The sequence below is a fragment of the Patiria miniata genome, unplaced genomic scaffold, assembly GCF_015706575.1.
Source record: "Patiria miniata isolate m_02_andy unplaced genomic scaffold, ASM1570657v1 HiC_scaffold_14, whole genome shotgun sequence".
Taxonomy (NCBI): Eukaryota; Metazoa; Echinodermata; class Asteroidea; order Valvatida; family Asterinidae; genus Patiria; species Patiria miniata.
In genome coordinates, this window is record NW_024037052.1 from 3,449,814 (window position 1) to 3,575,534 (window position 125,721).

The following is a 125,721-nucleotide window of genomic DNA, read 5'->3' on the forward strand; positions in this document are numbered from 1 at the left end:
AAAAACTTCAAATATTCATATACAATCTCCGGATGACGTCATCATGGCGTCACCTAAACTTTTTTTTACCTATAACACATCCCGGTCTAGCCACATACCAAGTTTCAACCCAATCAGACTTACAGTTCTTAAGATATAGGACTTCATAATATGCACGTAAATTTTCAAAAATCAATAAAAAAAATTAAGGTGATGACGTCATCATGACGTCATAGTCTTGGCATAATTTTTGTATGAGGGTCTTCCTTGGCTGTAACATTGATGACGATTCCAGATCGCCAAGTTATAGAAATGATGGCTTGCAAACGTGTACAAAGTCAATGGGCTAACACGTGTACAAAGTTAACGGGCTAAAAAAAAATCCCACTGCAGAAAAATTGCACCTTTAAATTTGTAATTTGACTTTGAACTGAAACATTTTTATGAAATATTACTTAATATTCTGACCCTTAGGAATATGTTCAATCGAATGACAGCGCGAAAAAAATACGATTTCTCTTTCCTTCTCATAGTAATTCTCGGCTGAAGTTCAGAACTACTCAGTAAGATATCAGTGTTGTTTAGGAAAAGACTTGTGGAAAATCCCACTGCAGAAAAACTGCACCTTTAAATACGTAACATAGGGCTTTTCGGCATTATGATTTTTTATTATTCGTCCCTGACTATGTGCATGCATGAACATAAAATCTGTCAAAGTTAGCCGAAAATCGGCTAAAACGGTCACTGTGATGTGGACAGGATTTGACCTCGGCAACACGTGCTCTGCAGGCTGACTGACATACGATGTGTGTGCGTAACGTACGTGTATATAGACGTTCTCAGCTGTGCATGTTTTAGAGCAGAGGTATTGTCAACCTGAAGTTTTAAGCGTGCGCAGGGCATGTCCGAGTTCGCTTATTGCCTCGAAGCTTTGAAATGTTTTAGACCTACCCTTAAATCGACAATTAAAGTAAAAACTAACATAACAACTGCCATGGTTGATTTTTCAGGAATTTTCAAATGAAAAAGAGTTTTTTATTATAACTTCCGGTCTGATGACGTCATTCGCCTAAAACTTCGCACACGTCTTAAGTGGGTCAAGGTCATTATATACACTAATATTTAGGCGATTCCGACAAACTTCGCCACAGACATCTATTCAAAATACATGTTTGCAAATTTTCAACCTGTCGCTAGAGGGCGCTCGAAGATGGCATGACGTCATTGGTAGATGATTTGAAGAATACTTTTAGCCAAGAGACTAACACCGTTGAAAGCAAGTTGATATCTATTACCATTTTCAAATAATAAGCCACTTCCGGTTTTGGCCTTTTTCGACCGGAAGCAAGCGTCACGTGATTTCACGCACACTGAATGAAATAAAGACCTCAACCTACTCTACCATTTGCCGGTAACAGAATGCTGCGGACGCGTACGGTTTATTTCTTATGCATTTTTAAATATTAAAAGTGTCACAATTTAATTGCCCATAAAAACACACCGGATGACGTCATCATGACGTCATCATTACACAATGTTGTTTGAATTAGGGTCTTTGCTTGGACAAAGATTGGTGCAAATGAATTACTGGCAAAGAGTCAAAAATGCCCTTTGAAAATCGACAATTGATTTCTGTGTACAAAGTCTATGGGAAAAATTTAATATTCAAAATTCTATAATAAATTAGTCGATGACGTCACCATAACGTCAATCTTCGGGGCACTTCTTCAGATGCTGATCTAAGTGTGTGCCAAGTTTAAAGTCAATCGGATTGATTTTAGTGCCCAAAGTGTCTTCCACTGTAAAAACGTGTACAAATGCTATGGGGAATGGCTGAAAAAGAAGAAAAAAAACTAGACTTATGTTTGTGGACAAACACAGGGCTGTTTCGGTAACTTTTTGTGACATGTGACATGTAAAGTTTCAAGTATATGTTCCATCAATCAAGAAACTGTTCAATTGAGCACTACGTTCTGTTTATAATAAATGGTGGCACATAATATGTGATTCCATTCTCATAGGGCTTTGAATTATGACGTCACATGTCACGTCACGTGATGACGTCATGATGACGTCACTTAAAGTTTCATCTTTAACTATAATAATATGGTAAAGAGTATAGCCAGAGTATACATCGTTGAAAGCAAGTTCACATCTTTCACCAATTTTAAATTACAAGGCACTTCCAGTTTCAACCAGAAGAAAGGGTCACGTGACTTTGCACATATTTAAAAAATGAGGACCCTCGATAATTCTATCAATTCCCGCAAAAATCATGTTCAGGTCTCTCACGGTTGATTTTATATTGATTTTTTAAGATTAAATCTATTAATCTTTAACAAGACGTCATGTATAAACCCATGATGACGTCATCATGACGTCACTTCAATTTTCATCTATAACACATCCCGGTCTAGGTACATACCAACTTTCAATCCAATGGGACCAGTGGTTCTGTAGATTTTGGCTTTCGAAATATGCACGTTTAGTATGACGTCACATGTCACGTGTTGATGTCATCATGACGTCACTTCAATTTCCATCTATAACACATTCCGGTTTAAGTACATACCAGGTTTCAACCCAATCAGACCTGTAGTTCTGTAGATATTGGCATTGAAAATATGCACATTTGATATGACGTCACATGTCACGTGATGACTAAATCATGACGTCACTTAAATTTACATCTAAAACACATCCCAGTTTAGGTGCAGACCAAGATTCAACCTAATCAAACCTGTAGTTCTGTAGATATTGACCTTCAAAAAATGCAATTTTTAATATGACGTCACATGTCACGTGACGACGTCACATCACGTGATGACGTCATCGTAACGTCACTTAAATTTTTATCTATAACACATCCCGGTTTATAGGTACATACTAAGTTTCAACCCAATCGGACCTGTAGTCATGGAGATATACGGCCTTCAAAATATGCACCTATATTGTGACGTCACATGTCACGTATTGACATCATCGTGACGTCACTTTAATTTTCATCTATAACACATTCCGGTTTAGGTACGTGCCAACTTTCAATACAATCGGACCTGTAGTTCTGGAGATATAGCCCAATCTGTCAGATCTAGCCGAATTCTGCTAGAAAACGGTCACAATAGAAAAATCGCATATAATGTGACGTCACGTGACTCATGATGACGTCACGATAATGTCAATGTTCGGCACACAACTTCAGATGCTGGTCTAAGTGTGTGCCAAGTATAAAGTCAATCGGATTGATTTTAGTGCCCAAAGTGCCTTCCACTGTGAAAACGTGTACAAATGCCAAGGGAGATGGCTGAAAAAGAAGAAAAAAAGAAAAAAAGAAAAAAAATCTTAACGAAAACAAAGGCTGTTTCGGTAAAAGTGCCGAAACAGCCCAAAAAAACTAGAAATGTGTTTGTGGACAAACACAAGCTGTTTCGGATATTTGAAATATTCTGTGCACGTGATGAACAATCAGTGACGTCACTAAAAATGGCGTCCATAGCAGCACATTATACGAACATGTCAAGTTACAACCAAATCGAACACATTGGTCTGTAAATATAGGCCTAAGAACAAAATGCTTCTTTAAGGGACGTCACATGACATTTGATGATGACATCACTTAAATTTTCATCTATAACACATCTCGGCATTGGTACCTATCAAGTTACAATCCAATCAGACCTATGGTTCTGTAGATATAGCCTTAGAAAATTACCCTTTCAGTGTGACGTCACAATACATTTGATGACGTTCTGATGACGTCACTTAAATTTTCAAACTAATCCCTGTGTATGTGCATACCAAGTCTTAACCCAATTGGACTTGTACTTCAGAAGTTATAGCGATTTAAAAATGCACATTTAATATGATATCACGTGACAAATATGATGACGTCATTGTTACAAAAATCATCGGAACTATCTTCGGCTGCTGGTCTAAGTGTCTGCCAAGTGTAAAGTCAATCGGACGTACAATGCCATGTCACCCGGTATGAAAGTGCCGAAGTGTAACGTTTGAAGAAAAACGTGTACAAAACCTATGGGGAAAATACATCTTTAATGTAAAGTAACTTGACACCTGAGGATGTCACGATCACGAATTTCTTCTAGGACCATCTGTGGGTGGTGGTCTAAGTTTGTACTAAGTCTAACGTCGATCGGATTTACGAAAGTGCCAAAATAGAGTGTTTTAAAACGTGTACAAACCCTATGGGGAAAAATGCATCTTTAATGTGAAGTAACCCAACACATGATAACGTCACAATCACAAATTTCTTCTAGGACCATCTGTGGGTGGTGTTCTAAGTGTGTACCAATTTTAAAGTCCATCGAATTGAAGAAAGTGCCAAAGTGGAGTGTTTTAAAACGTGTACAAACCCTATGGGGTAAAATGCATCTTTAATGTGACATACTCTGACACCTGACGATGTCACGATCACGAATTTCTTCTAGGACCATCTGTGGGTGGTGGTCTAAGTATGTATTAAGTCTCAGGTCGATCAGATTTACGAAGAGGCCAAAGTGGAGTGTTTTAAAACGTGTACAAACCCTATGGGGGAAAATACATCTTTAATGTGATGTAACCCGACACCTGATGATGTCACGGTCACGAATTTGTTCTAGGACCATCTGTGGGTGGTGGTCTAAATATGTACGAAAGTGCCAAAGTTGACTGGTAGAAGAAAAACGTGTACAAAACCTATGGAGAAAAGTTGACAAATAAGAAAAAAAAATAGATTGAGATTAGGCCTATTTTACAAACGGAAAAGAAAATTGAAAAGTTCTAAAACTGAACGAAATAAAGTTGTAATTAAAAATATTTCCACAAGCACAAATTAAAATAGATACATTCACACAACGTATTCTATGAGGACTACTATTAAAACAAAAAAGTTTTTTTTTTCCATTATGTCGAATTGTTTGCCCAAATTTTGTGATTGTCTAAGTGGTTCAGTTGCATATGTTGACAACACATTTTTCGTGAATGAAAAATACAGATAAGTGAAACTATTTTCCAACAAGCGCAAATTACAAAAAGACATTAGTTTAGGACTAAGTATTCTATACGGAGTACCTCATTCCTCAGCAATCTTTTTTATTATTATATTTTAAAATTGTTTTTCATCTTCTAAAATTGTTTGCCCAAAATGTACGATTGCCTTAAATTGTTCAGTTGCATATTCACAGTACTGTCTACATGATACCTTGCTTTTTTTAGGGATATAATTTACAATAAAAGAAAAGAAACTACTATGTGTACTTATTTTTTGATGAGCAGTCAGAGTTTTTGTTGACACTTAAAAGTGCAGCTGTGGTGCTGGTCGTTGGCAGATAACAGGAGAGAGATCGTCACATGGAACGTCATTCCAACCAGATTCTCCCACTGCTGCACAATCTTCTCTTCCTCCGCTATTACTCGGTTCACCATCCCTCCAGTTTCTGTACTACACATCAGTAGTGCCATCTTGACACACCCATGTACCTGACACACAGAGAATATTAATGTTTGGTTTTTATTTGGTTAGATGTTTACAATGAAGCCTTAAAAATGAGAACCATGATTGTTTGAAGTTTGAAATGTTATTAATGATTTTTTTCCTTTCCAAAAGGATAGAAGATTTGTTTGCTATGAAAATCTTGGAAAATAGAAATCATTCGTTGTTAAAACAATATAAGTTGACAAACCTTCAACTTGAAGATCACTGCAGTCGATCCAAAAGTAGTAGATCATGTTCTTCACAAGGTACTCAGTTTCCCCTGAGACTGTGGCATGACCAAGACACTTCCCATCTTGATGCACTCCTGTTGTGCCTCAGCCCATGGTAGATTCTCGCTGATTTGCTTGTAGCATTTGTCACCCCACTGGCTCCAAGCAGGAGGACACGCCCCTCTAATGGAGGCCACACAACTCTCATTACCACCAGTGCATCTGATCATAAGACAAAGGCTTATCAAGCCAACGATGAGGCGTTTTGGCAACATCTTTTTCGCATGTTACCAGACTGATAACGAGTGGTTAAATGAAGGGTATTATTGTCATCAATCCGTAATTGTAGTTTATTGCGCTTGACGATGCTTTAAATTAATTCTGCCCCAATTCACGTAAATAGAATTTTTCAATTGGACCCGTTAGCGTGCCTTTCCCATGTGCCATTGGTACACGTATCTGATACTTATTTGCTTGAATTGCCATGGTTACCATAAATTTACTTCTATAAAGACCACATCCAATAAAATATAGTCTCTTGTTAGAAAGTGAAGGCTGAAAATTGATTCCTAGAATCTTTTGTATTGCTCCATGAATAGAGGCGTAGGGCTCATGGTTGGAATATACAAGGTACATGTACTGCATTTTGAAGAGTCTTCAGAAAATGCGATATCAATCATTGGATTGTACCCCAAAAATCAAATTAAAATTAGAGGATTCAGGACTGTTAGGGCTATAAAAACTTACTTCATGATGCTGAATATCTTAGTGGTATGTTGTGAAATTATAGAGCTATTGTAAGTTCCTGTATACCCTCATGATGCAAACAAGATCACATAGAAGGCCTTGCCAGTTCTCATACCACCGACATACTACCAATAGTAATATCTACAGTTCAAGCATTGATCCATCAACAATTCAACAAGAATAAACAGCCTCCCTCAGTCATCAATGCCTCTAATCTGGAGACGTATTTCAATCCGAAGTTTAGGCCCAAAACTCCTCATAGATCATTGTACCAGTGCAAGAGATATCATCTCAGGCTTTATTCACCACAAATAAATCAACGATAACATTGAACAAAGGAGAAAAGAATTGCAGTTATGATTTTAACAAAAATGATGCTGTGCATTGAAAGTATTTACATATAAAGCCTACGTCACAAGCAATCAACTCCACCAAATAGTAAAACAGACGTTTACACAAGAATAGTAATTTCTCTGTACTACAGAATTATCTGTTTGAGAATCGTTAGTTACAATTCTTGCTTGTTAATTTAAAAGACAGAAGTGAAATTGCTCATTTATAGCAACACTAAAAGATCAAGTATCTACACACTGTCACTCTTCTTCCTTTTGGGAAGTTATTTTACCGTGGAAGCTACTACGTACTTTGTCATTTTTCACTAGGCTGTATCTAATAGAGATCTTTTGAGATGTAATATTTAGATTTGTTTCAAAAGTGACTGTGCCCTGCAGGCTTTTCAAATGACTGCATGGTAGAATATGGTATTATGGATGTGTTCAAACTGACTAACAAATGTCTTGCAAGATAATTGAATCTTTTTTGTCTTTGTGATTATTGACAATGGAGAACAACAAATAAAAGTCAGGTTGAGACTGTCTCTGTAATAAGGGTGATGATTTCCATTGCGAGCATTCAAAGGTGTAGTTTGGGTGCAGGCTTCGTGCACACTGCGGGTTGTTCCCGTTTGCAGGGGAAGTCATTCCATTGGCCCATGGTTGTCCAGACGACGGCACAGTCCTCTCCGGCGTTGCTGTAGCCCAATAAGTTATCTGGTTGAACCCCTGCCCAGTTCCTGAAGGTTACGCTCCGGGTACCCTCGCGACACTCCCATGAACCTAAAAAAGAATTCCAGAATATAAATTTGTGTGTGAAATGCATCAACAAAAATATGAACTTTTTCAATTTTCCACTGTCTAATGTATCTCTCATTCATCTAGACCCCTATACTTTGAGTAGTTGAACTAAGAGGGTTCTACAACGAATACACTTTGTAAGTACCTTCCTTTTGAAGATCATTGCAGTCGATCCAAAACCGAGGACTGAAGCGGTTCTGAAGGAACTCAGTTTCCTCCTGAGACTGCGGCATGACCAAGACACTTCCCATCTTGATGCACTCCTGTTTTGTCTCAGCCCATGGTAGATTCTCGCTGATTTGCTTGTAGCATTTGTCACCCCACTGGCTCCAAGCAGGAGGACACGCCCCTCTATTGGAGGCTCCACACCTCTCATTACCACCAGTACATCTGATCATAAAACAAAGGCTTATCAAGCCAACGATGAGACGTTTTGGCAACATCATTTCAAGATGTTACCTCACTGGTGCTCAGTGTAGATATGAAGCTACGCTCTCACTGTCAGCTACTATGTGTACCTTATTATTGCAGGGGCTATTATGCTCATCAAGAGCTACCGTCAATATTTTCTTCCAATATTAAACCTGCCCTTCAAGTTGAGTCTTTCCAATACATGTGTCAAGCCGTATTGGCTTGACGCAACTCATCCTCAATGCATTGTATCCGCCAACAGACTTCATCAGAGATTTGTCGTTTCAGTTAATGAAGATGGACTCACTCTTATGAAGCTTCTGCATTTTTGTCATAAATGCTCCACTTCTTTTGCTGGATCGTTATTTTTTACTTTGTATCAAGTGACTGGCTGAGTTACTGACTGGTAGATGATTTCAGCAGTGATCTCACTAGATTGCTTTGGGTTGTTAGTGTTTCGTTGAAATTTGACACTCGCCCTTCTATTGGAGTTTTTATTGATGGTGTGCAACTATTCTTTAGTGTGTTGTATCAGTCAAGGCATTTCATCTTAGATTTGTTCTATCAGTTAATGAAGATTGACTCACTGTTATGAAGCTTGCTTCAAACTGGGCCGCAAATTACTGCTACTTTATTTGTGTGTGACTGAGAAGCTAATGAAGTGGTCAACACAATTTATAATAGTTTTCAGATTTCTTGAGTGACTTCAATACCACAGGCCAGACAGCACAAACGTTGTGCATGTTTAGTGTTTAAATTGTACATAGACATAACGCCAGCAATTCTACAGTGGAAGTCACGTGATCTACACTTCAACAACTGCACGCCAATTTTGGTGAAAGTTTGGTAGGCTTCTTTGGCAATATTTCGTCTTTCTTTGTACGTTTGCCCACCAATACAAAAGGATGGCGAAGGTCATGTTCAGCAACATGTGTGACCATTGGCGTATTCAAGCAATTGTTTTTAACCCCCCCCCCTCCCTCCCCGAACAAAAAGAGAAACATTTGTGGGATTTTTAAATGCTTCCTGAATGTCTGGATGCCAATGCTTATTCGTTGTCCGAAGTTGCAAGACTTTTATTGGTTATCCCAAATGAAAACGTGTAATAGTAATACAGACGTTTAAACAAGAACATTAATTTCTCTGTACCACAGAATTAGTGCACAAATTACCGTTAATATAATGTCGTATTTGGTGGTGCATAAGGTATTTTCTAACATTTGTTCTGTTTGTTTGAGGTTTATGTTACGAAGTTAACACTGTAACAGAACTGATCTGGTTCTAAAATTAAAGGAGAAAAAGTCTTGATAAAACAGAAATCTGTGAAATTGACGAAATCAGATAACTTACTCAGAAAAAGGTGTTGCACAATCAAAGATATAAAAAAGACTAAGTATATAACTTGACTAAATACTGCAGCATCGACATTGTTACTTGTTCATTTGGGATTATCTTATAGAAGGAATCAAAACTTGAAAAGTTCTGAAACTGAAAGAAATAAACATATAATTAATAATATTTTCCACAAGGACAAATTTAAAATGATACATTCATACGATGTTTTCTGTGAGGACTACCAACAAGATTTTAAAGGGAACATGAAATAAAATTTTGATTGCATTTTTTTTGCTTAAATCAATAAAGGATGATGTTCTTAACAATATTTTGTGTATGGCGGTGTTTATTTTCTAAGATAAATGGGGGAAAATAATTTGTGAACATGTTTGGTCAAACTACTCCGCCCCACAAAGGGAAGCTTCATTAACATAAAACTTCGCGAGGGGTATGACGCAAGCGGAGGCAGAGACTTGCCGCGCTGCGGGGGCACCGGCATTGCGGCGTGCATCATAATACATGTACATATACATTGCGGCACTGAAAGTTTTTCTGGTGTTTCGTTTGGAATCGAGGAGAAATAACACCCGATTTTCGGCCATGCCGACAAGGTGTGTGGCTGCTGGGTGTAGCAAAACTACCAAGGATGGAGTAAGCCTTCATTTCCAGTAAATCCGAAATATCGGAGCATTTGGAGAGCCAAAGTGAAGGTAAATACCAGAGCAAAGTGGTCCGGGCCCAGTGAGTTCGCTGCCCTCTGCGCTGCACTTTGAGCCGTCGTGCTTTGATGCTGGTCTGTACAGCAACTTGGGCATGCCCCTAAAAAAACATCGAGTCAGTGGCTGAATCATTAGAACTCAGATTCGAATCGGACGAATCTGTACCATTTTCATCGGATTCGCTAAGGAAAGAAGAGGACGGTCTTCGGAACTTTTACGGTCATGACGGTCGTCGTGTTCATTCGACAACGGTGGCACCGTGGCACGTCCACGTGTACTGTACATATCCCATGTAGACACATTCGTACGTGTGCATATAATGCCACGTACGGGTACGCGGCGGCTGCACATACACACAGCACAGTAGCTTCGCTAATCCGTCTCGTACCCAGACGTCATTTACGGGCCCTGGATTTCTCTGCCTTTGTTTATGTCATGAACAGCGCCCTCATTTGGAGTTGCCGCGAAAATCAAAAAGGGGGGGTTCAATTTTGGACGGCAAATTACCACACTAAACGTACACCAGAACCAGTTCTGCTTTTATTTCACACTTAATACACATAAATGAATGTATATATAAAATAAAATACGTTATGAAAATTTTGGACTGCATGTTTCCTTTAAAAAAAAATGCCTTTTTTTTTTTCATCATTTCAAATTGTGTGCCCAAACTTTGTAATCGTCGAAGTGGTTAAATTGCATATTTTTCACAACGGTTTCTGTGAATGAAAAATACAGAAAAAAAAGTGAAACTATTTTCCAAAGAGCACAAATTATGGAGATACATGTATTGTATGAGAATCACCATATGCATCAACATTTTTTTAAAGTGTTTTCATCTTCTCACATTTTATATCCAAAATTCATGATGGTTCAAATGGTTCTATCAATCACTTGCATAGTTGCAATACTTTCTACGTGATTTCATTCTTAAATTTTTGGGGAGGGGTGTTAAATTTGATTAGCAGTCAGTTGTTTGGCGTTACTTAAAAGTGCAGCTGTGGTGCTGGTCTTTGGCAGATGACAGGAGAGAGATCGTCACATGACACATCATTCCAATAACCGCTATTTGTCACCACTGCACAATCTTCTCTGGTGCTGCTAGGTTGATCCTTACCCCAGTTACTGTACTCCACAACAGTTGTGCTATCTTGACACACCCATGCACCTACACACACAGAATATGAAGTTTTATTTGGCTTGAATTTTACTGTCAAGCAGTAAGAATTTAAAATTATTTATGTATGTTTAAACTTTGAAATGTAAGTAATAAAATTTCTTTCCTTTCCAATAAGAGAGAAAAATTGTTTCCTATGAATATCTCGGAAAATAGAATTCCTTCATTGTTAAAGCAATGTAAGTTTACAAACCTTCAACTTGAAGATCATTGCAGTTGATCCAGAACCAGTGGTACACGTTCTTCAGAAGGAAGTCAGTTTCCTCCTGAGACTGTGGCATGACCAAGACACTTCCCATCTTGATGCACTCCTGTTGTGCCTCAGCCCATGGTAGATTCTCGCTGAGTTGCTTGTAGCATTTGTCACCCCACTGGCTCCAAGCAGGAGGACACGCCCCTCTAATGGAGACCCCACACCTCTCATTACCACCAGTGCATCTGATCATAAGACAAAGGCTTATCAAGCCAATGATGAGTCGTTTTGGCAACATCTTTTTCGCATGTTACCAGACTGGTAACGAGTGGTTAAATGAAGGGTATTATTGTCATCTATCCGTAATTGTAGTTTATTGCGCTTGACGATGCCTTAAATTAATTCTGCCCCAATGCACGTAAATAGACTTTTTCAATTGGACCGATAGCGTGCCTTTCCCATGTGCCATTGGTACACGTATCTGATACTTATTTGCTGGAATTGCCATGGTTACCATAAATTTACTTCTATAAAGACCACATCCAATAAAATATAGTCTCTTGTTAGAAAGTGAAGGCTGAATATTGATCCCTAGAATCTTTTGTATTGCTCCATGAATAGAGGCGTAGGGCTCATGGTTGGAATATACAAGGTACATGTACTGCATTTTGCAGAGTCTTCAGAAAATGCGATATTAATCATTGGATTTTACCCCCCCCCCAAATAATTAAAATAAGAGGATTCAGGACTGTTAGAGCTATAAAAACTTACTTTATGATGCTGAATATCTCAGTGGTATGTTGTAAAGTTATAGAGCTATTGTAAGTTCCTGTATACCCTCATGATACAAACAAGATCACTAAATAGAAGGCCTCGCCAGTTCTCATACCATTGACATACAGTACAAGCATTTATCCATCAACAATTCAACACGAATAAACCGCCTCCCTCAGTCATCAATGCCAATAACCTGGAGATGTATTTTAATCCAAAGTTTAGGCCCACAACTCACGGGCGACGCACAACTCCTCATGAAGCATTGTACCAGTGCAAGAGTTTATTAACCACAAATAAAGCAAAGACAACATCGTGCAAAAAGAACAACTGTTACTACAAATATGCTGTGAATTTCAGCAAAAATTAAAGTTGTGCATTGAAAGTCACAAAACCTACACAAATGATCAACTGCACCAAAAAATGGACATTAGTCAAACAATGAAATTATGCGTTATTATATATGTCTATTATTTAACTGAAAAAGTATAGCTTTGTACAGTCGAACTTGTTATTTTTCAACAATGTGAGTCTAAATTAGATTGAAAATGTTAACAACAATACAGTGTGACAATTCAGATGGTAATGTAAAAAACACGTGTATTAAATCATGGTACCCATCTTCATGGATTATGTTTATACTAGTCTTGATCCAAGACTGATGTGGTTTTGTATTCCCTTATTTTGCAGCCAGAGTCCCGTGACAAACGCGGTTAAGTTGCGGCAGCGGTGAACGTCTCTATCAACAACATGAATCAAATCCAGTCTTGGCAATATTGGCAGCGCTACCCAGTGTATTCCGAGCATACCTCACACGCATGCATTAGCTTGAATACAGCGCACGTGAGGCATGGTCGGAATGTTCTTGGTAGCGCTGCCAATATTGCGAAGACTGGATTTGATTCATCTTGTTGGTATTGACTTCGCTTGTCACGGACGGGCTGTACTATACGGGAAATAAAATTCCAAATCTGGTTTTGGACCAAGACGACTGGTAGGTTCATGTAACACTCACAGTATACTGATTTGGCTGAAATTAAAAGTGAGACAAAGAATTGAAAGAATTATTCTACTAACTCAGAAAAACATGGCTCCACAAGCAAAGCTATTTGACTTGTAGTATTTTGTACCCTTGGGCTAAGTACTGCAGCATCAGATTTTGCATTTTGTTGTGTTAACCATTTGTTGCATTGCTACCAAATATCTAATTGCCCAAATGATTTAATTGATTAATTATTCATAACACTTCAACAACTACATTGTACATAATCCATTTAATGTTTGATTTTTTGTGTGATAAATATTATGTGACCAGTGTGATCTCTCAAAGCTTGGAAAGGAGAATTCAAAATTAAATTAAAATTTAAAAGCAAAAATCTGTGGGGCCAATTGATACATTGGTTGTCCAGGCAACACTGGAAATTGAAAATGAGGAACTAAATTGAAAACCTGTGAAAATGAACAAAAATAAAAAAAATAAAAAAAAAAACAATTGTTTCCACATTTTGTTTCTCAAGTATTTTTTAAGGACTTCCATCAACGAAACTATTTTTTCCACATGGTTTTTTTTTGTCCAAAAGCTACGATGGTTCAAAGAGTTCAATTGCCTATTCACAACACTTTCTACATGATTTCCTTCAATGTTTTTATTTAATTAATTAAGTTGGTTTGTGATCTTTACTTTTTGTGAGGAGTGAGTCTTTTTGTTGACATTTAAAAGTGCAGTTGTGGTGCAGGTCGTTTGCAAATAGTGGGAACGTGATTCTCACATGGTACATCATTCCAACCAGTTTCGTCTGCTGCTGCACAATCTTCTCCTCTCCCGTCATTATTAGGTTCACCAGTCTCCACCCTCCAGTTTCTGTACTCCACATCAGTAGCGCCATCTTGACACACCCATGTACCTGACACACAGAGAGAATACAAATGTCTGGTTTTATTTGGTTGGAATTGAAGACGTGAGAACCATGTTTGTTTGAAGTTTGAAATGTTAATAATGAAATGACTTTCCTTTCCAGAAAGAGAGAGAAATGGTTTCATACCGTTTCATATGAATATCTTGGAAAATATAATTTATTCATTGTTAAAGCAATATAAGTTGACAAACCTTCAACTTGAAGATCATTACAGTTGATCCGAAAGTAGGGGACCAGGTTCTTCTGAAGGAAGTCAGTTTCCTCCTGAGACTGTGGCATGACCAAGACACTTCCCATATTGATGCACTCCTGTTTTGCCTCAGCCCATGGTAGATCCTTGCTGAGTTGCTTGTAGCATTTGTCACCCCACTGGCTCCAAGCAGGAGGACACGCCCCTCTAATGGAGGCCCCACACCTCTCATTACCACCAGTGCATCTGATCATAAGACAAAGGCTTATCAAGCCAACGATGAGACGTTTAGGTAATATCATTTGCAGATGTTAACAGACTGGTGCCTGGTGGTAAAATGTAGCGTACTCTCTGTCAGCCCTCGTTCTGCAGTGCTTCAATGCAAGGTGCTGGCATTGAATTTGAATTCTTAAGTCTTCACATAATTAGTGCCACGCCAGTGGACACAAAAGGAGTTCACGCTTCATAGTTTTCTAGTTTAATTAATCAATAAACTGCGCAGCGAACTGCGTTCTTCCCGCAGAACTCCATTAATAAAAAAATTACTATATTGATAGACATTGAATGCGGTTGATTTCTACGGCTACGGAGGACAGAAGTCTTTGTCAGAGCTTAGTAAGGTGGCACATTGCAAGTCAATATATTTGCATCTCGCATAATATTTGGTTGGTAATATCAGAAGAACGTCATCACGATACTGATAACCTAGGCCTACTTTTATTTTGATAAATCAATGACATTAAATATGCTGTCCCTTCTCAATGCCAAAATGCTAAATTAATTTTAACGTATCTGTTTTTAGCACCACGCGCGAGAGGCACATTCTAACGACATGGCCAGATGGGTGTTTCACAAAACATGAAGAAAATTGTTGAACAAGATCGTTAGAATTTAGTGAATTTTTGACTTTTTTGGAATTTTTGACCAAAAGGTATTCATGAAATGGGAGTAAATATGCTTGGCCGGTTTTAAACAAGTACGTTCAACCTGGTGACCAGTTCCCTAGCTGGTATTGAACGTACTTGTTTAAAAATGGCTGACACATATTTATTCCCTTAGTAGCAATAACAGTTAATGCATTGGGTTCATATTACCAAGTTAACACTGTTACAGAACTGATGTTATTTAAAATGAAAATGAGAAAAAAAAGACCTGAGAGAAGGTAAAATTAAAAGAATCAGACAAAAACATTTGAGAAAGGTGCTCCATATGATAATCAAAGATATAACAAATAACTAAGTCTTGACTAAATACTGCAGCATCAGATTTTCATTTATTTCATGCCATCAAATTGTTACATTTCCAATTGAGATTATCTTACAAAAGGAAACGAAAATTGAAAAGTTCTGTATCTAAATAAAATAAACATAAAATTTAAATATTTTCCACCAGTACAAATAAAAAAAAAAAGATACATTCATAAATGTATTCTGTGAGGACTACCAACATAATTATCTTTTTAAAACATTGTTTTTCATCATCTCAAATTGTATGCCCGAATTTTGTAATTGTCCAAGTGGTTCAATTGCATATATTCGTTCTCGGTGAAAAATTGCAGAGCTAAAAAGTGAAACTATTTTCCAAATAGCACACATTGAAAAGATATATGCTTAGGACTAAGTATCCTCTGAAGAGTACCACATGCGTTAACAATTGTTTGATTATTACATTCGTAAATTGTTATTCATTTTCTGAAAGTGTTTGCCCAAAGTTTGCGAGTGTCCAAAATGACTTTGTTCAATTGCATATTCACAGTACTGTCTATAGGATGCCTTGCTTTTCTAAGGGATGTAATTTACAATAAAAGAAAAATGAATTGTTATGTTTTTATGACAAGTCGGTTGTTTGTTGTCACTTAAAAGTGCAGTTGTGGTGCAGGTCGTTGGCAGATAGTGGGAACGTGACCCTCACATGGTACATCATTCCAATCGCCAGCAGGACTCACTACTGCACAATCTTCCTTTCCCCGGCTATTACTAGGTTCACCCTCCCTCCAGTTTCTGTACTCCACATCAGTAGTGCCATCTTGACACATCCATGAACCTAACACACATTGAAAAATATAATGTCAGGTTTATTGGGCTTGAATTTGACTGTGAAGCTTTAAGAATCATGTATGTTTGACGTTTGAAACTTTTAATAATGAAATTACTTTGCTTTCCAAAAGGAGAGCAACATTGTTTCCTGTGAACAATTTCTAAATGGAAGTCAGTCAATGTTTAAGAAGTATAAGTTGACAAACCTTCAACTTGCTGATCATCACAGTCGATCCAAAACCGGCATTTCAGGTTCTTCTGAAGGAAGTCAGTTTCCTCCTGAGACTGTGGCATGACCAAGACACTTCCCATCTTGATGCACTCCTGTTTTGCCTCAGCCCATGGTAGTTTCTTGCTGATTTGCTTGTAGCATTTGTCACCCCACTGGCTCCAAGCCACGCCCCTCTAATGGAGGCCCCACACCTCTCATTTCCACCAGTGCATCTGATCATAAGACATAAGGCTTATCAAGCCAACTATGAGACGTTTAGGCAACATCATTTGCAGATGTTACCAGACTGGTTCCCAGTGGTGAAATAACGATTCTTTTCTCTTTTAACCAATCCGTAATTGCAGTAGTGAGCTTGACGATGCTGTAAATATTTTCTTTTCATTAACCGGTCTCCTTATTTATTCTGCACCAACGGACACAAAGGGAAATTTCTAATTGGACATATTTGCAAGACTCTGCTTTGTGAGTTTTAAGCCATATAACTCATGTATATTTACCTCTGTTGCCATGATTACCAGTAGGAGACGTATGCATCCCCATTGTTTCATTTCATTTCATTTCAAATTGGTTTATAATAAAGCATCATGAATCACAGCCAAGGGCTGAAGTGCACATGATTTACCTTTTCGTTTTAACAGCTAAAAAAATTACAATAATACTATAACATTACACTAAATATGATATATATGTTAAAATGTTCCTGATAAAACTTACACAACACATCACAAGAAAACAATTAAAATACTAGAAATGTGTTTGTGGATTAACACAAGCTGTTTCGGATATTTGAAATACTCTGAGCACGGGATGAACAATCAGTGACGTCACTATAAATTTCATCTATAACAGCACATTATAATATGTACATGTCAAGTTACAACCAAATCGAACATTTTAGTTCTGTATATATAGACCTATAAAAGAATAAAATGCCCCTTTAAGGGACGTCACATGAACAATCAGTGATGTCACTGTAAATGTCATCTATAACAGCACATTATAATACGTACATGTCAAGTTACAACCAAATCGAACATTATACATGTAATTCGTCTGTAGAAATATATAGGCCTATAAAAGAATAAGATGCCCCTTTAAGGGACGTCACATGACATTTGATGATGACGTCACTTCAATTTTCACCAATAACACATCCCTGTGAATGTGCATACCAAGTTTTAATCCAATCGGACTACATGTACTTCCGAAGTTATAGCGATTCAAAGAAATGCACATTTAATGTCACGTCACATGACACATGATGAAGTCATCGTCACGAACTCACTGAAGACCATCTTTGGCTGCTAGTCTTACTAGTGTCTGACAAGTGTAAAGTCAATTACAGACATGTAGAAGTGGAAAAGTGTATGGTTTGAAGAAAAACGTGTACAAAACCAATAGGGAAACAATACATCTTTAATGTGACGTAACCTGACACCTCATGACGTCATGATGACGACTTTCTTCTAGGACCATCTATGGGTAATGGTCTAAGTGTGTACCAAGTATAAAGTCGATCGAATTTACGAAAGTGCCGAAATGGAGCGTTTTAAAACGTGTACAAACCCTATGGTGAAAAATGCATCTTTAATGAGACGTAACCTGACACCTGATGACGTCACGATCACGAATTTCGTCTAGGGCCATCTGTGGATGGTGGTCTAAGTATGAATTAAGTCTAAAGTCGATCGGATTTACGAAGATGCCAAACTGGAGTGTTTTAAAACGTGTACAAAACATATGGGGAAAAATCATCTTTAATGTGACGTAACCCGACGCCTGATGACGTCACAATCACGAATTTCGTCTAGGACCATCTGTGGGTGGTGTTCTAAGTATGTTCTAAGTCTGAAATCAATCGGATTTAAAAAAAAGTGCCAAAGTGGACTGGTAGAAGAAACGTGTGTAAAACCTATGGAGAAAAAGTCTGAAAAAGGAGAAAAAAAGAAAAAAAAATCTTAACGAAAACAAGAACTGTTTCGGTGTGTAAACAAACAGCTAAAAAATCGTAACGAAAACAAGAACTGTTTCGGTGTGTACACCGAAACAGCTCAGAAAAAAAATCTTAACGAAAACAAGAGCTGTTTCGGTGTGTACACCGAAACAGCTAAAAAAAAAAAAGAAAAAAAAAAAAATCTTAACGAAAACAAAGGCTGTTTCGGCAAAAGTGCCGAAACAGCCCAAAATCCTTCTATTGGTCCCTGGATTTTAAGAGTCCTTCAATAGTACGGCCCCAAACGTTTGTGTGTGGATAAAATATACAATCTGAATCTGCTCACTGATCTATTTTTTAGAGTCATGAGGCCCAATGTAGAGTTGGGAAAGTAGATGAAATAAGGAAGGTTGCAAAGTCTGGCTAAATACAAAAGGAATACATAATTTACAAAAATTCATTACAATTTAAACTATTTGTACGTGAACACAATCATAAGTACACAACAAAGTATTTAATCATGGGCTATTTACCAAAGCAAGTGAAAAAAAACCTGCAAAATGCACCAGCACCTCTACAGTACCTCACCACAATAACGCTACTTACACCATACCCCTCCCCTTAAAAAAAGACTGTATAATGCAAAGCATTGACATTTTTTTTTGGAAGTTTTGCCTCCTCGGTCTGATCAGACCACTCCTCCATTCCATTTAACTTTGTTCCATTTCTCTTTGTCCAGCAAGATAAAGAGCTATATTGGACGTCTACGGTTGCAGACTAGTAAATAAACAGCAACGTACCCCATAACCAGTGCATGATGAATATATCTGCCCATTTCCGAAATTTAGGAAAAAATACTCAAAAGTCTCCAAGGTGTTTGAAACACACAATAAATTTAAGCTTATTTCATCATCTTTCATTTTCTGTTCTAATTTTGTTGGGGTAAACAAATGATTTGGGGGGGGGGGGGGAAATTCCATCCAAAGTGCTGTACGATATATCGATCGAACGCCACGCTAGACGTCCTAAAATGGCGGATCTTTCATCGTTTATGTGATGAGGTTCATTCCAAGGGAAGTTTCACAAACATGTTCTTCCCTTTCCGGGTGATGGTCATGCCCCGGCCCTTCCCGATCCAGGGGGTTGTCTGGAAGAGCCTGCCCCAGGAGCTTCCAAAACTGTTGCCGGTCCTCATCAGTCTGGTACTGGTCCCTCGTGGGGTCATTCGGCCACATGATGCAGGTCAGCCTCCGAAGTATTGTCTGCAAGTCTTCGAACAAGTTCTCTTGTGGTCCCAGGTCCTCAAAGATGACAGGGATGAGGTCGGTGCGAAGACGTAACATCTGGGAAAGGGCTGCCTTGAACTCATAACGACACCACTCACTCTCTATGAAACCTGGAGAGAGCAGGAGGAGTGTCTTGCGGCTGCGATGGACTGCATCCGAGATGTTGTCGATGATACCTGCCCACAGCAATTCATAAAAAAACATTTTTTTTCTCCTATTCTTTTAACACTTACCTTCTGACAACTTCTCATACAACGACAGAGAGTTTCTTCACCACATTTTCCAAATATACATTCAATAATAATAATAATAATAATGGGTATAAAGCGCACGTATCCACAAGCACTGGTGCTCAATGCGCTACATCATTATGACCCCTGCTCACTGGGCCCATGAAACATTCTAAATACCATCTCGACTCACTGGGGAGTACACAGCTCGATGCTGCCTGTTAGGCGCAAGGAAGCTAATTTAATTACGCAATTTATGCACAACACAGGTACCCATTTACTTCTGGGTGGAGAGAAGCAATGAGTGACAAAGTGCCTTGCCCAAGGGCACATGCACCATAGCCGCAGGCTGGACTCGAACCCACAGCCTGCAGCTTTACCGGCAGACCACGAATCCAATGCCCTTAACCACGTTTTACTTTGGGCTTTCAGATGTCCTCTTCTGAGAGACACATCAAAAGTTTTAAGGTTTTTCAGGTTGGACCACATAGTTCAGGTTAAGATCTTTCAAAACAGACGCAATAAGCTCTTAATACGTCAAAGTATCCATGTTGCTTTTCTTGCAATATAAACATCATGCCATTAGGTTCTCACGAACTGGCCTACATCCAGGTAGTGTACATCCCGTGACAAGTATGTGATATGTGGCAAAAACTGTGAGAAAAATGCGAGCAAACACCAAGCGTTGGCTTGGCACGATCATGACAACAGCTGGCACAGGTAGTGACCGTTACACCATTTTGATCAAGAATTCGCCCTTAGTGATCACGGGGAAACCCGGATGGTCACGTAGTGCTTTGACGTTATAATTATGATCGGAACCAATACATGCATGTACGATTGTACTACCCACTGTAGACACATGGATTTCGGGGTTTAATACTCACTTTTGCCTGGCAGGAAGGATTTGTAGTGAACACAGATACGGTATCCATCTTGCTCTAAACGGGGTATCAAGTGGTGTATCACAAACTCCTCATCAGGACTACCACTCTTGTAGGAGATGAACACGTCATATTCCTTTTCATCAACTGGGTGATATTACAATAATTTGACAGTGAAGCAATTTTGTACCTTTCAGTTTAAGGCGAGCAGTTTATATCCGTTTTATATTAATTTATATCTTTGCATGATTCTTTTTTAAAAATGAAAGTTGAAGGCAGTTTGCGTGAATTAAATAGATTTTCGTCCTTTTTAAAAATTGCACACAATTATTACAGGGATGTCAAGTCTGATTTGTAGAGAAGCTTAGAAATCTCAGTAAATAGGGATCGTCCTAATTTGACCATAGGTTCTCATACAACATTTGTAAGGTTTTTAGTAGTTAACTTTAGTTTTGTTTTAAAACGGTTTATAATTCAGTATATAGTCACAGCCTCTATGTGATCAGTTCCTATTTGCTGCAAAGGTGGATAATTGTATGAGGCTGCATGGCATATGATGTCACAAAATATTTGCAGCAAAATTGCCGCGCGGCAAAAAGGGTTGCAGTGTTTTCAACTCTTGCAAATGTTGCCGTTATGCGACACAACATCAGCACACATGTTTACGTTACATACCTAGTCCGGACATTCTTTTGCGCAAATGTTGTTTAAAAAAAAACCTGTCAAAAATTAATTTTACTCCAATTTTTTTCTCTGATTCCCTTTAGTGTTCCTCTTTATTTTGCCACGGATAAACCTAACCCCAAAATGCCTCTAAACCTGTTTTCCAGAGAGGGGGAAACACTGTGTGGACGTGGGAAAGTCCACACAACGTCGCTGCTACCTGGTTTATGTGGACATCCTTTGTTCGGAAGTCCACACAGTGAATGTAATGCTTGTACACTGCTTGGACTTTGTATGTGTGAAGAAGGAATTGGGTTTTACTTGTTCTTTAAATTTACCTTTGTCTTTGCCAGCCCTTTTAGCTCTCCACAGCTTTATGTCTTTGCGGTAGCGATGAGCAACACAGCTTGCAAGTACAAGCACAGCTAGAAACAAACCTCCAGCAACAGAAAAACCAGCGATGGCTCCAGGAGAAAATCTTGTCTCTGTGGGATTTAAATAAACCCAGAACAAATCAACAATTAGTTAATTAAATGATATTTGAATGTAAAGCAAATGTTAACTCTGGACATAAAAAAATGACGACCATGCATGCTGAAAACTATGATCCAACTGCTCACAAAAGTTGTGACAATTATCTACATTTTCGTACACCTGACAATTTCTTTAGTCAACAATTAGCTTGAAAATGTGTAACTTTATTATCCATTTTATGCAGGAATTGTTGTCAAAGGCACTGCGTACAGTACACTAAAAAGGCGATAAAGAGCTATATGAGAAAGAAGACGCATAACCCATTTTTTAAGAAGTGAGGCAATTCACATCTTATTTGGTGAACGTTTGGCAAAACTTTCAAGGACCGTTTAAACATTTTTCCAACACCTTACAAACGCTAGCGACTGTGCCGTGTGCACGTTTCACATATGATCTAAGACATGGGAAAAATGACCCTTTTGTATCAAAATATTAAACAAAAGTAAGTGTATAAGTGTACACGAAGTACTAAGGAGCTTCTCAAGCTTTGTAAATTATAGGTGCGGAGGTATCCCTGATTCTCTGGTAATAGAAATAGAATGAAGAACACGTAAATACAACTTCCCATTAAAAAAAGATGAGTTCCAACGAACATTATGGGAAAAGTTGTAAACTGATTTTTGGCTTCGCCGCATAGTTGGGTAAAAGGCTTTGTTTTTGTACATTTTTCTTTCTATTTGTTTTTGTTTTATCGCAAATCCTAGAGATTTTGTACACGAGATCACTTTTGTCACTTTTAAATCTTACATGTATATCTCAATCATACCTAATGTAAAAGGAAAGACTTTGGTACAAAGATGGTCCGCAAGACGTGACGTCATGATGACGTCATCATGGGTCATGTGAGATCATCTTGAAGGTGCATTTTCAAGGGCGTTTATCCAGAGAACTACATGTCCACCTGGGTTGAAACAAACTACAAACATTGACATGGACGTTTTATAGATGAAAATTGAGGTGATGTCGCGATGAAGTAATATGTTTTTATGGCTTTTAAATTTTGAACCTTCAGGCCATATCGCATCAATAGAGCATGCTAAATTCAAAATTGTTTTGTAGGTTTGTTAGGTCATGATGACGTCATCAAAACATTTCGATTTTTAAAAACACGTATATAAGTGTAGGTCCATTTGTAAGGACACTTGATGATAGGTAGAGAATAGTACCAGTATGCAAACTCCGAAACGGCGTCAAGTTGATGTCAATAAGAGCTTTTTTTATTAATACATTTATTTTCTTTTAAAATATGTGTTATTTCTACAAGCAACTTCGACATACTGCAATCAGATTAAAAACAAGGCAAATAAGAAATAGACCAAAAAGTAAAGTTATTCCTAGACAAGTGACGTCATCAATCATCTGAAAGGTGAATTATCTCAAGTCCTATATCTATGGAACTACAAGTCTTATCGGGTTGAAACTTAGCACCGGAATATACATTGACCGAAAAAGTGTTCTAGTTAAAAATGTTGGTGATGTCGAGATGACGTAATCATGACACCATATGATTTTCAAAATTTTAAATATTCTTTTAGCCTTTTTTATTTTCTACTATATCCACTTTATCCAGCAAATATTGATGTCATTGTAATGTTAAAAACTGCACTTTCAAAACAGAAAGACGTCATATTGTCACAAAACTTTGTTCGTCCATGAAATCGATCATTTATACATGACATCACATGGTCGGAAAAAGCATAAACTCGTAAAAAAAATCATACTGCGGCAAAGCCATAATGTTCTGTTCTCAGACAGACATTGCAAAGCCGTTTGGTTAATTTCTGTTTGTTTGAACACAAGTGTCACATCTTCATACCAAACTAAGGCCAAACCTGAAATAGGGTGTATTTTCTTCAAATTATTTATTAAATCAATAACAAGGAGAGATATGCCATGTAATGACAGACTCTGAAATGTTTCTAATGTGCTTTAAGCTTTAACACTCAAGAATCACTGTGGATATTGTGCACATTCATATGAAAATATTGGTGTTTTTTTTCATATTCAAAGCCATCACTCGTAGGTTGGGAAACAGAAAAGTGCATGCGCATGCATCGTGATTGCCATTATTACTGTGAATATACCATACAGCTAGATGTCCAAGCACAGAGTCTTCACTTCGGTTTAAAAAGATTATGAAACTCAAATACCAACTCCATCACAATGACGACACCGCACTTATTTTAACAAATTTACTCACCAACCACTTTGATCAGCACTGACATTTCAGTTTCACCGATGCTGTTTCTGACCACACAAGTCAAGCTGGCATTGTCGTACTTTTTGCGGACGGTTTTGAAGTGATACGTGGGCCCATTGCTCGAGGGAGAGTTGGAGATCAATTTGTTCTTCTTTCTGAGTGTCCAGGTGTAAGTGGTGGGCTTGGGGTTGGACTTGGCGTCGCATTTGACCATAGCATCTTGGCTTGTGGTCAGTGTGAGTGGATCAGGACTGATGGTCACAATGGGAGCATCTGGGAATATAAGTTTAACGACAACATGAAAGTTGATCATTCTTGATTATGTGTTATCAGATGTTTGTTCTTGTGATTCATGAGTCTTCATAAACATGGTTTCAAATCCATCTTCGAGTCATGGTGCTCGTGCCCTCGGGCAAAGCAATATATTCAATTCGTGTCTTTTTCTAATCTGGAATGCGAGATTTCTGAAGATGAGTTTATAATGTGTACACATTCACTTTATTTAATATTGAAATCAAAGTGATTGCACTTAAAGGCTGTATGCATTATAGGCAATTCATAAAACTACAGATTGTTCTTTGATTGTTGCTGTTCAGAGATGGTGAAGTGTCTTGCTCTCGAAAAAAATAATGTTCAGATGATGCATGCGCAATGACACGTCTTTCAAGGTGGATGATCCTGCTGTCGTGCCAATATCATTTACCTTAATTATGTAATAACTCCTATGGGAAAAAGGCACCAAAACAGTTTGGGATTAGTGAGTAGAAGTAGTGCTATAGTTGCGTTCATCACAATTTCTCACAAGCCTATCACAAGTCATCAAGTAGGGTCACATGCTTTTCAAATGAACTGTGAAGGTATTCCGTTATTATTGTTTGTTCCCTGTGTCCAGACGTGTGAATTGATTGTGTTTTACTTGTGACCGACTTCTGATGGAGTTTGGGATAGAGCTTGTGATGGACCGGTAATGGACTTGTGCGGACTTGTGCTGGACTTGAGATGGATTTGTGATGAACCTGTACGTGATGGACTTGTGATTGAAATTATGTGGAGATTGGGGATTTGATGACAACGATTAAAAAAAGATGAATTCTCTCACATGTGACGTTCAGAAATGCCACCACTTCTTGATTTCCAGTTACTACCGGGCTCACCACCGTGACAGAGATTCGCTTCCCATCATCCTCCGGGGCAGGTTCAAAGGTCACAGAGGAGTTGACGTTAGAGGGGCTATCGTCGCCAGACAGTCTGGTATTACTCACTGGCTGTAGGGCTTTCTGTCTGCCTTCTACCGTCCAGGTGAGTGTTGGGACCGGCTTGGCGGACTCCAAGATGCACCAAAGGGTCAGGAGGTGACCAGAACGGACATCAATGATGTCTTGAAATGAGCAGTCAGCCCTCGGGGCAGCTGGTGACAAATGCAAGGACGCAAGCATATATCATGTCCACAAAGTGTTGTAGTTGAGGAACTTGAGATCGATCGCAAGATATCACAGGTTAATAAGTCATTCAGTCTATAAATCAGCACACACACTTATTGCTCATCCTCTGTTTCTTGTGACTAGGCTTGTGAATTATCATGCGATAGACATATGAACGAATAGGTAATGTACTCTTCATCCATAACACTTACATTTAAGTACAAGTACAATAAATGAAAATAACAAAAATTGAGGAATGGGAGTAGGGGAATTTGAAATTTTGTCACAAAGCTTCAAAGGACTTACGGGAAACATTTCGGAAACATTATCAATGTCATTTCTATTGACTTACGGATAACGCGGCTCAATTAAATGGCACTCACTAGTAGCAGCAAGCCAATGTAGCTTGAACGTAAAGCAAATTGCTTTAAATTAATCTAGAAAGTTGCTTTAAATCAATGTATTCATTTTGTACTTTAAAAGAGTCCAATAACTTGTCCCCTACATTGAACAACAAGTAGTGCCTCAACGTAGCTCAGATCCTGTGCTGCTGCTGCGTGTCCAACACAGCAACTGTACACATCCTCATCTGCAAACTCCACCCCATAGATACAGAGCTGGCACACGCCCCCGGTCGAACTCAATATCTCATATCGACCTGGTTTGTCCTTGATCTCTGCACCCGTACAACGTGTCTGGTTGCGACCTTTGACCCATTTGATTCTTCCAGCATCTGCTTTAGTTTGGCAGGTGAATGTGACGTTCTTGCCTGCAAGGGTGGTGCAATTTTCAGGCACTTGGATGAATGGATCAGGAATGGCTGAGGGGAGAAGGCATGCTTTGATTAATCTCAAATTAAACGATACATTAGTTTTCAATTTGAGTAATTCTCAATACAAAGCTACACTCAACCAAAAAAGGAAACTCCCCCTTCATACTTTTTGTGTGTAACTCAAAACCTACTGGGCACATCTTGCTCAAATTATGACTGATCAGCACAGAAATTCCTTAGCAATCCAGCCATACTGCTATGTTTGGCCCAAAACAGGGATAACGTGTACAAACCTATGCAATTTATGACAAATGGTACCAAAAAAGCCGCACTTTTGTATACGTGCAAGGTGAGTGTGAACAACAACTTGCACGCATACAAAAGTGTAACTATTTTTGGTATCATTTGTCATAAATTGCATAAATTCGTACACATTTATCACTGTTTTGGGCCAAATAAAGAGTATGGCTTGATTGCTAAGTAATTTCTGTTCTGATTAGTCGTTATTTGAGCGAGAGGTGCTCAGTAGTTTTTTTAGTTAGACAAAATCGTATTGGAAGGAGGGACTTTCTTTTTTGGTTGAGTGTTAGTCTTTACGGTACAGGGCATTTAGATGGGAAAGTTAACTTCTGTTTGTTTTTTTTTGTTATTATAATGGATCGAAGATCCGGCGAAATCGCTGCGCCTGTTATGCTGTCATTTTCAAGAAACAGGGAATTACCAGCATTTCATCTGTATGGCTAGTAGGACCAAACCGTCGCGCTTTCAACGGAAACCTATGCTTTGCAATGAGAAAAATGACGGTGCATTTCTACACTTTTTGTTAAGACTATCGATCTGAGCTGAAATTTGTACAGAATATTTTGGTTTTTTTAGTAATCTGTATTGTAATGTTGTTCCTCAAAACAGCAAAAACAATGGTGTCCATTACCTGTATGTTTTAACTCTTTATATGAATAGTGATAGTTTTTGCTTATGAGACTTTTGAGTGCATTTGTGTGTGGTTCTGAAAGACAACAAAGGACAATTGATTAATTGAAGGTTAACACCTTTTAGGAAGTCGACTGCGAAGATGACAAGTGGTCTCTTCAAGGCAATTGGTTGAAGCAAAGTATGCAGGCATGCAATTGGCAAAATCACAAAAAGAGGATCACTTCCATGCTTATACAATTCTTTAAACAGTGTTTTCTTTTTCAATTATAAATGACCAACAAGGAATTGAAAACGAAACAAGGAAATGAGCCGATCCAAGGAAATGCTGCATGGCTGATAATGTGGATGTGCCGATGTGCACAATTTTAGGTAAAAAACTTAACCAAAAAATATCCCCCCCAAAAAACCCCAAGAACCCGATCGTAAATTTAAGTATTTTCAAAAGTTGGCATTGAAATTGGAATCTGCTACATGTAAACTTATACATGTAGATTCCCAGTTCTTTATTTTTACGTGATAAGAGATAATTATGAGATTGTAAGTTGTGTACAGTTCAGCAATCTCAGAAAATATCATTGCCTAAAAGCAGCAAAATTAAGTTTACTTACATATTATTATGGGGTAGAACAACCAAGAGTAACTACAGGATTAATGCGACGGCGCAAAAGTGAAAAGCCATTGAGTTTGAGATTCCATTAGGAACAATGAAGAGGGTCTACAATTGTGGAACATGTAAAAACATCCCCATTACTCTAATGTTACATTATTCCAAAAATTGTAACTGTTGTGCTCCCTCACCTTAATCCATGGCTGCTACAATTACGTTAACGAAAACCATTGAAGGAATTTACCTATGACAGTGACATTGACGAGCTGTCTATAAATGGTGCCATTTTCATCACGAACCTCACACACATAGCCGCCATTGGCAGATGTACTTTCTGCATATATGGTGGTAACTAACATGGTTGGCCTGTTTAAATTATTCAAAAAGAAAAAGGACAAAAGAAATACCCTTTTATGAAAGTACTCTCCAACTGAATGATCTCAGGATCAATAGAACAAACCCTGAAGCCCCTCCCACTACACACACAATCAGCATAATGACTTGCGTGCCTCTCCAATGCCACTCTGCATGTTTCATACACATGTGTCATAATGCACGCGAATAAATGCATATTGGACTTTTGTCAAAACGTGTTGGGGCGGGGCTTCATTAATGGTCTGTCCATTTCCTGACACGTATTGCTTGCATTCATGCAATTTCTTTTAATTCAGCCATCATAATCGAAATCTTTGTCTGATAAATATTATTTAAATCACTCAATGGGTGTATTATGACCTTAAATTCTATGATGCGTGAAGACCAGGTGAGTTTTATGAATGCGGGTCCAGACAAATAAGATAAATAACTCAAAGTGACCACACTTCGAGACCTACGAGTAACCAGCATTTCTTTACAAAGATGCTACTTTGACTAAATGAGATGATATACCTTGGTGAATATGGGACTAATTTCTCCCACGTGACTGTCTCCAAGGGTGTTGTTTGCCCTTCCTTGGTCCAAGACCAATTAGATGGTGACATTCCATAGGTTGTACATGTCAGGTTGGATGACTCGCCATAGGAAATGAACCCCTGGGTGAGATTGGTCGCGAGCTCTGGATCTCCTAATGGCAAAGGAAATATGGTGGATAACACATTTTAAAGACCGGTTGATACTTCAGGTAAATACACATCCTAAAAGCACACTTTAGGCCACGGAGCATTCGCAGCGCAACAATCTTACAGTGACGTCAAAAATTCTAGTGCCTGAAAAGTGGTAAAGCCCCCAGCCTGCATAGACCAGGTTTATTTTGTGTTCTTAAAGAATATGGGTTTGCTGGCCACCGAGTGGCTTCGGGCATCCTTCTGTATTGGACCGATCCAGTAAACCCCTCCCACTGCGCACGTGGGCAAATTAACACGTGCTCCTCTCCACTGCCAAACTACATTTTCCTGCCGTGCGCACCATACGCGCGTGCACGCATGTCGTACTTTTGTGCACGCACGTCGGACCTAAATCACGGCTGTGATTGGTCTGAACACTATGGGGCGGTGCTTACTGGATCGGTCCATTGTCATGCTTACTTTGGTCACACCGAATGCGACGCAGTCCTCGTGGACACATGCATATCCCATTGAAGCTGTGACATTCCACTCCCTCTGCACAATTGCAAAGTTTCTCGCAACGGCTGTCATATTTCCCTGATGGACAACCTGTATATTGAATGTTGGATAACAGCCAGGAATAAAAAAATAATGAATTCAACATCATCCTTATTAGTCTGAATTTCCTGTATTTAAATGAAAAAATCTGTGGGAAATTCTTAGAGTAGACCCAGTAATAAGTGGGCTGACAAAACTCCTTTGACATTCTGGCTTACTAGGATCACACATACTGAAATTGGTATCCTTGTGGAGTCATTTCTTTGTTCTCGTGTACTTCAGTTTTCGAGTTTGAAAGTGTATTTTCAAAATGCTCCTATTTTAACCAGAAATAATTCCCTGGACTAAAATTCGGACTTAATATCCCTTACATAAAATACTTCAATTTGCGACACATCAACACACCTTGGAAATTCCTAGGTTTTGATTAAAATTCATTTACCTATTTTGTGATAACCTTGTGGAGACAAGGCTGCTCTGTGACGTATACAATCTTTTGTTCCCTATCGTGCACATGTCTCCAGAGGGCACCGTGTACCAGATCAGCTGTACTAGCACGACCGCTCAAGCGAAGATGCTAGGTGTTTGTACACATTCAGAATAAGCATTAATTTGCCATTAACAAGTACGCGCGCATAGTGCGTGACCATCAAATCGGGGCTTAAACTTTGCATGCAAGTACAGTTCATACACCGATCCGTACACTTTTAGATACTAATGTTCACAGTGACTCTCTTCAACCAAGCATTTTCGTACCATTGATTTCAAAAGTGAAGTTTACATTGTAGATCGAATCAGGAACCGGGAACAGATATGGTGCGTTGCAGCGTATTATAAGCTTTCCCGCGGCAGCTAAGGAGTCGGTCGTAATTCGGATGAGAATGCCACCACTCGTCAGCCAACTGTCGGGGACACGGCTTAGCTCTTCATCCGGTACTAGTGGTCTTGATGGCACACCAAAGATTTGAGTACCTGGATTTCATCAAAGCAAAATAAGTCATTTTGAATACTGCAAATCTTGAATAAAAAAACTGTCAATACAAGGCCATCAATCTGCTGATAAAAACGCGCAAATTGCGTCTGATATGGTGCTCTTACGTCTCAAATATACCGCTGGTTCCAATTTGCTATTTAGCCAGGATTGTACCAACTAAAGTCGAAACCATCCCAACTAAAGTGTTACAGTTGGGCCAGCACAACTATGGTTGGGAGCTACTCTGTGCGTGTTAGACTACAATCCCGGCCAAAATGGTTGGGACACATGGAAATAATCTTAGCCTCCAACGGTCACCAACTCCCCCGCTCCTCCGGTCAATGTTGTTCTCTTCAGCAGATGGAGCACACACCGCGCAATGAGAGACAACATTAAGCGGGGGCTGGGGGGTTGGGGGCCCAGTGAGATTTGGCCAGGATTGTAGGCTCACATTTACATTATCATGCCCAGTATAAGCCTACACGTGAGTCAAATGTATGTATTCCTGTATTTGAGTTTAAAAAGGCAAGTTCTGGGCTTGACTGTTTATTCTGCATTCGGGTTTTTTTTGAGAGTTGCTTTGTTACTAAAGTTCCTATCTCCAATGGAAAGGGAACTAATTTCGTTCGGGTCATATACAGGGTGAGTTATAAAAAAAAAACCCGGATTCCAAACCCAAAGAAATGTATTCCGTCTGTAAACAAATATATAGCACCAAAATTAACTATGACTGGTAAGCTAATTTAATAAACTACTTTTAGATGAACAAATTACTTAAATTGTTCAATCTGTTCAAATTATATTGCCATTTAAACAAAATGACCCTAAAATCAGTTTCGTCCAACAAAGCAATTTATTGGATGTTCTGACTGTTTGGGAACAAAACAAATGACACAGAATACTTTTCATCCGTTGTGGTACACAATATGTTTATTAACCACCTTGCTCTGGCCAACGATAGGATTTATAAAATCCAGTTTTTGTTTTAAAGAGAGGCCTTCAAAAATACTTTGTTGAGTATTTTGTACTTTTAACATCGCTGACTTTTAAAATGAGGTTTTATCGCTGGTGATACTTCAAGACAATTGAACAACAAATCTGGAAATCGCATTTGTGGACGAAAGTAACGAAACGGAATTTAGGTGATTTCATTTATTTTATGTCGTTTATTCATTTAGAAATGACATAAATTGAACGGATTGAGCAACTGAAGTTATTTGTTCGTCTAAAAGTAGTTTATTAAATTAAAATTGGCTTATTACAAGTCATAATTATTTTTGGTGCTAGATACTGTTTAAAATCAAGTATATTTCTTTGGGTTTAGGTTCCACTTTTATTGACTGGATCACCCTGTACGACAAAAACGGGCCTCTAAACATAGTGCTAAAGGAATCCAAATGGAATGAGGGTGAAAAAGTAAGATTACCTGTTGTTATAACGTCGAAGCGCCATAGGGGTGATGTCTGGTTCGAGTTAACGTAGTGTTGCGTACAAAACTTTGGAAAGAAGTTTGTCGTGATGTTCTTAATTGTAGGTAAAAGTTCTGGTGACAGATAAAGGTGTGGGTTACGAAAGAAGAGCTCGACTCCGCCTGGAATAAACAAAAATCAAGCATTGTATACGTTTATAAAGCTTTGTTCAACTGCAGTTGTGTAATACAAAGTTCATGTTTTCCCCGTTACAGTCATGGAATTAACTGAGAGTTTTAAAGCAGCGTCAGAACTCTTCAGGTGATTTTTGTAAAAGTCATGGATTGACTAAAGAAAACGTTTGTTTTCATTTCCGGTAGGACTATCAATTACCAAATCAATTACCATAAGCGCAAAAATAAATGAAAGGAAATACATGTAGCCTTTTCAATTATCAAAATCACAATTTCTCAAAATTTTGATGAATAAGAATGCTACATTTGAGAAGTACGCTGCACCAAATATGATAGTAATATATTTGTGTCAATACGAAATGGAAATTTCGATGAAATGTTCATAATACGAGTGGTAAGGTAACCGAAAAAAACCCTTTAAAACAGCAAAATGGTTGCGAAGGCCAAGCGTTGATAGCAAAGTTAATCCGATTTTGTACTTAGACGCTATAACAGAGCAGTGAAATTCATGCACCCCAAAAACATGGCCTTTTGAACGTTATGTTTCTCAGAACATCTTGCTAGTATGACTGAAATATTAAATTATAACGAAAGAAGAAATTCTAAACTAAATAAAAAAAAAACAATCGCCGTCATCGATGCCGAAACGTCAATACTGGTTACCGGTAAAGTTGACCTCCAAGTCGGGAGGAATTCGTTTTGAAAACGTCCCAAAATGACTAAATGACACAAGTAGAAGGACACTTATACCATCTAAGTATATTCCAAAAATTTAGCTTAATCTGTTGCTGCTAACGCTATTGTTACACCTTGAGCAATCTCCAAGGAAAATTTTGACGAGGATTTTTTTCCTACCCGAACCTACGTGGATGGCTTTCAGCAAAGGCTATAACTCCGTAGGCGCTACGGTCGACCAATTTTGGCCCGGCAACACAATGCCGAAGTGCATATTAGCGTATTCAAAAGCGTCACCCGGAGTGACTTGGCGTGGGTCTCGGTTTTGATCAATGGAAGCCAGCAAATATGGTGATATTTATCAATTAATAACTCGTGAAGGAGGCTTTTCTCAATGTTTTACAGCACGACATAATGTATAGGAACGTTATTAATATTCGTGAGACTTGAAAAGATTGACAGATCATACAAACACCAGTGTTACAACTTTTAAAAATGCACTTAGACGGCCCTACTTTGCCAATTTCAACAAAAAGTAATGGACATATCACAACGATTTTTAGCACATACTTGGATCATTATAAGGGAAATAAACCCTAAAAGTTGCATGAAGATACGGTCTTCTAAACGGGAGAAAATAATTTTCTTCGACTGCGAACAGCAACATGTCTGTGTGCATGTTGTTTCATTCAAAATAAAGTATTAGGCCTAAGTAACCCTTTGAAATCGGCCTTCGTTGTCTTACAGAGCGTCTTCCGTAACCAACATCTGATTGTATTGTGAGCAATTTATGCAAAATTTATGCGACCCTGCGTGCCAGCCAATCGGAGTCGAGTTTAGAAATTGTGATATCATTTTGATCAGGACATAGCTGTTGATAGAGCCTGAAAGTTCGCCATTTTGTCTTTGAGGTTCCGGACCCCTCATCCGCGATCCGCATCCCCCGCCCCCGTAGCTATACGCTGTGTGCATTTTACAAGGGGTTTCCCTTCTTCTTGCTATAATTTCTGACAGAATGACGTCTAACCGTTTTCACCCCAAGAAAAAAAAAACTCATGTTGGAGTTTTATCTTGGCATTCCAACAACAAAAATTGATGAGAAATTAGTTGGAGATGAGTAAAAACGAATTTTACTTACAACCTTTCACATCCGGATTTAGTGCAAAGGTTTAATTTGTTGGTAAATGAGAATGAGTTCTTCTCGTTTATGCACAAAATTATTAACAAAATTCCCAAAGATATTTTAGTCTCCTCTTAAGTTTCAGCTTTTCCCCAATGACCGTCATAAAATTATTTAAGTAATGTTCATAATTTGTACGAGTGCTTTGAGTTCCACTAGTCCACATTTATGTCAGATTTTCGGAAGTGAGCGGTCAAGTTTTGGCACGATATGTCTCTTTTAAGTCATGCGATTTTTCAGTTTTCATAAATTGAGATGCTAGTAGCAATTTTACAATGGCCTTTTCCAAGGGTGATTTTCTAAAGAAATCAATGTACCCAAAATACTTTAAAAACTCCGACTTTTACACGCTAAAATCGTCCTATTTGAGGGGCCCGGAAGCGCGCCACCAGGGGTCAACTTTCATACTCTATTGGTGAATTTGGCTGCCATGCTTTTGTAATACAACAATGGGTTACCGAAACGGGTTACATTAAACACCGAGTCCGATTGCATATCATAGACCATATTTCCAAGAGTAGTTTTAAACCTGATCTATTCAATTTCTTCATAGTTATTTAGTTATTAGTATTTAATCGTTATTTAATATAATCATTGTTATTGGGTGTCTTCCGTCTACCTGTGTGGTTTATTTGATGATTTGTAGCTACATTTTCGTAAATTTTCGGTTGATCAAATACGAATGGAACGGGCTAAATATCAACTTCGACACAACAATAGCAGGGAACGTAACATTATAGACTTGAATGAACAACTAAAACTGGTGAAAAGTCGGAGAAAAGAAGTTAAGACTTACATGTTCCTGTTGGAAAAGCGAGATAGTCAAATGCTTCTTCTGTCAATGCATCCGTCGAAGGTGGCAGCGAAAAATCAAATAACAGCAGCTCCAAAATGAAAGAAAAATCAAACATCCAATCAAATACATATGCATTATCGGTTATTTTGCTGAATATCTGGCTAGGATATTGCTATTTCCCGTTAAAAAAACAATACTCTGAAATGTGCAATCTTAAGTTAGAAATGACCCGAATCGTGTACCAGAACACACAACGACTAAAGGTGGAATACATCATTTGCAGCTATCCAAAAAGTAACTTACGAAATTATTGTTGAAAAGCATATTTGGTTTAAAGATGATAATATGGTAAACTCCCTGTGAAAATTATTCTTTCTGGCATGCTTTCATGTTGAATAAAAAAAAAACCTGAAGGCCTTTTCCAAAGATGCTTCAAAAGACGCATTTTTGGAAATTTCCGTCAGTAATTCATTCGTAATTCGGCGAAGCCGTAAATGAGTGCGCGCACGCGTTGAGACGACGCACACGCGCGCGCGGTTGATATTATTCGTCAGTTCAATGTGTGATATAAACGGTGAACTGAGAACGTGTCTCGGACGCTGATTTCGGGGGGGGGGGCGTCTCTACAGTTCTAAGTATCATTGGTCCGAAGTCCCATTGGTCCGAAGTCCCATTGGTCCGACGTCCCATTGGTCCAACGTCCCATTGATCCGAAGTCACATTGGTCCGACGGCCCATTGGTCCGAAGTCCCATTGGTCCGACGTCCCATTGGTCCGAAGTCCCATTGGTCCGAAGTCCCATAGGTCCGTAGTCCCATTGGTCCGACGGCCCATTGCTATACGTTCCTTTGGTATAAACGTCCCATTGGTCATACGTCCCATTGGTCTGAAATCCAATTGGTCAAAGTCCCATTGGTCCAACGCCCCTTAGGATTAGGGTTAGGGTTTGGTCCAATGGGACTTTGGACCAATGGGACTTCCTACCCATGGTACTTCGGACTATCGAGAAGTAACCGATTTCGGGCGCAATTCAAAACATGAATCGGCAACTTTTGAATTGAGATCGAGATCAAAGTATATTGTTTGTCTCAGAACCGGCGCGGTTCTAGAACCAATATTTTTTTTTTTTTTGGGGGGGGGGGCTAGCACGGTGGATCCAGAATTTTTTTCAGGGAGGCGTACTGAAATGTAGACCGGTTATTTTCTCCAGACACTTAGGCTTCCGAAAATCAATAGATGGGGGGGGGGGGGGGGGGGGGGGGGGGGGGAGAGGGAAGAGGGGGGGGGGGGGCTTATGCCATTTTTTCAATGGGGAGCGCCAATAAAATCCTAAAAACATTCACACTATATATTAACTTATGCACCCTTGTCACGACTATTTCTTTAGGGGGAGACCGTTCGCATGTACATCACAATCATTCTTTTTGCTATTCCATTTTTTTTACGGAATTTATTTTTTTTTGGGGGGGGGGAGGCTAGACAATATTTGGGGGGGGGGGCTACAGCCCCCCTAGCCCCCCCCCCCCCGTAGAACCGCGCCTGTCTCAGAATATACAGCATTCACTCAGCTAGAACTTCATCAAGTTAGTTGTTAAGCACCCTTCTTAAGATTTTGAGTACTTTTGTCGCTTCAAACGTTAAAAAAATGCACATAGACAAAGACAATTGATGTACTCTACCTATAATTGACTCAACATGAATCTTTCCATAAATTTCCTGTCCCTGTTTTTCTTGGTATTTTTCTAATTTGCCATTTAAAAATGATTGCATTTTTTTTGGGGGGGGTAGGTAGTTTGCAATTCATATATTTCGTATATTTTCATATACACAATCATAGATCTCAGATGTAAAATGGGACAGGAAAGAAATGGACCCCACATTTATTGTATGACCAACATAATAACAACAAGCCGGTTAGAACGTACGAAATATATCACTCGTCCCCATCGTCTTGTCTAAGGGCAGTGGCCGGTGACAACATTTAAGCCAATGCACACTTTTCCGATTCTAAAGGTTCACCAGATCATCGGACCATCGTACAGAGTTGTGTGCTGAAAATTCGGACCGATCTGACCGTATACCGGGTGACCGGATGAAATCAAACATTCGACCTTTTCGCATCCGATTTCAGAGGATCCGATTTCACTGGATGCAATAATTATGTTAACCAATCAGATTCACGAAGGAAGTCATTGTCATAATGTGACAGGTCATCTCAAACTCCATAATATTTCTCTTATGGGACAAATTGATTGCTAAAGACTTTCTTGTGGGGTTTATTGTTCTGTTGTGTTTTCTATGGGATTCATTGTTATATTGTGTTTTCTACCCCATAAGGAAACATGTACATGTACATCGTGTACCGTACATTGAATGGATACGGCTGAAAATACGTAAAGGCATGCGAAAAACATTTCCAACAGTTTTTATGTCCGTTCTCGGGAATGGTATTAATGATGGGCAAACTCGATCCGAAACCGAAACGACCCGAAACCGACCTCGGTTGTCCATCTTTTTAGTCGGGTCGGGTCGGTTTCGGTTTTGCATTTTCATTTTCGGGTCGGGTCTGGTCGGTTTAGCCATCTTTTGAAAAATCCGAAATAAACCGAAATAAACCGAAAGATTCCGAAACAGTTGAGAAATTTAGGTGATGCAATATTATTGACAGTCACTGTGACCGCAGCCCATTGCGTGGTGTGGCCACCGAGCACACTATCAAGTTCCCATGGTATTAATTTCTCCAGTCGGATCGGGACTGACAGTAAAAGAGATACATTGTAACAGTTTTCATGATACCGCGTGATGATACCATGCGTTTGTTCAATAAGTGGAGTTACTCTCGATCAACCAACTGAGTATGACAGAGAGAGAGAGACGATGGTTTTGCAAAAGAATTCATGCCACGTTGGTAAGGGCAGGCACAAAAAAGTGATCACTTTGTCCAAGCAAGGTATTCGGGGTTTTTTCCCGTCGGGTCGGGTCGGGTCGGTTGAGGGAGTTAAGATCGGTTTCGGTTCGGATTCGGTTTACATTTTTAATGTTTCGGGTCCGTTTGGCCTGGTCAACCCGACCCGATGCACATCATTAATGGTAAGACATTAGGTTATTTTCATTTTCATCCAGACCTTTTAAACAGGATAAGTAAACAATCCAAAACATTTTCGTGGATTTCAAGCCGTTATGCCCCATTAACAGCCATTGTGTGCGAAACCTTTACAAATTCACACTCAGGTCAAGCCATAGAATCGGTTTTGTTCACCCTCGACATGGATCACCTAAAGAATGTCACGTAGGCCCCTATGCCACAGCTCAGATATAACTTTCCACATATTCACGAGCAAAAAAGTGATGTATATAGAGTGGAGATGTTTTCAGTCTGTTTTATTTTTTGGGTAGCTGATATCTGTTGTGTAGAAAGTGTGAAGAACAAACCCAGCAAGAAGATCCTTACAGACGCAGTGAATAGGGAAAAAAGTGCACTTCAACGTCATTTGCAAACACTCAAGAAAGATGCCAAAATAAAACAGAAATACCCCCACTTCATTGTAAGTAACAATAGTATGAAACTTATTAGAAAATCGTTGAGTCTGGCATGCTGCTATTCTCAAGAATTTCGACCAGTGTCGCCAAGGTGGAAAGCTAGACATGAAACTACCAACTAACCTGGTCCTCGTTGCTTGTTCGTTTAGATGGAGGGAGGAAACAGGTTCTGTCGTATCCGGTCTCGTTCACTGAAGTCTGCGATAAAGCCAATGTCGCCATCGTAAGCAAGACTGCGAGCATGCGCATACACTTTTCAATTGATGCCATATTCCAAGGTCTTAGCTTTAATCTAAAACAAAATGCACAAAACATGAGGCAAAGAAAATTGATATTAAATTGAATCATAACTACATGGAGAATGATACTATGATACGGGAAAATGTAACGGACTTACGTTCGTGTGTTGGATGTGTTTGTGAATGAAACTTTTGAACCAGAGCAAGGGCGGATCCAGGGGGGGGCCAAAGGGGGCCATGGCCCCCCCCCCAAAAACGAAACCAATTTTTTTTTTTTTAATGTGACATCGCAATAAAGGCAGGCAATGAGTACACCACCATCTTTTCCTCAAAAAAATTGGTTAAAGTGGTCAAAAATTGCCTCAGATCGCACCACAGAGCATCTAGAATCCAAAAAATTTTCGGGGCCCTCGCGGGCCCCGAACCCCACGCCGTAATTTTTTAGACCCACTTTTTTGGGGGACCAAATTTTTTTTGGCCCCCCCCAAAATTGTGTTCTGGATCCGCCCTTGAACCAGAGCACCTAGAATCATGTATGAAGTCACTTTCTCAGGTAAGTCAAAAATCAGGATTCCGATTCCGACATCAGTGTGATGCTCTGACATTATTTTAACCCAGAAATCCAAGATGGCCGCCAGTCGATAGAGCAAAACCATACAACTTTTGAACGGGAGCACCTAGGATCATGAGTGAACACATTATTTTGGCAAAATCGTTGCGCTGATGCAATTGAAGGAGGTCCTGGACCCATCCAGCAAAAAGGGAGCGAGAACTCCACAGCCAGACATGATGATTAATGGTTCTTAAGGAGTGAGGCCCAAATGGGATGGAAGGCCATATCGGCTGGTGCAATTTTTGGTGCTGAAATAGCTGTAACATTGAGGTTTCTGCCTGAAATGACATCACACTTTTGCTTAAGAATGTGGACATTTGTTTTTGCATTAAAACCAAAATGGCACCTAATTACCCTTGAAAATGACAAACAAAAATTGAAAATAGGGTTAAGGTTCATTTTCAAGGTTTGCATTAAAACAATTACATAACATGTCAGCTATGTTTTCTTCCTGTACGACGAATTTAAATAAAAACGAGACGCATAGCCGAAGATACTTCCCGAAATTCTTCACAATAATATTTTGCGATCTTTCTCCCAAAACATCTCCAAAACCCCCCCCCCCTCCCACCCACCGTTGTTCCGATTCCCATAAATTTGTTTTAGTTCAGAATATAAGAATAAAAAAAATCAGATTCTCGGGAAAAACAGATCATTTTCTTTTACCGTCCACATACAAATGGTCTAGAACCGCGACTTTTTACACCCATGAAACAGTAGCCTGACTATAACGCAATCTAGTTTTGTGTCAACCTCGTCCCCAGTGCTTACTTTATTTTCAACCTGGTTTCCAATAGTAAGCCCTGGATAGGAAACTTTCTTCCTGTATCCTGATTCGATACCGCAATTGGCTAGTAATGGATTATTATCGTGTACTTGGTGCTATTATTCACAACGTGCAATACGTGTTTTAGCGATCATTCGTCCACGCCTTCTCGAAAATACTAATTTCCTATCCAATTTGCTCATATTAATATAAAATGTGATACTGCATGTTGTCCTGATAAGATCGTAACAGTTTGATTTCAAAAATCGTGTTTTCGTAACTCACGCCGTGCTCGCGCTGCTACGAATTGACTCTGTTTTTACCCCAGACACCGCATACAAAAACAAACGCTAATGTGTAACGCATATCCAGGCACCAGACTGTTCCTCATTTGCATACGTGTTCGAAAATCTTGCACATGCAAATGATCCAATACCAGGGTGAGAGAGCAGGTAGTGGTGGGCGCGTACTGCTCGACACCCTGGGGACGAGGTTAGTTTTGTGCGTGCTTGAACCATTAAACCTAGGGATCAAGTGGGGATTCCCCCTGTATCGCCGAAGCCGATGTGACGTCATTAATTGGCAACGTTAGATCTTCAACTAATGGTTATTCCCCTTACAACTTGTTGAGGTCGAATTTCCTGGTTTTGTGTTGACGGTGCTTGCGTTATGTAAATATCTGGAATAATGATCAAACGGTGTTATGACAATAATACTCCGACGAAGGGCACAAGTGCATCCTTAAGTTGAGAAGTGACTGAGTAATGAAATAATTATTGCATAGCAATGCAATAATTATTTATGTCTTTCCGGATTTGACACATTTTCAAGTTAATGCTTATCAGTGACACGTGTTAGTACTGTACATAAAACTACATGCATGTGAACATTGATCAGGATAAGGCGAGTCTAGCAAAGCTGGTCCCAGAGCACACATCATTATGTTCTTCTGATTCACAATGGCTAAAACGTTACTTGATGGAATTAAAAAATCACCGTACGAATTGAGCCCTTGCCTGCACATGTATCACGTCAGTGACAGTATTCGGAAAGTCTCATTCACATGTGACAGTAAGTCAGTGGGATAGGTAGCGAGTTTGATTCACTCGTGACCGTCAGCCAGTCAAATAGGAAATCGGTTTAATTCACAAATGATAGTCAGTCAGTGAGTCGGATATTGACGTAGTCCGAACATTCGGGACTCTCAATACCGTTACAAGAGCAGATCCAGAACACAATTTTTTTGTGGGGGGGGGGGGGGTTTCCTAAAAAAAAATGGTCCCCAAAAAGTGTGTCCCAGTCCCAAAAAAAACTACGGCGTGGGGTTCGGGGCCCGTCAAGGGCCCTGAATTTTGGGGGGATTCTAGATGCTATGTGGTGCAATCTGAGGCAATTTCTGACCACTTTAACCAATGTTTTGTGAGGAAAAGATGGTGGTTTACTCATTGCCTGCCTTTATTGCGAAGTCATCTAAAAAAAAAAGAACTTTTTTTTTAGGGGGGGGGGCGCCATGGCCCCCTTTGACCCCCCTGGATCCACCCTTGAAGAGTCCCAAAACATACAATACAAGAAAATCTTCAAGTTCTTGGTCTTTACATGTGTTGCTAACAATGGCTCATCCGACTCCCTCCCCCTTGACAAAATGTTGGAATTCAACACCCCTGCCACTCTTCCCCATTAAGAAAATCCAGGATTTGCTCTTGAAGTTTCAAATATTAGTATTCAATGACATTTGCTTAAATGACCCATGCAATGCACTTTTTTAATTCAATGTTTTTTTTTTAAATATTTGCATCAAATTTAACCTTTTTTCAATTTTAATTTTTCCATTTTCAAAGGCATTATGGTGCCTTTTTGGTTTTCATGCAAATACAAATTTCCATGTCCATGAGCAAAAATGTGATAACATTTCATAAACATCAATGTAGCTATTTTAGCTAGCACAGAAAGTAGTACAAGAATTGTGCATATTTTGCTGTTATTGCTTGTTACTTATCTTTTCTTTGATGATTCGTTTCTGTGTCAGTAATAGCAGTAAGTGAATGAGCAAACTTTTTTCACAATTTTTTGAATGGTTTTTGGGTTGACCGCAAATTTTTTTTTGTTCATTGTAAATGTCATGTTAACATTAGTCATGGGATAATTTGAGCGGAATCTCTGGAAAGACGCCACTTCAGCGGTCTATGAAGAGTCAAGGCAATTTTCTAAGTCGACTCTCGTTAATTCGAGTTCCTTGGGACTTAACCCCAAAAGGGCCGGGTTATTTCGACCATCTCTCAGCCGGGGCGGATTCCGCTCCCCCTAAATCTCTGCCATCGAGTGACGAAAAATTGTGAAACTCGGTACATGCATAGAGCAACTCATCATAAACATACCCAAGAAATTAAATGACTATAGATCAAAGAGTTTGGCTTTTTCAAATGGTAATTCTGCTCTGTGTACACGACGTATATGGGAAAATTCAGTTTTCATGGCGCTTAACGCCGGAAGAATTTTCGCTGCGCAACAACGTAACCCGTGGTCCGATTTTTATGCTTTTGGTATCAAAAGATGCGCAAGGCTCAAGGCTGAAAAGTCACAACAGCTCGGGTCGCGAAAAAAAAAAAATTCAAGGCTATCGCGGAAAAAGTTGAGGGGGGGGGGCATTATCTCGTATTATCTCGTATTAGGACATTATCTCGTATTATCTGACACCTCGTCTTAAGCGACAAGCATTTTTCACGCACTCGCCGACATGAATGATGTCACGACTGTATGTAACAGTAAAACAATGGTAATTGAGAAGAATAAAGAAAATCATATCAATTTTTAACAAACTTGGAAAAAATGTTCAGTCCCAGATTCTTTTTTTAAAACATGTTTGCAATGACTGACCCTTATTGAGATGATATACGAAGAAAAAAGTGGCGTCAGGCCGCAACAGTCTTTCCGAATCTCTAAATGAGACACAAAAATGGAACAGTTACTTGCCAAACGAATAAAGCAAGAACAACTTACCGTAAACGATAAAAAACTAAATGAACTGAATTTGCAATGTGTTGCCTATCAATGATAAAAGACTCCTAGTCCTGTTTTGCTCCTTGTTTCTGAAGCCTGAGGAACCCAACCATTAGTCTATGACATAGAGACCTTGGCCCGTGCGAAGCCGCCATGGTCTATTATATGTACACAGATTCGGCGATTAATTATGCAACTTAGCCTGTGTATGACCTCGAGAAACTGAGCCACCAGCAGGCGCCTTTTATACGCGCGTAATTCGGGCTCCCAGCGTGCGTAAACATCACGCCCACGATCACTAGCATTTGTGTATAGGTTGTTTTATTACAAAAACGCGGCATCAAAATTGACCAATCACAATCTTAGTCCTGCTTTCGGGATAAAACGACGTCAGGCATGCTTAGATATATCAGACGTTATACAGGAGACTTCACTGAAAAATTGCCTGGGTTAGTTTTACCCAAGAAAGGGTCATACAAGCCCAAATTTAATTTGTTTTTATAACCACAACTTTTGGTTGAATTTAACATAAATCTTTACCAAAACAATTGGTTAAAGAGCAACCCAATTTGGGGTAGTGTTGCAGTTTTCACCCTTTCTTGGGTAAAATTAAGGCAGGCAATTTTTCAATCTTGGCTCCGTGGATAACGGGTGATACTCGGACTACCCAACGATTGCGTAATCGAATAACAGAATAACCGAACAATCGTCCAAGCCTTGTGAAATATCTATAGTACAATGTACAGAAACTCTTCTTTAATGTCAATACTACAGAACATTTTGAGTGTGGAAGCTTATTGATTTGAGCGGAATTTAAAAAAAAAAGCATCATGAATCTCATGCAATGAGAGCAAGGTTATGGATTTTGAGGGAAATTACGGGGCAAATGATGAAAATGACGACAAAACACATTAAGATTATGATTGAAAGTGTGCCAGCCCATATAGTACAGGCAATATAAGGTTTGACCTCAAACAAATTGCAACATAATTTTTTTTTCACCACAGTACATTTCTATAAGGTCCCTAAAATGACATACTAAAAGTCTTAAGAAATCCAGGTGGTGGAAATATGCCTAATTTGCATAAATCCAAAATGGCTGCATATGTTAGGACCTCCGCATTGATTTGGTCATATTTCTCATACTAGGTAGATTTTGAAGGTACTTTAAACGACACTTTTAGTCCTTTTACATTGATTTACTCATTATTCTAGTCCTAGGTAAAGGTCAAGATCCCTATGTTTCCGAAATTTTCCAAATGCCGTAAAATTTGCATAAATGCCGTATATCAATTTGCCTAAATTAAAGTTAAAATAATGGATGCCATGTGTGGACATGTACCAATTGAATTTTCCCTAATAATCCAAGCCAAATTTCACATCACAGTGCATTGCTATAAGGCCCCTAAACAAGTTAAGAATCCAAGAGGTGGAAATATGCCTAATTTGCATAAATCAAAAAGGCCGCTAATTACATGATTTTCATATGATTTGGCCATAGTATAGGCCATTATGTACTGTTGCTTTTTTTTTTTTTAAGAAGGAATTTTTGCCATATTTGGAAAGAGTTTACCTCCCTCAAGTCGATCGGAAATGCATTGGAGACATTTTTTCCCAGCTACCATGTGGCGGCCATCTTGGATTTCAAAATGGCCGCCACTTCGAGCCTAATTTGTATCTTGTAACTTCGGACCTGATTGTCACATAAAGTTCATTTTGATGGCAAACCCATTTTTTTGATACAAAAGAACCCGAGTACATTATTGTTTACGATGTACTCCAAATGGATGGCAGCCATCTTGGATATTTCAAAATGGCCGCCATTTTCGGCTTCTTTGCATAATAAATTCGGACTTGAATGGTTTAAAAAGTCAATTTCGGTGGCAAACCCCATACATTTAATCCCCAGTAATCTTTACCCATTGCAGATGATGTATCCCAGATGGATTGCAGCCATCTCGGATTTTTTCAAAATAGCCGCCATCTTGGATTTATTTATAGGCCTTTCTTTTGTTTGTAAACATTGGCGCCATTTTATATGGGCTGCCGTAAGCGCATAAATTGAAGCCGTGGTTGGCAACATATTTTTCCAAAAAGTCCTCATAACGCCATCAACACATAGTAAAAAGGCATATGTATGAATTATTTTGTAGCTTTGTTGAAAATGTTTTATTTTCAAGTATCAAGTTATATTTTGGTGATCTGTAATTCATTTTTGCAGTGTTGGACCTTCCATAGTGTTTGCAGGCCGTGGTTGGCAAAAATGCAGTTTGCCATCCAAGCACAGAAAGGTCTATAATAACATTGCACCCGAATGTCCTATGAAGTCCATGTTTTTGAATGAACTCAAGTAAATCACTGTGGACGGGGTACTCACAATTGATGGCAGCCATCTTGAATATTTCATAATTGCCGTCATTTTGAACTAATTTGCATATTTAATTTGGACTTCAATGTCGTATGAAGTCACTATTGGTGGCAAACCCCATAAATTTGATACCAAGGAATCCAATTAACACATTTAGGCATCTCAAATGGATGACAGCCAATATTGGATATTCAAAAATAGCAGCCATTTTGGATTTCATTTGAATAATAAGGTGGCACCTGAATGTCGTATTAAGTCCATTTTGGTGGCAAACTGCATGTTCTTGATACCAAGGAACCAAAGTTATAATCATTGTTGATGGGGTACTCCACTGGGAGTATCCCCCATCAACAACGATTTTCTCGGGTTCCTTGGTATCAAAAACATGGGGTATGCCATCAAAATGAACTTCATATGACAATCAGGTTGATACAAATTAGGCCCGAAATGGCGGCCATTTTGAATTCCAAGACCGCCGTCACATGGTAGAATGTTAACTCTATGAGAAAAATTTCTTCTTTAGCAAAGAAAAATGCAACTATCTAATAATTAACTCTCGTCCTAAGTTGCTTTTCGGGGTGCTTTAAACAACATTTTGTCATTTGACATTGGGGTCATTCAGTGTCAAATCACCCCCAAAACTTTTATATTTTAAACCCAAACCTCTTCAAATTGGTTCATATTAAGTTTATGGGGGCATTTTGGTCAAAATGGACATTGCTGCCATTTTATAAATGACCATATCTCTATAATCTGTGAGCCAAATTTGTTAATCTTTATTTCTTTTGAAAGGTTACATCATGAGAAATCCAAATTTACCATTGTTTTTTCATGTCGGGGTTATTTGAAGTATAATGACATTTTGACCTTTACTTTGACATTTTGATCTAGTGGATCACACGACATTGAGACAAACTTATATGAAAATTAAACCCCAACATGTTTTCTACAAAAAAATAGGGTACAATATTTTTTGTTTGGTTTTTGGCTCATCTCAAAGTTGGCATATGTGTTGCAAAATGTGATATCCCTATGCAGTGTTCTAGTGGATTTAAAGTAGAGTTTTTTTGTCCCTGAAATGAGTTCATGTACAGGGTGTCACAAGACTGTTAAAATTTTTCCTTTTATTTTCTGATTTGATGAATTAATCACTAGATTGTCACGGCCGTAAAGTGTTATGTTATTCCTTTCCCTTTGCATACCAATTCCGGGCTTGCACCCATGTGGGAGGGGTATAAAACCCTCGCCCATGTATTTTCGGATTGAGTTGTGCAGTTTTTGGTTTATTTCTTTCCCGTAATATATAATTTTGATTTTTGTGATTGATAAATCCTGCGTTGACTCCTCTGTTCTCTTGAGTTATTCCTTGATTTTTGGTCGAGTAGAGCGGCGAAAGGGTTCGCTCTGCGACACAGGAATATCACATTTCCAACACTTATACCAACTTTGACAAGATCTAGAAACCTAACAAAAATATTATACCCCATAGGAAACACAGGATCTCAAAAGGTACCCAGGACTGGAATGAAATCAATGTCAAAGGACAAATTGTTGTTCAAAGTACTCCAAAAAGCAATGGCCAAAGTTATGGCCAAATCAGAAATCATGTAATTATATTTTGAATTTATGCAAATGAGGCATATTTCCACCACTTGGATTTTTTTCCTTTTTTTAAGGAACCTTATAGCAATGCACCATGGTGTGGAATCTATCTATGTACATGACTGAACTTAGATTATCAGGGAAAGTTTAATGTTGACATGTCAACACATGACAGCCATAATTTTAACTTTAATCTATGCAAATTAATAAATGGCATTTACGCAAATTATTATCGGCACATCGCATATTTGGGAAACATAGGGATATTGAAAGTTACCAAGATCTAGAATAATGAGTAAATCAATGTAAAAGGACTAAAATTATTGTTTAAAATACATCAAAAAGATACCTAGTATATGAAATATGACCAAATCAGTGCGAAAGTCCTAAAAATATGCTGCCATTTTGGAGTTATGCAAATTAGGCATATTTCCACCACCTGGATTTCTTAAGAATCTTATAGTATGTCATTTTAGGGACCTTATAGAAATGCACTGTGGTGAAATAAATTCTGTTGCAATTTGTTTGAGGTTCACTCAAAAAATGAGATAATTTGCCTGTACTAACACGCGATTAATTCAATGCAAAAACCTGTGGTGATTCAGCTTCAATTTGATTTTTTTTGGAGGGGATAATTCAGTCACTGTTTGTGTCAAAATACTGTTGAAAATCTTGAAAACTAGGGGAAATGAAGATTGCTCGAGGCTGCAGAAATCATTTTCCAGCAAAATGAGAACCAGAATGAAGTTGCTGACTTCGAATACTCCATTGATACATGAAAAATAAAAAAACTTACCTTGATTCACGTCTGATCTGACACAGGTAGAAACTGCATATGAAGCCTGCGGGAATTGCTGATGGGTGTGTAACCACTTGCTCTATTGTGTATTCTATAGTTGCATCATTGTACATGCTCACTGACCTCAACTTTGCTCCATTGTTATTCAAATGAGGAAGCGGTACTGGGAAAGGGGCTTCCCCGTTCCATTGTGTCATGCTATTTATAAGGACTGTGAGTGACCTAAGGCTTTACGTATGTTTAAATTTCTCGCACGACACAAGAAGTCTAGAGATCGAGACACAAAGCGTGATATTTGAAGGTGTATGTTGGCCGCGAACGCGCTCATGGGGCTAAATAGAGCGTTGAAAAGATTTTTCAAAAAGTAGATTATAAAAGTTCACACAACAAGTGCATAGCCTTGAAATAATAACAGTTTTCGGTTGATTATTGCTGGCCTGAGGTATTAAGATCGTGTTACAAAATGGTCAAATTAACCCAGCTCCTTTAGAGTTACTTTGATGGGTGTCCTGATCACCTGGGTTGAATATGAGTATTTTCCCTTTTTTTGGGGGGGGGGGGTATCATTCGAGTCAATAGAAATTTGTTCTACGCTTGGTACCTTCGCAATTTAACTGTGAGAGAGCGAGCGCCCTCTATTGACCCAATTAATGTTTGAGAAAAAAAACCTTTTTCCTCACATGAGGGGCCTACGTAGGGCCAGTTGGGTGCAGGACTGCAGGTATTTGTTTTGACCTTTTTTCAGTCATATCTGACTACAGAAGAATGAGGAAAATCCCATGGGGCGCTGTTCAAACCCAACATCATGGTCAATGTCAGGCAATAGGTGGCGCTATTCGATTTCCGCGGGACGTTCGCAAAAAAAACCCACGGTTTTCGCGAAAAATAAACAGAAAACGTGAAAAAAGACACTTTATGTTACAGAGCTGAGTATGGTAAGTAGTTGTACTGTGGTTTTCTCCAGTTGCTGAATTTCCAGTGAGGGCATGACTTCTTAGGGTTGGGGGGGGGGGGCTCCCCCAACGCCCAAACCCTCGCTGGAAATCTCCTCCACTTCTTGATTTCTTCTGATGTTATCGATATTAATACGGGTTTCATATGCACTGGCTTGCATGTTGACGTCTGTTTCTGTTGAATTATTGGCACTTCACCGCAAATTTAACTTCGAGTGCCAGATGCTCGATGTTTTTGCCCAGAACATTTCCATTGACAGTCGGTGAGGAAGCTAAGAAAGTCGAATTACAACGTTCTTCGCATCTCAGTTAATAAAAACAATTCTAAATGTAGTCAGTGCTTGGCGGACTAAGGATTTTTTCCATTTTTTTTTTAAAAATAGGTAATCAATACACACTTCTTTAGTTGATGACTGTGTTAATCGCGACTTTATTCCACAACGATATACAATGAATAACTAAACTAGTGAATTAAGGAATAGAGAACTGGGTGAACTGACCACATGATTGAATTGAAAATTGAATCAAATGAAGAACTACTTATGGGGCAGTACACTGATAAATGGACATGGAAACAGGATGTAGTTGAAATAAGAAATATTTGAAAAAAGAGGGACTTAGTCATGTATTTTTGGAAATAAATATGACTGTGGATGAGCAATAACAACTTGAAACAATTATGGTCCAGTAACTTTCTTGCTTTGGATTGTTTATTTATCCTTTTTCAAACATCTGGTTGAAAAGGAAAGCAACCTAATGTCTAATCGTTCCCGAGAAAAGACGAAAAAAAACCCCAGTTGTTTACATCGGACACGACGGAGTACGCATACGTTTTACCTGTCGTTTCAGTCAATGTACGATACACGTTGTGTGTCTCACATTTCACACAGCACCAATACACGTATGTGGTTTCTTACACACGTCCGCAGAAGGCAACACTTTACGGCTGGCATGAACAGTCCGACGTTTTGGAGTCGCAAAAAAATTACAGCGGACCCCGAAAGTCGTTCTTGCATGAATAACACAAGAATAACACAAAACACCCTGTTTTTTTAAAGGAGGGTTGTGTGGATGTTTATATCTTACTTTCAAATGCTCTTTCTGATGAACATCATTCCGTATAAAGCGCGTTTTGTAGCCAAATTGTGCTCGTTTCAGGACGCAGTGTCCCTTTAAATTAAAGTGTGGGCAGCTAGGTCATTATTTTGCTCTGTAGAAAACAATACACACTTTGCATGCACAGTTTGTGGGTGTGTATACAAGGAAAACTGTGAGTAATACATTACAATCAGGAGAATTAATCGTTATACAGGAAAGATCATTTAAAGAGTTCAAAAAGTAACATTAACAATTAAGAAGGACAATTCACAAAGCGTTAGGTTGAACGGATAACTAAAAACTGACAATCTAAAAACGCTGTAATAGCGCAGACAGGCAATCCGGCCTCGGGATCAGAATTACAGGATGAATTAACGTTTGCCGTATGCACCTCTTGAGTCCTTTCCATTTGTTATTTTAATTTCATGCCGGACTTAACTCCAAGTAGTGTGTCGTTAGAATAATTTTCTTCTGCTGTGTTTCGGAACAAATATCGGTTTCACATTATTTGCTTTTATGAATCGCCGACACATTAATTACTGCAATGTCAACGCCACATGCTTCATGCACTGCTTAGAGCAGTTCAAGTGAAACATCCTTGAACATTGAAGTTGATTGCCAGCCAGTCATACTTGACGAAATTGCTCCAGTGCCAAAACACATGCGTCATAAGGATACGAAGAAAGTTTAATTCCAAATTTAAACCCCAACGGGGCCTCTTTGCTTTGTCATATTCGGCACCGCCCATGACTCTGCCTCGCATTTACAAATGTTATTGTACTGATAATTTATAAATGCACGTCTATTTTGGTAGAATTGAAATATCGAAATGTTGATTATGAAGTTTGGTTTGAGCATAATATTCTTTCTAATTTTATTAAATATTAAATGGACCTGACTTTTGTTTCATCGTTTTAGAAACATACTTGATGCATTAAAGTTTGGTCTAGGTGTAGGTAAGAGCACTTTTACCTTTACAATATCAATGAAAATTCAATTTTCCTCCATTCTTTTACTCTTAAATGCGTAAGTCAAAACTCATTTAGTTTCGGCTCAAACAATGGCTTGTCATTCAAAGTATAACTTGGCATTCTAAATTTCTAATTAGTATTTGTACCCAATGATCATTTCTAGAGAAGGATATCAACAAGTGACCCCCCAATCCCTAATCGGGTTCCTTGTGGACTTGGAAAGATGCATATATAAGATTTGAGGCTTATATAAAGATTGTCAGTCTCCTGGCGATGACTAGAGCAGGCTAGTCGAAACATTGAGACCAAAGACAAGTTTTTTTTAGAACTTAAAACAGGAATGTTCTTATCAGATCAAAAAGTACTTAGCGAAAGTTGATAATAAGCAGGACAAGTTCTTTAGAGAACTAAATATCTTCTAAACAGTACTTTTTACCACATGGTGTTACCGCAAACCGAAACGATAGAGATACATATAGCATGTGTGATTGTGGAAGATTTCCGAAACATCTGTATACTCATAACTCCATATCTTTTCCTGTTTTATAATTTACTATCACCGCTCGACCAACATATTAAGCGTTCTCTCAGATGGTACAAATTGGAAGAATTTGATTGCTCATTTTGTGATGGATCAGGTAGACATCCGTTTTGACATTTTAACGCCAACACGCCGTAACCTGGATACCCAGAACCCTGCTATATAAACCGATTACAAACCTCCGTCGATTCATACTTTGCTCGAGCTGCTGTGGAAAATCGCATTCTTAACCAATTTTTTTCATCTTAAAATAATGGCTTTCATTTATCATAGTTTCCTCGTGTTTGTGGCAACGCTTCTCGTCATAAATGCGCCATTTGGTAAGTATGAAATTGAAATGAATTACGCGATTATATTAATTAACACGTTAATTATTAATGGTATTTTTTTTTCTATTGCAAAAAAATCAAAGCAAGCAACTAAATGTTTTTACCTGAAATTTTGAATTTCTTATGAAACGTAATCTGATAATCAGCGTGCTTTCGCTTCCATCTCATTATCTTGGCCTAAATTAATATATAAGTGATTATACTGTAATGTGCTACATTGAAGTGTGAGGAACTCTAGTGTACGGTGGCCCTGGAACGACATTTTAATATTGACCTTTTTAATGTGAACCTTGTAACCTCTTAGTATTGACGTTGTACCTTCGCAATATGCACGTTGCACGCGGCTTAATATCGCATTTTGGAAGTTGTTCCTTCTTAATGTGAATGTTCCAACTTGTTAATATTCACGTTCGATCTTGTCAATGTACACCATTGATCATGCTTGATGTCAATGTTGCACCTTGCTTCTTCGCAATATGAACCATGTACCTTCGCATTGTGAAAGTTTGACCTTGCATCTTGTTAATATCATTGTTGAACCGACCTCCTTCGCAATGTGGATCATGCATTCTAAAAAGTACGAAGTCCTTGCCAAGCCCTATAGTTAGACAACCAGTTATGATGGAGTTTTAATCTGACGGCTGTTTAATGTCATTTAACCTGGGCGTCTACCTTGTAGTGATTTTTATCATGACTCAAGGCTCTCTGTTTTATTTCACTCATCTTTTATAATTCATGTTCAGGCTAACCATAACCCAAGGTTGGGCATACATGTAAAAACATGCATCCTGAAGCAAATTTGTCATTGTTTCAAATAACCCGATCTAATCATTTCAACCGTTTACTATACACAAATTTATACCTGTTTGCTTTCTGAATGTAATGATTTCTTTCTTCCTGTACTTTCATCTTTGCCATATCCCAATAATTTTTGACTCGCCAACAGGGCTCCTTACCAAATAGTATGAGGATCCCCGCTGTTTTGACGAGCATTTGGTTTTTGGGCTACTGCTAAGTCGAACCCTACATAACCCCCCCCCCCCCCCCTCCCCGGATATCCGCGCCTGACCGCAACATGAAGAATATTCGAAATTGGCTGACGACCAGTCATGTATGCATGAACTCCAAGCAAACAACTTCGTATAGGGTGCCCCGGCAACACGTGATTCGCACTCGACGCAACGGTGCGGTCGTGATGCGGCGCTCTCTCGCGGTGGCGGGTTATCGCTGCAGAGGGTAATCGCGCATTCAACCATAAAAACGTCTAGCCCCTAGACAAGCTCGAGTATAAGGCGGGTGTATGCACTGAATAACCAATTAAATAATTGACCGAAGCCACCTGTTCCCCGTGCGCTATCGCTTTTACAATGATTGACGGGAATGGGACCGTTGGTGAAATCCCCGATATTGCCCCGAAGTAATAAATATCAATGTATGCCCTTACTATTGGTGTCATGCTTTATAAGACGTGGATATTATTTCGTAACGGTACCACCGCATATAAATGATGTTCCTTTCAAACCTATTGATTAAATAAGTTGACATATACAGCTTTTAAATTTATCCAGCTGGGTTTCGGAAGGATTTTGAATGGGATTGTGTCTTTATACATCCCTGAACATGAATTATAAAAGATATGTGAAATAAATCAGAGAGCCTTGATTCATGATAAAAATCACTACAAGGTAGACCCAGGTTAAGTGACATTAAACAGCTGTCAGATTGAAAATCCATCATAACTGGTTGTTTAACTATAGGGCTTGACAAGGACTTCGTACTTTTTAGAATGCATGATTCACATTGCGAAGGAGGACGGTTTAACAATGATATGCGAAGGTACATGGTTCATATTGCGAAGAAGCAAGGTGCAACGTTGACATCAAGCATGATCAATGGTGTACATTGACAAGATCGAACGTGAACATTAACAAGTTGGAACATTCATATTAAGAAGGAAAAACTTCCACAATGCGATATTAAGCTACGTGCAACGTGCATATTGCGAAGGTACATTGTCAATATTAAGAAGTCACAAGGTTCATATTAAAAAGGTCAATATTAAAATGTCGTTCCAGGGCCACCGTACTAGTGACTTGACTGTGTGCACGTGAAGCATTACTCCCAATTACACTCTCTATGAGTCAGAAGACCCTGTGCAAAACAATATTCAACGTCTCCACAGCTTCAATAGCCAAATTTTCTTTGACCATTTTCCTAGTCTTTCCAATTATGAAAAGAACCAACCAAAACTAGAAGTCTCCAATTTCGCTCGTACCCCCTGCCCTGCAAACAGGACGCTGGGATACTCTGATGAATTCACGCTCTGATTGGTTGGATTTTGCGTGGCCAGTGACCTGCGCGTCATCGAGGTCATGACTCTGCAAGGTTTGAAACGGCCGTTTAAGACTGATTCACTACTCTTTTATTCCAGTTTAGAGATGTTGTTTTCTCGTTGAAAAGCGTAATAATGTAGGAAATTCTGTAAAACTTATCTGTGTTGTAAATTTACAATTCCCGTCCCTCGCTCAGGCTCCGTTTCGAATCACGAACGGTCGGATTGCATTATCCGACGCTCAAAATTGTGTCCACATGGTCCGCGCTGAAACAGAAATCATATCCGGTATGGCATGTGCGCAATTCTATGGGAAGTTTTCGGATAGCATTTGCGCCCATTGTCTAACTGCGGTCTTAAACAGCTGCAGCCAGATGCTTTATACATAGGTCATAGGCCATTTCCCTCACAAGATTCTGTGAAGCTCATCAGAGTATCCCAGCGTCCTGTTTGCAGGGCGGGGGGTACGAGCGAAGTCTCCAATGTCTTATAATTGCAGTAATTGGTAGCCTACACCTAAGGGATCAGTAGTTAAATAACCCGGAATGCAATTCTAAAGAATCCACTTGTACGTATATTAGGCGGTACCAAGAGTGCCCTATTTTTTTATTCCTGAAATCATGAGACAGTTCTTGTGCTTTTCAGTTTTCTGTTCTGTTTATTTTGATTAAACATGCATGCTATAGTAATTAAGATAAGCCATTCTTAACCTTGTGTTTTATAACAAGGCGCAGCCCATCCTGTTGTACAATCTGTGACGTCACAAGACCACACAAGGAGCCCAAGCATATCAGGTATTAAGCACCTGAAACCGATGTTCAATGTAAATATTTAGTACTATGTATTTTCAATTTATGTACCTTAAGTCAATATGACTCTTGATCAGGGGAGGTAAATCCCGATAACTTTTGGATGTATTTTTGATATTGTATTTTTTGCATGTTTGACATCCAATTATACTTAAAAGTGCCCTTCGAAAAATTCAGATTTGTTTCTCTAAGCGAATTTCAATCTGTATGTTTTATTTTGAAGAAAAAAACCAAACTTATTTTGAACACTTTTATTTTGAGCAGATTTTGTGCATCTTATTGCAAAAAATCCGCCTAATTTATTGTCGAAATACTTTGAAATTTGCGGTTTAATAATTGCGAACTGAACATGTTATCCAAAAAAATGTTGGGTGTACTTATAGAAAAATATCAACGTAACAGTAATGTAATTACCCAGAAGGATTTTCCTATAGACCGGCCGAAATAAGTGTCAAAATCCATAACAATGAAAACGATTCCAATTTTGTATATGTTCCGTAGAAACTAAGATCAAACATGTTATATATTGTTATATATTAATAATAATAATAATAATTGTTATTTGTGTCATTTCAGGACTTTCATGTACAAGTTCCCCTCTGGGGATGGCCAGTGGGGCCATCCCTGATTCCAGCCTGACGGCGTCAGGCTCGTGGAGCTCAACTTATCCCCCAAACAATGCCCGACTAAACGGTAAGTCCATTTGATTGTTAAACTATTGCAACAGTTCGCAACTGTTGCTTATTGTTAACCACGTTTGTTTTATTAAAAGTTTAAATCATACATTTGACGTTTTTGTAAATATGTGGTCAGTCGTTCATGCCATTTTTTGGTCAGTTTCCTATTGAAAACGAGGAATCTGGTTGAATTCTAAGTGTATAATTGTCTTTTGCTGTATAAAATTGCTCGAAATAAGCTGAAATAAACTTAAACTAATCTTAACTGAAGGACAGATGCACGGAAGTGCTCTCTGAACTAGTCTTTACGCTTCAAATTAAGGATGAAGGAGAAAAGTTATTCTTTGGAATTTTTTAATCAAAAAAGATGTTGTATTATAATTTTTAGAGCTGTTTAAAATGTTTCCATTGCCACTCAACAAACTAGAAAAAAAGGGGAAAAGACGCAACTGCCACTTTGAGTGTATCATCCCAGAAGATGTATCCCCAATCATGGGTTGCCACGCGTTCTTCTTATTCATTCTGTGTTTTAGTGATTATTAGTGGTTATTTATACATGTTATTTAGAAAAGAAAACGATTGCACTTACCACACTGATTGTAACTGTAAAAGTAACCTGTAAGGGTTAACTTCCAACCTCAAATACAAAGTTCTGCTTTGTCGCACCCAATGAGCCTCTGTACTGATGACGTCTTACTTTGTTTACATGCGCACTTTTCCATGGAGCCAGTGGGGGCCCACGGTCCACTGAGCGCCATAGGAAAGCACACACGTAAACAAAGTGTAACGTCATCAATACAGAGGCTTATTCACGTTGTATATCCAACAGTAATAATTAATTACATCAATGTACCAGTTGTCGTTCTCACAACTTACGAAACCAGAAGCATTCAGAGAGTGCAAACCTCCGCTATGGCTGAACGATTCCCCGCCATATTGTTAGAAATACTCGCATATCCACTAGACTTCCATATTTTATTGCACATTCCCCACTCCCCCATAGTATCAACTGGTCGACAAAATACTGCATCCTGAACAAGATTCTGATCACTTCCAAAATCTAATCGATATGTACTTGTACCATGGACCAACATTAAAACAATTTGAGAAAATCCGTCTATAACTTTTTGAGTTATCCGGTTAACAGACAAACCAACCAATAAACAAACAAACAGTCCCAAAAAACCAACGCCGCTGCAAACATAATCTCCTCGGACATGTGGCTAATCTGGCCATAGACATGTGGCTAATCGCTTAAACAGCACATGTACTGAAAATATAAAATACAAAACATCGAAATGCTTGAATCGTGTGAAAGGTTATGGGAGCTACCTGAAACTTGCCAGCACGGTTTGCGTTCGATGGTTGATCATGTTGTAGGCTATGTACCATGCGGGAATCCCCCATGAGTGTGCATAATGTACAATTACCCCTGACACAGAAACATCCCTAATTTATAATCCGTCTTTGTACATGCAATTAGCAAACACCACACAATTTATGGACCGTGATTTTCATTTGTTGAAACTACGTGCGGTTCGGGTTTCCTGATCGGTCCATTGACCAATACTATACACGCGTCCACAAATGTCTTATTTTTCTTTCGAAAACTCTTGCCCTGAATAATAGTGGGGGGCCAATGTACTTCCGTTGGCATGTCATGTTAATTTATGGCAACCATTATAAATGTAATCTTATGAGTCCTGAGAACAAGAAATTGATGTTGCCATTTTTTCCATTGACCTTTGGTGACCTTGACCTGAGGTCAAAGTTCATGGGTCATTTTCACCTAAAATTTGCCTTTCGGAAGGGTTTGCGGAGATTTTCGAGGCAAGTGAGCACACATTGTATTTGGTTGAGAGTTTCTCCATTATAATAAATGTTATTATTAATGTATTTATGGGTTTTCCTGAAGAAAACATGGGAAAATGTCACTTTTGCCCGAAAAGGGCCGGGTTGTTTTGATCATCTCACGCAGATACCCCCCCCCCCGCCATGACCTCGGCCATCGAGTGACGAAAAATTATGAAACTCGGTACATGCATAGAACAACTTAACATGAACAAACCCAAGAAATTTCATGACTATGGGTTAAAGGGTTTTGGAATTACGGCCAATTAATTATTCATAAGCACGTATGGTAATTCAAATGTGTACACTACGTATATGGGGAAATTCAGCTTTGACGGAGGGTAGCGCCGAAAATATTTCGCTGCGCGGCATCCTGTGTTTCGAATTTTATGTTTTTGGTATCAAAAGATGTGCAAGACTCGAGGCTAAAACGTCAGGACAGCTCAGGCCGCGAAATAAATAACTCTTCAAGAGTATTGCGGAAAAAGTTGAAAGGGGGGGGGGGGGAATCTGCCCCCTTTTAGGGCCAAAATATGACCAACCCTTTAGTGCCTGGCATCTTAATATGAAATGTTGTAAAGTGTCCTCTGCAGTACCGCACTCACACAGGGTGTTTGTCGGTTGAGAAAAATCCCCACTTCTTCATGGTGCTTTTGGTGCGAGCCACTCCAGAGCGGAGGTGATTTAAGCACCTCCAGGTCTGCCATCCTAATGCCACCGCCACAATCCACAAAACATCCCAAGCCATGCATAATTATCGGCGATTTAAAAGCCACAGCAGCATCATTGGCTATCATTCCAGCACAGACGTCGACGCTTTTGAATCGCTGGCCGAAGCAAGTCAACTGAGCCTTATTCACAATCAGGCATGCAACTTTTCCTCGGATCAGCTTATTCTCATTTCTGCCATTCAAAATTGAAAATCACTGTACAAAGTCTTCTGAATTTAGGAATTTCCTCTTTTTTGGTGAGTTTACAGTTGCATGCCTGCACAATGCGAAACTGTCGAAGTGTTTCCATAGTGGAGGCTGGAGATAAAGTTTCAACCCTGCTCTAGCCCTTGTGAGCCACAACATCGCCTCACTTAGCAACAAGATGGTCCTTGACCCCATTCCAAAGACCCGACATCGCCCTATTGGAATCAAAGTGACTGCTGCTGTCTCTTCGCAACAATTCCATTCCACCGCTGTTTCAACTTAGTAAGGCCAACTGTGAAGGCTTCACCAATGAGCTCAAACACCATCTAGCTGACATTGATCCAACCCCTGATAACTATGACACCGGTTTGTTGATGTGGTGGTGCAAAAACATCCCTACGGGCTGCCGCACTGATTACATCCCAGGCCTAGCAGCATCCCGTAGTGCTGAACTTTACAGGAAATAGAAACGCATGTATAAAACGACTCTCTTGCTGTCGATACCATCTCATCTGGGGAGGAATTAATAACAGCCATATCAGAACAGCTTCAAAGCTTGTGGCAAACCCTTGTGGTAACCACCAATATGGCCAAGAAGCCAATATGGCCTCCAAGCCTGGAGTATAATATAAAAAAACAGCTCAGCCAAGTGAACAGCATTGTAACATCTCCGCCAACCAAATAGCCCACAACAACTGCTATTTAAATGGTAAAGTGCCACGTTCTCCTGATAAGCGACCGAAAGCCAAGCTCCGCCAGAAAGACCCCGCCATCGACCTAATTGGCTTCATCAAATCCTTCTCTGCTAATGAACTTGCGACTGGCATAAATAAAGAACAGGAAATTAACCAAACTGGATAACATTTTCACCAAAGAACTGAAACATCTTGGACCAAACGCCTCAAATTGGTTACTCCAGCTCATCAACACCTGCCTCGCAACACAAACAATACCTAAAGTGTGGCAAAAGTCGAAGGTCATCGCCCTCCTAAAACCCGGAAAAGACCCAATGCATGTCAAAACTTATCGTCCCAAAGTCACACATTCAAGTTGCTGGAATATTTCCTCCTCAACCTTCTTGCCTCTTCATTGAGAAACAACTGATACAGGACCAGGCAGGCAGGCTTCCGTCCCGGCAAATCTACAATGGGACAGCTTCTAAACCTCACTCAGTACATTAAGGACTGCTTCCATCAGAAAAATTATATCACCGGCGCTGTCTTTGTTGATCTTACAGCTGCTTTTGACAGTGTTAACCGTTGCTGACTCCTTCAGAAGATCCTGGACATGACGGCAGACCTGACCCTTACCCAGTTTATTGGTGTTCTATTGAAGAACCATCGTTTCTTTGTAGTATTCAAAGGCAGAGTAGAGTACGTCTTAAAAGGAACGGTCCCCCAAGGGAAGACGTTGACCGATGTTCTTGACCAGTCACAGCAGTGCTTCACTGTGAGTCACCTGAAAGCGATCAACCCTATTAAGACCCAAGTGTGTGCCTCCTGGGTTGACCAGACTGGTGGCGTCTCCCCCACTACATGAGATGCCAATCAAGCCTGCAGAAGCCTTACCTGCAGGATCCAATGCAGGATGGAAGACCTGGAGGTGCTTAAATCACCTCCGCTCTGGAGTGGCTCGCATCAAAAGAAGTCGGGATTTTCCTCAACCGACAAACACCCTTTGCGAGTGTGGTACTGCAGAGGACACCTTACAACATTTCATATTTAGATGCCAGGCACTAAAGGGTTGGTCATATTAAGGCCCTAAAAAGGGTAGGGGGCGGATTTTCCCTCTTTCAACTTTTTCCGCGATACTCTTGAAAAAAATTATTTATTTCACGGCCTGAGCTGTCCTGACGTTTTAGCCTCGAGTCTTGCACATCTTTTGATACCAAAAACATAAAATTCGAACCACAGGTTGCCGCGCAGCGAAATATTTTCGGCGCTACCCTCCGTCAAAACTGAATTTCCCCATATACGTAGTGTACACAATTGAATTACCATACGTGCTTATGAATAATTAATTAGCCGTAATTCCAAAACCCTTTAACCCATAATCATGAAATTTCTTGGGTTTGTTCATGTTATGTTGTTCTATGCATGTACCAAGTAACATAATTTTTCGTCACTCGATGGCCAAGGTCATGGGGGGGGGGCGGAATCTGCGTGAGATGGTCAAAACAACCTTTTCGGGCAGAAGTGACATTTTCCCATGTTTTCTTCAGGAAAACCCATAAATACATTAATAATAACATTTATTATTATGGAGAAACTCTCAACCAAATACAGTATGTGCTCACTTGCCTCGAAAATCTTCGCAAACCCTTCCGAAAGGCAAATTTTAGGTGAAAATGACCCATGAACTTTGACCACAGGTCAAGGTCACTAAAGGTCAATGGAAAAAATGGCAACATCAATTTTCTTGTTCTCAGGACTCATAAGATTACATTTATAATGGTTGCCATAAATTAACATGAAATTTCGACGGGAACCCAAATCTGCACATTGGCCCCCCTACTATAAGCTTAATGCATTGTCAGAAATGTTTCCTTTCGCACCGATGTTATTAAAAATATCAGATAAAAAGAAGAAGCAAGAAAGGTCACACCGAGTTTTTAACTCAAATCAACTCAGAGGTCACGTTTACTTCCTGTTACTGGGTTACTCCCGGGCTGTTCATTGGCGCTTTTCAAAGAGGACGGCCAACGTTTTTCAGGGAGGCGCGCGAAATTTCTAAAAAGGCACTCGTTACAGCCGCTAGTAAAAAAAAGGCACACATTGTTTGTAAATAGGGCACTAACTTAAAAAAAAGGGCCCTCTTTATAAATATTGGGGCAAACACTTGCGAAAAAGGGCACTGGAATAAATGGGCAGTCTTAACAAAATATAGGGACCCCCCCCCCCCCCTCCGCTAGCTACACCACTGTCCTGGCTAGGATTATACTCATATTTCTTCGATACAACTTTGAACTTGTGATTTTTGTCTTAATATGTCTGTACTGTGTTACGATTTAATTGCTCTACAATTACAATATTGTTGTAGTGTCGCCATACCCTTCTCGCTGGTTGAAATTATATAAAATCGACATCACCAACCCACTCTCTGGCGCGAACTGCCGCCACTGATTCCATGTCAATGATCATTTGTTTTATTTCTCACAGGTTCTGGTTGGTGGATACACCCCAACGGAAAGCTCGAGGGTCAATGGATCCAGGTAGACCTCGGTCAGTACACGGCCATCACGGGGGTCATCGTGCAGGGAGCCAGTTCGTATCATATCCGAACCTTTGCTGTAAACTACAGTAATACGGGCGAGTCCAACGATTGGCAGAAACTAACAGACAGCGGACAGACCGTACAGGTGAGCCTATTATCCCTTGAGAATCTTGATAGCATCCTCAAACTTTCAAATTCAGCACGGGCGAACAGCACTGGCGGAACGGGGAGGGGAGGGGGTTGGGAGCACGGGTCCATTCTCCAAAAAGGTCCATATTTATACACCGAAAAAGATATGATTTTTAAATAGTTTTATCCCTAACATTACACAAATTTTCCACTTTTGAATGTGACATCGAACGAACAAAATACCCACTTTTGGTTTTGTAATAATTAATTCACAAAGTTTGAATTTTTTTCGGCCGACAGTAATCCAGTTCTCGCAGGGTAGACTGATTCCCGCCACCCTATCAGGAGCGATTATGCAGGGATCAGGAACTCGCAGGGTAGATTTGTTTAGTTTGTCATACTGGGTTTCAGTTGCCCAGAATTACTTGTTCGAGAGCATGGGGAGAGGTCGTCTGCACGGCTGCACACGCGAATGTCTGATACTCAGACTAGAGCAGCTATAAACCAACTTAGCCTACAGGGAACGGAGACGACTGTTTTAATTCGTGTACTCATTCCCTTTTCCTATCCGTGAATTACAAATAAAAATGAGGAAAAAGAGCTCCCCGGACCGCTGGTGCGCTATTGTCTTCTTGCCCCCTCCAATAAAAGGTTTGGAATTGCCCGATTATACAAAATGTGGATTAATGTACAGCCTAACAAATGGTTAAAATTCAAATAGACTTCTGAGTTACACTTTGTTTAGCGTGTGGTCGTAATTTCATCAAGGCCAAATCCCTAAATGGTCCATAATTTGTAAGTTCATGTCAGAGCGATGAACTGGAAATGGATCGAAATAAAACGCAAACCAATGGAAATCTTTACTGTCCTCTTACTTTTGCATCACTCATTTTGTGGCTGAATAATTACGTTTTACATAATTATTGTCATCAGATAAAATTCTTGTTCCCAAAGCAATGGTTATTCATGCCCCACACTATGAGTGTCCTGGATATGTTCTTTTGCTCATGCTAATGTCTCAATATATTTAATGGTATGGTCCATCATTTGTAATTTGTGCATTTTGTTTTTTTTGACCCAACAAACGTGCTCATAATCTAAAGAAGGGTGCTAAACAACTAACCTCGTAGTTTCAGCTCAGCTTCAGCTGTATATTTCGAGAAAAACAACATTCTAGATTCTCAATTTCGAATCACAAATTACTGAATCATGTTTTGAAATGGGCCTGAATTCAGCGTCCGAGACACGTTCTCACTTAGCTGATTGCAGCTACTCGATGCGCGCACCGATCCGACGAATTATAGAGGGCGTGCGCACGTGTGCTTTGTGTCAACGCTTGTGCGCGCTTCGCCGAATAAAAAAAAAGAACTACTAACAGAAATTTTCAACGGTGCTTCTTATGACGCACCGTTGGAAAGGCCTTCTTTCGTTGATTTCTTCACAATGACAGCATGCAAGAAAGAATAATTTTCAAATGGAGTTTAGTCCCCTTATAGCTTACTGTCTTTCAACCAAGTATGTGCTTCAACAATAATTTCGTCAGTTACTTTTTGGATAGCTGCAAATGATGGATTGTAGCTTTAATTCGTATCAGAAATCTGAGTATTGGAGTACCGAAGTGTGACGTCATTTAGAACCAGAAAGTGTAGTGCAAACGAATGGAGTACGCGCGCGTGTTGGTTCACGGGCCGACTGATCACGCGCGCTAATGTCTTTCACACACATTTTGTGCGCGTGACGTATTCACTTCGGTACTCCATTGAACAGATAGAGGGCGTCCCAGCAAGTCTGAAGGCTTTTGATGTTTGTTCGTTTGTTTTGACATCTCCTGCCTTAACTCAGCTCAGCTTTTCAAATAGCACGTACACCGCTGCACGTACCGACATCGTTAAACCAACACTGTTGGATTTGGAACTTGTCTGTGAATTTTGTTTATATTTTTCAGTTGAATGGGAACGATGCTTCCCATCAAACTGTGAATGTGACATTCCCCGTGGTACTGATGGCAAGATTCCTCCGCATACTTCCACTCACATGGAGTAGCTCTGTTCATTATTATTTAAGGTTCGAAGTGCTCGGATGTCGAGGTAATAAATATTGGCCTATTTAAAAACATTTAAGTGGACGTCACATGTAGAAAGACAATGATACCACTTGTTATTTTGCATGAATGCTATAGACCTAAGACATAATGACGTCATGCCTTGTTTACACGCGCGCTTTCCTATTAGCTTACATGAGATGTGGCAGACACAACAGGAGGGCGCTATTTGGTCTGGGTAAATACAAAAGAATTTACCCAAATCAAACAGCGCCCTTGTATTGTGTCTGCAATATCTTCAATAGGCTAACGAAAGCTTGGTGGATTTTGTCCCACCTAGCTCTGATAGAAAACCGCACATGTAGACAGAGCGTGACACCATTGTATATTAGGTCTATTGATTGGTTTGTTCTGGAGGTATTCGCTGAGAACGTGTGAGGTCACCTCTTTCCAGGGTCAGGCTCATTTCCTCGACAACAGTTACCCCACGCCGGTCCTACTAAAATGTGTCAACAAGCGTCAACTGGCGTCAACAAGTGTCAGCAGTCATCAACCCAGCGTCAACAAATTTTGCATAGGTTTGTGAACATCAGAAGTAGCTTTATATGGTAGAAATAGCGAAAAAGAACATATTCATCAAAAAAATAGTCAAACAGTTGTACTTTCAACGCGAAATCTACGACGAGTTTGTCGGCTAAGTGTTGACCGCCATTATGTTTCACGTGAAGCCGAGATCAAAACAAGATGGTGGCCAATACTAAAGCTACAACTCGTCGTAGGTTTCGCGTTGAAAGAACCCCAACTGTTTACGTAATTTCGAATTTAATTTATATGCTGTAGATGTTCTTTTTTTGCTATTTCTACCATGTAAAGCTACTTCTGATATTCAAGAACTTATACAAAATATGTTGACGCTGGGTTGACGCTTGTTGACGCCAGTTGACACGTTTAGTAGGTCCCGTTCACGCACATTCGATGTAGCATTACAGGTACATTTTAACCACATACATACTTATTTCAATGTTGTTGTACCATGGGGACCGAAAATGCTGTGGGGACAGCAGAAAAATCCCCATACCTCCGTCATAATTTGCCTAACAACAAAAAACTTCCCCATAGCGCGGTGACGGCCCGCCCACGATAACAGACAGCAATTTGAGGGAAGGATAGCTTTCTGGAAATAGGGGAAGTGGGTTGTTGATAATTATCTAAGAAGGGGGTCGGAGTGAAGGAAATCTTGAAATCTACAATGCTTCCTTCTGCATCCTAAGACATTTCAAGAATAATCCATGAACTTTAGCGGTTCATTTATTACTTTTGGTCCTATTTTACTAGCATCATAACATTAATACCATAACAATATTCAGCGGCTGAAAGCGGGGGGAGGGGGACCAGCATAACAACGAACCTGTTGAAGTTTCAGCTCAGTGGATACTATACATTAAGAGAAAACAGAGAAAACGTATGCATAATTTTTGGGATCTTGTAACCGGATTCCTTTGCTAACGTAGGTAAAACAGTGACCGCGCACACATTCTAAAACCACCTTCAATGATTGTTTTCTTCCGAATGATAAAATTTCAGGTGAAATAATTTCACAGGGAATTTAGTTCCAGTCCGATCGATAGCTACACCTCACGAAACGTTGCGTAGGGAAACAATTTGTACTTATATAGGCATCAGGTACATATTTTTGCGATTTATGGATTTTGTTTTTAGAAAGATTTCTGCACTCAGACTGGCACATTTAACATATAGAGGCTGATCGTAACACTCACATAGATTTGACCAAGAAAGAAGTGCATAAATTGTACTTTTATTCTGAACCTAACTTCCCACTTCCAACAGTTACTAGCGGCATGATCCGATTAGTGGGCGGTGATGACAAATGGAGCGGTCAAGTGGAAATCTACCGCCATGATGCTTGGGGTGCAGTCTGCGATAGCAGTTGGGATATGAAGGACGCCACCACCGTGTGTCATCAGCTCGGCTTCATCGAGGCTCTGGAGGCTAAAACGGGGTTGTCCAGCCGAGAGAGTGACCGGCCGATCGTGATGAATCGAGTCGCCTGTACTGGAACTGAACGACGGCTGGCTGACTGTCCGTTTGTCTGTACCGGCTCTCAGCAATGCAGCAGCTCAACTGTAGCAGGAGTCGTTTGTAAACCAAGACCTGGTAAGACTCCATACCACCTGCCTCATAGTGTCCGTGCCAATCACAGCCGGCTTTTTGTGTAGTCTTATTGTTAAGCTTATTGTTACTCAAGCTTATTGTTATTTCCAGCTCGTTTAAGATATTGCGCCTGTCTCTGATAATTTAGGCTTTTAGGAGGTGCTTACTCCAACCATACATTTTTCAAAATAAGGCTCTTTTACCCAATCGTAGCACCTCTCGAAAAGTAAAAATTGGGTTATAAAGTAGAAAAGGATTTAATTAACATCATTGAAATTATTGCTAAACGCTAGGTCCCACTCAGATTTTATACGGAATCCCCGGGTACTATTTAGCTTGATACATTTTGAGGTCAAAAATAACCCTTAAGCGGGGGGGGGGGGGGGGGGGGGGGGAGAGGGGTTCAGAATTATTCAGACAACGATCTAGAGAAGTGTCATTATTTTGGACCACTTAAGTGTCATTTTGACTCCAAAAAGTATTGGGCCAATTAGAACTCAGATTCCCGGTCAAACCTGACTCCTGTGGGATTCTGAAAAGAACCGGGGGAAACTCAACGTTTCGGACTAGCCACATCAAGATACAAGAGACCAGAACCATTTCCGACCAGAAGATCTTATACTCCAAAGTCAACGAGTTCCATTATCCTGCCCTACTTATGCCGTAGGCCTATACTCCCCACCGCATTCAGCTGTCCTCCACAAGCATGTCATCCGAGTTGTCCACCCATGGAGATCCAGAACCTGCTGTAAGAATAGTAGGACCACGAAGGTGGAGCACGTATCCTCCCATTCTTTATGACACCCCTCCTCAGTTTCTGGGTCAGAATTTAACTCGTCCCATTAATCGAGAGAATGTCTTTATTATTATGATCAGATGAGCTTCGGTTGGTCGGCGGATCTCGCACAAGTGGTCGAGTGGAAGTATACCGTGGCGGCAGCTGGGGAACCATCTGCGACACCAATTGGAACGAGACGGATGCGGGGATCATCTGCCGACAGCTCGGTTTCTCAGGCGCACTGGAGGCGAAGTCGGCTGCCCACTTCGGGCAGGGTAGCGGACCCGTCCATATGGACGGCGTGGCGTGCGAAGGTTCTGAGCAGAAGATAACCGACTGTCCCTCCTATTGTTGGGAGGAGACAAGTTGTAGCCACTCCCACGATGCTGGAGTGATCTGCAGTGACGGTAAGCACACAGACAGGGCAATGTTTGGAACATTAAACCATCTCACAAAGGATACTAAACACCACAGAAATTGTCACTTCACCCCAATATTAGAAAAATGAATTCGTGCCTCAGAGATGCAAGAAGTAAAACTCAATCCAACTTAACAAAAGGTGTTTATGGTACACCTGTACCTCGGTTCAATATTGAACAATAGGTCAAATGGTACAACTAATTACCGTCTAACAGTATGGTAGCTGCATTATTAATACTTTAATGGGTTTCTTTACAGTGTCCCACCTTTAAATTTCATTCATATTGGTTGACTTATGTGCTTAGACGTCATTATGTTTGTAGATCACGGTTCCTATCTAGATATATTTTATTTGAATTACAATTTGACTGATTGAAAATCTAAACCATTTGTTCTTTTTTTTCCCGCTTTTTTTCACTGCAGGAAACACAGCAACGTCCAACAAGTGAATATGAATTACTACCAGAAAGGATAGGAAACTAAATATTTTGAAGCAGACTTTTCTTCTTTTAAAAGGGACAATTATTATTTTGTTTGTGCTTGCATGCTTTGGACTATTCAAATGACAACTTTTAATTTAGCGCTGGTCGAATACTTCCAGTCACATGACTGGCCTCGGCCTTATTAATCTGTGCTTGCTGTAAAGCAGTATAAAGTGGTATCATGCATGACTTCTCTTGACAATGTAGTATTTACTGACTGGACAATGTACGGCACCAGTCTTGATAATGATAGTGATTTTTTTGTTTATACATTGCAATGTACAAGTATTTATAAACTTTCGCGTACCGTTTATGTTGTTTGCATGTGTATTCCTGTACATTTGATTATATCGCAGTGGCTTTATACCTAATTTAAAAAGGAGACAGAAGAGAACAAGAAAATCAATATTAAATTGAAAAATATAGTGTTCATTTGAATTTTTTTTCTTCAGTCCACTTCTACAATTTAATAAGGAGTTTATTGATTTAAATGGAGGATAGTGCAAATGCAATTTAATTTCTGACCCTCTTATATTTCGATTGTGCATTGATGCATTTTGAATCTCTTATTAGCAAAGGGGGACATAATATTTGTTTATGGTAAAATACGCGACGGCACACAATGTTTGAAACAATAATTTGTGAAATTTTGACCAATTTTCAAACCTTGTTTAATATAGGAATAAAAGGTACAGATATTATCATCAAGAATGGTACCTTAGGGTTGTGCACAAAAAAGTTTCAAAATGTCATGACCCCTAACACCCATTTGTATTCTACCCCTCACAAATGTTGGTATAATATTTATGTTTTGGACCACGAGCAATTGATCTAGCCTATTTGCGACACTAGACATTTTGCCTCTTAATAGGAGTTGTGACATTAGGGAGACATTGTCTCCTTGATCTACCTTTTCTCCCTGAGGTCGAAAAAAGTCTCCTTAACGGTACATTTACAGGAATGTCTATATGCTTACGTACACTAGAACATACTTGCCATTTACTCTTATTATTATGCTGTAAAAATTATAATAAATATCTTATTTTTACTGCACACTCAAATTTGTGTGACATGTTTGAATTTGTAAGCCATTTGAAAATAAAATGAACTTAAAACTTTATTCATATTTCTATGTCCACGCTCTGCTTCAGTTTAATTTGAGAGATACCTTTCGGCCAACAACTATTTGAAGATTATTGTATTTTTGAAGACCCAAACCATTTCGCTTTGCACTCTCGTTTATATCTTAAAATTGTTGTGAATTTGAAAATGTAATGTTGGAACTAAGAGCGATGTCCTTATAACTAACACTTTTAACATTTATTTAATCTCTTCCAAATTTGGTCGATTTTATGTTCATTGAATGCGATCATTCTGGTAATCTCTCAACTTTTCAACTGCCCCTCCCCCCAAAAAAACCCAACTATAATTTCAATTTGTTTTTGATGTCATATCTTAAAAGGCTAAGACATGTCATAATTTGGTCTCATTCAATACTCATTGCCCTTGCCCAAGTCTGAGATGTCCATCGGACTTCTTTTATTTTACTGCACGAAATTAAGTTTTGTCATAGAAGTCTCGTGCAGTTCATTTCAAAGTCAATGCATAATGTGATTAATTTTAAAAAAAATGTTATTTTAACTGTTTACATAAAGTCACAACATTGCTTAGCCCCTCAACAATCGTAAGTGAACTTTCCGTTCACATCCAAATATAAAGCAAAAAAAATCTCCGTTTTTCGAAGAAACTGCAGTAGACTGTTATCCCAGTTAAACAAAAACAAACCTAGTTGTCTTGACTGGGGGAACGTTTCGAGTATTAAACCCTCGTAAAATTTATATACAAAGCAATTAATGTTAACATTAGTTCCCCACTTACGGGCGTCGCGGGGACGAGGGCGGACGAAGTGGAGTGGGGGGGGGGGGGGGAGGGGGCGGTAGGGGCTTTAAGGGGGAACTTGCCACCTCCACGAAAAAGAACAATAAAAAAGACGACCGAAGTATGGGCCCGAAAGCGTGGCTCAGTTGTACACTTGCAAAAAGAAGAAGCAATGTTAAGGTTTTTAACAGCGCCCCCAAGTGGACAATTATGTCTCCACCAGCTTATGCACGGCCGGTGATTTCTTGCAACTGTAAAGGTGAATGCTTTGCCGCCCTCAATACAAATGATGGCGGCGCCCTTCGTCCGCACTCCTGCTTGTGATACCAGTTTCCTTTTTTTGGTGGTGCAATTCAAGGATTGATTTTGAATTCAAGGATTGACACATCAAAGCCGTAGAAGCAGATGTACGCCCCCCAACGACAAACATAATTGTGAATAACAAACATAATACTTTTACACAGCGTCTCCAATGGTCAGGGAGAGTCAACATCAGCAGGTTCGCTCGTCCCCATTGCATTAGGTCCAGGAGTGCTGGTGACCGCTATTTTTTTTAAAAAGAGAGAAGAACTTATGAAAAAACGAAGGCATTCATAGTCACGAGCTACTAACAAAGTGCATTATATTCCATGCGCAGGTCAAGGGCGGATCCAGAACACGATTATTTGTGTGGGTTTTTTTGGGGGGTGGGCAAAGATTTTTTTCCCCCCAAAAGTGGGTCCCAAAACTTGCAACGTGGGGTTCGGAGCCCAATTATGGGCCGCGGAAATTGTTGGATTCCAGATGCTCTGTGGTGTTTTTATTTTTTTTGGGGGGGGGGGACCTGGATCCGTCCTTGGCGCAGGTGTTTTGCGCAGCGGAAGAGTTGTCACATGTCAGCATGCAAACAGAATTTGTCCAATAATAGATTGACCCTAAATCATGGGTAAACAAATCCCTCCAATGAGAGATCAAGCGAAGAGGTCACCAGTTCCATTGAAGAGGACGATGGGATGAACGGGAACGTGCGGCCCTTCAACACAATATCCTGGGTTCACCAGGCCACTATGTTTAGCAGAAGGAGTTATAGCAATTGTATCGACACTATTTTGGAAAATAAAATGGGGTGTGATGTTGGAAAGAAAACACAGTTATGCCTACACGGCACAAACCTGAGGAAAAGGCCGCATTGTTAAATAAGCCCCCGAGGGCGTACTTGAACAGCCAGTCTACGGCTCTGGCCAGGTGGCGAATTATTTTTTCCCCAAGGAACATCGTATGGATGGTTGTTGATCGCCCTCTATGATACCTTTATTATGCGTACGCAGGACTATTATGCCATGGATTACAGTTTGCTGTCGAGCTCGTTCATGGCTCAGCTGGATAATGACATAGTTTTAAGATCGGAGGGTATGAGTTCGAAGCCACATATTCCCGCTTTTTTTCTTTTCTAATTTGCAGCTTTGCAAGATTTTTTTGAAAGGGAAATAAAAGTCCAAATTTCATTACGTTCGAATTCATTGGTTATTTTTCTTTATAAACTTTTGTCTCATATTTTTAGGAAAGTAAAGTCCAAAACCTCACAGCGTACACCCCATTCGATTATATCGTTTGGGAAAAGAGAAAATGCGGCCTGGTCTGTAGGAACTAGCCCCCCCCCCCCACCCCCCTTTACACCCCTGTCCAACCTTAATTGTGGCAGTACTCGTTTTGTTACGGAATGATTCCCGCACTTCAATACCCTTAGAAAAACAGGAACATCTAATCAAGCAGGAAAACTCTGAAATGTACTCCAATGAAATGTAGGAGTTGGTTCATCACAAAAAGTAGATGAAATTTATGCTTGATTGCATATGCACTTATTGCTTATCTCAAAGTACAAGGGCGATACACTAGAATTTTCAAATTACTTTGACTATTTCCGTATGTAGCTGGATGTGGTGTTCATCCTTGTTCCTTCAATTAATCGTTCCATTTCATATGCCCCTGGGCTCTTCAACGAATTATACTCCTGCCTTCAATTGTTGAATGGCCCTGAACGTTGCTTTCCACTTTCGATAAGAATATTTTTGTTTTTTAATACTCACGAATATTAATATTTCATGAACTGAAGCACACGTTCACCAGCGCTTTTTGCATACATTGACATTTAAATGCACGGTGGCAAGCGCGCATAAAACTCCTAGTGCAAGGGCGATGCCATAAAATTGTTCAATTAAGTCCTTGCAATGCATCTTTATTTTTAGAATTTACCCTCCATTTGGGTCTCAATATTTCCATTTTTAATGGTGGGTTCAGAATTCTTTTTGTTTTATACTAAATGCTAGTTTTCATAATCAGGAGTGAATTTCCGTTTTCGTGGCAAAACAGTAATGCACACTGTCAAAGCTGGTTGAGCACAAAGATTTGCCATAATTGTATTTGTGTATGTGTGCTTAAGTCAGTTCTGTCTGTTTTACTTCTTCGTTGATTCATTACAAGATAACAAGCTAATGAGCTATGCACAAATTGTTGCATGTGGCTTTTCTTAATTTTTAATGTACACAGAAAATCCAACATATACTAAAGCGAGTAGCTTCATCACAGCAAGAGCATCGACATGAGTCGCTTGGGATTTGTTTCTGAACCAAGCAATGATACATTGACTTGTTTATCCGGTGTAGTTATTAAAATATCTATTTTGCTATGAATGTTTTCATAGCATAAGTTTAAGAGGAACATTGTTTACAGTATGTTACATTATACATTATTTGGATTATCGTTAAGTGGTCTCGTCCAGGGAAAAAAATATGCAAGCCAGCTTGGCTCGCTATACTGCCATAAATATTTATGATTAAATTGTGTCCTTGAAAGATCTTCCCTCATTCCCTTGAGCCTATAATCCTCGTAACGGAAATTCGGCATGCTGGTACGGCTTAATAACATTCACCTTGTTTTTGAAGAACAGGTGGAAAAGTACTAATTATACTGGGGATAATATGTATCAACAAGGCTAATATGGTGAGGGGTGGGAGGGAATTTTTTTTTTTTTTTTATAGTAAAACATTTCTCGAAAATGTACGAAACTAATAAACGCAAAAGTCATCTTTCAGCACTTTGTGCAGTCGTGAATTGACAACAACAACAACAAAACCGGCATAATAAAAAATGTTTCGCACAATTTGTGTTCGTAAGATAGGAGAAACAACATTGATAGGCCAGGAAATTAAAATCATTGTCGATAACCCCGTCCAACTGCGTGGCAAATTGAAAGACAGGCATTCCATATCCCTTCATCACTTATACTGCATGCCCCTCTGCTGTTCATCTTTTACCATAATATGTTAGGATCATCTTTGCTCCCTACACGCACGTTCCTGAAGATTCAAGGCCCCGCGAGTCGGTCACGTAATACCAGCTGAGTGGCTGCGTCGCGGTGAAATTGGAAAATCCCCCAACACCTCACGGTCAAGAGCCTGCAAGCGCCGCGCTTCGGGGGCCGAGGGAAACTGGAGCTGGCTTGTAGCTTGCGTTTGCGAGACAGGCAGCAGTGCACGGTGGCGAGCAGGTGGTGTTACACGTAGGGAGCATTTTCATACGCTCACTGAATCATCCAAGCTGCATGCGATATGCGAGGCCGCTGTTGACAACAGAATGAGCATCAAGTGGACAGGGTCTGGTTACTTGGAGATGTCGAGAGATGATTATAACCGATGTTGACAGCTAACGAGGGAAATGCTATAGTGTTTTTTGACATCATCGAGTATCGGTGCCGTTTTGAAGTCCCAGGGTCACGTTTTCACTACGCCGGGGTACCTTGGCGATGGTTGAGGTGACCATCCTGGGGTTTAAGTGTATGTATGCAGGAGGCTGGTTAATTCAACTTCGGGTTTAAGGATGTTGCCCCAAGCCTGGCTGTTACCCATGGCTAACCTGCTGGTGACAGTGGTGTTATCTACTGTCATGATATCGCGGGTGGTGACATCGGGTCCATTTGCGGACCCCGGCCGGCTGGGTGGTGAGGTAGGGGGTAAGGAGCTGGTGAATTTGTGCGGACTGTTTTCCATCCACTACCGCATCGCGGTGGACGACGCCAGCCTTACATCTGGACCGATCCGTGAGCGATGCTCCAGCTATCACATCCTGTCCTACCTACGGGCCAGGGCCATGATGTTCGCTGTCGAGGAGATCAACAATCGCTCAGACCTCCTCCGAAATCTCTCACTAACCTACGAGATCCACGACATATGTAATCGCAAGAGCATTGGCCTTACAGCGTGCATGGATTGCCTCCGTCTTGTCAACACCAACGGGTCCCGGACCTACACCCCTGTTGACCTCCCTCATACGGACGACCCCTCCCTGATAATTATCGGACCTGACACCTCCGAGTCAGCCATCACAATGGCGGATTTTTTGCAGATCTTTGGCGTGCCCTTGATCAGCTACTCGGCCACGAGCACCCTGCTCAGCAACCGGGACAAGTATCGGACTTTCTTCAGGACCATTCCGGACGACGGCTACCAAACCGTGGTCATTGCCGACATCATCAGGCATTACGGCTGGAACTGGGTAGGAATCATCGCGGTGGATAACAGCTACGGCCGCTCAGCCATGAGCGACTTTCTGCACCACGCCTCCGAGCGGGGCATTTGCGTGGCCTTTCAACTGGTGGTCCGGGAGACCATGGGGTACGGGGACATGCAGCGCTTCTCGCGAGAGTTGGAGAGTTTCCCGGAATTGGAGGTGATCGTGGCTTTCACTTTCACCAAGACGTTGATACCATTTCTTGAGAGGACGGAGAAGAACTCGACACCAAATAACGGTAAGGTATTTGATGTAAAATATATTTAAAAACATTGAAAATCGTCTTGCAATTATATTGCTTTCTTGTTAGCAACTTCACAATTAATGGAGACTATCACAATTCACACTACGGACAGATTAAGCCTTTACAGTTAATCTGCTTTTTAGGCAAAAGAGTTTTTACAAATTAAGCATTTTTTGCTATCATACTTTATTTATTGGTAAAGAATTGAGGTTGCTGTTATTTTCTAGATTCATATACCTCACAATGTGATCTGTGGACATTAAAATCAAAAGTATTTTCTTATTTTTCAAAATTTTCAAACGGTATTGGAAATTGGTGAATGAAGTATCTGGTAGGAGACCATATGTTGCAGGATTACGCATTGGCTGAAACAAAACTTTACTATTTAGATTTCCCTGCTCTGCAGCATAATGTTACAAATTATTTACATCCTTCTATTATCATCAGTATACGGGGAGGGGGGCACGCCCCCTTTCCCGGTCGAGACCAGTGCACCCACTCGGAATTCGGAGAGGGCAAAATTGAAGATGTTATTGTTTAAATATACGCATTGAGACCCCTCTCCAAAAAGTGCGCCCCCTAAATGTCCCACTCCCACCAAATTAGACCCTAGTTACGCGGCTTTAAATATACTGATTAACACGTTCAATTACCATAATTAATAAACAATCATTTTATACCTCAATACCTACATCTTTAGATTTTGACGTTGCATCACTTTGCCCATGCATCACTTTGCCCATGCATCACTTTGAAAATATCGATTTAAGTAGAGAGCTGAGATAAGAAAAACTATTCCATACAACATTGGCCGACCATGCAAAACTGTGCAAAGACACCGACACATCTTTGTCCATTAATGTAGACCCACATTGATTTGTTTTTATCTTCTTAGTTTTGCAACGTGTGCAACTATACACACATATTTATTGGTTTTCAACCCAGGACAGAAACATGCAATCGATGTATTTATGCACCAGTGATGTCGTGGTGATGGTGACCAAATGTGCAATTTTTAATTTGCACGCAATCCAACGGAACGTTGGTTCTTATAACTCCTTGGACTCTCTGTGATGTTTCATCCACACGGAAGAGTGAAAACTAAATAGTCCCATTCGGACAAACATATAAGAAAATAAATAATTAGAAGAAAAAATCGAGGAATCTTTCTTTTTTTCGAAATGGATTGATCAGAAACATGGGTTGGAGGTACTTTTCCAGGGTCTTCTCAGACTGGGAAGTTCCAGACAGTTTCTCCATCTTTTTTTTGGCCATACACAAACTGAAGAAATGGTCGGGGTGGGGGAGAATTTAATGTTGCTACCCGACCGCCAACCATATGGAAATTGACATTTTCATAATGTACATCTTCCAACATTATCTAGGTTTGTACATGCCTGTATGTGACCTATTTGATTCATGTTCATGTATGATTGCTATGGCACTCAACATCTGCCTAAATTGTATTTGGTGTCATATTACTGAATGTTTTAAGTCCATTGAAAGGAATCACATAGTACACTCTGTCATTATACATGGGAGAGATTATGTGGGGCATATTTTATATCCTTGCTAATGCTTTAGATATTGGATGAAACAAAATAATGGCGTTCGATAAATACGGTCGGAGCCGTGACTGGCGAATCTGTCTGATCCGTGCCTTCCCCTCAAAAAGGGTCGATTTAATTATTATTTTTTATCTAGAGAACGAATGAAGACGACTGTTTCTTAAATGTTGCAGCAGTCAACCCATCCCCTTTACCTACACGGATCTCAGTGTGTGATTTTAATAACAAGAAGGGAAAGAAAAAGAGCGCCCCTACTGTCCAATGGGATAGTCCCCACCCCCCTCCCCACCCCGTCCGTGCCCGTTTTTGAATTTTTCAACGGCCCCTTTATGGCCTCCAAATTTGATTTCTGGCTCCAACGGTGACGGGAAATCGTTGAACTGTAGTCTGTGTACATGACCGTGGCCTGACGTGGGTCCCACTTACAGGAGGCGTTTGGGAGGCCTCTTATTCTTGAGGGGGCGCTCAATTTTAATAATAGAACAATACGAACGTGTTTTTTTTACTTCCCCAAATTCTGAGCAGGACTGGGGAGGGAAAGCATTGAGCGGGGCCCGTGCTCCCCACCCAAGTCCCATTTAAACTATTCACTACGCCACAGCTATACACAGGCCTATATTCTATTATTTCCAGTGAAAATTCATCCTATTCCATTGACAATTGACTCCTACCGACTGAAGCTATCAGGACCAGATGTGTTATAAGAGTGCAACTCATTACCTTGAATACATTGGGTTTCCCCTCGAGTTTCCCCTGGATTGGGTGTTTTTTTTTGTTCCGAAGTATTCCTATCTAAAGTCAAAGTAATTTTTGCTCTGAATCGTTTGGTCGCTAGTTTCACTATTTTAGAGAGTAATGTCATGGACTACCTGGACAACGCAGGTTGACCACGTTAATGTAGTTGGATTACCCTTTAATCAACTTCGAAGCGGACACGGGATGCACTATGTTATTACCGTCTCCTTTGATAAACTGCATCTTTAATCGTCCGGATGGGGCTGAGGTTGCAAATAATATACAAGCATTGTACTTAGATGCAGATTCTGCAGGATATATCCGGTTTGATACATGACATATCGCGTTCATCAATTAGGCCCCTCTTCAGATAAGACGACAGGTGTCTCCCTGGGGATAGCCCCCGCGGGCTAGCAACCGCCCTTAATCCGGGCTTCACTTTCTGTCCAAATCGTTGAGATATACGAATTGGCACAAACCACAAAATGCGCTTAGAATCAGGTTCTGTTTCTTGAATTAGAGACTGTCTATACATGCATCACGCATTCATAAGAAGTAACGTTGATGGCATAAATTTGTTTTAGAGATGAAAGTGTTATATAAGTTTTTAATGAAGTACAAAAATAAGGAGACAGATGGTCAAGCTGTTTCGGGTACATTAATGGAAAACCCTTTATTCTAAGGCTACTAGGCTGGACCAAATTGAATTAAGAAATTCTACAAGGCCGAACCACATACACTAGAGTCTATTTTCTAAGAGAATTCTCATAAACACTGAATGAGAAAGTAATATGTAAGATCCAAAACTGTTACTAAAAGTGTGGAAAGTGATAATCGATAACGCAAATTGACTCCTGAACTACTGAGATGTACATGCTACCTATTACATGTACTGCAAGTGCAGCAGTGGCATATTCCTGTCATTTTCGTGTCGTTAACATATCCCGTTCACGTTGGAACGTTCACGTTCCTTTTTCCTTTGCTTTAAAATTGGTGTACTATTCTTAGATTTCTTACCATTGCCCTTTTTCGGTTAATGCAAAACTAATAGAAGCAGGTGGCGTTTCAGTTTTGTGGCCATAAATGCCTGACTAATCCGGCAGGTCAGTGTCTTAAATTTAATGCCAACTGGATAGGAGGATACCAATTTGAAACAGCCATCTAATAAAAAGGGCAATTGCGACGGTAATTGCATTCTTTATGAGATACGATGTGAATGTTCTCCGAATTCCGCGCTGCGTTTAATTAAAGGTACATCGAAACATTTGGTTTTTGAACGCTTTTGTTTGTTTGAAATAAAAAAGTGTTCAAACCTGATCGCAAGTGGGGTGTAAAACAAGCAAACCGTTGAACGTTTACCTTAGTGCATGACTCCTTTGTGTTTTGAGGGGAAAACAATCGCATTTTTTGTCTCGTAACTGGATTCTGTTGCTAATGCATGTAGGCCTAAAAAAACATGTGCCAGCGAGCACCCTATTCTGAACCTGCCTTCAATGTTTGTATTCTTCCGAGCGATACTTTGGGCGATAGAACGTGACGGTCGCTCGAGCAGGACAGCTATTTTTACTTCCCTGATACGTTGGAACACCAACCAATGACAGAAGCGCATTTTGGTCTTAAACATTATTGGGCCTTTACAGTATAATGACTTTACGAGGTGTGATAACAACTGTTATTGGTGGTGCTGTTGCTGTCATTAATGCCGCTGCTGTTAATATCCTACTCATGTTGCTTTTGTCGCCGTAGTTAATGTTGCTATTGTGACGGAAAGTGTAGTTGTATGCCCTTGTTCATGTTATTGTATTCTAATCTTATGAATGAACTGTAGTATAGTACGCCCGTGACTGGGCGTGGCTTAGCAGTCAGGGTGTGCGTGTATGCACGCACGCGATTGGTTAACAAAGCCCCATATGTTTAGTGCATCATAAAGGTTTAGTGCATGTGCTATGTATGCGCGTAAGTAGATTGCTACGTACGTACGCGTGGAGGTTTCTGGCAAGTGGCAGCGAGCTGTACAAACGTGAGTTGAGTGTGCTCTCGCTGTGGCGTGTATTGCTATATGGTGATTTGCGCTATATGCTAGCTACGCGCGGGCGAACTGTTGGACAGTTTAGCCGTACACTTGTGGGTGCATTGTGGTTGATTGGGGCTGGGCCCATGGTTTCGTAGTGCTACGTGCGCACAAACCATATCCCCACAGTGGCACTGAGCTATGCAATGCGATATTGTTTAGGCAGTGCAGCATTGGTTGTTGCGTTGCTGTATTGTTTCTACATTGCAGCATTGGTCTGTGCATTGCTATAGCGTTCGGGTATTGCAGCATTGGTCTGTGCATTGCTATAGTGTTCTATATTGCAGCATTGGTTTGTGCATTGCTATAGCGTTCCTGTAATGCAGCATTAGTTTGTGCAGTGATTATTGGAGTGAGCAGTGCGATATTAGTTGTATATTGCAAATAGGGCTCATATTCGAAAACCACTGGTTGTAATAAAGCTACCCAAGACAATTACTCCCAAATCATTTAATCATTTAATTGTTGTCTCTGAAATAAATCATCGTGTTACTTGAGATTACCGACCATTCAGTTGCCAGTTGTCCTTGTTATTGTGTTATTGCCTAGTTAACAGAAGGTTTAGGGATCAATTCCTGCGGCGGTAGATTTCCACCCAAAACGAGCCTGCATCCTTAGCCTTTAGACTGCTTTGTGTAGTCCCTGGTCCGAGGAATAACTTGGTTCGGGAACAGTCCCGCCACAAATGGTGTCAGAAGTGGGATTGGAATTGATTAAGCGGACTTCTCTGTTGACTAATAGAATTGCACAATTGGTCTTCACGTGTTGTTGATTTTGGTGGTGATTTTTGGGTAGAGATGAGCGATCCAGGCTCAAAAGGTCGAATTGGCACCTCGAGTGCTGAGGTCGAGGTGCAACGACTGCGGATGGAAAACCAAATACTGCAGTGGGAAAAGGACCTCACTGAAAAGAAGTTGGCGCTAGCTGCCATGGACTTGCAGTCGGGTGATTCCCCAAATGGAGGAAACGGGGGTACGCAAGCCGAGAGTGGGCGTGTGCGCCGTCGTGTTGATTCCGATGTTGAGTTTAGGTTGCCCGAAGAGACATCTGGGTATGTCTCTGGAGCGACGGGGAGAGAGTCAGGTGCAGGTGTGGTGCCTGAGTTGGCCCCTAAAGTGGGGAGGGGGGTGAGCTTTATTGAAAGTACACCTCAGAAAGGACAAAGCTCAGGGGTGATCCCCCGAGCGCAATCAACGCCTATTTCTAGGGAGACGGAGGGTCCTAATGGGGATCTGTTGTCGTTCACGCCTGAGGTTGGTGTGAGACGGGGTAGGGCGAGTACCAACCCGTTTGTTGAAGATAAGGAATTGTGTACCCCTAAACAGGTAAATAGTGAACTGTTGAGTTTTGCGACTCGACCAGTCGAGGCAAAGAACAACAGTTTAGCTCAAGTTGACATCTCGTCAGTGGGTCCGTGGCCACTGAAAAGAGAGGCACGGGTCCATGGTGGTGTGGGTCAGATGGGTAGTTTGGAGCGACCAAATCGCAGGCCAAACATAACCCCTGATCGGTACAGTGGGAAGGTACTCTGGAAGGAGTACTTCCGCCATTTTGAGTCATGTCGTGAGGTGAATATGTGGAGCGAGGAGCAGGCTGCGAGGTGGTTAGCCGCAAGCTTGCAGGGAGACGCTCTACGGTTGTTGGGTGACTCAGGCCACAAGTACAAGTACGGTGCACTTGTTAAGCTGCTGGAGCGCAGGTTTGGGTCAGCTCGACAGAGTGAAAATTATCTTGTCGAAGTGAGACATCGACGCCAAAAGCCAAAGGAGGGCTTGCAGGAATTAGGGCAAGCGATTCACGAGTTAACAGCAAGAGCATACCCTGAGTTGCAGGAGGATGCTCGGGAGAGGTTGGCTAAGAACCACTTCATAGACGCCGTTGATTGTCATTCAGTCAGGGAGGGCATTCATCGGGCTCGTCCAAAGACTTTGGATGAAGCGGTCCAGGCTGCCCTAGAGACAGAGAACTTTGATAAGGTCGAACAGCAAAGGTTGTTTGACCGGAAGCCCGCCAAGCTGGCGAGAGCTGTTGACTCCGGAACAGAGCAGAGGTTTGAGACTTTAGAGAAAAGTATCGGTGAACAGGCCCAGGCATTGAAGTCTGTGGCTGAATTGGTAAAGTCGTTGTCGACTCAGATTAAGGGTCAGGGTCAGGTTCAGGGCATGCCCCCCAAAACGAACAAGCCCAGTACCCTGAGGTGCTTCAGGTGTGGTGAGATAGGGCATTTCGCCCGGGAGTGTCAGAGACATCCACAACAGGGAAACGGCAGTCAGCCCCCCGTAGGACCCGCGGGAAGGCTGAGTGGACAAAAAGGGTCCAAAAGACAACAAAGTGACAGCGAGGGAGGTAGTAGAGAAAAGAGGTCAAAGCATGGGGATGGGCAACGAGTAATAACTCTGCCCAACCCAAGTCGCGGCCCTCGTTATGGTTTATTTGTTGATGGAATGGTGAGAGGGACCAAGTGTCGGTTTTTGATTGATACGGGGTCCACCGACACCTTGATAAGTAGTACGGTGTACTATCAAATTCCAAAGGAGAAGAGACCCATCTTAGAGACGGAGGAGGTCCAGGTGAAGCAAGTAGACGGTAGTCGATTGCCCGTGCTTGGCATAGCTTGGGTGGAGGTGCAAGTTGGTCGAACCACGCACCAAGTAAGGGCGGTGTTTACCGAAATGAAGTATAGTGGCATCCTGGGCATGGATTTTCTCGTGCCAACAGGTGGAAACATAGACTTCCAGTCAAGAGAGTGGAGGCTCAATGGTGAGCGAATCAGGTGCACAAACGGTGCCGGTGAGCCCTTTGTGGGACGTGTAGTGGTTTCAAAAACTACTGTGATTCCGTCCGGTCATGAGGCCATGGTCCCAGGTATAATTGCCCGGAAGGGTGCCGACTTGGTCGGGCCAGCCATGGTGGAACCAATGGAAGGTGGCGGTGACCTAGCTAAGAAGGGTTTGGTTTTAGCCAGATCTCTGGTTGAGACTGAAGCAGAGGTTATTCCGTTGCGGGTCTTCAATCCCGGAAGGGAGAAAAGAGTTGCACGTGAGGGGACGACAGCGGGAACGATCTCCCAGGTAGAGGTGGGTTCAATTCATGGTGAGTTGGATGTGGTGGCAAATGCTGGTGAGGAGTTACCCCAGCACTTGCAAGATTTGTTTGAGAGGGGTACAGCCAAGGTAGAGGCTAAGTACCATGAGGATGTCCGGAAATGTTTAGTTGACTTTCAGGATGTATTGTCTAAGGGTGACCACGACATTGGTCGCACGGACGTGGTCCAGCATCACATAAGCACTGGTGATGCTAAACCGGTGAGAGAACGGATGAGGCGTCATCCGTATTGCCATCAGGAGGAAATCCAGAGACAAGTCGGTGATTTGGGAAAGAGGGGGGTGATTGAACCTTCCGACAGTCCATGGGCGGCAAATGTTGTTTTGGTTGACAAAAAGGATGGTACGAAACGCTTCTGTATTGATTATAGAAAGTTGAATTCGGTGACCATCAAGGATGCCTATCCTGTGCCGCGCATTGATGAAACATTCGATGCGTTGAGTGGGGCGAAGTGGTTTTGTACACTTGACTTGGCGTCGGGGTACTGGCAAGTCGCTCTGGATGAGGACGCCAGCCAAAAGTCGACGTTTGTAGTGAGAAGCGGGTTGTACCGGTGGAAATGCATGCCTTTTGGGCTGTGCAATGCCCCGGCAACATTTGAGCGGCTCATGGAAAAGGTCATGGCCGGCTTGCAATGGGAAATCCTACTGATTTATTTGGATGACGTCATCGTGTTTGGTCAATCGGTGACGGAGACCCTAGAACGTCTCCGAGTTGTGTTGGGGAGGCTTAGAGACGCTGGGCTCAAACTCAAGCCCAGCAAGTGTCATTTGTTTCAGAGGTCAGTGACTTACCTCGGGCACATTGTGTCCTCAGAAGGGGTAGCCACGGATCCTCAGAAGATTGAGGCAGTCGCAAATTGGCCGGTCCCGAGGTGTGTACGAGATGTTAGAAGCTTTTTGGGCCTCGCATCGTACTACCGGAAGTTCATAAAGGGGTTTGCAGAAGTGGCAAGTCCACTTCATGCCTTGACCGAGAAATCAAGAGAGTTTGTGTGGACTGAGAGTTGTCAGGGGGCATTTGACGAGCTAAAGGGCAGGCTTCAGGCCGCCCCAGTTCTGTCATACCCAATGCCCGAGGGCGACTTTATCTTGGACACTGATGCCAGCGGTGAAGGCATCGGGGCGGTGTTGTCGCAGGTCCAGGGTGGTGACGAAAAAGTGCTTGCGTATGCGAGCCGGAAGCTCAGCAAACCTGAGCGAAATTACTGTATCACTCGTAAAGAGTTGTTGGCTGTGGTTGTGTACTTGAAGTATTTCAAACAATACTTGTACGGCCGCAGGGTGACGGTCAGAACTGACCATGCCGCATTGCGGTGGGTACTTAATTTCAAGAACCCCGAGGGTCAGCTGGCGAGGTGGATGGAAGTCCTGTCCCAGTACGACTTAGTGGTTGAGCACAGAAGCGGCAAAAAGCATGGTAATGCTGATGGGTTGTCGAGGCGGCAATGCAAACAGTGCGGCCGGGAGGAGGTGGTCGACGAGGCAATTGGTGTAGTACCCGAGGTTCAGCCTCAGGGGAGTGAGTTTTTGGTTAGGGGCGTAGCTGCCCGACCAACCCTGTCCCGAAGTGCTTTAAAGGAAGCACAGTCACAGGATGACACCATGAGCTGGCTCATGAAGTTGAAGGAGGACGGCGATAGTCGTCCTGAGTGGAAGACGGTCTCGCACTTGTCGGCAGCCTGTAAGACCTATTGGTCACAGTGGGACCAGTTAGAGGTCCGGGAAGGAGTTCTACATAGGCGATGGGACTCCGATGACGGGAAGTCCATCCGATGGCTGTTGGTGTTGCCATCAAAGTTCCGGAAGGAAATTCTGTCTGAGTTGCACGGTGGGCAACTTAGTGGTCACTTGGGGGTTAGCAAAACTCTGGCCAAAGTCAAAGCCAGGTACTTCTGGCCAGGCATGTCTGCGGACGTGCTGTCATTTCTCCGGGGCTGCAATATCTGTGCCAGGAGAAAGTCGGCTGCAAAGAAGAGGGTTGCGCCCTTACAGCAGTATCGAGTTGGTGTTCCGATGGAGCGAGTAGCAATAGACTTGCTCGGGCCATTGCCCGTCACGGACAATGGTAATCGTTGGGTGATGGTGGTTGGCGACTACTGCACTAAGTGGATGGAAGCATTTCCGCTTCCTGATGCTACTGCAGTTACAGTAGCGCACACATTGGTGACTGAGTTTGTCTGTCGATTTGGGGTGCCCCAAGAACTTCACTCTGATCAGGGCACAAACTTTGAGTCGGAGGTGTTCAGTAAAATGTGCCAAATCCTCGGCATATCGAAGACTCGGACAACCGCCTATAATCCGAAATCGGACGGCATGGTTGAGAGGTTTAATAAAACCTTGGTCAACATCGTGGCGGTGCTGATTGACCCTGGGCGAAGGCAGAAAGATTGGGATGAGTTCCTCCCCTTTGCCACCTTCGCTTACAGGTGCACGCCGCAAGACTCGATCGGGGAATCCCCCAACATGATGATGTTGGGGAGAGAGGTGAATGTCCCAGTGGATCTGGTGACAGGGTGTCCTGAGGTTGAGGAGGAGGTGACTGCAGACTTCGCCGAAAGGTTGCGAAGTGATATGCAGGAGGCCCATAAAAGGGCTAGGGAGTGCCTCGGGAGAAGTGCCCGAAGGCAAAAGAAGAACTTTGACAGGAGAGCATCTGAGCATGGGTTGAAGGAGGGCCAATTTGTGTGGCTGCACAACCCTGCAAAGAAAAAGCACATGTCCCCCAAATTACAACTTAGGTGGGAAGGACCATGGCTGATTCTTAAGAGGTTGTCAGATGTGACGGTTCGAATCCAGCTTAAACGTGGTAGCAAACCAAAGGTTGTCCATGTGGACCGACTCAAACCATATGTCGGTGAGGCCATCAAATCTTGGGATTGTCCATCAAGGGATGAGGTGACAGAAAACCTCCCCATGGTGACGGAGGGTCAGTATGACCAAGGTTCAGTTGAGGAGTTTGTAGATGAGTACCCTGTGGTGGATGAGGCCATTACAGAGGAACCAGTTCCAGACAGTAGAGTCAGTCTGCCCGAGAGGCAAGACATGTCACCGCCCAGGCGGTATCCTAAGCGGTCACATAGGTTACCCTTGCGGTTTCGCTAAGATAGTAGGTGTGGCTTTGATTCCATAATTGTTTTCGGGGTGAGGTCGAAACTAAGTTGTGGTGTAGATATTTTGAATTCTTCTTTCCTTTGTGTTTTTCAGGAGTTGAAGAAAATTGAGTCGCAGCATGACGAAGGGTGAACCGAGGCGATACAAGTGCCGTGAGTGTACCAGTTGGTACTTGCATCGGGCAAGCCTATGGCGCCATATCAGAGACATCCATGGGCCGGCGACGAACACCTTGATGTGTAGCAGGTGCGACTACGTTGCAGGTCAGGTGTATATCCTCCAGCATCACATGGAGACGGTACACAAAATTGGTGTGGTGAAGGGTGCAGCTGGTCCTTCCCAGGCACCAGAGTCTTGGAGCGTCAGTACGGTGACAAAGGTCGCTGAGAGCCGTGCAGCAGGTCCGGGTACGTCCTCCAGTGCTGGGTTGCCACCGGCAGCAGTGCCAAGTGGGGTCACGCCAGTCGTCGATGCATTGTCCCTGTCAGCCTCACCAATCCAGGATTCCCCGAAAGTTTCAACCTCGCCAAAGTTGGTTGTCCCCCCTTTTCGCCCCTTGGGAGGCAAGCCGAAGGGGATGATGCAGATGGTGAGAGCGGCCGAGGCCACGTCCCCATCCTCAGCATCACAGTCTTCATCCCAGGAGGAAGAGGAGATGTTCCCCACTCAGAAAAGGGAGGATCCTCCGAAGAAGAGAAGGCGCACAGCTACCGTCCGAGAGTACACCTGCATGCAGATTTTCCTCGATGGGAAAGTGGTCAAGACGGACGAACATAACAGCGTCTACACGAAGCAGATAGAGGTAGATGATGAGGGAAAGCCAACCGGAAAATAAGCAGGATGACGCGTTCAAGTTTAGGTTTTTGTTTCATTATTCTGATTAACCAAGTTTTCTTAAGGTTTCCAAAGTGTTGAACAGTTTTCCAAAAGGTTTTATAAAGTTAAGGTTTATTGTCGGTAAAAAGAGAGAGAGGAAAAAAATAATAGAATCAGTCTTGAATCATATAGAAAATCTTTCAAAATCTGCTGATGTGAATTTTGATGTATAAACAAATCTTTATTTTATATAAAACAGAAATCCTAATTAACAATTTCGTAGATCTTGTAAAACGCCTAATTTTTGCACTGGGTGATTTCTCGTAAAAACAAATTGTGTAAATATTACAATTGACAAATTCGTAGCTAAGACTCTGTAAAATTTATCCTAGTCAAAACATGTAAAATTTCGAGTTGAGAAAATCTTACATCATATTTAATGTGTATTTCATTATTTCAGAATTATCTTAACATTCCAGCAGGTGATCAAGCGAAAAATTATTTCAGAGCATTTATATTTTAATCGTTGTAAAATCAGTGGAAATAATCTGTAAAATTTCTTGTGAATTTTTAATTAGCTGAATTTAAGGAAAATTGTGTACGATCATTCCCTGTTAAATCTTGTGAATATTTAATTAGCAGCAAACTTTGGTGTTCCTGTACATGTAGAGTAAATGTAAGGCAAGTGCCCTTATCCGGTGTATAAGAGCTTGTGAATATTTAATGAGCTTTGAAATCTGCCCCCCCCCTTATGTTTTATATTATAATTTAAAGAAAAAGTTAAGCTTTAAGTTTTATATTGTAATTTAAAGAAGAAGTTAAGATTTAGTCACACTTTCCTTTTATTTTTATTTATGGCTTAGAGTTGGGGACAATCTCTGCCATTGGTCGGGCCCATGTGACGGAAAGTGTAGTTGTATGCCCTTGTTCATGTTATTGTATTCTAATCTTATGAATGAACTGTAGTATAGTACGCCCGTGACTGGGCGTGGCTTAGCAGTCAGGGTGTGCGTGTATGCACGCACGCGATTGGTTAACAAAGCCCCATATGTTTAGTGCATCATAAAGGTTTAGTGCATGTGCTATGTATGCGCGTAAGTAGATTGCTACGTACGTACGCGTGGAGGTTTCTGGCAAGTGGCAGCGAGCTGTACAAACGTGAGTTGAGTGTGCTCTCGCTGTGGCGTGTATTGCTATATGGTGATTTGCGCTATATGCTAGCTACGCGCGGGCGAACTGTTGGACAGTTTAGCCGTACACTTGTGGGTGCATTGTGGTTGATTGGGGCTGGGCCCATGGTTTCGTAGTGCTACGTGCGCACAAACCATATCCCCACAGTGGCACTGAGCTATGCAATGCGATATTGTTTAGGCAGTGCAGCATTGGTTGTTGCGTTGCTGTATTGTTTCTACATTGCAGCATTGGTCTGTGCATTGCTATAGCGTTCGGGTATTGCAGCATTGGTCTGTGCATTGCTATAGTGTTCTATATTGCAGCATTGGTTTGTGCATTGCTATAGCGTTCCTGTAATGCAGCATTAGTTTGTGCAGTGATTATTGGAGTGAGCAGTGCGATATTAGTTGTATATTGCAAATAGGGCTCATATTCGAAAACCACTGGTTGTAATAAAGCTACCCAAGACAATTACTCCCAAATCATTTAATCATTTAATTGTTGTCTCTGAAATAAATCATCGTGTTACTTGAGATTACCGACCATTCAGTTGCCAGTTGTCCTTGTTATTGTGTTATTGCCTAGTTAACAGAAGGTTTAGGGATCAATTCCTGCGGCGGTAGATTTCCACCCAAAACGAGCCTGCATCCTTAGCCTTTAGACTGCTTTGTGTAGTCCCTGGTCCGAGGAATAACTTGGTTCGGGAACAGTCCCGCCACACTATTCATTTATCTGCCGTTTTTCCGTTTATGTTGCTGTATGTGTTGATGTTAGATTGTTAACTATACCGTTGCTGTATATTGCTGGACTTCTTGTTGCTTTGCCTCAGCTAATACCCCTTCAACAGAAGACGTTTAGTAAATAGTTAAAAGCCCACTTATCTTATACCGCAAAATTTGTCTAGGTCACTGCACCGAACGAGTTGCGTTTACTTGAGTTCGACGACTATAGATAAGTCTAAAATCCATGCATGGTTTTAAGGATTATACTTGTCGCCAAGCACTGATTGTATTCACCCTTTAAAATGTGCCGCTCCGAAGTCGGCCTATTCGTTCCATTTGAAATTCTGATCCAACAGTCTATTTTTAGTCCACACCAGGCTTCGTTTTGGCTGGATTTCTACTCAACCTCCTGAATGGTAATGAACCAGTGCCTGCCTTCGAGGGTCATGAAGAGGCACCGGCTTTAATATATCTCCTGGCCGTTGCCCTCAAGCGAAGCTTGCATTAACATGTAATTCTATTTTCTCGGAGATCGCATGGGACGATCTGAGATCCGCACAGCTCCCGAACTCCCTCTGATTGTCTGACCCTTAATTCCGTTCACACAACTCATTGAAGGCCTGAACCAAGAAAAATTGGAACTATTAAAAACAATTTATGAAAAGGGTAATTCCGATCGGGGAAACAAACACAATATTTGAAATTGTATATCAAGATTTCTCATTTCTAAATCTCCGTAGAATATTAAGTGACTAAAATTCTTCATACCAAACATTTCATGTAGGTCTACACAGGACTGTGTTATGAGTTATAATTTGCATGATGAGTGGCTGATCGACATGCTACATGTAGAGTAGGCCAACTTAGGGTTTTGAAGCTTTCGTCGGCGGGAATTTGCATATTTTTGCTGTTTTACAGTTTGCATAATTATGTGTCTGAGGTTTCCGTTTCACGTAATTATAAAACTGTTTTCAACTGGGGAAAAAAGCAGCAAATCAAAGGAATGAACATATTTTAAACAATACTACAACGCACAATAGAGGAGAAATATTGCTAAATTTCTTTGTGTTTTCTCGAAATGGTCAAATTTAAATTGAAGCACCCTTTTTGGTGGCTTTTGTCATAAAATCGTGTGTATTAACCTTACGGATAACATTGAACGTGTTGATACGGAACTTCAATGAAAACTAGATATCTAATCTGGTTGACACTGGAGGCGCTGTGCGTAATAAAGCGCTCGCCTCTCACCGCTGTGGGCCAGCTCCGATTCCAGGCTCCGTCATGATGAGTAATTGTGTTCGTTGATTGTCTCTGGTACATGTGCCATGAGGTTTTTTTGTCCGGGTTCTCCGGTGTTCCTCCTCTAAAATAAACACTTTCGATCCGGCTGTGCTCCGTGGTAAGACATTGGTTGTGTGGCCGCTGCCTTAGCCTATTGTGTCTTCGGCTCGACCATGCTGTAGCTGCGTCCTTCGCAAACTCAGCTACCCAGCTGCGAGTAAAGATGATTAGCCCCCTATATTTATTTATTCATTTATTCATCAGAATAAACACGCTCTTTGGTGTAATAATGGTCACCTATGCCAGTCAATTCCTTTCTCAACTTATTACTCCAGAAAAAAACACACAAATATATTCTGGAGCTGCGCTCCAAGGAGATGTGCTCCGCAATGAAACTGCATGCATGGGCGTTGTCAGGAATGGGCGTCGCCATGCGGGCAAAGCAAAGTTTTCCCACAAAATGCCTATAATTTCTAGCATTTTCCAGATCATTTTTTCAAGGGTTGGCAGGGACATTTTGCCCCCCCCCAACTCATTAAATTAACAACAATATTATTTCGCGCCTCTTCTTTTTTTTTTGCCCGGGGAGGGGGGGAGGGTAAGCGCCCCCTTGCCCTCCCCCCCCCCTGCGAGGCCCATGACTGCATGGAAACATTCTGCAAGCTGAAGGAAGAACATGATTTATCTCCATGATCTTCATGTATCTCGAAATTTTAGGACAATGATCATGAAAATCGGTTTCAGTGTATTTTTTTTTAAAAACCGGTCTGTAGTATGAAGACTGAGCGTACAGAACAGACCATGACGCACAAATTATTCATCACATTCACAAAATAATACAAGCTCATAGCAAGTCCGATATCATTAACATATTATATTTTTAGTCCTTGCTTACCATAATAATATAGCACCTAATGTTTGCTTGTTTTTTTTTAAACAAAATTGTTGTAACTAGAGTGAAACTATTTTGGTGTCTTCGGTGTGCTTCCTGCAACATTGGTCATTTGAAATCGACCAATGGACCGACGGTTTCAGATTTCCGATTTATTTTTTACTTCCACTATAACATTTTTTTATATTGGTTCCTGGTTGTTTGGAAAAGGAACGGTTCACAGTTTATAGTTCCTGCAATTGAACACCAGGAAAGCCCTAGGGATGATGTATAAGGCTTAAGATACCGAAAAAAATGTCGCAAAAGGAAGACCGGCAGGAACAGACATGAATGGACATTGGGCAAAGTAATTGAAACATGCCTGTGGGCACACAATATTGGAAACTATATACTTTTATTAACATATCGAAATAACAAGCTATAGGAAATGTGCAAAGACTACATTGACATTCGAGAACTTGAAATAAACAAGCGTTAGACGCACTTGCCATCGACTAGGATGGAAAATTCAATATGTATGGAGATCAACATCTTCCATATAGTTTTAGACATGCAAATATTTTTTGATCAAAGCCTTCAAACACGCCTGGTCATGTATGTTCTGTCAAAATTGACCTATCGCGTTAGAACGCAGCTTGTGGAATATTGTCCAATTACATGATATACAAGTGGACGTGGATGTGAATATACAAAATCTGAGACATGCAAAGCTTAAAGCTATAAGCCCATCATTTGCAGCCATCCGAAAAGTAACTGGCGTAATTATTGTTGAAAAACATACTTGGTTGAAAGATAGTAAGGGGACTAAACTCCCTGTGAAATTATTCTTTCTGGCAAGCTGTCATTTTAAAGTAATCAACGAAAGAAGGCCTTTCCAACGGTGCGTCTTAAGACGCACCGTAGGAAAATTTAAATAAGTATTTCGTTTTGTTATTCGGCGAAGCGCGCGCAAGTATTGGCGCGACGCACACCCGCGCGCGGTTGCTATAATTCGTCGGATCAGTGCGCGACATCGCGTATAGCTGCAATCGGCTCAGTGAGAACGCGTCTCGGACGCTGAATTCAAAACATGATTCAGCAACTTTTGATTTGAAATTGAGATCCTAGAATGCTGTTTTTCTCGGAATATACAGCTGAAGCTGAGCTGAAACTTCATCAGGTAAGTTGTTCAGTATCCTTCATTAGATTTTGAACACTTTTGTTGCTTCAAACGAACAAAATGCACAAATTACAAATGATGGACTGTATCTTTAAACGTACAAAATTCCATAGGCTTTGTCTAAGGGACGTGGCTAACTAGCAAGTGGCGATAGGTCAGTTGTTTTGACGCGTAGCTGCAAACACGCCTTAACCAATAATCGAATAAAACAATAATGGCAAATTATATTCTGAAAGGCGACAAGTGACGCTTCTAATAACATAGACAAACGACGCTGTAAAAGTCGAGGCTGACGTTAACGAGGACAGGTGGACCGCTGTGATGTGAATTCTCATATCTCACCCAAATTATGATAAAAACAATGAAGGAAAACACCCGAAGTGGTAACATTTTGTTGCACGAAGTTTGAGATTAGTAAATGGAGGGGTTTTTGTTTCAATACAACATCTTTGGTCGTAGAATTCATGCCACTGTTAATAGAAATTGAAGTCAGAAATTTACGGCACACGCACTATTTTACGTGCTTTTGTGATTTGTTTTTGTGAATTACATAATTATATAGGCCGTTGCAATCGCTAGAATCTTAATACTGTTTCACAAATGTAGGAATTCGACCAAATATACTATATTGCTTTAAATAGTCAAAAGTCGTTATCATCCATCCGATGATTCTATTCTAAAATTTGAGCTTCTGTTCACCGCCGGTGACGTTTGGCAGTTTAGCTATACGTCAAAGTGGCAACTTCTTAAGTACCAACCATATGGCTCTGCCCACGGTTCGTTTCAAATGAACATTTTCCGAAGTACGACCTGATTTAACAGAAGAGGTGGTTAGAGCCACATCATCTGCAAAGCGTAGATTTGTCAGCATTTTTCCATCGATATTGCACCCTCTTTCCTCCAGGGACGTTTTCCTAAAACGTCTTCCATCACTGCAGTGAAAATTTGGGGTGATATTGGTTCGCCTTGCCTAACTCCTCTTTCGATGTTTATTTCCTGTGCGACATGTTTATTAATGTTTATTCTGGCTGTTGCATCAGTTTTCCGAAGTACGTCCTAACTTAATAAGTAGGCCTATAATAATCAAATTCCTGATGGCCTGGCAGTGTAGCAGGGAATAGGTCTACGTCTGTGTTGAGCTGGGCCCAATTTCTTGGCTCTGCTTACTGTTAGCGAAAAACCTTGCTTTTTCATTTCATTTCATTCATTCAGGCTGTACGTGTTCATCCAGTGTAGGATGTAGCCCTCCTCATGTTGGTGCCATTTATTTCAATTCCTTGCTGTTCTTGTCCATGATGTTCCCGCATATGATGTTATGTCATCCCTCCATCTTCTTCGTTGTCTGCCTCTTTTCCGTTTTCCAGTCCTTGGTTGCCATTCCATCAGTCTAGTTGACCATCTGTTGTCGTTTCTTTGGGCGACATGTCCAGCCCATCTCCATTTTGCTTGTTTTACTGTCTTTATGATGTCTCTAATCCAAGTTTTCTTTCGTATTTCTGTGCATCTGACCCTGTCTCTGATTGAGATGTGAAGCATCTGCCTCTCCATTGCTCTTTGTGCTGAACAAAGTTTGCCTTCTATAAGTTTTGTTGTCCATGTTTCTGCTCCATAAGACATTGTTGTTAGCACACACTGGTCATACTCTACTCCGGAGAGCCATCGATATGTTCTTATTACAGAGTATTTCTCTGTATCGTCCAAAGCACCTCCATCCGAGATTAATCCTTTTTTAAACTTCCTCTTTTGTTATCCTTCATGTTTACTGTTTTGCCCAGGTATTTGTATTCTATGACCCTACTGATCTCTTGGTCCTCCACCATTATTGTTTCGTCTGTGTTGGAGTTTGTCATGTATGTTGTATTTCCCTTGTGCATCTTCAACCCTACATCTTTAGTTGTTTTTGTTTAGTTCCTTTTAGTTGCGCTTCCAAATCTTTAACAGAAGAGGTGATTAGAGCCACATCATCATAAAAACGTCTTCCATCACTTCAGTGAAAATTTTGGGTGATATTGGATCGCCTTGCCTGACTCCTCTTTCAATGTTTATTTCCTGTGAGACCTCTTTGTCAATGTGTATCCTGGCTGTTGCATCAGTGTATATATCTCCTTGAATCTTGATATATCCCTCACTGATTTCTAACTTCTCAAGGTTTGAAATAGATCTTTGTGTTCCACTGAGTTAAATACTTTCTCGTAATCAATAAATCCTTAATCTCGTAATAAAACAAATCCCTGCTTACTGTAGCAGAAAATTCCGTGCTTACAGTAAGCAAATTTCACGGGTGAGCGAGGAATTTTGGCGTCTGCGCATACGTTCATCTCGTAACTAAGGATTCTTTGCTTATAGGGTAAGCACAGAATTTTTCTGCTAGTGCGGTTAGCACACTGGTGATCGTAAGCACGGAATTATGTGGTTAGCAGAGCCATACAATTTGGCCCTAGTATCGTGTGGCCGGAGACTGAAGCCAACCCTGCAGCGAGAGCTCAGGTTTTGGAAAATTTGCTTCGTCCGAATTTAATTGGCTTCGACTGACAGTAACGCACGCCTTTATGCGTGCAGATTTCCAAATGCTGCACTAGCTTTAGCAATGCGGGCATTGACTTAATCCTCAATCATGGCGGTCTGGGAGACAACACCAATGCTGTCTACTGCTTTGAGGGGGCTTTTACGACCGACAGTAAGGCACGCGTCTATGCGTAGTGGCTTCAGCCGCGTTCACAGGCGTATGTATAATTGACCTTTTGCGGTAGAATCGCATTAGAATCGCGTCAACGCAGCTCGTGCAATATTGTCCAATTGCATGATAATACGAATGGACGCGGAAAGCGCAAAATCCGAGACACACAAAACTTCGTCTACAAAACGTGTACAAAGAGGCGTGGCTACTCGCAAACGGCGATTGGTCAAATTGACCTATCGCCGTTTGCGAGTTAGCCACGCACCTTAGACAACCATATGGAAGTTTGTACACGAAGTTTTGTTTGTCTCGGATTTTGCGCGTTCCGCGTCCATGCGTATATCATGTAATTGGACAATATTTCACAAGCTGCATTGACACGATTATACCGCTATAGGTTAACTGGTGGCCGAGGACAAGTAATTCGGACGCGACCACATTATCAATTCCGAGGCTGATCCTGCTTGATTCTGACAGCAGGAATGATTGAATGTTCGATAAATAACAAGAGGCACCATGAGTATTTTGCTTGGAGCTGGGGATTTAGGTTCAGTACACAATAAAGCAGAGCAGGCGATCCCAATTCCCACGGAGCATCGCTTGACAGAGCAGCTGACCACACATAGGCAGCTACAACGTCGTCAGACGCGCTTCACATCAATGTGGGAATGAAGTATCAACATAACAAACGTTGCCTATCTTCATATTTACAGAGAAAGGGATTAGATTTTCAACAATCAACAATACTAAATTTCCAAAAGCACAAAATCAGGCTGCAAATTTAACCATATACATGTACATCCGAATGAAACAACATAAACAACTTTGACATTGAAAACGTGCCTCAGAAATGTCACTTCTATTACCAAATACTAATCAGGTCCTCAGATATTTTGGTACAGATAGACCATATTGAGCGCACGAGGGCGCCCCAATGACGCCGATTTATAGTTGCAAACAGTCTAGTTGACACGTTTGTTGAAGCAATTAAATAGCTTTTCTTCGATCTAGAAATAATAGACACTAAAACTCAAACATGTTGCGTTATTAATGTATATACAGTCGGATAAACGTCTGTTTTAATCTCCGAAGTAGCTCAGTGCACCCTCAGTTGTTCAAAACGGTGTTCCACTCACGTGCCGTGGTACGTGCGTTCGTTTCCTGACGGGGAACACGGTGCTTATGTTCTTTGGCAAGACACTTTACCACAATTGCCTCTCTCCAACCAGGAGTATAAATGGGTACCTGTGAATGCAGAGCCCAAAATGCCCTGGTCTCCAGCTGCTTCAAAACCTGGGCTTAAGGTCTTATGAACATGGGAAATAATTGTGAAGCGTTTTGAAATCTTTGGCATAAGGCGCTAAAATAGCACCACATTATGAGAGACCTTTGAGAGACATGTGGAATAAGGGAGACATTTCAATTTCTTCCTAATTCCACAACCCCTATTTAGAGGCAAAATTTTCGTGTCACAAATAGGCTAGATCGATTGCTAGTGGTCTAATTAGTAAAAATACCGAAATTCGTAGGGGTAGGATAAGGTAAAATTGGGGTTAGGGGTCATCAAAGTTGGAAAAAAAATGTGTGCACAAGTCTATGGAAATGTCTCCTTAATACCCAATTATCGGTAATTATTATTATGATTATTATTATTATCATCAATGAAACATAGTCAGACATCTCAAACGGATTGCCCACATAATTATGCACTTTTGAAGGCATTGGTAACATCATGTTTTTTGTTATCGTTTCTATTGCTCGAGAAATGCTGTCAATAAGTATTAAGGAGGGACTATGTTTCCATCCCTACGGATTTACGTCAGGGCTGAGTTAAGTATGCAATTCAGACCTGCTTCAATGGACTTGTGTTCTTATATCTCCCCTCTAAAAAAGTGTAACAAAAACCCCATCAGGTGTAGATTCACGGTGATGCACTATGAAATCACTATGTGCATTCCATCCAGAATATAAGAGATTGTGGGCTGTAACAGTGGACGTCCAAAAAGCCACATCCTACGCATAGAATCAAGTTGGATCAAGTTGCCCTACTTGAGAAAAATCATGACTCTGGTATTGATGAAAATCGGACAATAGAAATAGGAGCCAGACAGTGGCGTACCCAGGATGTGTCGGGGTGGGGGAGGGGAGGAACTCGCGTCTATTTTTTTGAATCGGCAGTGGCAAATTTGTTTGCATCTGACGCGGTTGTTGTGTCATGCCTTGCCTTTACGTATTTTCAGCATCCCGGACAAAAAAAGGATACCAAGTGTCATGCGCCAAAGCTGTCATCGTGAGACTGGCGCCACACATAATTTATATGAAGGAAAAGACAATTCAATTTGGGGAAATCACATCCCATAACAAAAGAAACGTGTGTGACTGGAATCAAGGCTAGCCCTCCAACGACTCGATTTTCTTTCATGACCAAAACGGAATCTGAATCTGATGAGGTACTATCCAACACCCCCTGCGTTGCTCTGCAACAGTTGGAAGTAATCCGAAGAGGGTTGTGAGTGCGCAGGTTATGTTTACTCTCTTAAGTGCTTTTGGAATTGGGTCTTGAATGATGATGGTTCTTCTGTAGCTGTGATGTTATAAAGTAGATTATTCCAGTCCACCAAAGTTCGTGGAAAGAAAAAAAAACTTGGAACAGTCTCCCTTGGTTTATATAAGATTGAATGTGCGATTATTAGTGAATTGGGGGTGACGTGAAGTGTGGCGAAAGATTTTGTTAGCTGGGATGGACCAGTGACCATGTAAAGTTGTAGGACCAGCAGTCGTCTTTCGTGTCTACGTAGTGACAGTGGATCCCATTGTATTTTGAGATCATGTCAGATGGATGGCTATTGAAGTCGTAGTCATTGAAAACAAAGCTGGTTCCCCTTCGTTTATTTTGTCAAGCTGATTGATAAGGTCTTGTGTGTGTGCCGGGTCCCAAACAGATGGACTGTATTCGGGGTGTGGTCTAACAAATGTGTTGAATGCCGGTAGTCCAAACCGTTTACGGTTAGAGGGAGCTTTAACTTTGGTCACATGTTGGTTCCACTTAAGATCGTTGGATAACTCTATCCCAAGATGCGTGTTGCTAGGTGTTTCTTGCAGGATGGAATCGCCGAGATGGTACTTGACTGCTAGTGGACTTTTTGAGTGCGATACTTTCACAACAAAGCATTTTCCGCATGAGATTCCATCTGCCATTGCTGTTCCCATCTACGTAGCGAGTCTATATCTTGTTGGAGCCGATCTGCATCCTCTGCACATTCTATGGTGGTGTAATGAACGCAGTCATCTTCGAAGAGGCGGACTGAAGCCTTGATGTTGTTTGGCAGGTCATTTATAAACAGCAAAAATAACAGTGGGCCCAGCACTGTTCCTTGCGGGACGCCATAGGCCACATGTACCCACTGTGAGTTGTCTCCACTGACCACTACAACGTTGTCTACATTCTCGAAGAAAGGAGGGAATCCCCCATGGGTGTTGCCTCGGATCCCGTAGTAATTGATCTTGAGAAGAAACTTGTTGTCTGTTGTCGTCGGTCTGTTTCCTGTTGTCGAGGGATCTTCGCAATGTCGTGGACAGTCTGGACTAGCTGGGTCAAGGTGATCCATGATGTTGGCGTGAATAACATCATGTTAAAGTAGCTTGCAGCGGATTGCAGTTATAATGAAATTGGGAGATAGTTGGGCGCTTCTCCTTTCTTGAAAACCGGGCCTATATTGCCCCATCTCCAGTCTTCCAGGAGCATTCCTGTATCCAGAGATTTTTGCATAATACTGGTGAGGGCTGGTGCTATCTCAGTTGCGTACTCCTTGAGTATTCTACACGGTAGGTTGTCTGGCCCAGCAGCTTGCTGAGGTTGAAAGTTTCGTGAGCAGCTTTGTGACTTCCGGAACGGAAACTTTGATCTCCGGCTTAGTTGGGAAAGGATCACCGTATTTTCCTGCGTGAAGATCTTCCTGAATTGATCATTAGGCTAAGTACAGGTACTTTAGCCTAACGCGTGTTGTCTGAGATCAAGTTTCCTTTATCTTTCAATGTGCCGATTCCACAACAGTCTTGTTTAAAGTTCTTGATAAATCCCAAGAAACCTTTGAAGGCTTCTTCACAAGTTCGCCTTAGATAGCGTCTGCGAGCTTTTCTGGTCATGTTACTGATCTCCTTGCGTATGTTTCTTGAATTTAACCTCATCCTCTGGATCTCTGGTTTTCTTGAACTGGTTGAAGGTCCGTTGTTTTCCTTTGTGCGCACTCTTGATCTTCTGTGTTAGCTAAGGGGAAGAACTTCTGCTGGTGACAGTCTTTAAATATACGTATTTGTCCATGCATTTAGTCAGCCCAGACTTGAAGTCGTACCAAAGCTTCTCAGCAGCAGTCAACATTGTCATATTTCTCCACAATGTCCGTGCTAAGCTTGTTGAGATCTTCTTTTAAGTCTGTGGTGTTAGCTTTTTTGCACAGGAAAATCTTTCTTTGCTGTTGTTAACCTTCCTTGGTTTGGAAGTCAGGATTATGCACGGAATACCGCCGTGGTCACTCATTCCAGGTAAAAAAGAGCAATTCTCGACAAGAGTAGGGTGGGTAGTAAGAGATACATCCAAGGTGTTCCTTTCCTTAATGGAGTGTCAACCATCTGTTCTAGTCCAGGGTCGTTGACCAAATTTAGAATCTCTCAAAGACTTGGCTTGTAACCTCCTGGAATTAAAGGGGAAATTTTCCAATTTAATACCCGGGAGGTTGAAGTCGCCTGCGAGCCATAACTGTTGTCTCTTGGTGTGATCTATCTCATCCAATTTTTTTAAGTAGATGCATTAGGTATTCATTCTCGGATAGCTCTGTAACCTGCGGTCTGTAGAATGCACCTATGAGCAATGGCTTCGTTCCAATAATCTCCAGTTGGGACCATAGAATTTATGCATGTGTGTCGAGATCTGGTCGGTGGCTACAAGATCTCCTTTCATGGCAATTGAATATCCGCCACCAACACCATTAATGTCCTTCCGCATGACATTTTAGCTCTGAGGGAGGATTTTCCGTGAGGATTGAGTCATTAGTGTGAGCTCTGTGCCAATGATGATATCAGGCTCATGGATAGTGATAAATATGTGGAGGCTATCTTTCTTGCTGCGGATACCCTGAAATTTATCACCACAACTTTCAGGTGTTTTTTCTACACTTTTTTGTCACTTTTTTGTGCTTTGGTTTCTCTGGTTTGTCCCTCTTGCTGCCCGTTCACACTCACAGAGGATTTCTGCTTTGTTACGTTGGGCGATGACAGGCCAGCGGACTGTCAGCATCGTCAGCTAGGCTACTAATACTGTTAGATAAGTTGACTTGGTCCAATGTACTGAATGTGCTAGAGAAATTTGGCATATGACAACAAATCCCCAACACTTTACTGTTTTCGAGTGCTTCGTTATTTAGTCGTGTTCATGCAGTTGACACGGTACCACTCGTCACATTCGTTACATTGAACTGCTCTATCTTCCCATGTACACGACTGGTGGCAAATTGCACAGGGAAACATTGGGTTATCTACTGCATCATGTGGGTTACTAGGACTACGTGGGGTGGGTCCTGGGTTGAGCTCAGTGTCTCCGGATTGGAGTACGGTGAGTAGACACATGTAGACTAAACAAAGTTTAAAGCTGCATCCAGACTGGTCATTGAGTTTATATCTGTTCCTAAGCAGCAATGGTATAGCAGGGAAGTCTTTGAAGTTGAAACTTGTTTGCATGGCAGAAAAGATACACGATTCCCAACCAACGTGCTAAACGTGCATCATAGGTCAAAGCATGATGGAAATCCATCTACACAAGCATCAACACATTCAGTAAAGTTCATCGTAACACGTTCAATGGAGTCATTGACAAATACAGTTTCATCATCAAAATTGTAGAAATTTGTAGTAAAAGTAGCGTACTCACGGTGATGAGAAATCAAACAAGAACAATACAGGTCACCCGTCACAACCCAGCAGTTGTTACGCCCGACGCCGTCCCATTACAGTCCTACTCCATGGTTGCCGCCATATCTAGATGGGAAAAACAATTGGCAATTGCGTTATGAAAATCTGCGAAGTAATGATACTCTATCAGAATCCAGATGTGAACGTCCAAAGTAGACCAATATGTTCTTGAGTAAAAATCAAGCACTAGAACTAATTTGGGAGAGTAAATTTGGGTGTTGAGGTGTAAAATTTAACCCAAATTTCAGCATTGTTGGATATCTAGCTACACAATTCGCGCATGCACACTCAACCCATTACAAATTATTGTGCCTCAAAAATGCCTAGCGAATTTATAACATTAAAAGTGCAAATTTTCCGTATTTTCTTTTAGGACACTTTGATAATTTAGTTTTACTGATATTTCCATCTGTTGTTATCATGTTGTGGTAAACGACACATTCTAGGTAAAAGTGTCCCATGTCCGTAGAAGTTGGTAGGCCGTTTATACGTGCTTTTGCAAAATGTTGATATTCTTTTCCGAACGAAAATTGAGGAATAAAATTGCTTGTTACACAGTTTGATACACAAACCTTTACATAATTTTAAAAGTGGTTTTAAATGGCTCCAGTTCCGAATTTTTTGAGCGAAATGCTATAAATATTCACATCTTGTGACGTATAGTTCATTCATTATGTATGTTAATTTTGGAATCATGCGTTTTGTATTTGCCCGGTCCGCCCATCCTAGCTACCCGACGATCGCCGGGCTGGTTCGTGACAGCGCTTCGCGATCATAGTAGGCCTACGTGTACCCACGCGGCCGGCCTGGCTGCACCACACTATCAGAGTCTCGGCTACGTTTGGGTCTTTTCCTCTCACTGGATCGCAAACCCGTCGTTTTCCAAGGCTTGTTTTACGGTACGACACTGTGTTAACGTACTGTGTATACCTTAGTATATATATATTTACATGCACATTTTGTACAACTGTTGAAATTGTTATTCATTAACTACACTGTCGCAAAACGCATGCGCACACACAAGGTCGTACTGGTTTCAGAACGAATAAGTAGCGTCCTGTTCTTAATGAATAGTTGAAATTAATTAATTGATTACTTGTCGTTGGCCGGTTTTTTTCGTTCGATGTCTCATTGAAAAGCTCATCACTAAAGTAGTGCTAGAAAATCATTGCTTCAATATGAAATCTATTTTTCAAGGTACAACACCTTACTTAAAACAAATTAAATTTTTATTTAGCGGTTTGGTGTAGCAGGCCTACATTTTGATAGAGGTAACATTTGGAATTCACTCAAAATTTCTCCACTTACCATTATGATTGTACAAATGATCAGCTTGAAAAGGAAGAAGAAAAAAGTGTCCTCAGGTGCATCAATTATATGATTGCTGATTAATGTGCCGTGCCTCAATGGTTTAACGAGCAGGCATCGGTGATTACAACGGGGCCTTGAGATCAACCTGCTTGATGAGTCGCCTATGGGCAACCTCGTGCCCGTGGTTTACTTCAACCTCCAGAAAATAGTAGACCATGGCAGGGAAACTTGCTTCCTATTATTCTAATCCAAAACTGCAATAGCTTGAAATGGATTTATAATGTGCAGGCCCTGCTTGGTGATATGTTTCCAATATGTATGACGTGTTTATACGTCCACTGTGAATTAATACGTCCAATCCTCCTTAACAAAATCCATCCCTTTCTATTTCACCTATAATAATATGTAGAATAACTGCATTCTGGATGGGTTAGATGATAACGTCATATATGATTAAAAATTATGCATTTTCTTATCTCAAGTATCTCCGTGTTTACCCCGAACATCGCATAATAAAAAACACACACTGATTTAAAGCATGGCCAGGCACCAGACTACTCCGTACCTAATTATAAGGTGTAATACATTAGAACATGTAAATGATCTAGTACCAGGGTGAGAGAGCAGTTAGTGGGATCGTACTGCTCGACACAACGAGGACGAGGTTGCCCACGGGGAATAAACGTTGTTGAATCTGCGTGTACTCACATCGACTATGGTAATCGTTTGGAACGAAACCCATTTAACGCTAATGAACTTAGATGTGGACATCAATAAAGTAAACGACAGTTCGGTCAAGGTTTCTTGGATATTATTAGAGTTATGGCTTATACACCAGATGAGGAATAACAATTGTGACTGCTCGGCTGAAAAATCAAACAAAGAGACAAAATCATGAAACGTTTCAATAGGATTGTTGCGATTTGATTGTGCTACAGATACGATAGCTATAATGCACTCTATATAGTAAGCAGGTGTTATGTTGATTTGCACCTGTGGTCCTATCCAAGAAATGTATTAAATTTTACATGCATCTTAAGCCTTGATAAATGTAAGACAATCCTTATAGTACTGTTACATTTTTTTCATATTTACTGAAACCGGTCCTTTAATTGTTGTATTGCTCATAGTTGAATTGCTTATGAGTTAATTGTTGAATTAAAACACTTGAAATATAACTCTGAAAAGTTTGTTTTAATTTTGTTTATACTTTGGACAGAGGTAGGTTATAAAACACATATGGACTGGCATAATTCGGTCACTAGTGCACGTCTATGGCCTCTCGGGTCTTTGAGTGACGAGAACAGGGTCCTAAAACTCACAATCCCTCGTGGCGCATAGACATACACTGGGGACCTCATAGCCAGTCTATATGTGTATAGTATAGGAGTGGACTCTAATCGTAGTGATGTGTAATTAGATTCCATGCGCGTTTTGAATACACTGTGCTTTGTACGGATTGTGGCTTTTTGTTATTAGGTTATTAGGAGTTGTATAACATAGGTGAATGTAATTACTTTCGAAAATCATACTGAAGTATTTCACCCCCTAAATGATAAAAGTATGTCTTATGGGCTAAGAACTATGGGCTATGGAATCTTCCACAATTTATCCCCACAAACAACGTTTCTGAATAGTGCATTAACTTTCATTTTGTTTCAACTGCAATCATCGTTGCAACGGGGTCTTAATAATAACCAGCAAGACAAATAATGTACTTAATATAACGTTGCCGATGCATGGTTGAATGCAATAAACACGCTAAACAAATAATGAAAGGTTTGCGGAAACACCATGTGCGAATAATTTCTCAACTAAGAGAATGGTTCTGAAAAGAACCAGAGGTATAAACTCGACGTTCCGGTCAGTATGCTCTGACCGTCTGACCATTCTCTTAGTTGAGAAATTATTCGCACATGGTGTTTCCGCAAACCTTTCATTATTTAGTATCTTCACCATGCAAAGCCTCAAATCTTACTCACGCTAAACAACACAACCCCATACCCGCACTCAATATCCGTGTAAAGCTCCCACTCGAACACGGACGTTAATGCCGTGGCTCGGTTCGTTAGAATTGTGGTAATTTGTCCCGACAGAAACAAATTGGCTGAAATGGAATTACTGTATTGAACTTCCAAGCACTACGCCGCCTCGGATTAATCAGTTTGTATTTGTTCAACCGATGCTGGATCACGGGAGGTTCAACCTTATTGAACATCCTCGCTAGCCAAGGTAGTCTTATTACACTTGGTAATAAGACTACCCTGTCAAACCGAGTCCACATCTTTACTATTTTGACACACGTCGTCAGCCAATCAGATTATCTGCGTAGACTTTGTGACGTTTCCTTATATATACGCACTGAATAGTCATGTTCCTTGATTTACGAACATTGGTAGCCAATAGGAGAGCGCGTTACATGTTGCCTTTGATGTCCAGTTTCAGGCAACAAAAATATGGCGACCGTTTTGAGCGTAAGACAACGAAATTTCGATTTCGGAGTAGACAACCTACATGATCATCAGGGAATGTCAAATCAATGCTTCTTGGATTGTAGAGATGTTTTTGGAATGTTGACTTGTGAGGGCAAGGACCTGTGCTATAACCTAGCCAGGGGCAGCCAAATCTCAGTATGTAGTATGGGGTACGGACGGTTGTTGAACCGTACCGGGGATGAGTTCGTGTTGGCGTTCAGCTTTATTTCCAACAAGCGATCTGATTGGACAGAAATTGTTAAAGCCATATTTTGAAAGTGTCATTAATAATTAATCGCGCGAGGTCACAATTGTAAATATGCGGACTCGGTTTGCTTGGGACCCGTCTAATGACGTACGAGAGTATGACAACACTGGCTAGCGATGATAATATCATGGTGAAGCTCATTCGCGGTTACAAGTTAATATGTTTTAGTTTGAAGAAACAAAAGGGCTCAAATTACTTAGTAGGGTGCATAACGACTTCCCTGTTGAAATGTTAGCTCACTGCTTATGCATTTTTTTTTCAGTCTCGTAATTGGATTCCGTTGCTAGCGCTTCCCTGTTTCACATTTTTGAGTCGCACCCTTTCGTGTATAAATATGTAAGATTTGCATCTCACTCCGCCGGTTTGTCTAGGCTGAGGCCCCAGTTGTCGCAATTTTTAACGAATATCGTCAAATTAAATAATAGTGTGCCCAAGGACACACTTTCTCAAAATCACCTTCAGTTACTGTTTTCTTCCGAACAATACAATTTCAGGCGGAACAATTTCTCAAGGTATTTGATACCGGCGCTATCTTCACTTAGAGCAGGTTATTTTCCGCGCTAAATCTGTAGGTTCGTTTCCGGGGAATTATCAATGTTATGTGTCGTTAAAGCTGGAATGCAACCGTCAAACCTGGGTGGCTTACAACGACACCTGCACTTGAATTCAGGAGGTCGAGGGTTAGAGTTCCCTCTATGAACCCTGAGACGCTCCGTATTTCGCCAGATACCCAACGGTCCTTCCAACTCCTTTGCATGGATAAGTTGAAATAGACATTGCCCCGGCTCTTGCGTATGTATAATAGATGAAATACATGTATCTTACATAGCAGCGACGCTAGTGAGACGAAAACCGCATTCAGATTACTTGGCTACTGCGGCCTGTAACACACGAGTCCATGATAGGCTTATCATTGAAAGGGTAAATCAATTCGCTATACAATATAAATTAATATTGATCTACAAGTAGGTGCTTCAGTCGTTGATCAATCAAATTGTTTGGAAATTATTGGTGTCCACTTTCAAAAAATCTGAGATGGGTCAAAAAATTGATTACATTGTGCAATTCCTTTAATCATATATTGTATTTGTTTTTACGCCGACGCAAACGTTATGGTATACCCATAGATGATTTGGTCACTGTTTGAGTGCAGTATGTAAGGCCCACCATTGATTGTGCATCTCCGGTTTGGCATTTTGGGCTGACGTAGGAACACAAGAAATCCTCGAAAAAAATTCAAAGAAGAGCATTTCGCACAATTTGATCAATTGATGTTTGCAGTGACGTCTCCTATATGACCTTATGTCTAGTGTATTACAACTTCCTTCTCTGCAGCAGAGACGTTATCATCTCTGTTTAGAGTTTGGCAAAAAAAACCTCTCTCGTCTCATAAATACCGTGACTTGCTCCCACTCAAAAGGTCGAACACTCAATGCGAACACTCTGTCTATCGCCAGATGCCGAACCAATAATAGCGCAATTCCATTTGTAACCAATCTTCTAAATTAGAACCAAGCATTATTCTTATTCTGGTAATAATTTTTTTCATTGACATTATGTTTTTTAGCAATACTTATACTAATCTGAGTTATTCATTTATTTATTTGTTAAATAATCAATTTTTTTTTTATTTGAAATTTATTTTTTTCCCGTATTTCCTTTTAGAGTTCACCTTTGTGTGTTTTGTTTTTACTCTTCCTAATGGTGTTTTGTATTGGTCTTGTAATCCTTTTTATGCATAATATGTTTACCTATGTCTACATTTTAATGTTTTTAATGGAAACCTGCCCATAATTCAGCCTTCGGGCTGCGACGGGAGAGTTGAATAAACCATTTAATAATAATGTGGGGATCTGCATCTTATAGCCTATACGTTCTACAGTTCATTTCACCTTTACTTTGTTGCGTAGCAACGAGTAGTTTGTTACCGTATACTTTATAGTGTTCCCGCGCCTCTAGGGAAAGTAGTTCCTGAACCACTTTTTCCAATAATAATTTGCACATATTTGGGTGAGGATAACTATCCAGTATTGTTTTATAAATTATATTGAATCTGTTCCCTAACATTAATTCGGTGACTTTAGTTAAGTAATGATTATCTGTACATTTTACCGTGCTCTGATATATAAACTAGGCTAATGTGTTATTTGGTTCCGCGGGAGCTTGTCCTTTTTTCCATGATGGCTTAAGAGAGTGCATAGACATAGTGTTCTGGCAGCTTATTCTATACTCAAAACCGGAGTTAGGAGACTTCAGCTTGCTGTTGTTGACCTGAAGGAACTCCTGCCCACCCCTTGGTGTCCGGGGTGTTTATTCAACGATCGAATGATTGGTTTATTTGGGTGATTGCTACCTGGAGCATGCAATAAAGCTTCAGGAGAGCGCACAGAATATACATCTTGTGAAGTTGTGTCGATCCAGTTCCTCATCCCTTACAAGAGACTCGGTTCTCACACTACAGAGGTTCAGGCCCCGTCCCCCTGCCCGCAAGGGTGGATCCAGAACACAATTTTTTTCGGGGGCGGCGAAAAAAAATTGTGTCTCCCAAAAAGTGGGTCAAAAAATTACGGCGTGGGGTTCGGGGCCCGCTTGGATTCTCGATGCTCTGCGGTGCGATCTGAGGCAATTTGCCAATGTTTTTTTGAGAAAAAGATGGTGGTGTACTCATTGCCTGCCTTTTAATTGCGACATCACATAAAAAAACAAAAAATTGGTTTCGGGTTTTTTTTTGGGGGGGGGGGGGGCATGGCCCCCTTTGGCCCCCCCCCCCCGATCCGCCCTTGCCTGCCCGGCGCGCAAGCGCTGCCGCTACGATAATAAGAAAAGATGGCAGTCAATTGCGGTTTATTTCTCAGATGAAATCAGATCAGAATACATTAGATCACATCAGATCAAATCATCATTGTTCATTAGATTGTTTAATCATGTATAAAGTAATTATATTAACGGGGAAAGTGTCATTTAGAAGAAGTGACTTGCAAATTATCGTCTACAAGGTTGTAAACCTATGTTTACAGTCTAGGGTAATCCCACAGAGTAAAAAATCCCGACATCCACCCCTAACATACATAACTGTAAAATCATACAAGGTTGTTTTCACGAAAGCGCCGAAGCATATTTCACAGTTGCATACAGTTGTGTTGATTTGATATGAGCCAATATTAAATGACACACTCCTTGAGATCGCAAATCTCAATAATTTGTTTGGATGCTCTGGGGAGGGGCCCAGGGAATTGTGAAATCTATCGCTGTGCCGCGCCTTATTATACGGCGTATCATCAACTTGATTGCATTCACAGGTGATCAACTGCGAGGTTATTTTTTGGTCGGGTGTATTCATTGGCATACACACCTCGGGCCCTTTTTCTGTCAGATGATCTTTACCTGTGAGATGACTTTGAAGGCTTGTTTGAAGCTATGGAAAGCTTAATATTTGAAATAATTCTCAACACATGGCTGCGTACCATCGTCATGAGTTATGGTTTTTATATGCACTAGCGGGATGCTGAACTTCGCGCGGCACCCGCTGGCTTGGTGGAGTCATAAAGTAATTATATTTAAATGTATGACTTTGACCTCAATTGTATTTTGACCCTGGGCGGGCGTAGTAAACACTGGTGAAGCATTTTGGCAATCTTTTCATCATGAACGTTATGTTTTGTGTTATAGCGATACGTTTTGGAGTGTTTTCATGCAGATAATGTTGTAATACGTAAGTATTCACAGTCTTTAAGAAACTAATTTGCCAAAAAGCGAAACAAAACAAATAAATCTTTTTTTTTCACCGTTACAGCCCGATAGTCCGAAGGTTCGATAGTTCTAAAGTTCTTTGTCCGAAGGGGCATTAGTCCGAAGGTTTGATAGTCCGAAGGTTTGATAGTCCGAAGGTTTGACATTCCGAAGGGCCCATTAGTCCGAAAATAGAAAAAGGTTAATTAATCCGAAGGCTCGATAGTCCGAATAGACGATAGGGTGCGACAGTCCGAATCGACAATAAGGTTTGATAGTCCGAATAGATGATAAGGTTCGATAGTCCAAATATACAGTAGGGTTCGATGGTCCGTATTGAAAATAAGGTTCGATAGTCCGAGTCGACAATAAGGTTCAATATTCCGAATGGACAAAACGATTCGTCAGTCTGACACTTCGGACATTCGGACCTTGCTGTTGATTCAGCCTATCGGACCTTATTGTCGATTCGGACTATCGGACCTTATTGTCGATTTGGACTATCGGACCTTATAATCTTTTCGGACTATCGAACCTTATTGTCAATTTGGAATAATGAACCTTCGGACTACTGAACCTTATTTTCGTTTCGGACTATTGAACCTTCTGACTGATTATATTCTAAATTCGGACTACCGAAGTAACCGAACCATCGGATAAATGAACCTTCGGATTAGTGAACCTTCGGACTATTGCATCAAATGTTCAGATTAACGAACCTTAATTCATTTTTGGACTAACGAACCCCCTCTTATGGAATGTTTGTGCATATCGGACTATTGAAGCTTAGGACTTAAGAACATTCGGATCTTGGGACTATCTGGCGGCCCCCCTTTTCACGTGCCAATCGTGACTTTAGAGGACAGTGAAATCGGAGCATACCACTTTGCGGAAATGCACACACCAGATGACCGCGCGTGACACACATTACGGAGTGTAGGATTTTTATATAGGATGCCAGAAGACTGTGGGATTTATTAGGAGTCATGCCGATGTTTATACTGATTCTTATTCCTCATCTTTGTGTGTTTTCCCCTAAAAGCCAAATGTTTCTGCCATACCAGGAGTTTTGCTTTGACAGAAGCCTGCATGTTGCCAATGCCATATGTGGAATCCTGTTTAATTATGGTATGAATATAACAGCAAAGCATTTTTTTTTAAGTTACATGCCTCTGAAAATGTATGAAAATGTCAGAGAACCTTCAGTTGATTTGAAAGTAATAGAAAAACTGCAGTAAAAATATGTATATAAATTTGTGAATATGGGGACTTGAAATTAGAAATACAATTAGAAATGGTAAAACAAAGACGAGACCGTACAAAGATGAAAATGGCGGCTATACTGACCCAAAGGAATTTATTAAAAAACAATCTTTGCAAGAATACTTTTCATGTAGTTTTGGCCGTGTTTCCTAAAATATTGTAGGCCTACCTTAATTTTACGAAGAAAAACATGTATTTCTATCTTACATGTTTTCCACACTGAAAATACGCCTGTAGTCTGGGTTGCTTTTCCGCCTATAATGCAACAAAACGACACGCCTGAGTTTACCGTCCTGCCTAAAATAATTGGCAATTTGTGTAAATCATTCCATAACTATTCGTGGGCGATCTGTTTGTTCGGTGTCTCATCTAAACCTGAATAACCTTTCAGGTTTGAGACTCTAACATAACCCACGCAGAACAACTCTAATATTGGCCTACAATGATGAGAAACATGCTGAAGCGACTACTATAACCACATTGAAGACCGTAGGAACTGTGAGCTTGTTGAACCTTCTTGTTTATCACTTTGTCCCCACACATTACTACCTCAGTACAGCCACCTCTTGGTTCTGCGTTCGCCGGATAGTGCTTGAAGTAATATTCCCGATTTAATGGGACTCTTAAATGCAAAATAAATTGGTCCATCTAAAAGATATCTATGCCTGCTCGCCATCAATAGTTATACAGTGCTACAAGTACATGTATCTCAGAGTTTTTAGCCTAATGGTTTTTTGAAGGTGTGTTTTAGTAAGCATCCATTTTTTTTAGGGGGTTGTGTTTTTTTTAACGTATTTGTGTGTGCATGCTTCTTTTGGGTGCTGGTTGTGGTAATCGATACATTTATTGTTCTTTATTGTATTGTTTCGAGGCAGGAACCACCTACAATGATTTAGTCGTATTCGGGTATTGTTTTTTTTATTAAGCTGTATTTTAGCATCCATCCACTTTTCTAAGGGGGGGGTGTTTGTATTTGATTTTTGTGTTAAGTTTTTATTTTGTGTAGTGTTGTTTACTCTTGTACTTATCATATTAATATATTATATTGTTGTAAGTAACTTGTGGTGTCTTGTGTGTGTGTAAAACATGTTTATTTTTCTTAGGAAGTATTTCAATTTTGTTATGCAATTTTACCACGTGTTTTAATGTTTCAATGTTTTTTTTATTTAAAAAATTGATGCAATTTAGCCATTGGCTACAAGTTAAATTTGAAATAAACCAACAATAATTTAATAATAATAAAGTAAAAGCATTGGCATAGGCCTACGTATTCTGAATGCATTACATGTATTTCAGTCTCAGAGACGCCAGCAAATTCAGAGAGACAGAACCACGAAAATTTCCTGCGAGCTGCTGACGCGAGGTTATATTACAAAACGTGATCTTAATACAAATGGTTTGTAGAAGTCCGACACAAATGCATGCGGCATGCACTGATGGGACGGAAAATGACATCGACGGTTCGGCTTTGCTTCTTTTTTTGGGGGGGGGGGAGGCTTGGGAGGATGGACTGCGTTGCAACACCTTTATGATACAAAGCCGACAGTCCCAGAGTTCATTAAAGATGGTGAATTTCATGAATGTCCAATTTGAACCGGACACGGTCCTGTATGCAGTATCTAAACGGCGTCAGGTAGAGTTTAGAGACAGGGTTGGGTCTAAATAAGTACTCTGTGTAATTATAGCTTTAAGCTATATAGTTCACATAAGTTACAACTCGAAAGTCCGTAAGAATGCTGCCAGTGGCGGCACTAATCCTGTCTTATTACAAAATTTGCAGTCGACGTCTGTGAACTTTACCGTGTAGACGGTGACAAATAGTGTTCCTTTGCATTAGGCGACAGGGACCGATCAGAAGGTTTTAAGTCCTTTAATTGGACCCAGGCGCTTTCAGTCGGAATTTGTTCCGTGAATAAGTTATGGTGTTTGTTCACGAGGCTTCCAATGCACACAGAGGTGTTTAATGCAAATAGTCGATGGTGATGTTGAAAGGGGGCCACTTCAGACAGGCTTGTGGTGGCTACTTTTGAATCCCCTAACGAGGCATGGATGTTGCACGAGAGGTGTCAGCCTGAGGTATATTTTCATTTTTCTGTCTTTTCCTAATATTGTCTTCTTTAAAAATTAGAAATGGAAGGTGTACTAGCTCGTTGAAATTGAGTTTAAAGCAGAACGTTTCATCAAACAATGATTCTTAAAATGAAAACAACATTTCTCATCAAAATTAGTATTTTAACATGATAACACTTTAGAGCTCGAGACAAAAATATTAGGAATTAAACAAGACCTATATATCTGTGATTAGTGTCACTATAAACCGATCAACATCATACTAACAGCAGAAAAACTACAGACAAGTAAACAACAGACAGACAGATAGCAAAACAGAGAGATAAACAAACATGTTAATCGGGCATTTCTTTTCACGCATCCGTTTGTTCCGTTTTGAAACAAAGATATTAGATGAGAGAAAACTTGGGGGTCATGCAGTCACTGTTTTAATTGAACGGCATATGATTTTTCACACAGATTTAAGGATGAAATCTAATTTAGGTAGATTGAACATGTTTTTTCGAAACGGTAAATGGGAATAATATATCTTTCAATTTCATCAAGCTGGAGTATTGGCGCGTGAATTTCAGGTTTGAATTGCAAAGAAGCAACCGTCTTTTTTCAGGGATTAGGCAAACGCGAGCGAGAGACACGTAAAACGCATTTTGTCAAAACCCTCTCTGCCAAGAAATCTGTGTTCATTCTTTGACCGGATCTGTATAATATGTGAAATATTCTAAATAATTCCGATTGAAACAAATTATAATAATAATAACAATATTAATAATAATAATAATAATTTTATTCGGCAAATTGATATATATATACACACAATTACAATAAATAAAATTTGATATTAAAACAAAAGGATATACAAACAATAAGAAACCGAGTAAACACTATATACACACGAAATACAGAACGTGGACAGTGCAGGGCTGCCAAGGAGAAGAACAAAAGTGAAACAAAACATTGTCGCCAATAGGGCGTCTCTCTCCAACCGTCGGCCGGAAGTCAAACTTACTTCCGGCTCTAGGCACCATGCTTGTAACGTTCATTTTTACTACCAAAATGGGTCCAGTCTACAACTCATAAGTATAGGCTTACCTTTTGTGGTTATTTTGTGTACATAATTAGTGGTCTTATGAGTGTAGTGGTCGGCCCTGTTGTATTTGTCAAGGGGGAGGGGTGATCTGTCCACCAGTTAAGGAGGATGGGAGGCTCACTGAACACGGCAATTGCTAGATAGGACACTTCTCCTTAATTTGCTTTCAATTAGTTGATGATTTGTTCTGTTGAAATCCAGTATGGTCGAGGGGAAGCTTACAATCACAAGTATACAAACAGCAACAAAACAAAAAAAAACCTACAAAGAAACAGAAAAACACTATTTTGAGTTCTCTACTGTGTGTACATTTCACATGTTGAAAGTCAAGAATTTATAAAGCAGAAAGCAAAACTTTAAGTAGTTTTTAATAAACATATGAATTCATAATCTAGTCTTACCCTGACGTCTTAAAGTTGGTCCAAATGTATCAGAACATAGGCACATAGCTACGTTAGTCCACAAGGAGCCATCAGACTGGCCTTGCTTCCAAGTTGTAGGAGTCAAAGCAAGGGAACTGTCTCAGAATACGCGCAATACTGTGCAAGTGCAATGTATACAAATGTATACAAATGTATACAATGTAAGCGAGTTCCTGCCGACGGGAGTGTGGTCGAGAAAACGCTTTGCACGTGAAGGTCAAAATATCATTTGCAAATATAGATCAAAGGTTACCTGACTGGGAAATCCCCAGATCCCTACATGAGCATAAGCTAAAATATCTCGCCCTTCTTGCAAAGACATTTTGCTTCTAGGTTACTCTCTACTTATGGAAACTATTAAAAAATAACTTGCCCTTCTGTGGGAAATTAAATGCAACCAAATCATCTTTTCTTCCGGGATATCTTAACCAGGAGTAAATTAGAATTTTGAAAGTGAAAGTAAATAAATGAATTTAGACTAGGGAATTATTACACTGGAATTAGCTTCTCTTTTTGTTTACATCGTAGCGAGAAGGAACTTCAGTTAGAATCTTGAAAGTGAGAGTCAATTAATAAATGTAGTGCCTTGCCACAGCAATCCTGGGTTCGATCGAAGATTCAAAATAACGTAAGGACTAATTTCTGCGTGATGGAAATTCAGTCAGCATATTCAGAAATGAAATCAATGATGCGCCTCTCTTGTGGATATTCATCCGGAGAGCCTCCACAGTTCGTCTCCACCACAACAACCACTAGATCCCACCCTGATGAATAAAGAAGAATCTAAATCACTAGATATTATAGGAGGTCAGTCAACTAGCTGCTTTCACCAATTGATTCATCAGCAAGGCAGATGGTTTTAATGTGTGAACGAGTGTACAGTCAAGGCATCATCTAATGCAAGAGCAACCCCTGTTGGCAATGTATTGATCGAGAATAAATTGTGCGCGATATTTGTACCTTTTGCACCGCTGTAATTATATTTCACCGCCGTAATTATTTTGCCATCGACCGGCGGAAATTTATCTGATCAAGTTTGCCTTGGGAAATGCGGTATATTGTGACAAAGATTGATGGCTTCTAAATGATTTATCTTTGTTCGATGGGCTATTTTCTCTTGTACTTCCTCTTCAAACTGTACCTGAGCTCTAGAATTCGAGCTACAGGGTTAGTAAAAAAAAACACCGAAACCCAAATGTCGGGACTATTGTTTTATTGAAGTTCTTCAAGTAGCACTTTTAAAATCTAGGACTTTAAAGCCCAATGCAAAAGCTTTCCTTAAGAATCATTCAAATCACTCATGTACTTTTCAAGTTACGGGATTTTAAACACAACTACCGTTTTAAAGTTCTGTCCAAGGATCACATAAAAGGTGTGCGTTCTTTCAGCAAAACGAAAACAATTCACACACATCCCTATGTGATTTGTTTTCGTTTTGCTGAAAGAACACTGACCTTTTTTTGTGATCTGTGGACAGAACCTTAAAACGGTGGTTGTGTTTAAAATTCCGTAACTTGAAAAGTACATAAGTGATTTGAATTATTCTTGTACTAAAAGAAAGGTTATGAATGGGGCTTTCATATCCTACATTTTGAAAGTGCTGCATGTAGAACTTCACTAAAACAATGGTCCCAACATTTTGTGACTCACCCTGTAGAGGCTTTCCATCAGACGTCATATCTGATGATCTGAGGACATTTTTTCTTTGGTAGAAACACACAGTTGAAATGCAATATAGCTCTTTGTTTCCGTTGTTTCCGTTGTCTAATTAACAAATCTGCCGAATCTGAGATGGCCACCGGCCTCATGACAAGTGCCTTGGTTTCTTGCCCTCCGACGTTGGAGATCGAGTCTTATTGACGGTTGGTTTAGGTCCTGATGTTTTGTTTTTCAACCTCGTCCCTATGGCGTCAAGCGTATGCTACCACTAGCTGCTGTCTCGCCCAGGTATTCGATCTTTTGCATACCCAAAAGAAATCTGGATAATACAATTAGTTGCGAAGTAATCGTATTGTAAATATGTATTTACTCTGCACAGTGCATTAGGAACAGTTTATTTTGTAGGCACCACCCCTTCCAGCTTGAACTGAATTACACAATTGATAACAAGTAAAACGTTAGTTGGAATTATTTATGAGATGGGTTCGGACGGATAGTATTCACAGTTATCATACATATTGAGAAAGGCCTAGTACACCGACACAAATCCATTACTTGCTCTTTCATCAACGACTAGAATATGAAAAGAAGGTCTCCCTTCTAGTGTCTGTAGTATTGAGAGCGAGGTCTAAATGAAGAAAGAATACCCATGGGCATAAGCAATATTCATGGTCTTTGCTCCAGTCTCTTAGTATGGTTCCTGGTTGCTTGACTCGGAAATTACATCACCAATTCAAATGACTGCAGAAACTGTATACTGTAGTAAAAACGTAGGTCTTTCTTGTATTACAACGATGTGTCGACTGTTTTTTTTGTATGCTGTGCCAGCAAATATCTAATTCCCAATTCTGAAGTAATTGACACATCCTATCGAACCACCTTTTTGTACACAGCAAAGGTGTCCATACCAATCATTAGGACGCAATTTCACAAGGAGTATATATTTGCTTCTCTGTAGACTGATTGCCAATAACCAGAAATGGCACCGACAGCCATCAGTAGTCAACCGTAATTGTAGGCTGGATATAGTTTCAGCAGGAATGGCGTGGTGTTTTCGTATTTGTGTATGTTTACACGGGCGTAAATATTCTGTCACTAAAGGAGTCTTCAAATTATTCGGAGGCAAGTTTAATGGATTGGATTTTTCCCCTCTGTTCTCTTCGTCCAGATGGAACCCCGTGTTGAAAAGGTTTTTTTTTTAGTAAGTCATACTAAACCACATGCTGATTGCAATCTCCTAACTTGTCAACCCGCAGTGAGTCTTATTAATATTGCAGCTTTTCTGCATCCATGCGTTGGTATAGTGTGATACATGTTATTTTCGAGGACCCCGTGCAAGTTGCCGCAGATGGCCTAGGATTTGCACAGAGTAAATACATTATTTGCGCATTTACCATCTTTACTGTCTTGTTCGACGCAAACCCATCATCTGATGGATCACCCATAACGGGCAGTAACAGTATTATTTTTTTAAACCGACATTAAAACTACGTTCCCTGAAAACAAAATCCCTGCCAAAGAGGTACAATTAAAGGCGCGCCTGAATGAAGATGACTGGACATTAGTCGGCAGGTGGATATTGTATCTTCCTTTGATTACATCTACGTTCTATTATTAAAACTTTCCCAAGTGTCTGTAATATCACAATATCGGTTATCTTGTTGCTTCTTTTTTTTTTTAAGAATTCGGTATATAAATAAAACTGGTTTTGTATTCTACCTGTTATCGTGACGCCCCGTGAAGTAAGAGCATAGAAGAAAACGGTTTTTCTGCCACTTTGTCGGTTAAGGTTTGAAATCGAGCTGTTCTTTTACACGACGATCGAGTGAATACCGCGGTAGCGATTTTATGTCAGAATTCGTATCAAAAACAAACAATATTACCATATTTCTCCGCAGTGGTGAAAGATTAATCGTGTCCTCGTTTTTCTCCCTTTATTAAACGGTGCGTTTAAAGACCACAGAACAGCCCCAGAGCCGTTTGCAATCATCACTGGTACTTCGTTGCTTAAAGTATCGGAAGAAAGGCTTTCAAAGGATGGATCCGGAGTACTTAGCCGTCCTTACATTTTTGTTTTCTTACCCTTTTTTGGCCATTCGGGCTATGTTCTACTCTCAGTCGTTTCCTTCTGAACCAGCTCACGTGTAAGCCCTATAGCCAATATTTGTCTGGTTTGTTCCTATCAAAACGCTTCCCCTTCTTACTGGACATCACTAAACACTTTAGACGGGGTTTCCCATAAAATGGGGCACTCAAGTCACAACAAAACGCGGCCTCCGTCAAAAGTGAGATGGCAATGTAATCTATATTACGGTCTACGGACTTAAGTGGGACAACTTAACCAACTTAAGAGGAACAATCGCCGGAGTATTTTTTTGGGGGGGGGGTATAATTTTCAGTTTAGAACAAACAATGTAAGTATAGGCGTCTAATAATGTATACGCACAGAGAAACAAATACAAAACCAAACAAACAATACCCAACAACCCAACAAACAAACAACTAACGACCCAAAAACCAAACATTGGCTTGCCAATGTTAGAGGGTATACGTGATTTTTACAGTCACAAACGAGCGAATTGGCGTTCGATTTCCTTTTCTAGGCATGCCATGTAATGAGGATAGACTGCTGACAAAAACATCTTGATCGTGACTTTCCCTATTTAAAGATATTGGGCGATTCGGTCACAATGTGATCCCCAAAACATTTGCTGTGGGGACAGATTAAACAATCAAAATTAATTTGAAGCAAAACTATTTTTAAATGTATACATGTAGATATCGCCTCCATTCTTGTTTAGATTACATTTTCATGACAGATATAGATCGGTGTAGTCCTTTGCGATTTTCCTTTCTTTTTCGTTCACCCCTGGCAAGAAATATTAGTAGAACATTTTACGTTCACGTTTGTGGTCGCTCAGACTGCCTGGCATACAGTGTCTTATTTGATAGTCTAGTCCCTTCGAGGGAAACAACTTCGCTGACGGTTTACAATAAGGCACCGATGCAGCCAGCAGAAATGTAATTTACAACAGCCCGGGACATCACAGCCGTGCCAACATCAATCAGCGTGCGTGGCAGAAAACACGCTTCGTGGGCGTTACGTGATTTATAGAGCGTGATATAGTGTGACGAGAAATCTAACGAGCAGCGGACGATGGCTTATTTTTTCTGTAGGACGGCCTTAAGGTCGACATTCGTCCGGAGATTGCAAACCTTAGTGGTTTTCAATGTTAAAGTTGTACATCGTGATGAAGTCGGCGGAATTGTCATGTTTAAAATTGTCTTCTTATCCCTTTTCAAAGATCGGGTTGAAAGGAAACTAACCTAACGTCGCTCTTTTCCTGCATACATGTGTTTCCAGGGGTAAAATCAAGTTTCCTTCGTGGACGTTGCCTCCAGCTTTTGTCAAGACGATTACGGTGCGTTTGTTTATGGTGTAAATCGAGGACACCCACGTGTAACATCATCGGTGAATCGAGGACAGGAACCAAATCGAGGACGACGTCGATTAGAAAACGTGTACAAAACCAATGAGAGCTGTTTCGAAAAAGTTACAAAAGAGTACAAACAAAGGAAAAGGGAAGAGGAACAAAAGACAATCCTCGATTTACACCATAAACAAAGGTTGGGTGCACGTCTGTGTGTCCACACAACGCCGCTGTGTTCGGAAGTCGACACAGTGAATTGAATGTAATGCTTGTATACACACTTTTTTCCTCGCACGTCCGCAGCATGCGATGCACTGGTCACGGTGACCGGTCATGCTGTCGGAACATGTGCGGCAGGATTCACGACTAGCACCCAAGCAGCTCGATATTTGAGAGTAAATATTTTGACCTCGCAAGAATAACACAAAACGGCAACCTCATCCCTAGGGTGTCGAGCATTACGCGCCAACCGCCACCTGCTCTATCACCCTGGCATTGGATCATTATTTTGCATGTGCAAGATTTTTGAACACGTATGCAAATGAGGAGTTTGTATGCGGTGTCTAGGGTAAAAACAGAATCAATTCGTCGCAGCGCGAGAATGGCGTGAGTTACGAAATCACGATTTTATTTTAATTAAATTGTTACAATCTTAACGAGACAACATGCAGTATGACATTTCATATTAATATTAACAAATTGGAAAGAAAATGAATATTTTCGAGAAGGCGAGGACGAATGATCGCGAAAAGACGTACTGCACGTTGTGAATAACAACACCAAGTACACGACAAAAATTCATTTCTAGCCAATTGCGGAATCGAATCAGGATGCAGGAAGGAAGTTTTCTATCCAGGGTTTACTATTGGAAACAAGGTTGGAAATAAAGTAAGCACTTGGGACGAGGTTGCACAAAACGGCAATTTTTTTAAAGGATGGTTATGTGGACGTTTATATTGTACTTTTAAATGCTCTTTCCAATTAATATCATTTCGTTAAAACGAGTTGTGTAGCCCAATTGGGCTCTTTTTAGGATGCAGTGGTGATGTCCCTTTAATTAAAGTTCTTGGTCACAGAAAATCCACATAATTACGTATAAAATGTTGAAAACCCTGTTCGTTTTCTTCTGATGTAGCAAATGGCCTTGGTTACACATAATTTCCGGAAGCGATAGAAACCATATATTTCGGGGAAAACGTGACAGGAATCAAGACTAAAACTCCAATGGATCGATTTTCGAGGAACAAATTTTCTACCCCGTAATTTCCTCCAAGCGATAATTACGGGGAAAAAGGGAAATGTTTCAAGGTATAGTCGTGTGCACATTTACAGTTTACTTGTTTTGGTGATCTTTCCAACTTCACGTATAATCATCGAGTTTTAGAGCCCGAAGGTTGCATTCCAGTCGAAAGTACTTCTTGAAGGTGAATTCTATCCGGCAGAGTTGTACACTTCGTTGGATACCTATAGGCTAACGCGGGCTGAAAAGATAAGGGATTTGGTGGCTGCGGGTACGGGTCCAAGAATATACATTGTTTTGGGGAAACAGGCCAACGATGGCCCACAACCATCCCTCTGAAAGGTGTCACGGCTCAGACTGTGGTCCTTTCTCAGACGATGATCCATTCTCAGACGAATCCCAATTAATGTGCGAGATCGATGTGGCACAAAAAAACATAAACCTAGCCGGGAGGACCACCCGTCTGACCAAATGTACACCTCAGGCAGCACAGTGAGGACTGTGCTTTCAAGAAAACAACATCGTTGGAACGTATTTTTGGACACCTGCATTTAATTGCACATCCTATGTAATTACGAAGCATGTCAACTAGTCCTTTCCCCTCGGAACCTTTTAGGCAGTGTACAAACTTCGTCGACCGTCGCGATGGTATTGTAAACGAAACAAAACTTTTTTTGCCGGTTTTCAGATTGCACTTTTAGACCAGTAACAACATGAATGTGTGAGGTTTTCATTGATTATTTCTCACTGACGCCATTCACGCCAGACCTTCCAATCACTAATTGATTTCCCTAAGGTTTAGCTTGAAGCAGTAGAGCTTTTGTTACATACTTGCACTTAAAAGCGATGCACTGCTGGCAATTGCCCTCACCACTAATATTTCCATCAGTCATTTTAGATAAAAAAAAAAGAAATACGGTGTTAACTCTGCCTGTATTTTAACATTAAAGGCAGTATGTGACAATAATTCGATTTCCTTCACCCTTCTTTCCCAATCGGCAAATAGGAAAATGTTCCTAAGGAAGCAAGGAATCTTCTTAAAACACATGCCATGTGATCCATCCCAAGAAACCTGTTTCGCGGGAATTTCTCGCGGCCTCGGAAAAACTGTTCGTCGGATTGCTACCGGTGGACCGGTGACGGCCTGTATGTGGCAGGTGTAAACATGTATTTTCGTGTAAGCTAGAAAAGGTCTTAGTTTATTTTCCAATTCAGCTGTGGGAGAATCACGTCAATACACGGTGCATACCTATGTTCTCCTATACCGATGTTCACCAACCCTAACCCTAACCCTAACCGCCTAACCGTAATCCTAAGGATTTCGGGAAACATCGGTATTGGGGAACATAGGTATTGGGAACTTTCGGTAGACCCCGTCAATACATTGTTTCGTGAATGTGCATAAAGCGGTCATAAAGACCATAAAGTTATGCTATTTTTTCACCCTTTCATGACAATGAAAACAAAACACTGTTAGCTCGAAAGCACAATGAAACCCCTAAAATAACAGTTAGTACTTTGATGATGACATGTTTAGTTAGAGAGATGGGGGTTAAATAATAACAGAGTATTATATAGCGCACGTATCTACTAACAATTAGGTACTCCAGGCGCTGGAAATTATGTCTGCTCTACTATTAAAGAAAGGTAAATAAAGTTTATTAGAAATATGAGACTCATTATGTAGCACCTTATAAGGGTTGACAAGGTGCTGCGGCGCATATTGCAGCCATTGCCAGAAACACCGGGGCAAACCCCTTTCTTAGCGATAAGTGTTACTGAGCACAAGCACCATGTTCCCACGGCCAGGATTCGAACTCATGTTCCACGGCACACAAATCGAACACCGTTACCATTGGACCACAGCACCCCAATCCCAAAATGCTCGCGTATTTAGGTTGGGACCGGAAATCCAATCCCGATTTTATTTTATATAAATACCCAAGTCATGAATTAAAAGAGCACATATACGTTTTCCTTCTGTTTTATTTTAACTCACGCCTGAGCATTCATGTTAATTGGGGACTGCATGGCTTTCTGATTGTTTGTTGCGTAATTCCTTTTTGAAGAAAGCAGCCATGTTTTGGAGTTTGGCAACTCGAACACTAATTAGTTTTAAATTAAATTGGTAATGTTTTAGCATGATATGAGTCATGAGCTTTCCCCATCAAACTGACGAATGATAATACATTTAATATGTTTCATAAGATGTCATGTTTAAACTTTAAGCGCAAATTGTGTCTGTAGCATGCACGTAGCACAAGACGAAGACAATATTTTTTTAAATCCAAAATGGAGTGCAGATTTTGTTGAACCGAGCACGGACATGCCAACTTGATCTCAGTATTAGTTTACTCCTGCAAATGTTCCATTACATATAACTTTGTTGAACTCCATGTAAAAATTCCTGTGCACAAAGAAAAAAACACGCGCACGTCGATAATAGGGCGTCCCGTTTTAGTTCTACGGTTCTCATAGTGGAGTATGAGGTCGGACGGTCAAAAAAATTGAAGGAAATATAATGCAGTTGCATCCGTATAAATGGCTAAATTTAATCATGCAAGATGTGTATTGTGTTTATTGCAATGAGTTTATCGTGGGTTGTCTAGTAGACTTACATTATATCTGCTCCAAGCAGCTCACGTACGTTTTGGAGGTAGTGGCAGCCACCAGTAAAGGTATACTGTAAACACCTAATCTGAAGAGAGGCAACGTGAGGTTATCTACTGGGATTCCATTGGTTTCTATATGCCGTACTTCGCGTAAAGGTCTGGTATTCATTTTCCATAGGTTTTTTTTCCAAATACCACAGAGTCTGATTGTCGAAATGTATATACATTCTTTTTTCATTTGTTAGTTGTTTTATTAATGGGTTCCAGACAAGGTCGTTGGAAAAAGCAAACAAGTGTTGTTTGTTTTTTGTTCGTGGGTCGGAGGCCCCAAATATGGTCTGCCAGAAATGAGAATCAAAGATATAAGAAGGGATGGCCTTATAGGCGCATTGCCGCATACACAGCTCACTCAGCAGCGGGCCTAGGTACCTTAATATTGTCACACGCGCAGAATCGGGTTATGTGATAGAGCAAAGCATCGTTCGCGTTTACCGCCATGATTCACGTGCGTGCTAACCACGTCCAAACACACAGACTGGATAGCGTCCACGCCCACTTCCGTGCATGTCACTTGCGAACCTGGTGAAAGCTCAGCGCATGCATGCCATTTATGGCCCCATAATAGACCCCAAAACAAGGGCGGATCCAGGGGGGGCAAAAGGGGGCCATGGCCCCCCCCCCCCCCCAAAACGAAACCAATTTTTTTTTTTTAATGTGACATCGCAATAAAGGCAGGCAATGAGTTCACCACCATCTTTTCCTAAAAAAAAATTGGTTAAAGTGGTCAGAAATTGCCTCAGATCGCACCACAGAGCATCTAGAATCCAAAAATTTTTCGGGGCCCTTAAGCGGGCCCCGAACCCCACGCCGTAATTTTTTAGACCCACTTTTTGGGGGGACCAAACATTTTTTGGCCCCCCCCAAATTGTGTTCTGGATCCGCCCTTGCCCCAAAATACATAAAGCTCGGTCCAGTGGTGTTTTGACCAATCACAGCCGTGATTATTGTCCGACGTGCGTGCACGCGCTTATGACGCACACAGAATTGGCGGAGCCTAACGTATAGGTCAAATGTGTTGCCTCCGCTTATTGGAGCCCACCTTCGAAAAGAAAGGGACATTTATTCGCATTCCATATGTTGTAAATCAAATAAATGCGAACTTAAAACAATATACTAACTAATTTAAATAAATACATAGGGACATAAAGTTGATTTAATGTTGACATCAATTTGATTTCTGTCCACATAAATCGAGTAATTTCTACGCGTAAAGTACAGTAGGTGCTATACCCAGATTTTACTTGCCATTATTTCGTTGACCACATTTAGGCCTCGTAGTTTTTGGCGTCCAACCAACTTCGGTTCGTTTCTTCTCTCTATATATATCGACACGCTATTCAGTCAGAATATGGACTCGTTGTACAAGTACCCCGCCATCGGTACCAAAGAGAATGTTTTGGGGCCACTGGCAGGGACCTTCGAACGCATTACTAGCCTAGCTGAGAGCACCTGACGTGACACTCGTGCGAAAACGGTTCCTGTCCGTGCATTTTCGTCTCCCACACTGTAGTTATTGTGAGACGTGGCTTTTCCAACTTGTCAAGAATTTATTATGTTTTTCTTCATAATCTCGATTTTTGCTACCCTAAAAGGGTAGCGAAATTCCAAACAATCAGGGCGCACGAGGCTACTACCCGGATGCGCGGGGGAGTCCCGGATGCTTGCACAAAATTTAAAAACAAAAAATGCGAGTCTAGTTTTCCACGAAATCGTGACCGCCTAATTGTTCTTTCGTTATTTTATTTCAATTTCACTTATAAAAGTATTTCACGAAATTATGCGAGTGTTTGAACTTATATTTTCATCTGAACTTATAGTTATTTCCTCTTATGTTTTCCACTACTCACCCTTCTTTCACAAATGGAAGCAACAATGCAAAATCCGCGTTGTGATTGGTTATCCTTTCAGCACTCTACTCATTTGCATAAAATATGAATAATTCAACAAAATCAAGTTCGAAAAGGCCTCGTGGCTTCGCCACTCGTGCGGGCTGACTTAATATTTGCTCCAGTCGCTTCGTGCTTTCGCAGCTCCTTCGCTGTAAGCCACGATGGCCTTGGCGAAAGGCTATGTATTGGTGCTGTGTGTTCCCAGCTCCATGGTGTAATTGACCTATCGCCGTCTGCGAGTTAGCCACGCCCCTTAGACCACCCTATGGAGTTTTGTTGGTCTCAGATTGTGCACGTTCCGTGTCAATTTGTACATCATGTAATTGAACAATATTTCACAAACTGCGTTGACGCGATTCTAACGCAATTCTACCGCGATAGGTCAATTTATGTGAAACACACAACGTGTAGCGTACATTGAATGAAAACGACAGGAAAAACGTTTGCCTACTCCGTCGTGTACGATGTAAACAACCGTTGTTTTTTTGTCTTCTCTCGTGAACGGTTCTCTCGGGTTAGTTTCCTTTCAACTAGACCTTTTAGAAAGTATAAGGCAACGTAAACAATCCAAAACATGAAATTTTCGAAGATTTCAGGCGGCGTAATTCTCCTTAAATGTAATTGACACTATGCAATTTTGCCGATTCAAGGAAAAAAAATAATCTGAGGCAGGTACAAAAAGTACATTTTTTGAAAAACTGTGAAGATACATCCTTTTGTTTTATTACGATGATAATTCCTCTTTTGTTGAAAGTGACAGCATGATAGGCACAATGCCTAATCATATTTCTGTACAATTTGGAAATTTCTTAAATTTTGGCAGGTTCGTTTTTTAAAGTTTGAAAATGGTGTCCATTGCCTTTAAGTATGAAGTCGATGGACGCCAGTTTGTGTAAAGAAGTGCGCGCCTGCAAGCAGGGCATCGGACTGTTCGGTCGGTAACCTTGCGTACAGCTCCTCATGTTTGAGGCAAGCTTCGTACTAAACCTGAGAAGAAGCCCTGCTGCTAAAAACCAAGGTTTAAGTTAAAAAGATGTTATCATTTTGTAAGCGTCCGACCAACGTGATCCAATTACAATCCCAACAATGCTCCAGGGATTTCCTTGGCAAGGTGTCGTTTAGTCCCCTCGCTCCCTGACAAGATAGACTTGATTCATATGTCTGCGATCTCTCATTTTTCTCATGGCCGTTGCACTCCAAAATATGTGAGGTCACTAAAATTCATCTGTATGGAGTGAGACCTGTCTACGACAGTTCTGGCACGAAGGCCCGTTAGCTCCGGCACGAAGGCCTTGGACTAAACTCAACCGAATAGGCGCAGATTTGACGTCTGGATTTTGTTTCAAAAATTCAGATGAAATTGATGTGGGCTCGACAATTCTGATGAGTGCTAAGTGAATGGCTGAGGAAAAACATCTACGATGCTTATCAGCCTTTTTTTTTTGTCTAAGAGAGTGATTTGAGGAAATGCCGCATCAACCTTCGTCATATGGCTCGGGAGGTTCTCGCAGGTTTTTTTTGGCGAGCTTAAATGCTTTGAGGAGTCGAGTCAGAGACATCCATATATTGTGTGTTATTTTCAAGTATCTCCCAACAAATGAAATGACCTGTTTTGAACTGAGCGTATACCGATTTGTTTTGGGAGGAATGTTTTCAAATAGCATTTCAATGCATTGATTTCTCACATACAATAACAAATTACCGAAACAGCCGTAGGTTTGTACACAAACATAAGTAAATCTAGTTTCTCAGTTGAAGTTGTCAGTGTTGTTCCTTTCACCTTCATGGGAATAGTCATACCAAAGCAGCTAGCGTTCTGATATTACATGTATTTGCCATTCTCTGGTACTGGGGCAGAAAGGGAGAATATTTGGGGGAATTGTGCCTTAGGTGATACAAGCATGGCATTTGGCACGCAGCCAGAAAGATAGTTGGCTGTAGGGCCATCGCAGATTTGTCCGAAAGCGATATTCGAAATTTTCAAAATGGTTGTCATTGCTTGTTATTCTACCTAATTTTGTTCAAAGGACAAATATGCGATGGCGGTATAGCCAAATATCTTTCTCGTGACATACTCTGACTGTTTGCCAAATGCCATGCTTGTATCATCAAAGGCACAGTCTCATCTGCAATCTGCTGTACTTTGGGAGTTCCATAATAAAGATTTTGCCCAAGTTGTATACAAACACTCGCAATCTATGGAAAGGCATTCAATAATGAGGGAAACAATTATGCTTATGTTTGAACAAACGCCATTGGTTTTGACGGGAGTCATAAATCTACATCATTCAGCCCCTAGTCCAATTAAACCTGTTCAGTGTGAGCAAAACATTGGCTGCAACTTGCAAATCCTTAAACAAACATGATGTGACCGGTGATAAATTTCACCAGCGAGAGATAAAGATCCGTAAGCCTTTTGGACGAAGGCAATTCGCAGAGACTTCCACTAAATTACTCCATCTACGCTCATTGTGATTTTAGCAAATAACGTAACATAGAGAAAAATAAATATTGCTTGCTATCGAACGTGACGAACGTTCCTTAAATTTCTCTCACTGTACTCAGACGAATATGTTTTCTTTTCCTAGATTAAGTGTACACCGAATATATGCGAAAAAAACTATCTTGGGCTTACGATTCTGGTGGGTTTGTTTTTTGGAGGGACTTCATGAACTAACAGTGCGCTGTGCCCCGGATCCTGATCACCATTCGTTACCACGGGTCTTTTGGCAGGTCCGTCGCCAGTCCTGAGCATAGGGGGCCATGGTACCAACTAGGGGGCCCACTACC

The 125,721-nt window shown here is 40.6% G+C and overlaps 3 protein-coding genes and 1 pseudogene across 3 annotated transcripts; 1 reads left to right on the forward strand and 3 right to left on the reverse strand.

Annotated features, from left to right (window-relative positions):
* Positions 1 to 5,272: 5,272 nt before the first annotated feature.
* LOC119721906 lies at positions 5,273 to 5,957 on the reverse strand (annotated as a pseudogene).
* A 7,927-nt stretch (positions 5,958 to 13,884) lies between these two features.
* LOC119721907 (C-type lectin domain family 4 member E-like) lies at positions 13,885 to 14,579 on the reverse strand. Its single transcript, XM_038191848.1, has 2 exons — positions 14,279 to 14,579; positions 13,885 to 14,075 (listed from the first exon to the last, which is right to left on the reverse strand). The coding sequence occupies exons 1-2, from the start codon at positions 14,577 to 14,579 to the stop codon at positions 13,885 to 13,887; spliced, it is 492 nt and encodes a 163-aa protein (XP_038047776.1).
* Positions 14,580 to 18,688: 4,109 nt separating this feature from the next.
* On the reverse strand, positions 18,689 to 47,780 carry LOC119721908. The gene is made up of 14 exons (XM_038191849.1): positions 47,758 to 47,780; positions 38,500 to 38,668; positions 34,837 to 34,924; positions 32,009 to 32,173; positions 30,366 to 30,581; positions 29,532 to 29,660; positions 28,897 to 29,071; positions 28,253 to 28,374; positions 26,202 to 26,516; positions 25,375 to 25,683; positions 24,276 to 24,548; positions 21,880 to 22,026; positions 20,882 to 21,025; positions 18,689 to 19,940 (listed from the first exon to the last, which is right to left on the reverse strand). Exons 2-14 carry the CDS (start codon positions 38,644 to 38,646, stop codon positions 19,528 to 19,530), a joined length of 2,643 nt encoding a protein of 880 aa, XP_038047777.1. The 5' UTR covers positions 38,647 to 38,668; positions 47,758 to 47,780; the 3' UTR covers positions 18,689 to 19,527.
* Positions 47,781 to 54,241: 6,461 nt separating this feature from the next.
* LOC119722222 (scavenger receptor cysteine-rich type 1 protein M130-like) lies at positions 54,242 to 67,440 on the forward strand. Its single transcript, XM_038192268.1, has 7 exons — positions 54,242 to 54,272; positions 55,370 to 55,486; positions 61,397 to 61,596; positions 63,526 to 63,667; positions 65,470 to 65,796; positions 66,670 to 66,978; positions 67,415 to 67,440. The coding sequence occupies exons 1-7, from the start codon at positions 54,242 to 54,244 to the stop codon at positions 67,438 to 67,440; spliced, it is 1,152 nt and encodes a 383-aa protein (XP_038048196.1).
* The last annotated feature ends 58,281 nt before the right edge of the window (positions 67,441 to 125,721 follow it).

Coding starts and splice junctions, on each gene's coding strand:
- LOC119721907 (XM_038191848.1), bottom strand. CDS start 14,579: ATGATATTACCTAAACGTCTCATCGTTGGCTTGATAAGCCTTTGTCTT. Junction 14,076..14,278: donor TAATGATCTTCAAGTTGAAG/GTTTGTCAACTT, acceptor TCTGTGTGTCAG/GTACATGGGTGTGTCAAGAT.
- LOC119721908 (XM_038191849.1), bottom strand. CDS start 38,646: ATGGCATCAATTGAAAAGTGTATGCGCATGCTCGCAGTCTTGCTTACG. Junction 29,072..29,531: donor TCGCATTCGGTGTGACCAAA/GTAAGCATGACA, acceptor CTTTGCCATTAG/GAGATCCAGAGCTCGCGACC. Junction 25,684..26,201: donor GGCACTACTTGTTGTTCAAT/GTAGGGGACAAG, acceptor ATTTGTCACCAG/CTGCCCCGAGGGCTGACTGC.
- LOC119722222 (XM_038192268.1), top strand. CDS start 54,242: ATGGTCCGCGCTGAAACAGAAATCATATCCG. Junction 55,487..61,396: donor AAACAATGCCCGACTAAACG/GTAAGTCCATTT, acceptor TATTTCTCACAG/GTTCTGGTTGGTGGATACAC. Junction 65,797..66,669: donor CGTTTGTAAACCAAGACCTG/GTAAGACTCCAT, acceptor TATTATGATCAG/ATGAGCTTCGGTTGGTCGGC.